This window comes from Mauremys mutica, chromosome 1 (assembly GCF_020497125.1).
Source record: "Mauremys mutica isolate MM-2020 ecotype Southern chromosome 1, ASM2049712v1, whole genome shotgun sequence".
Taxonomy (NCBI): domain Eukaryota; kingdom Metazoa; phylum Chordata; order Testudines; family Geoemydidae; genus Mauremys; species Mauremys mutica.
This window is the reverse complement of record NC_059072.1, coordinates 116,739,645-116,883,823: the sequence shown is the minus strand read 5'-3', so window position 1 is coordinate 116,883,823 and position 144,179 is coordinate 116,739,645. Positions and strand designations below refer to the sequence as shown.

Here is a 144,179-nt window from a genome sequence, read left to right as displayed (position 1 = left end):
AATGGTGGGATTATTTTTTCCCCAAAACGTTGTCTAGCATGAGCCTAAGAGACAAGGAGAACCCAGCTGGATTTTCAGTTGCCAGACTGTATTTGAAGGGCTAACAGAAAAATAGTCTCTTGAAATTTAAACTGAGAAAAATGTGATGTGTGAATCAAGAAAGAATAAATACGGAACCCCACAAAAGTATTTTTACAGACTTTTTCCCCCCCATGCAATGGAACTGCACTTTATGGCAGGTTCCACAGTGATTTGTTATTACTCAATTTTGTACTTGGATTGTGTGCAACTAGGAGGGCAACTCTGACTCTCAATAAGAGTTGGATCCCTTTCATGGTCTTCATAAAATATATGCGAGCCTTTAAAAAGCTTGAAAGGTCATCCCAACATAGTCTTTAAAAATCCCTCACAACAAGCCTATATGGCACACTTGACAATACTATATGGGAAGAGGAGGGGGGATAGCTCAGTGGTTTGAGCATTGGCCTGCTAAATCCAGCATTGTGAGCTCAATCCTTGAGGGGGCCATTTAGGGAACTGGGGTAAAAATCTGACTGGGGATTGGTGTTGCTTTGAGCAGGGGGTTGGACTAGTTGACCTTCTGAGGTCCCTTCCAACCCTAATCTTCTATGATAAGGGGGGGGCAAAAACAACCACCCCCCCCTGCAAACTTTGAAAAGCAACAGCACATAGAGCTTAGGGAAGAAGACTGGGAGTCACAAACCTGGAGTCTGTTCTCAGCTCTGCTACTAATTAACCATGTGACCTCAGGCAAATTACAGCCAATATGTGCCTTATTTTTTCCATCTGTAGACTGACAATAATACTACTTACCCACCTTTGGAGAGGGCATTGAAGGTTTTATATAAAAAGCTCGATGTAAGTGCAAATAATTATCATTTGTTTTGGACAATTAATTAGTGCAAAGGACTCCCTCCTCCCACTACTGCCGATTGTAATAAAGAAAGGAAAGGTACTAGTCTCCTGTAGCACCTGGGCAACTCCTCTGGCTCTAGCATTGATCTCTCCTCTGTGAGTGCTAATTTGGGGATTTGAATAAAGAATGAGACTAGATTCTATTTGAAATACATGTATTAGCTTATTATTTGATTGTACTCTTATTCTTGTATTATGGGTGAGAGAAAGGAATAGCACCTGATTTCCCTACTCTTTATTTCCTCTTACTTTAATTCACAAACTAAGAGTCTGATCCTGTGAGTTGCCTAGCTACTCTTGCAAGTGTCTGAATGTTCTCAATATCCACTGAGATCAACTACTAAGTCACATCCTTTCAAGTCAGTAGTTGTTTTTTTCCATTTAAACCTCACTTTCTGGGAGATGACACATCATGAATAGGGTTGGTTTTCCCACAAAGCTGTTTTCCGGATAAAAATTGTGTGAGAAAATGAAACTGTTTGTAAAACATGCTTTCTGTGGAAATTTTTGATTTTCGTAAAAAAAAAAAAAAAAACAACAAAAATTGCACACCTGAAAATAAAAGGTTTTTGGTGTTTGGCTGAAAGCTTAAAAAAAGTGTGTTCAGCCCTCAAAAATCTTCTCTTTGGAAAAGCCACTGCAGTGCCTCATGGGAGTTGTAGTTTCAATGTCTTACACCTCCATTCTCCAGTATCAGCCAGGTTCCACAGCTGGACTACATCTCCCATGATGCACCAATTCTTGCACCAACTGTTCAGGAAGGATGTTGATAAAATAGAGATGGTTCAGGGAAGAGTCATAAGAATGATTAAAAGAATAAGAAACATGCCTTTTAGTGATAGTCTCAAGGAGCTCAATCTATTTAGCTTAAAAAACAAAGTTAAGGGGTGACTTGATTACAGCTTATTAGTATCTACAAGGGGAATAAATATTTAATAATGGGCTTTTCAATCTAGTAGAAAACAAAATCATGTGTAAATTTTTACCTGGGAGTAATGTGGCCATTGTAACAACTTACCAAGGGTCATGGTGAATTCTCCATCACTGAACATTTTAAAATCAAGATTGGATGTTATTCTAAAAGCTGTGCTCTAGGAATTATTTTGAGGAGGTTCTATGGTCTGTGTTACAAGAGTCTTTTCTGACCTTGGAACCTATGAATCTAAGAAAACCATGGTGGCTCAGCAATAGGGAAATGGTGCATCATGAAAGACGGAGAAGGGGACACAGAATACCCAAACTAGAACTCCCAAGGAGCACCACTTTGGCATTTCCTAATAAAAATTCTTGGTTTACAGATGAAAATTTTGAGGTTTTGATTTTTTGCTGGAAAAAGAAGTTCCAACTCTAATTATGATAGAGACCATATCAGCTAAAGCAATACATCATTCATGATCTTTTATCCTAAATTGCTTTTTATATATCTCACATCTTTACATCCATTTTATTGATGGGTAAACTGTAGCTTAGTGAGTCATTGACAGGAACTATGAATTCTGATTCCCAACTCTATTAGGTAATACTTACTCATAATATTATCTAAGAAAACATCCTCTATAAAAAACTATCATAAAAACCCAAACCTATGGTCTTACTCAGACAAAATGTAGGGCTTTTAAACCCAAAGACCAGATATAACTGCTATGTTTGCTGCTCAAATATTGGGTAATCTCTCCTTTCCAGTGGTATGAAACTGCTGTTTTTAGCATTGGAAAGTTGAGAGATATTCAACTTTAAATACATTATGGGTCCAGGACTAATTGTTATAGATTTTGCACCTTGAGACAGACTAAATTCAGTACGGGGAAGACTCCAAGATTCGGGGGAAAACCAGAGAAAATGGCAGCTGTCTAGAGTTGTTCAGTGGTTTGGAATGTTAGAAATAATCCAAACATACGGATTAAGGGCAGAATGACAAGTAGTAAAAGGTGCAGGTAATTCAATTTATCACAGAAGTCTGCAATTAATCACATGATATCACCAACATATATGTAATTATCATGTCAGAATCACTACAGCCGTCACTGAAAATGCAGTGACCTCAGGGGAAAACATTAATTGTTTAAGGTACACAGTAACACTACACAACCATTCAGGACAAGGCGTGCCCCTAGCCAACCCTTGTTGAATTGCTGACACCACTTCCCACTGCATTTAGGTGCATACAGTATTAGCTAGAGAGGCCTTGTGTCAGAAGAAAGAAAGACAGAAAGAAAAGAGCTTCTGTATTAAAGTGCTTATCACTACCTCCAGAATACTGCCAGAATTTGTCCTTACCTTGACCCTTTCTCTTCTAAAATTCTTATCTGCATCTTAATCACTTCATGTTTTGACTATTGCTATTGCCTCTTTTATGGTCTTCCTCATTTCCTACACTTTAAACTTCAGGAGTTCAAGATGCTGCAGGCATATTACACTCTCATTTCTCCATTCTCCATCACTTTCACTGATGTCCTGTTCTTAAATAAATTCAGTACAAAAATTACCCTCCCATTCAAAGCTTTCCATGCAGGGGCGGCTCTAGGAATTGCGCCGCCCCAAGCAGGGCGGCACGCCGCGGGGGGGCGCTCTGGCGGTCGCTGGTCCTGTGGCTCCGGTGAACCTCCTGCAGACATGCCTGTGGAGGGTCCGCTGGTCCCGCGGCTCCGGTGGACCTCCCGCAGGCACGCCTGCGGATGCTCCACCAAAGCCGTGGGACCAACAGACCCTCAGCAGGCATGCCAGCGGGAGGTCCACCGGAGCCGCCTGCTGCCCTCCCGCGGCACGCCGCCCCAAGCGCGCGCTTGGCGCGCTGAGGTCTGGAGCTGGCCCTGTTTCCATGGCTGCCTCAAACCTCTCTTTATGACCCTGTCTCAGGAACCACTAACTGCAGGTGGCGCTTCCTCCTGACCATTCTGGGGATTAGTTCTGGCTAGGTGTTGTGTCCTCCTCCAGCAGTATCCCTCCTGTCATCATATCTCCCGAGGCCCCTTTCGCTCTAGGAACCACAGCCTCCTGTCCACGATTCAGCCCTCTGACCAGTCACTATATAGTGTTCCCTTCTGGGAGTTACCTAAAGTCCTTCTGCACAAACAGTCTCAGGCAGTCTTCTCCAGTACTGACCTGATGGTGACACTTCTCCAGTGGCCAGTAGGGGAACTTGGGCCTGCCTACTACTCTGGATTCCAGTCCAGGGAGCCTCAACTCAGCACGTCCGGGTTTTCCTTTCCCAGCCCTCACTGCTCCTTTCCTGGACTGCTTCCTACAACTCCTGGTTCTTCTCCTTTCTCTGTGTGTACCAGCTGCAAACCCTCTTCCCTGGGAGTGACTGCTCTGTTGCCAGCTTCCTGGATTATATAGGCCCCCCCGGTTCCTCTTCAACTAGGTGCAGTCATTAATTAGGTCCCAGCCCTCCCTGGCTTCTCCTCTAGGTGCAGCCTGGGCAGTTAATAGATCTAAATGGCCACCTTATCTCTTCCGGGCCTATGTGGGGTGGCCTCTTATCTCTTCCAGCCTTGGCCTCTTTCCTGTCCCCTACAAATCTCAAATGCTGATGGTCTTTCACTTTTGCTTCCCACCTATCTGAATATCCCCCTTCCAAGACACTGAAGGTAACATATTTCAAAGGTGCATAAGGACTGCTATAAAGAGGACTGTGATCAATTGTTCTCCATGTCTACTGAAGGTAGGACAAGAAGTACTAATAATAATCTGCAGCAAGGGAGATTTATGTTAGGTATCAGGAGACATAGGTATCTAACTATGAGGGTAGTTACAATCCGGAATAGGTTTCCAAGGGAGGTCGTGGATCCCCAACTTTGAAAGCTTTTTAAAAAAAAACAACAGGTTGGACAAACACTTGTCAGAGATAGTCTAGGTCTACACGGTTCTGCCTCAGCACAGGGGACTGGGACTTGATGACTTTTTGAGGTCCATTCCAGCCCAACATTTCTATGATAAGTCCCAAGTGGCTAAGGCACTTCTGAACATTTGACCCTGACTCTTTTCCATTCAGAAAATGTGCCTTCTGCTCAGAAATAAAAAAGGGAACACACAACAAGTAAGAGTACTTACAAACTGAAAAAGAGAGTGATGCAGCATTAGCTACTTGCAAAACAGGCACATTAGGGCTACAGCTTCTTCTTATGCTTTGTGATAAAGCAGACTCATCTACTGTGTCTAATATACCTCATAAATTCATGCTATCAGATTCTCTTACCCTGCTCTATGTCCTAAAAAAAACCAAAGTAGAGCTTTTTCAGTGTTATCGCACTTTCCCAATACGCTCACTAAAACCCCTCATAAAATATTGTCACCTTAAAGCATCTAAGTTTTTCACAAAGAGCCTTTCTTTCCTGAAAAGATGCTTTGCATTCCCATATCAGATAATCAACCGTTTCTTTAACTTCACATGTGTTATATAACCCATCTTTGCATTTAGTCAGTAAATAGAAATTATTATTCAAACCACAGTGCCTAGTTAACAGTCTAAATATGAACATTTCACTAATCCTTTCATAACTTTGGAGTAGTGTGTTAGCCTCTATTTTGGGGCATACTTCATAAAATTGTATTCCTCTCTTCTCTTGGTCCACAATTCTTGCCATTCCTTTTTCAATCCCTTTTTAACTAAACTTTTAAATTCCATCATGCTCAAAGGAATTGTAATTGTCTACAGCAGTGTATATAGCACTGTTTTCATCAGGGAATGTTATATGTGGTGTCTTCCTTAAAACCTATGGTTCCTGTGGTCAAAGGATTATATGAGTATCTCAACTTTCATTAAAAAATAAGTTTCTAGCCCTCAAGGTTGTGGAGAAAGGCTTGAAAACATGACCCAACTTCATGTTAAAGGCTCAAAGATCACAGAAGACAAAAAACTTCTAAATTATTATTTATTAAAAAGCTCATGATTTTTAGCTTGGTCAGGCACTGAGCAAATGTATGTGGTAAGCAGAGGAATCCTTTCCTCTGCTGAAGCTATTCAAACAAGATGTGCAAGCATATCTCCACCACCATCTTGCCCATGTCCCTGTCTCTTCTCCTCCCTGTGTGCTGCTTCCACATGGCAGGCTTCTGCACCATGCAGAGAGCACACTACAACTTTGGGTCCTACAGTGTCATTCCCTTTACTTCTGCAATGGCACTGCACTGTATCCACGTCTGAGTGCAGAAACTCTCCCGATGGCGGAAGGGGCAAGTATTTGTGTCCAGTGACTAAATGAAATCAACTTCTGCTTCCGCTTGAAATGTTTCATAAAAGTTAAGTTTGCCAAGCTGCTATCAAAAGGATACCATGTGACTTGAAACACAAGTAGTGAATAATTGGCTGAACAGCTGCTATAAACGCTTTGTGAGCAATAACTAACAGTTTGTTAAATGGTGGCTAGTAATGAACAAATCTGAAAAAAATGTAAAATGGTGCGCTGATAATCTCTTGGAGAAAGAGGGGCTAATTTCTCTGGCCATGTCATTATTGCAAAATGGTCACTTGGCCCAAGGAGGCACTCATTTGTGCCAAATTAGCTTTTTGTATGGTGTATCTAAGGAGTGCGTGAGCTTCTATTCTAGTCAAAACACAGATTTAATTATGAGTGGGGGAAGAAGTTCCTAAACTCAAACAAAATTTGAGAGCTCTAAAAGTTGTTTGCAGGGTTCACAAGACCTCAGATCCCATTATATTCTCCCATTCCTATTAAACTATATATGACTTCAGCTGACTCATTCTGTTGCAAGTTCACAATTCATTCCTTTATATATTAATACATACTAAAGATAGGCTCACAATGTGAAGTTTGGATCTTTATGGAAATTCTTCATGAGTATGGCGAGCATTCAGTTTCAGGGACATGGTTCCAGACCTAGTTTTGTGACAAGGCAAAGATGCAAAGTTCAAATCCAAAATTTCGGCAACGGTTCAATGATTGGATAAATAGTTTTAAATTTGGCTTCATTTCTAATTTTGATATACACTTCAGACACACGTACATAACATCTACCCAACATTTCAAATATCATGTGGCTTTTGAGAGTTATTCAGTCCAAATTAGATAAAATGGACAAAGTACTAAACAGATTTTTGCCTGCTGCTTTCAACCAGATATAAATATAACCAATACAGGGATAGCACGATTCTAATTTTGCTGAGCTACAAGGCTAAAAATCAAATTAAAATCCCTGTTTAAAGAGAATCAGCTTGTAGTTAAGATAGTCTAGATGATGCAGCACAAGGCAAGGAGAGTGCATGAAAGTGGCATCTGGCTTGATTTTACTTTCTTTTTTCAAAATAGATACTGTGAAACACTTGGCTTGAGCTTTCAGCAAGTTAGGTTCACAAATATTATTGAAGTGTAATAGCTCCCCCTGCCAGGTTTCAATTACAAACTACATTTACACACACAGTAAACCACATTGTAAAATGTCCATGCTAGACTCTTTTGTTGCTTGCTTAGTCTTCTGCCACTATTGTACAGAGAAAGACATAAGTGCCCAATATATAATGTGGATTAAAGACATTTAGAAAAAAATAGATAAAAGAATATCATTACTATCTGGTAAATTACTTAAATACAAAACTGAGTTCAAATGCAGAAGGATAAATAAACTAAATAAAACAGGAATTTGTGTTTACTTGTGATTTGTTTTCTCTTCCATAAATCTAGTCTTTTCCCATTTTTTTCTTCCTTGAAGGTTCTTGAATGATAATTTTATTCTCTAGATCATTTGTTTGTTAATTTAGATCCAAATTCTGCCCTTGATCAGGGCACCACCCAAAGTTGGCTCCAAAATTGGCCCAATCCTGAAAAGTGCTCAACAACCACCAATCCATATATACATAATGTGAGATGCAGGTGCTCAGCGTCACTTATGAGTACACGTGTAATCTTTTGCGGCAATGGCACTGATGAAGTTATCCTACTACTTAGCATTTATACAGAAGTTTTCATCTTCAGAGCACTGTGCATGCTTTGGTTAAATCTCACAATAATCCTGTGAGAGAGTTAAGTATTAATATTTCAATTTCTGAAGCACAGAGAGGCTATTTACATGGAATTTATGAAAGAGCATATCTTGATGTAATTTATGCCATATCTCAGATGCACCAGGAAGCACTGGGACATGGATCCACAAAAAGAGTTTGGCAGTGAAAATGCTGAGCATTGCAGCCCCTATCCTTTCAACACCTTGAAAATAACTGGAATCCACAAAGCATGGGGCTTAACAATGCATGGAGAGAGAAGCACCTGAGAGTGGGATCCACAAAAGCCACCAATTTTAGATAATGAATGAGTACTTTTACTCACATGCCTCCCAGCACTTTAGCCAACCCTAAGCATCCAAAATCATGTCAGGCTCACAAAAGTCACGAGATTGGCTTATAAATCAGGAGACTCTAAACATGTGATGAAATCTGGGTACGGGGTTTGGGGGGTTTTTTGGTTTTTTTTTTTTTGGTCTTTTGACCATTTAGGTCACACATTGGTCACATTTTCAAGCTTTTCTGTACAACCATAACAAATGGCAAGATTCAGAAAGTTCAGCAACTCCTTTTCTGGATAAATTTGGAGTTAAGAAGATGGAAATATCTGGGGCGTGTGTTAAGAATGAAGCCAGAGCATCTGCTATGACAGGCATGCTATCGGGCAGCTAGAGGAACATGGAAAAGGGGCAGACCAAAAGAATTCCTCTGTTGAATAGAGGAATTCTAGAGAGGAATAACTTATGAGACTTAACAGAGAGGACATACAAAGAGCAGCCTAGAATAGACAGGGATGGTGGAGCCTCATTTATGCCCTAAGAAACATGTGACAGCACAGAAAGGGATTCAGATGAGGGCTAGAAACTTACAATTGTTATTATTAAAGCTGAGATTCTCTTGTTGTTACTTGGCTCCAGAAGCTGAGCCTTTAATAAAATCATGACCTACAGTGAGACAACTTAAGAGTGATTTTTAGTCCAGTATAGTCTCATCATGCCTTGAAATACACTCATACCACAAACACAGAGCACCATGTTTGGTAAAGATGTAGCAAGAGGATCCTCCCTTGCAGCTTCCAGCCCATCATTAATCATTGAGACAAAGCACTGTGAAGACAAATGAAATATTGTGACATATCCTGCGATAAATTTTTCCCATAATCCTCTCACCCATTTCAACTGGAAAAATTAAAACAGTTTTTTTCCTGCTTAATTCTTAAGAATTAAAAGATTAAATCCTGCCTTTAAGAGTGCTGCTAAGGCAGAGGTGGGCAAACGTTTTGGCCTGAGGGCCACATCAGGGTGCTAAACTGTATGGAGGGCTGGGTAGGGAAGGCTGTGCCCCCCAAACAGCCTGGCCCCCACCCCCTATCTGACCCCTCCCGCTTTCTGCCCCAACTGCCCCCCTTAGAACCCCCAAACCATCCAATCCCCCCACTCCTTGTCCTCCGACTGTCCCCTCCCAGAACCTCCACCCCTAACCACCCCCCGGGACCCCACCCCCATCCAACCCCCCCCTGCTGCCTGTCCCCTGACTGCCCCGACCTCTATCCATACCCCCGCCCCCTGACAGGCCCCCCGGGACCCCACCCCCTATCCAATCCCCCCGTACCCAATCCCCTGCTCCCCAAACCTCTGCCCCATCCAACCTCCCCCTGATCCCTGTCACCTGACTGCCCCATATCCATCCCCCCCAGCCCTGGCCCTGGCCCCCTTACCATGCTGCTCAGAGCAGCATGTCTGGAGCCGCATCTCCCAGCTGGAGCCAGACATGCTGCCGCACTGCCCTGCATGAGTGTGCAGCCCACCCACCCAGAGCACTGCCCGCGTGGTGGCATGGCTACGGGGGAGGGGAGACAGGAGGAGAGGGGCCGGGGGATAGCTGCCCGGCCAGGAGCTCAGGGACCAAGCAGGATGGTCCTGCGGGCCGGATGTGGCCTGTGGGCCGTAGTTTGCCCACCTCTGTGCTAAGGTCAAACATACCCCTGCTGTGTGCTGATGATGCCACAGTAGCCTGAACGTCAATTCTGCAAAGTACTGAAGTAAACTGGAGTTGACGGTGCTGAGCACCTTACAGGACTGGGACCTTTATGAATAAAATATGGTTTTGAGGCCTGCTTCCATTGAAATCAAAAGGCAAAATGCCTGCTCTTTACATTGAGGTAAATAGGACCAGGCTTTGGCCAACAGGCCAAGACTTTGAAAAGTGACTAATGATTTTGGTTGCCAAACTTGAGGCACTTTAAAGGAGAATGATTTCCAGGAAATGTTGAACTTCCATCCTCTTAAAATCACTGGGCACTGACCACTGGAGGCACTCCAAATCACGGCCTTTGTTTCTATAGCAGGATTTTATTTGGTGCTCCAGCTCTGTAGTGAGGAAATGAAATTAGCAGATGAAGCAGCAATCAGAAAGGTGTCTCCTCTGTCAAGGAGTGTTTTCTTTGGTTGGGTTTAGAGAGAAAAGAAAATGGCGGGGTTTGACAAATAAGAGGAAAGGAGGACAGCACCTACAAAGATGCATAAAAAAACCTACTTGTGTTTGGATAAGAGATGGTACAAAGCACTTGGCACAATAGCTTTTTTCTTTTAACAGACTGGTTTGATCAGAGACGATTCCAGTCTGATAACATATCTACATCTGAATGGGAATGATCAACAAACAGCATATCTACACTGGAGCTGGAGGTGTAATTTCCATCTCAAGTAGACATACCCACTGTAGCTCTGACTGAGCTAGTGTGCTCAAATTAGAAGTGTAGCTGCAGCAACTAGAAACACACACCTCTAGCTCCAGTGTAAACATACCCACAGAGATAGGCTCATGCTGTAAAGTTCTTGGCCAACGCACAACTTTTCTAAAGTTTGTGGGGTTTTTGTTTTGTTTGTTTTTTAAGCTGATGTTTGGCTTGAATCCATCTCTACAACTCAACAAGAGAAGATCTGAAGGGGAGCTTAAAATTACAAGTTAAAAATACAATAGTCTATATGAACTCCCTAGAAGTAGTGTACATTTTGTGAAAAATCAAATCAACGTGTTCACATGCTATAATTACAGCTATAGAGTTTATGGAGAGCATTTGTTAGCTCAGCCAGTATTTTCTTCTTGTATGTAACAATATCATTAAAATTTAGCAGAAATACTTGTAAAGTAACTTTCATTATTTATTAATATAAACCGATGTCATTATATAATTAGAACTACTGACAGATTGGCTATTGTCTGACACTTCCCTGTAATTAGAAATGCAGTGTTCATCACTGCAAACGTTTTTAGAATGCATCTCCCTTCCATAGGTGTGAGGGGCAATGAACATATTAAAAACATGATGAAGTACAATTAGAACACTGTAACAAAAACACACTCTTAAAATACAGACGCAATTATAGGATTTCTATGGGGGCAGTGGAGGATCAAAGGAAAAGAAGCATGATTGTCTGGTTAAGGAATTGGACTTAGACTCAGGTGAGCTGCGTTCAATTACCCATCCAAACTTCCTCTGTAACCAAGGGCAAGTCACTTAATTTTTTTGCTTCAGTTCCCTACCCGTAAAATGGCGATTCTTTTTCTATGTAGACTAAGTTCCCTGGCAGGGACTGTCTTGCCATATGTTTGAATAACACCTAGTATGATGATGGCTAGGGCCTCCTTGTACTCCTGTAATACAAATAATGAAGACAATAAATACAGACCAGCAGGGAAATTTGTAAGGAATATTCTAAAACTGGAAAGAGACAGATCAACTGAGAGAAAGGGGAAGATGAACTAATGAAATAAACAATACCATTTTAAGCTAAGGCCTGGTCTACACTAAGGGGGGCGGTGGTCAAACTAAGGTACGCAAGTTCAGCTACGCGAATAGCGTAGCTGAACTTGAACTACCTTAATTCGAAGTTCTCACCCGTCCAGATGCCGCGGGATCGAAGTCCGCGGCTCCCCCATCGACTCCGCCACCGCCATTCGCGGTGGTGGAGTTCCGGAGTTGACGGGAGCGCGTTCGGAGTTTGAACTATCATGTCTAGATTAGACGTGATAGTTCAAACTCTGAGAAGTTGAACGCTATGCGTCGACCCAGCAGGTAAGTATAGACGTACCCTAAGTTAAGCACAGGACTCTTATGTGTTGGTATATTACAGAATAAGAAGAATAAAAGAATAAATAATCTTTTACACTTAAATAACACTTTTTATTCACACTCAAATGGATAAATATCATCAGCATCTCATGTTTACAATGATGAACCTGGGGCACAGTGCTGTTCAGTGACTGCATTGCGAAGGTAGACCAGTAAGTGAATGGCAGAGTCGGAATAGGACCCAAGTCATTATCCAGTCTTGCAGTTCTCATTCACACATAACTCTCCATGTATCTCAGTGGGGAAAGCGATAATGAAGGAATGCAGAATTGGTCATGTAATAGAGGCAACTTGTTTTAATCTCTTACATGTGGTTATATATGACCTCTGGCATGCATATGTTTAAATAGGGCAAGGAGAAACAAACAGAGAATGTATGATCCTTGCTGATGTCATTAACCATGGCCAATTCCTGGTGCATGAGGTGTTGATTGAAGTTTTGCGAGAACATAAAGACGCTGGTGCAGGGCAGCAAAACTTTCCTCTCTCCAGATGGAGCATTGTTAATATTCTGGATTTGTGGCATTGCACTATTTTGAAACAAATAAAATGAAGCAGTAAAAAGGAAGTTTGTTTGCCATATGGCTGTTTATTTCTCTGTGCTCCAGCCTTACTGTGAAATATATGGCTCCTCAATATGGGACAGCCACACAAACACCAGGTGTGCTTAACATAATGCACCTAGCCTAACACAAGCCAACCTCCTTTTTGATTACATTGAACATGTGGCACCATGACTTAAGGGATATTTTACTGCATTTGGGTATGGGAAACATTTGACAGCCAGAAGGAGAATATGGGGAAGAGCTACATTAACGATTTAATACAAGTTCAAAAGGAAAAGCAGTAGGTGGGAAAGCTAAGAAGACAAGCCATGCGGTTGTTTATTCAACATTTTTTAGATCGGTGTTAAAATTTTCATCTGAATTTAGTGCTCATGAAATGTGTCATCCTGACAGTCCAGGAAAGCGAAGCCTCTATTTATAAAAAGAAAAGGTGCAACACGACCAGCGTTATTGCAAGCTTCCCCACCAATGTATTTTAATCTATATGAATTAGAATTACCCTCGGAGCAGTTGTGCCAGACAGGACTAGCCAGAGCACAGCAACATTTTAGATACACCCCTTAGATTTACGGCTTCTACAAGGAGAGAGGGGTGCCATCAACCCAGCTATATTGGCTCTGTGCAGTCCAAGCTAAGTCCTAGGCTACAGGTATTTTAAGGTGGGGAGAGCTGTTGAATTTATGCCTCTGGAGTGGTGTAAAAGGGTCAGTTGGTCTACTTTTAAATCGGGTCCCAAATCCTCAATATCATGGTTGTCCTGCCTGGAGCTAGGTATAGTTTGTTGGCATTGCCTTCTCTTCTTTCTCTTCAATGTACTGCCTCCTCTTGTCATTAAGATATCAAGTACCAAAGGTTTTTATCTCATGAGTAACCACCTGAAAGATAGGGTTTTTTTTTTAAAAAGAGAGGGGAAAAACCTAGTAAATTTAGCAAGATGCAGGAAAAAACATGTTTTGGTTACTGAATTCCTCCTTAGTTTAAGATAAAGAAAAGTGCAACTGGCTAGCGCAGGCTGTTAGTAACGGGTTACAAACTCACAGTTCCAGTCCAGCAGAGACTGCTAATACTGATTGTTTAATTACTCCTTGGTGTCCTCATGTGAAAGAATTTAACATTCCTCTGTCCAGGTTCTTAGGCATCACAGAAGGTATCAAGCAACATTAATTGTCACACCTTGTCTGCAGACTCAGATGGCCAGAAACTGAATAATCCATAGAAACAGCCCTACAGGTCAGAGGTCTGAAATATGGGCAGTGTAGATTGAGTGAAGCTTGCTTTCCTACTACCCATGATGCACTTATTCTGAGGATATATAGAGAACATCATGCTTCAGTGTGATTATTCTGGTACTTTTTTAACAGCACTATGTTCACTTAAAATAAACAAACATTTAGGAGCAAAGTCACCAATATAAAATAATATCCTTTAAAGACTTTTACAATCTGTTAAATGGACTCAAATGCAGCCAACATGGAGAAATAGAAACAGATGGTTCCCAGCAAAAATATTATGAAAAAAAATTGATTTCTTCCTGCAGAGAGTGTTGTGATTGAGGCCCAATGTCAATGCAATCCTGCAGAATTGACTATGCAGGAGATTCTGGGGATGCCTGAAGAGTAACTAAAAGAGAATGACACAGAAGCATGCCCACTTTAAATTAATGATAAGAAGGGAGAAGTCTACCTCATGCTATATAGCTATGCTGTATATAGGCCCCGATCAAGCAAAGCAATTAACCGTGCCTTTAATTTAAACAGATGAATAATCCCATTCAATTCACTGGGACTAAACATGTGCTAAAAGTTGAGCACATGCTTAATTGCATTCTTGGATAGGGGCCGTAATTATATTGTGTGTGGAAGAGGAGATGATAATTTTAGATGGCTCTCTCAGGAAAACCTTTAGTTAACACACCTTGGAGTCATACGGGAGTGTAATTTTTCTCCTCACAAAACCATAACCAGTACAAACTAATTTAATTGTTGGCAGGACTGAAAGTGCTGAAATGCTGTATGTCTTAATATGGTACTCTACTAGTATATTTGTTACTGTTATGGTACACTCTGGAAAATCCATTGTGTAATGCCACCACACATTAATCAAAACACACATTACATATGGAAATCTATCTATTTTACTGGATTAGATAAGGAATATAGAAATCCAATAAACGAAAGAGTTTTTAAAAATCAGAATCAATCAAAAAAAGCCCAGGTAACTCCTTACCGAGGGAAACACGTGCTTGGATGATGGAAGTATAAAAATAAAAGTCAGTCAATTCCCAAAAGTTATGGCAGCTATTTTAGTATCAGGTGTATATAATCTAAAATGGACATTCTCAATTGTTTGATTATTCTGACCTATCTGCTGAAGCAGGCAGAAACGTGTCTAAATTCAGCTTGCGGAGTGGGTGAAGGTGAGACAAGGAGATGGCTACAGGCTTTGTGAATCCATGGCAACGCAAACCTACTGGCCATTCCTCCCTGGCCCCCACAAGGCAGTACAAATGTCACCAAAATATTTATTAATCCAATAGAAGCAATAGTTATCCTGTGTCACCTATAAGTAACAGTGCTTGCTGAATGCGGGTGGGGATGGGACCACACTTAGGGTGGGGGCCAGATCCTTAACTGGTGTAAATCAGCACTGTGCCATTAGCTTCAATTCCGCTACAGCGGGCTCTAAGCTGAAGTAGCGACCATGAAGTGGCTCTGCTGAGGGAGGCTGGATTCTCAAGGCTAGATCCTCAGCTGGTGTAAAGTGATGTAGCTTCACTGAAGTCAATGAAGAAATATGGATTTACACCTGCTGAAGTTCTGGTCGTAAGTCTCCACTCCCATGTATGTCCCCATCCCCACCCACATTCTCCAAGCCTGGCTATTAAGTTATAACTGGCCCATTGGTAACTACTTGCTTCTCTGATTAATAAATATTTGTTGTCACATATGATGGACAGCATTCATATAACTCACAGAATGTTGGAGAGAGCAATATGGACAATACTACATAGAGTCGGATAAAAAAAATAATTTTCAGAGTGAAATAAACAGCCAGAAATATTTTGAATTACATAAACAAACCAACCAAACCAAAGAACCAGCCAACCCTCATAACCATTTTGTAGGAATGTGTTAAACTGATATTAAACAAAAAAGAACACGATGAGTACAGTGGGGGTCCCTAATGTGTGCTTGCACTGTAGGAAAATGATCATTTACCATAAGGTAGACAATGAGGTTCTAACCTACTTGCCGTGGTAAACTGTAATTTTCCTGCAGCATGGATACACATCAGGTTGAATTCTCTGTAAGAGAATGATAAAAATACATCGTGCAAAATAAAAAAAATAAAATAAATACCTTCCAGTACAATGAACTCCTAGGGTTTACAAAGCAAGGATTTAGAGAACTATGCCAATCAGGAAGCATTAACTTTAATGATTGCATTCTGGCATTCTTACTCACACCAAGTAGTACCATATGACACAAGAGGCCCTGCTGGCTTTAAGGGGACAAGGACTATTCAAGATGAAGAAACTGGCCCAAAACAATTAAACAAGTACTATAAGTCCAGACCAGTCCCCAAGAGGAAAACACCCCCAAACTTTGGGAAAGTTGTTCTCCTGAGGGGAACTTTGCACCTCAAAGCTATTTCTAGTAATACAACTGGAAATACCCAATACCCAAAGACTCAAGGCTGGGACAGGGGGTTGGGGTGTGGGCTTACCTCAGGCAGCTCCCAGTCAGTGGCACAGCGGGGCTAAGGCAGGCTCCCTGCCTGTCCTGGCACCACGCTATGCTCAGGAAGCAGCCGGCAGGTCCAGCTGCTAGGTGGGGGGCCAGGAGGCTCCACGCACTGCTCTCACACACAGGCACTGCTCCCCAGCTCCCATTGGTTGTGGTTCCTGGCCAATGGGAGTGTGGAGCCGGTGCTTGGGGCGGGGACAGCATGTGGAGCCCTCTGGCCCCCCTGCCTAGGAGCTGGACCTACTGGCCACTTCCAGGGTGCAGCGCGGTGCAAGGACAGGTAGGGACTAGCCTGCCTTAGACCCGCAGCACTGCCGACTGGACTTTTAACAGCCTCGTTGGCAGTGCTGACCAGGGCCACCAGGGTCCATTTTCAACCAGGTGTTCCGGTCGAAAACCGGACACCTGGCAACCCTACTCTCTCAATCAAATTACCAGAACAAACTCTCTCAAGTTCTTCAATACCCCTCCCTGGGGCTGGATTTAACAATAAATTCCCATCAAGTCCATGCTCTTCATCTTCTCACTGGAGTCTCCTAGGCCTTCCGAGCCTAGAGCCTTTCCCTTGAAAACTCAGGGTTATCTACTAGAGTCTAGTCACTCCCAACAGCCATTCCCTGCCTAGGCAGGTCTATGCTAAAATCCGTACTCCAGCTTCACTATGACTGTCTCTCTCTGTGTATCCCACTCTCTGCAACTTCCTGTTGTACTTTATAGGAGACTCAGCTCTTCCATACCTAGCTGATTCTACTAATTGAATCCCACACACCATCCTAGGCATCCACTGTTTGACTCACTTGCAGCTGAGAAGGTGCACTGGTTCCTCTTGCGATAGCTTACCTTATTTGACAACTTCTGACTTGTAGACATAGATCTGGCTTTAATAAGTCCAAGTGTGATCTGAGATTTTGGTCCATAAATACACGGTTTATCATGGCACGTACCGCATTTCGATATGTTAACAAGAAGCATGCTGATTTCTGCTGTCATCTCCCCTTCTCATCTATCATGGATTGAAGGGTTCAAAAAAGAACTACCGGTAGATAAATTCATGGAGGATAGGTCCATTAATGGCTATCAGCCAGGATGGGCAGGGATGGTGTCCCTAGCCGCTGTTTGCCAGAAGCTGGGAATGAGCGGCAGGGAATGGATCACTTGATGATTACCTGTTCTGTTCATTCCCTCTGGGGCACCTGGCATTACTCACTGTTGGAAGACAGGATACTTGGCTAGATGGACCTTTGGTCTCACCCTGTATGGCCATTCCTATGTTCTTATGCAGGGCTTGCTTAAAGGATTGTACAAACCTCTCAATCAAGCTATTTGTGGCTGGGTGGTATAATATCAAGGTGATATATCTAATACCATTGTTCTTCATGAATTGCCAAAACTCACAACTTGTTCTGGCAGTCCAGTTCTTGTAAACAAACTGTCTGTGTAGCTATAATGGTTTTCATGTAAAAAACTTCTGCCATTTGGAATGGGCATCGACCTCTACTAGAGACACCATCCCACAAAATAATCCTGCAAAATTAACATGCAGATCTTGCCAGAGAGCTGATGACCCTTCCTAGGGGTGTAATGGCACTGGTTTAGGCATGCACTGTACTTGTTGGCATCCCAAACATTCCTAAGAGAGCTGCTGTGTTTGTTGGTCAATACCAGCCTACTATACAATGCCTCTGGTGAGTGCCATCATTTTTACTATCCCTAGGTGACCTAAGTGGAGCTCTTCAAAGGCTTTTGTGAGCAGTCTACTAAGTAGAACACCACAAATCTCCACATCCTTGATGTATGGTAAGCTCAGCTTTGTGTGTGTAAAAGGGTCATCAGTATATTTCCAGCCCTTCAGAGTGGCTTCATGAACCGGAGCTAGTGTGGGATCCCTCATTGCCTGATCCAATGTGGTGAACTCAACCTGAAACACGTTGACAAATTTGATAGATTCTGTCGCTATTACAGATTGCCCTTCGACGGGCACAGGCATTGTGGGAGAGCCTGTCTTCACCTGCAAGCACTTCTGTTCTTTTGAATTCAATTTCACAGGTATAACCAACTAAGAAGAGAGCCCAGCATTGCATACGTTCTGCCGTTGTCACAGAAACTCCCTTCCTCAGATGAAAGAGGGATTAGTAGTCTGTGACAAGGATGATTTTCCTCCCATATAGATACTGTTTGACCTTCTTCACACCCCAGACCAGACTTACAGCCTCCTTGTCTATTTGTGCATAGTTATGTTATGCCGCTGCGAGAGATCTGAAGGCAAATGGTAGGGTCTCGCACTGCCATCTAGCATGGCGTGTGATATAACCACCCCAGTTCCACGTATGGAAGCATCACATGCTAACTCGATAGGCAAAGATGGGTTAAAGTGAGTAAACATGCTGTTTGATGTGACCAATTGTTTTGCTTCCAGGAAAGCTTTTTGTCACTCATGTGATTATATCCTCTTTTGACCAGTCTGCAGTAAACAGTTCAGAGGATGCTATACAGTTGCTAGGTTTGGTACAAATCATCCATAGTAGTTTGTAAATCCCAGAAATGATCTAAGTTTTGACACATCCTTTGGAGGTAGAGCTTTCAGGACTGCTTTAATCTTCTCCAGAGACGTATGTAGGCCTTGTGCATCAATAACATGTCCACAATAAGTTATCTAGTCCTTGAAAAATTCACATTTTATGTGATTGGCTCATAATCCATATTCTTCTAGATGTTTTAATACCCTTTTCAGGTTTCCAGATGTTCTTCATTACTTCCTCCAGTCACAATAATATCATCCAAATAACACTGTGTTCTTGGAGTACTTTGCAAAACTTGGTCCATTGCCCGCTGCTATAATACAGCAGCTGAAGCAATACCAAACACTAGCCTGTTGTACTGGAACAGACCCTTCTGTGTGTTGATTGTGAGATATGCTTTAGACCAGTAGTTCTCAAACTTTTTTTTTCGCGGACGACTTGAAAATTGCTGAGAGTCTCAGCAGATGACTTAATGATCCTTCCAAATATTGTTTGTACTGTTAGCTAACTATTGTAAAGCGCTTTGGATAAAAAACGCTATATAACCCCCCCCCCCAATAATAATTAACTTTTTTTGTTCTACAAATAAAAGCACACAACTCATATTTTAATTTCAGTAGTCTTACCTTTCTAATGTGATGGATGTGCCCTCTCTCCTCCACCGCGGCAGCCCGGGAGCTGAGGCTGGAAAGGAGGGCTGTCTCTCCCTGGCAGCTGGCCCTGGAACTGGGGAAAGTTGCCTCTTTCTCTGGCTGCCACAGCCCTGCACATCCAAAATGCATCCCACCACCTCTTCTCACCCCACTGTCCTCTCCCACCTACCCCCTATTTTCCCCAAGGCCACCACCTCACCTTACATGGGCATCTTCTCCAGGGTCCAGGCACCTTATTAGTGGAGCCACGCCTGCACGGCTCCACTAATTAGGTGTGCGGCTGCCCAGGTGTGCACCTTAGAGGGAACTATCTGTGGACCACCTGAATGGAGCTCGTGGGCTACTGGTGGTCCATGGACCACAGCTTGAGAACCTCAGTTTTAGACTATTCTTCAACTTCCATCTGTAGGTAAGCCTGTGAGAAATACATTTTGCTGAATAGTTGTCCCCCTGCCAGTGCACAAAAATGTCTTCAGTTTGAGGCAGTGGTACTTTTCAACTTTCAGTAGGGGTTTATGGTCACCTTAAAATCTCCAAATGCCCTTACTGCATCACATTTTTTTTAAATATTTGGAATGAAAGGAGTTCCCCACTCACTCCAGGCCTCTTTTGAAAGTATGCCCTCTTTCCAGATGTTACAATTCAGCATCTACCTTCACGCAGATACTGTAAGGGACAACTTGAGCTTTATGAAACTTGGCCTGCACCTTCTCAAGTAGGATTATTTTAGGCTTCATCTGTTTTAGAGTTCCTATGCCTTCCTTAAATACTGCTGATGGCTAAATTAGTATCCCTGCCAGCTGTTTGACTATTTTAGTGGAATTTGCTAAAAGTGACTGCAACATCTTTATAGATTTCCAATCCAGATGAACCTTCTGTAATCATTCATGGCCCCACAGTGCTGCTCCCCGCCATTCAATGACATATAAATCTAACAAACAGTGCTTGTTGATGAACTCCACACTCACTCGCATGGCTCCAGTTGATACTATCTTTTCTCCCATATATGTTTATAGTAACATCATCATTTTCCTTACTCGCAGAGTATCTCACGTTCTCAACGTGAGGTAACAGATGCTGCAGAGCCTGTGTCCAATTCGATTTTTGAGTGCTTTCCCCACCACCCAGGGTGTCAACCAGATTGCTGACACTTCATATATCCAGGCTGACTACTTCACTCTTACAGTCTGTGTCCCTATTGCCTCTATCTACAGAGCGTATGTTGATATTCCTTTTTCTATACTCTAATTTGGTCACTTCCTTATTTCTCTTAGTGTGACAAACTGCTTGGATATGCCATTTTTTATTACCGCCTCCCCAATATGCATTTTTAAAATCAGACTCAGACTCCTTTCCTGCACTGATAACATGCGTTTGTCCTGCCTTGGGTCACAGATACTTTATGGAGTCCTACTTCTGTTTGAGCTCCGGTATGCAATGCTATTGCATGCCTTGCTGCAGTCCCCATCACTACTCCAATTTCTACTGCACGTTTAAAGGTAGGATTTGCCTGAGTGAAGAGCCTCTTCTGTATGCTTTCATTACGCAGTCGACACACAAATCTGTCTCTTAGGGCCTCATTAAGCCTATTCTTAAAAGCACAGTGTTCTGATAATCTTTTTTAACTCTGTCGCAAAGGAGGAAATAGATTCACCTTCAGGTTGATTCCTCTTATGAAACCTGAACCTTTCTGCTATAATCAGGGGTTTGGGTGCCAAGTGCTCTTGAACAATTTGCACTCTCTCTTTACAGGTTTTGCTTGCTGGCTTCTCTCTGGCAATCAGACTGCGAACTAAACTGTATGGTTTTCCTCCCATCATACTCAGTGACGCTGCTACATGTTTTTCTGGCGGAATCTTATTTGCTCCAAAAGACTATATATGTGGGCCAGCCCTCCATGACACTGTCAAAGCCTTCCATTTTTTCCGATGTAGCCTAACATTTCACCTTGCTGCTGTTAGTTTAGTAGTTTGGAGTGCTTACAGTTGTAGCAGACCCTTCTCCTCCCGGGGAGCAGCAAGCAATGCTATATATGTTTTTGCTACTCTGATGCATCGAAGTAGAGCTCTGCATGGATAAAAATTTATATCCGTGGTTATAAATTGGTATCCGCAACGCTATAGGGCTCTACCATGAACCACAAAGGAGCAGCATGTCGGGCTACCATTCGCAGGAGCCAGTGCCCCATGCCGGCAGCTCCTCCTGAGTGGCTGTACTGCCCAATTCCTTCCACGCAGCCATCTCTGTGTCTCCTGTCCAGGGGCATGCACACCACTTGAACACATGAGCGTGACCAGGGACAGCTTCTGGTGAGCCTGGTGCCTGCCCCAGTGGGCAGGGCTGAGGGCGGTACAGCCACGCTGGAGGCACTGCTGGCACGGGGCACTGGCTCCTGCGAGCAGCGACCCAATATGCTGCTCCTTCGCAGTTCCCGGTAGAGCCCTGCGGCTCTGCAGATACCAATTTATATCCACAGATACATTTGTATCCATGCAGGGGTCTACAAAGAAGATTCTTGAAATCCTCATCACCAATTGCTGTTGAGGGCGGACATACCACAAATCCCTGATTTGAAACACAGACATGTGCACATGGTGGGAGCCATGATGGCTGACTGACCTCTTGTATTGCAGAGAGAGAAGAAAAACACAGTAACTGTAATATAACAACAGATTTTACATAAGTAACTGCTTAGGAAACTAGAACTGCAAACTTGTATGAACAGAATCAACTCTCTGTTCAATATATTCAAATATATGACAGCCATCTCCAGCCTTAAAGAATGGACCACCTCATTACCCTTCCTCTCTCCTGGGTTTCTCTGGTTAGAGTCCTTTTCCTGAATCTCCCCTGTAGCTTTCACTTCCTTCTTTTATGAAGACCCAGCTCTCCCTCCCACACCAACTGGGTCTAATAACAAACCAATCCTGACACACCCTCCAGCCAGGTGCAGTAAGGTAAACTAATTGATTTTTAGACTCCTGTTAACTCTTTCTTCACATGTGTGGGGAGCCTTGAAAGTTCATCTGTGAATTCCACTGGATAACACTGAGTTCCTGTTTAAAAATAAAATCTCTTTTTTTGCTGGACAGATGGAATTTTAAACCTCCCTGGCTGCAACTCTTGTGGTATTTCAGAGATTTTCCTCTGAATATAACCGGTATGGACAGAGAGTGGTAAGCATTTCTTATTGCAGGCAAAATGTAAGCAAAGCATCTGGTTACAAACATAATTGACATGGAAGGTTGTATAATAGACAAACTAACATCTCTTTGTTGTGGTTACCTATAAAATGTTTCAAATACAAATAGGAGACAACAGATTGTGAACAGATTTTCCAGAAAGGAAAAAAAAACAAACTCCATGTTGAAATGTACAGGATTCTCCCACAATAAAACCTATTGGTGAAATCTACTGATAGCACCCTCTGGTGGCAGGACAGAAACATAGCATGTTCACAGCCACTGGTGCTTTTCAAATGAGAACAGTTATTGAACTTAGCCCATTCAGAAAAAAAATCCAGCCCCTCCCCAATTACATAGATATCTATCAATCACAAATTACATACTACATATTGGCCTGGAAAACTATTATTGATGAGTGTTAAAATAAGTAACAAGATGAATAAGTTTGAAAGCTGGAGTTGGGGGGAAGGGTCTTTTACTCTAGAAACACCTGTCTGACATGAATAACAAGTGTTCACAGACAGGGAAAATCCTAATTTAGATTTCTTCACGCAACTTCAAATAGAGTAATTACAATTCTCTACAGTCATTATAATATAGGGGTGATTTTTAGCCATATGTAAATTTAGCACTAACCAAGCAAACGTGGAAATATCAATTGGACCAGATCCTCTGCTGCATTGAGTGGGAACTATTCATAACTCCTTCATTCCTGGTTTCTCTATGCCCAAGTGTATGTCATGAGTGCCATATGGCTAGTGGTTCTTATAAATAAATTAAGTATGTATCTGAATCTTTGGAAAGTATTGGTGCAAACTTGGTGGCATGACAAACTCTTTTGCTTTTTCAGTCTGAGTGGAGAAGAAAACAGGTTCAGACTAGAGTTGGGCAAAATTTTTGGCCAAATTTTTTTTGGAGAAGACAGACTTGGTGACACCAAAATGTTCTGCGAATGTGTCGGTTTTGCCAAATTGTTCATATTGAATCTGCCCTCCCCTCAACTGAAAAAAAGTTGAAATAATCTGTTTTGAAAGTCAGAACTAAACATTTCCAATTTTTTGTTTGAAATAGTTTCTAAATGAAAAGTTTTCTTCACATTTATTTGAGGGTTTTAAAAAAAATAATAAATAAAAAATTGACCACTCAATATCTAAACACAATATTTCTCTTAGGTTGATTAAAACTTTTATTTGACTCAAAACATTTTTTTTTAAATTTGATTCACCAAAAATTTCAGTTTTGGGTTGACCCAAAACTTTTTTTTAAAATGTTTTGGAACTGAAGCTGAACCAAAAATCCATTATTCAGACAGCTCTAGCTTAAAGAAAAAATAGGAACTGTAATAAAAGAAGATTCAGCATTCAGCCATAACAGGGAAGTTTTAGACTTGCCAAAAGTAAAGACTAAGAATGACTACATTACCCTGTACTATCACCCCAAGTTTCCACACCTTCCCCAACTGCACCCTGGAAATAAGGAGTTCATAAATGTTAAATTAGAAAGATTTTGCTTTGTGATGCCAACCATGGCTGTGACCTAAAGCAAAAATATACAATACCTTTCAGTTAGATAGTCTGTCACTCTCATTCTCTTTGATGCTCTTCTTTCACTTTCAGGAAGAGAGCACAGGGAGTTCAGGTTGGCGGCCTGCTCCCATGTTGTCCCTCATTCTACAGGCACTGAAAGCCAGATGAAACCTCAAGCTGCACACAAAACACGCACACACAGAAACCCCCATCTACTTTCATCAGTAACTTTTTCCTTTATGAAAGTTTCTATCAGCGAGCCAGTGAGCCTTATTATACAGTCATCCAGCGTTAGTCTCCACATACTTGTTCAAGATGAAGCATTATAGAAACTCCCATAAAGGGTTTCTTCATCTGAATGAATCCTCAACCAAGTTCCTTTCTTCCTTACACTTTGTGGTGCTGTGGAACTGCATCATTCTCCATGGACACACTAGCTTCTACAGATCACAGGGGCCTCTGTGGCCCCTTATAACTTTCCTTGGTTATTTTTATTATAGCAACAACATCACTATAGACAGAAAGGTGAGTCAGCATTTTCATTCTATAAATGTTTAGTTGAAAAACTTGGCCATAAATATTTGCTTCAGGCTGAAACTTAGCATCCCAGTTTTACCTCTCTCTCTTTCAAAATTATATATATTTAAAATTAGCCCAGGAGGTTTCTAAAATGCAGGGGTGTAAAAAACCTGACGTTGTGAGTATAATTAACCACAAAAAGTAACGGAATTTAGGTTTAGTGAGAGGAATCAGAAACATGTGCCATTGCAAGCATCACCTCAGGGGGATGGGAATGCAGTTCGCTCTCTTGTCTCCCTCACTGAGTGCCACACAGATGGCCCTGTATCTGAACAGAGGCCCATTTGGTTCCACAAGGGTGCAGGACTGGGCACAGTGCAGGACTGTAGCCTTTCTTTGTTCACTGCTTGCGCTCTGGATGAGCCTGCCATCCATGCTATCTAAACCTTGGAAACGGCTCCAAGAGCAAGGCGGACTTTTGTGACCTAAAGTAATATATCCTAGGGTTCCATGGTGTGTGGCCTGAGCCCTGTCTATGATAAAGCCCTCATTGGCGCTACCAGTAGGAAACAGCTGAACTGATGGTGAATTATTTTTCCTAGTGGAGAGAGGGCTGATGTGATTATATCATGGAGGTTGGAAAGAAATTAAACAAAATATTTAGGGATCTCAAGCAATTAAAAAAATTAATTAATCTCAGTTTTAGTTGCACTGTTAAACAATATTAGAATACCATTTACGGGTAGGGTTTCTATATTTTCAAATATAGGGTGAGGACTCGGGGCTCTGGGATTCCGCCCCGCTCGGGGCTTCAGCCTCCTTCGGGGTGAGGGCTTCAGCCCCGCTCAGGGCTTCAGCCCCTCTAGGGGCGTGGGGCTTGGGGCTCCAGCTCCCCTGCCCACCAGCCAGGCAACTGTGGTCTGGAGTTGCTCCAGTCCTCCTACAGCCCAGGAAGCTGGGGCCTGGGGTGGGGGTAACGATGACTACGGGGGGGTGTGTGTGCAGGTGGAAGGGGTGGGCAGGGGTCCCCACTTGCTCTGGCCCAGGGCCCCCCAAACCCTAATCCGCCTCTGCCTCCAGCCCTCCCCGCCCCAGCAGCCCAGGAAGCTGCAGGCTGGGGTTCCTCCAGCCCCTCTGCCAGTTTTGGAGCTGTGGTCAGGGACTACTTCAGCTCTCCGCTACCCACGGAGCTGCTGTCTGAGGCTTCAGCTCCCTGCCGTAGATGCCTCCCATCCCACCCACAGGTATGCGATTAACACATTAATTTTGCTTTCAGTTAATTGCAGGCATTAACTGCGATTAATTGACAGTCCTAAAATATTGTTTCTGTTGTATTAAATTGTTTCATTAACTGTGATATGCTATGGCCCCAGTTCAGCAAAGTACTTAAGCATGGCTTAACTTTAAGCATGTGATATGTCCCAAAAGGGATGACCCATGTGTAAAGATATGCATGTGCTTAAGTACTTTGCTGAACTGAGGCCTAAGTCAGGGCATAATTTAGACCCTCCCTTTTATATTGCTTTCACTAATTACTAGAAATACTTTTCTCATTTCAAATATTATTCATGTGAAATGCACTCACTCTATCCTAATGGATGATCCACCTTCGTGGAATTAAAGCACTATTCTGACTCTGGGTGTGTTTACATGACAGAACACCACCACCACCTCCGAGCAGTGACGTTAGGTCAGCACAAGTGTTCTACACTGGCGTTGATGCTGACATAGCTATGGCAGGCAGGGGTGTGGTTTGTTCATACCTCCAGGGCTGCCCAGAGGATTCAGAGGGTCTGGGGCAAAGCAATTTTGAGGGGCCCTTCCATAAAAAAAGTTGCAATCCTATAGAACACTATATTCTTGTGGGGTCCCTGCAGGACCCGGGGCCTGGGGCAAACTGCCCCACTTGCCCGCCCCCCCCCCCGGGTGGCCCTGCATACCTCTGATGGATGTAGTTATGCCATATAACTTTTTAATGTAGACTAGACCTCTGTGACCAGAGGTAGTTTTCACTTTGACCTGGTAATAGATTTTCTGTGAAATAATCAAACATGCAGTAACATAGAATTTAAGAACAAAAGAGAGGTGAACCTCTTCTCAACTGCACTTCCCTCCACATCAACTTAGATAGATGATATAATACCATCTCACGTTTATATGAAACATTTCAATCCCAACCAGCCAAAGCTGCTTTCAAATGTAAGACCTATGGCCAGAAGCTCCAAACATGCGAGAGTTCTCTATCCTCTCTATCGGTTAAAAGGGAAAAGCCCTACCATATTGAGCTTAGTTTGCATAGCCTACCTACCCACAATTCCTTGAGTGACACTTGGGGAGTCACCATAACTGTATATGGGCTTGGTGGATAGCTTAGGAGGTGTGGCTAAGGGATGTTCTCACTAGCAGGTGGCAAGAGAGTTAGATGGACTACTGCCAAAGTTATTGGAAAGGGGAGGGTATTTTACTTTTCATTTGCATATATGTTCTGTTGCTGTGTTTCCCCAAGTTTGGCTGTTTTCCCTTTCCCTCAGTGAAAATTTGTTTTGTGCACGGTCTTGACATGCCTGCAAGTGGGGATATTCTATGTGTTAAGATCACTCAGAGATGATGTGTTTAGTTTTCTCAGGTTTTGAGGGGCAAGGGGTCGAACTGATTTAGTTATTTGCCAAGAAGAATACTAAATGTATTGCACCCAGCCCTTTGTGTTGCCATGATCAATCTGACAGATGAGTTACACAAATGACTACAGTATAGGAATAGCTATACACACTAGAGATGGTCAGAGTCCCTGGAACTCCCATTCTATGGGAAATTCCAAAACTTAATTTTTCTTTCCATCCTGAATTGGAACAAAAAGATGAAATTTCAAAATTTCTCTTGGAAAGAAACTGAAAAAATTTGTTTCAGAAAAACTGAAATGACATTTCATTTTGATAAGGTTGAAACCATGTAGTTTGCCTAAAGTCAAAAGCATTTTGTTTAAACTGTATCAACTCAACTTTTTTGTTATTATGCTATAATTTATCATTCATTTATAACACAATAAAAAGTAAAAATATTTTGACTACCATGTCATGTCAAACACAACGCTTTAACCCTATTTTGATCATCTTTCATTGAAAATTTTGACAAAATGTATACATTCCTGCAGAATGTTTCAAGTTAGTCAAATGAGCATTTTCTGATTCTTTCATTATCACCCAGCTTTTTACACACCACTGAAATGCAACCATCTCTGAAGAGGAATGTGGCAGATAGCTAAAGACTTGAAACACTATGCAGCAATTGATTGCAGGAAGGGGAAAGGAATATAGTCCAACTGGGACTGCAGAGAGAATTTAAGGAGGTACAGTTTAGGGAGAATTTAGAATGTAATTACCTAAATTGGAATTTGGCTGGGATACTGGGATCTCTACCTTTATTCTGGAAGATTGTAATGTGATCATTAATAACCACAAGTGGCCAGGATGACTTCAGTTTTATAGTTTATTATCTGAAAATACCACCTTCATTAACACAGTGTCCCCTAACCCTTTGAAATCGTGAGTGCATACTGTGTTAGGCTCAGATTCTGCAAAATGAGCCATAGGGGCAGATCCCTGCAAATTTTAACTAGATCACCTAGTCTGGGTTGTAATATCGGAAGGCATTTAGCCCTGAAGTGGTATCGTTACTGGGCTACCTGTCTTTTTTATGCTTTAATAGACCCCAGAGGATTTTGGAAATATGGGAGGAGACCAAACTCATAACCCAAAAAACTAGGAGATGTCTATGAAATGCAAAACTGCAGACAAATATAAAGATGTGAAATACGCTCAGTGTCTTGGAAGAAACAAAACATTGCACTTGGGTTTTCATTTGAAGATTATTCCTGAAAGCTACTTAATGAAAATTTATAAATGCTGATGTACAGAATAATGACTAGTGTTTAAAAAAATCCAAAGGATAGCACAGGGAACTAAGTGGGGGGAGGGGGAAAGGGGGAAATTACTTCTGTTTTGCAGAGAGTATTATGTAGCCAAGACAATTTTATTAACATGGTTGGATAAAATACAAAGGGGCTTCCTAATCTCAAAGACTTCAAAATGGATTTTTTTTAGAGACAATATCAATATCAAAGCCAGTTGTCGCTATTATTAAAATATTCTCTGCTCTTCATTAGTCACAAACAATCCCCTCAACTCACGAAAAGGTACTCGGTAAATTAAAAGCTTTTATGTAACACTCCAACAAAAGTTGAATGACTCCTGATTTAAAAGGGAACTCTGATATCTGCCAATATTCAGAGCAGTACCCAATTTCTTTCATTTTTAGAACAGAGATTCACTTAAGTTGTTTATTCATTTGTAGACCTATTGCTGGGCTGATTAGGAATGACCAGTTAACGAAATGCTCAATCTTTTCTGGTTTCTTTGGGCAGCAACCAAGGCCCTGATTCTGCAATATGGGGAGAGCCTCAGGTCCGTATGGCGACAATGCGTCCATCCACATGGAGCTCTTGTGGGATTGAAGCCCAAATTTGTGCCCGGGCAGGATCTCGGATCTAGATCTCAGAGATGCTACACTATTTCAGTAGACCCTCGTGGTGAGTACTCCCTATAAGGCAGTATATTGTCTTTATCTTCAACTGTTAAAACGGTTGCCCATGATGCTGACCAGAATGGATGTCATCATCCACTCCCCCGCCCCTCCACATCCCCTTTGAGCTGCACTACATGCTCCCTAGGTGCAGCTAAGGATTGGGATCCTACACCACTGCCATCCATGGGAGATTATCAACTTACTTGAATAGGAGGACGATTACTTGCTATGATATTTGGCTTGGGGATGGAATTAAGAAAATACCACACATAATGGGATAGAGTCAGATGCCATGCTATGATGACTATTAGGGAGTGGGGGTATTTGTTTAAAATACTCTACTGTATAGAGTTTCTAGTGTATGATTTGTTCCCAGTGAGTCATTTGTCTTATTTCTTGGGCTAGGGTTTGTGAGGTGGAGGTTAACTTCTGTTTTTCATTTCAGTGACTGGTATTTCCATTTTGTGTTAGTCTTGTGATGCTTGGGTCCTATTGTCGGTTTGTTTTGTAGCAGTGCAGATACTGTAACAGTGACAGCTAAACTGCAGAAATGGAAGTCAGGACTCCTAAGTTCTCTCCCTGCTCTGCCACCAATTTACTGTGACTTTGGGTAAGCCATGTTGCTTGGTGCCTCAGTTTCCCCATGCATAAAATGAAGATAATAAAGGGTGGTGTGAGGCTGATTTAATATTACTAATGCACACTGTGATTCTGGCATGGAAAGTGCTAAAGAAGTAGACGGTATTATTCATTAGTATTATATCAACTCTTTCTTTTAAATTGGTTCATATTTAATTTGATTACAGAATGTGGCTTTGTTCCCATATTTTTTTCTTTTGCCTTTGAGGCTAATAGCAGCAAGCTTGTAGGACGGAGACTGGTAAGTATTTGAATTTAAGAGTGCTGCTGGTTTCAGTGTATTTAAAATGCTGTTGAAGTTGGGACGATTTAAATGTGTGAAATTTCAAATGTCTCATTGACACACATTGCAAATTCCTTCATTGCCTGAGGGAGCTACAGCAAAAGAAAAGAAGTTGGAGTCTTTTAGTTTTACTGTTAAGGCAGATTTTTTTTAAAGAGAGTTCATGACAGAGCGTTTGCCTGCGTGGCTGTAACAGAGCAATCTGTCACTGGGAAAAGGTTCCTGGGGTGACTACCAAAACATGTCAACTAGCAATGGTACCTCCATTTTGCAAGACCCATTGTTAGCCCAGGTGTTCTGATGTGCCCTGGCCAGATTCCTGTGTGTGTAATACATCCTTCCTGTCTAAATTCACTCTACAGTTTCAAATGCTTGGATCACATTCTCAGCCGCTGGAAATTAAAGTCAATGGCGCTACACTGATTAGTACAAGCAAAGGGTCTGGCCCGATATCCTTCTTCTATTCCTGTCCTAAACAGTTGTGCCAAAATTCTCATTCACTTCAATTATGCCAGTATTCCATCTAGAGCCCTACAGGGGCTCTGGGATCTTGCGGGTCCCGCAGGACCCACTGCCATAATAGCAGGATCAGGTAAAAGGTACTTTGTTGCGGGCAGAACTGGGTGGGCAAAAAAACAGACTGTGGTAATTTGCAGGAAAACATGAAAGATGTAGTCAGTTTGTCATAAATAGAATTTCAGCAATGTAAAGCAAGTTTGTTTTTTAAATAAGGGTTTTAATACTTACATTTAAGGAAGGGATAGAAAGAGATTTGATATCTATTATAACAGGTGTTAGAGTATTTTTTACATGGTTTAAGCAAGATTTGTTTTATTCTTTTAGTGGTAAAAAGCGTGTCTGAATTCCATTTATAGATATAATGTATTAACAAACCATTTTTATTTTTATTTTGTAACATGGGGAAACTGTCTTGCAGGATTTGTGGGACCTAAGGTTTTTGTGGGTGGGAGTGGGATAAAAATGAAAGAAACAATGTGGGATCGGGTGGGAGTGGGTATTGCAGGGCAGGACATGAGCAGGATTAAAAAAAAAATTGTCCCATGCAGGGCTCTAATTCCATCCACTGTATATGTACAAACCCAAAGGACTAAATTCAGAGGAGAGTCAAAGATAGTGCAACTTACACATTTCTCTAGCTCCCAAAGAGAAATGTACACGGCATAGCAATTCTTTTTCTTTTTTCTCTTTGTATTAAGAATATGTGCTGATGTTGTGGAACTATTGCCATGAGTTGTGAATGATGTATGAAATGAGAGACCCTAAGCTAGTGTACAGACACAGAATACAGACAGTGCTTTGCAGGCAATACCAGGCTACAGTTATATTCAGCTTGTTGTGTCCTAGATCACTTCGAACCATGAATTAATATACCAAGACTTGTTACTAAGGTAAAGAACTAACGATCTTTATTAAACACTTCCACTTTGATTGGGTGTTTCTGTAGAATGGTCTGCAACTCCAAACTGTAGCAGGAACTGGATTCTTACTGTGTATTTGTACACCACTAGTTCTAGTATTTGTATAATTGGATCCTGATCTCAGTTAGGACATCTAGGTGCTACAGCAGTATAAATAATAATAAAAGTAACCTATCCCTGTAAACCCTGGGGCTTGGATATAAACCCAGACAGATTCCCCATTGGGCAGGGGCGGCTCTAGGAATTTGGCCGCCCCAAGCACGCCAGTCCCGCGGCTCCGGGGGACCTCTTGCAGACGTGCCTGCGCAGGGTCCACCGGTCCCGCGGCTCCGGTAGACCTCCCGCAGGCATGACTGCGGAAGGTCCGCCAGAGCTGCCTGCCGCCTTGCCGGCAAAATGCTGCCCCAAGGGCGCGCTTGGCGTGCTGGGGTCTGGAGCCGGCCCTGCCATTGGGGTTGTCTGTACTTTGGTTCTTTTGAGTTCCTTCTCAGGAATTAGATGGGATTTTACCTGGAGATTTCATTGTTTTGTGACAAAGACAAAAAAAAAAGAGGGACAGATTAGTTTAGTGGCTAGAGCACAGAACTACAGGTCAAGAGACCTGGGCTCTATTCCCAACCCTACCACTGACCTGCTGGGTGACTGTGAGCAAGTCCCTTCCCCTCTGTTTCCCCTGTCACTCTTTGTCTGTCTTGTCTAGTCACACTGTCTGCTCTTTGGGAGAGGGGCTGTGTCGGATTGTTTTGCATAAGAGTGTGGGAAACTGACATGCAAGTCTCAAGGATGAGGCTCGTTCTTATCTGCTGGGAGGCAATAACAGAATAATAAATTAAAGGGTTGGCCAGGATGTTAAATAGCCAATGAAGTTACAGCTGTGCTTGTTTGTACCTTATTAACCAATTAGCAATTGCTTGATTGCTTGCTTTAAGTGTATAAAGATGTATGCTGGAGAGAAATAAAATGACTCTGCTTTAAATCATATTGATGGTCGAGCTCTGTCCACGCACGCCTGCGCTGCAACAAATGGTGACCCCGACGTGATTCGTATCGAATGAAAGTGTCGGTGGCCTGACCCAGGCGGAGAAGCCCAGAGGCGAACGGCCAGGAGCCTGAGCCCAGAGGCGGGGAGTGCTTATCCGACGTGACTCGTATCGAGTGATGATAGTGTCGGGAGCCTGAGCCCAGAGGCGAACGGCCAGGAGCCTGAGCCCAGAGGCGGGCGGCTGGGAGCCGCAGGGGAGAGTGCCGGAGAAGCCCGCGAGCGTCCGAAAAGAGAGACGCACCTGAGCCCTGAGGAGAGCGGCTATAAGCCGCGGAGGAGAGGGGCGGCTATAAGTCGCGGAGATAAGCGGCGGCTACAAGCCGCGGAGGAGAAGGGCGGCTATAAGCCGCGGTGGATAAGGGCAGAGCAGCTAACGTGAGTACCGCTGTATCAGCTGAAGAAAAGATAACACAGAAGCCTTTGTTGTACATTATGAACCGACAAAGGGAAAAGATCTTCCCTGCTGCACTGATTCACTTATTAAGAAGAGAGGGGGAGTTGTGGAGGCTCCTCCTGACCGGCCTTCGGGCACAGGACGAGGAGGTGCTCCGCTGGAAGCGAGCCCTGGACGGGAAGACGTTGGAGTGCACGGCGCAGGTAGAGGCTTGTGCCGTGGCCCCGGAGGTCGTTCGGACCTACAAGCAAGTAAGTTGTTTTGGCAGGAGCCCGGAGAAGGCTGGCTGGTTTGAGCCTGGGACAGTGCTGGGAAAACCATTATGCTTCTCCGGTATGAGCAGCAATAGCTGACACAGGATTCACAGATTAAAAGAAGCCAAGCAGGGAAGGAAAAGGAACAGCATGAGTTAACTAAGCAAGCTAAAGATAAGACTTGGCGAACAGCCCAGACTAAAGAGAGCGTGACTGGGCCCAAAAAAGTTAATGAGAGCTGCAAAACTCGGCCTGGCATTACCGGAATGTGTCAGATTTCTTTTCTTATGGGTGAAGAAATGCTACAAAAAAGACTGACTGCTTGGACCCATGATTTTTATTGCAAAAGACCCCTTCATATCAGGAGAATTTTCCTACTGATGATTGGCCTAATTTTTTTTTAGTTCCATTGTGCTTTTAAACAGCAGCAATAAAGGACAAGGTAACGTGCTGGCTAATCTCTCCCTTGTCCGCTGCAGCCCCCACGTTCTGACAATTTCCCCCGTAGAAGCTGAACCATGCCGGTGGTGGAAAACAAGAAAAAACACTTATGTTGTTGATATTGCCAAAGTCCAGAAATTCCTGATTAAAAAGACATTGAGAACTGACCCTGGTGAAGACACAAAGAATTACACACTGGCAGGACGAAATTTGTGGGACTTATGTTTGGAACTGTGGTATTAATTGAATTTTGGGGTTTATTCTACAGGCTGCGCCCTGTGTTTTGGATAAATCCTTCAGTATGTATAGCCCACCCTAATTGGATTGTAAATGATATGTCCTTCTTTTATTGAGGCTGAGAAAGCATTGCCGTGGGAGCTAGTATGTTTGAATTTTTGAATGGCCAGCTGATGGCCATTCGGAGTGATTTTGAGCACCAGGATAGCCCACTGCCCTTACAGATATATTAGGAGTACCATTTGATTTGGGGTTGTAGAGATATATTTGGACACTGTTTGGTTGGAAGTGTGAGTATTTGCAGTGCCCCTCCCCAGCATGTAAACCAGTTGAGTTGGGGGGTGAGGGCTTTTACATACCGAACCCTGCCGGGTTCATGGGGAGGATGATTGTGGAATTAATTGCCCCAGCTTTTTAGAGTTTAATTGTTTGTTGTTTTTTAAGTTTGAGAAAACTCAGCCAAAGGGTTTGTTGAGTATTCTCAAGGGGGGAGTTGTGTGTTATTTAGGCATAAATTTAGGTAATTTGGGAGAATGGCTTTGAATTTATGTGACCCTAAGAATTTTTATGTAAAGTGCCTTTGTTAGTCTATTTAGATTTTTTGTTAATTTTGTGTTATGTGCTGATTATTGGCCGTTGTAGACTGCTTGATATTAGATGTGGCCTATATTATAATAGACAGCGTATTTGGAAAGGAAAACAGGATCGGGCCCAAGTGGACAGGCAACAGATAAGGCTTGGAAAGCTGGCTGAAAAACTCTTGAGGGCGTAGCGAGACTAAAAGTTTAACTCTATGGTTGCCAGAGGGAATAAAGGTTGAATTTTGTAAAAATGCTTAGAGAAAAGTTTTTGGTGTTTTGGAATGTTTGTAAATAAATTTAGGCAAGAAATTAGTTTGCAATTGTTTGGCCATGAATATTTTGTTGTATTAGTTGAAGATTGTATATTGTGCTATGTAATTGTAATTGTATTAGGCTAAGGGCATATAAGTGGTGCTGTTTTTTTTTTTTTTAGTGTTTAAAATTAGAAGCTAATAGTAAGAAATTTTAAGCTGTGATTAGCTTTGAATTTTAGGAGTAAGCTAGGAAGCAATTGTATTAATGTAAATGATTTATTTGATGAAGTAATTTTTTTGTTTTGCCTGCTAGCTATATAGGGTTTTGGTATATTTTAAGTAATGATTAATTGCCCAGTAGGGGTAGTTTTGTTTTTGTTTTTTAGATATTAAAGAAAATTGGTGTTAGCTGTATAGCATTTAATGTACCATGTAATTATTTATGAATTGCATGGTTATGGATAAGCCTTATAAATTGAGGAAGCATTATTTGGTTTTTAGTTTTGTTTTGCTTAATTGGTTATTGTTAATTTTTTATGTGTTTTTGGAATAGAGGGGAGAATTTCCCTATGCTGCCTTGGTGGAAAATTACAGCAGCGTGGTTACAAGAACAGAGGGATGAGATAAAGTTGTTATGCCAGAGCGAGGCAAATGCCAGGTGGCCTAGCTGAGATTGTTTTCAAGGTCCCAGATGAATTCCGGCGAAGTGGGTCCGGCCTTGGCTAATTTTGGCGCAGAGTGCCATAAATACTACGGCCTTTTGCTGCCCCATGTTGCTGCAGTGGAAGCCCTTATTGGAAACCTGCTTTGTGGGTGTTTGTGCATTGGCAGAACCCTCCTGGCCCCTTGGGCCACTTGTGTTACCTGGAGGAGGGATGTATAGGTAAAAGTAGGGCACTGCGGAAGATATTGTTACGGTTTAGTTAGGCAGCTGGTGTTTAGATTTGCTTTTAGTTTTGCTGTGTAATAGATTGTAGTAATGTGATGCTATAAGTTGAAAATGTTTTGCTGTGCCTTCCTTTTTTTTATTATGAGAAAAGGGGGGAAGTGTCAGATTGTTTTGCATAAGAGTGTGGGAAACTGACATGCAAGTCTCAAGGATGAGGCTCGTTCTTATCTGCTGGGAGGCAATAACAGAATAATAAATTAAAGGGTTGGCCAGGATGTTAAATAGCCAATGAAGTTACAGCTGTGCTTGTTTGTACCTTATTAACCAATTAGCAATTGCTTGATTGCTTGCTTTAAGTGTATAAAGATGTATGCTGGAGAGAAATAAAATGACTCTGCTTTAAATCATATTGATGGTCGAGCTCTGTCCACGCACGCCTGCGCTGCAACAGGGCTGCCTCTTACTATACATTTGTACAGAACCTAGCACAAGGTGTCTTTGCACTCAGCTGGGACTTACAAGTGCTACAGTAACATTAATAACAACCTCCTGATTTAAAAAAAAAAACTTCCCAAAATTATAACTTATTGCCACAACTGAAGACATCCATAAAACATTAGGAGAACTGCCTGTAACGTGGGGGGTAGGAGAGAATAGTAGTTTGAGAGCCAAGATTACAACGGCCCCTTCCAGTGTTTTTTCTAGTGCAAATTCCCATAGACATTGCAGATGAACCCTCCCATCGTCTGGGTGGTAAGTATCGCTGGAGTAGCAAGATCACCCCTGCTTCCTCCTACCCCTGCAGTATTCAGTGTCTGACAATACTCCAATAGGTTCAGGCTATCTAGAGGTCTAATGGACATATCAAAGAAATAGTTCAGTGATCCCCATATTTCCGAAAAGCATATGTTAAACAATGTAGGCAAAGAGAAACTGTAACAGGATTCACTTGTCCTAACAGTCCATCTGTTTCCTACTCCCTGCTGAGCACATCTCTTTTCCTGGTTTCCTTTCAGGTGCACTCTTACCTTATATAACACTCTTTTTATTGGAGGTTCATGCTGTGACCCTGTCAGAATTGCTACAGCAGGGGTGACCTCAGTAATGACCATCCACAGCCTGCCAAGCTGAGTTGGTCAGTGTTAGCTGATTAAACTTTTAACAACATCCCCTGTGCGATAAAGGGCAAAATGACAACTTTGCCCATCGTCAAGGTGTCTGTATAATAAACTAATTAGTAAACCACACAGTCTGTGGAGCTTTTAATGAGTGCTATCGTCTGGCCTCTGTAATAAAAACCCAGTCTGCCCCCTTTTGGGATTCAATTAAGGCACAGACTGTCATATGCTTGGCCTAGCTGATCAATGAATCCATTCCGACCTTTGTCGGAGCTGTTTGCAAGGTCAGTGGCAGTAGTGAGGAAAGCCAGCTTGGTAATGGGGAGACATACCCAACGGCACCCGACAGGCACCAAAATCAGTTGTTAATGTCCTCCTGGTCATTTGACATCAGCAGAAGTTTCTCTCACTCAAAGGTTAGCTGAAAGAGAAGACAGCAATAAAAAAAAAGTATGTCTATGTGTTTTGGTATTTCCAAGCAGAAAGGTCCCTCTGTTATTTAAAATCATCATTAATTCTTTAACATCTGCTTATACCTAAGGTAACTGTTTTTTCCCCATGCAGCACAATATCCCATCATGTGTTTTCTCTCTAAAATATATTGACTGATTTGCTCCAGATGTAGAAATAAACACAAATCAAAAGTAAAAGGGTGACTCTTACTTAAAAATACACACACACACACTTTTAAATTCTTTGCATATGAATACTACTTAGCACTTTGTGTATCCAAAAGGTATTATCAACACTAAATTAACCCCCATGACACCGCAGCAAAACAAGTAATTTCATCCCTATTTTATGGATGGAAAACTGAGGCAGACCTCCTGTCTAGGCATGTAGGAGTAGATAGGGGCTATGGGCCCATTTATTCCTCCATGCATAGTATAGCTCCTCCCCTCCTCCCCACATGCACTGGCCAGTGCAGTTGAGATAATGCTGAGGGCATTGCAATTTGCTGCTGGTATAGGCCAGTGGCAAGTTACTACACTCACCCCAGAGCAATGAGGAAGCAGAGGAGGGATTATGACCCCAGAGGGTGTGTCTGAGTCACAATGCCCCCCAAAGCTATTGCTGGGAAAGAGCAGGTTATGCAGCATACCTGGAATAGGGCTATGTCTAAAGTCCCAAGTTAGCTCTATAGAAAGTATTTGAGACCTGAAGGAGCTGGAATTAGATCTGGGATTAGAGGAGCTCCTGCTTTCCAGGTATACTGCTAGTGCTGAAACAATTATAAATGATCATTTGAAGGTTTTGTATATTTTTCAAAGTTTTCATTAAGATTTTCAAAATGATTGTATTTCAAAAATCTTTAAAATAGTTTTTTTTAAAAAAGGTGATATGTATATAAAATGAATGGTTTAGTGAAGGTAAAACAAGAAAAAAGGGGACAGTCAGGGAAATTAAAGAGTGGCACATTCAAAACCGATAAAAGGAAATACTTTCCCCCCCCTTAGTGCTTAATTAGACTGTGGAACTCATTGCCACAGGATGTCACTGAGGCCAATATCTAGTAAGATTCTGAAACAGAATGGATGTTTATATGGATTATAAGAATATCCAGAATTACAACTCTAAATGCAAACAACAGGTTGTGGAAGGGATAAAAATCTCATGCTTCAGGGTTTAAATAAATCTATAGCTCATTGGGATTATGCTGAGATCTTTATGGTGGACAATTACACACATTTACATTTACACACATTGGTATCTTGTACCTTCCAGTGAAGACTCTGGCACTGATCACTGTTGAAGACAGAGCATGGGTCTGAACTACTATGCCAGTAGGTTTTGTGCCTGGGTGAGTAAACTTCTATGACAATTTTGCAAGGATGGGAAGCAGGAAAAAATATAGGAAGATGTGAAGATCTTGTACCAAGATACAGAACAGATCTGCTGGCTCATGCTGGCAACTAGATCAAATATGTCCTATTAGCCACAAGGTGCACTAAAACACCTAGGAACAGCCAAGCTTCGGAGCAACCTTTGCTAAGAAACTTATTTTTATTTAAGATAATCATAACAAAAGCCCCAGAGAGAGGATAGTATTGGACTGTATCTAGTCTATGTGTACTGTGCTGTGTTAGAGCAAGGTGAGCATGTCACTTACTTAAAGTAGATGATCATGTTCCCCACATCACATTATTGGCTGTAAAAAGAAATAATGAAAATAGGGGACAGAAAGTTGTGTGTGTGGTGAGAACATACCATCCTTGATTTCCTCAATTAAAGCAGCATTCTGAATATTTTAAAGGGGTCTACCACCCTCTGACTCTGTATTTAAAGTGGTTTTTGAGGCTGGTTATGGGAAGAAAGTTATGGAAAAAATAGCACACTTATGCATTATCTCCTCAATTCCTGCCAAACATGCAAAATTGTTATGAAAATTCACCAGCCCAGGCACAAGACCTGCTCTCTCAGTCTTCCCAAGAAGATGCCAATAGTGTAAAATCTACTGCTAATTTTTAGCTCATCAGAAACATTCCTTGCCGCAGGTTAGTTGGTGGGTAAAATTGCACAAGGGTACACACTCAGCCTCTGCTCAAATTCAAGTACAGTTTTGGTACATAAACTCAGAAATATAGAAATATTCAGGAATAAGTCACAGAAATATAGCACATATGTTTGTTGAGCAATATAAAACAGTTTCTATGGAGGTCATTAAGCAATGCCATTGCACTGAAGAAGGTCATACTGCAAACCAATCCACAACCTCTGGTCCACCCACAAGCGTAAGAGGATAGAAGATTTTGAGAGCACTGAACATCTCCACAGTGCTTCATCATTATTTAGTGTAGTGTTTCTTCCCCAGTCTCATAAACTCCTCTTTAGGCTCCTATTTACACCTATGGGGCCAACAGGTGGGCCATCAAGTGATAAAAAACATGTAAGCTCTCTCTTCCTCCATCCTCTACAATAATGGAAGATATGAGGAAGCATGTAAATCTTGGCAAGTCTTGATTCTTTAGAGTCTAAACAGCGAACACACCAGCAAGACTTTATGAGCCAAATTCTTAATTACACTATTGCTCCTTTATGTTGCTCTGGCTGTGCAAGGATGTGATTCTTGGGAAGGTCTTGCAGGAGTACATCCAGTGTAAGGAGAGTGGGGTTCCCCAGCTGGCATCATGTGCTTTCTACTCCACCTCCAGTGTAGGAGACATGAGTCCTTTTCCTTCCCAATCTTAGTGCTTCTTTTTCCTATCGCATTCTCCTTTTTCCTTTTGTCTAGTGAGAATCTGGCTTAGACATATTTTGCAATACTGTTGTATGCCTGTGACCAGAAAGAGGCAGTTAAAAACAATGCCCTAAATAGCCCAGTTCTGGTATAAGTTTCCCAGGTCTCAGAGTATATGTGAAAGCAAGGTGCTGTGCCTGTGTTTTTCCAACAGTGAGGTTGCAAGTGAGAGTCAACACCAGAGACAGAAGATACATTTTCTATCTCTGCTATTTTTCCCCCTCCCTTTTGTGTATTTTTGTCCTGCTTTGGCTCCTGGAAAACAGGATCAGACTTCAACAACAACACAATAACAACAGTTCCAGCCCAACTCAACTAACTTCTTCTCTTTTCCTCAAAAGGCCTGTAAGTTACCATCTTTGATACCCTCTAAGAAACTGTCAAACAAGGTGTGTGTGGGGGAGGGTGCATCTAAGAACTCTCGCTGGCTAAAGGAAAAGGGAATATGGGATCATGGGACCATGGAAATGTAGGGCTGGAAGGGACCTCAAGAGGTCATTTAGCCAAGTCTTGTGCACTGAGACAGGACCGAGTATAGACAATCCCTGACCCTTGTTTGTCTAATGTATTCTTTAAAACCTCCTGTGACGGGGATACCACAACTTCCCTTGGAAACCTATTCCAAAGCTAAACTGCTCCTTTAATTAGAAAGATTTTCCTAATATTTAATCTAAGGCTGTCTCTACACTGCCACTTTCAGCGCTAAAACTTTAGTTGCTCAGGGGTGTGAAAAAACACACCCCTGAGCGATGAAAGTTTTAGCACTGAAAAGCGGCAGTATAGCATGCCTCCCGGCCATAAAGCTACCACCCCTCATTCAAGGTGGTTATTTTTTATCACGAGAGAGCTCTCCCCCAGCGATAATGCGTGACTACATTGCCCACATCACAGTGCTGCCACGGCGGCGCAGTAATGTGTGCAGTATAGACATACCCTAAATCTCTCTTGCTGCAGATTGCAGCCATTACTTCTTGTTCTACCTTCAGTGGCCATGGAGAACAATTGATCACAGTCCTCTTTATAATAGCCCTTAATATATCTGAAGACTGGTATCAGGTCCCCACTCAGTCTTCTTTTCTCAAGTCTAAACATGTCCAGTTTTTTAACCTTTCCTCATAGGTCAGGTTTTCTAAACCTCTTATCATTTGGTTGCTTTCCTCTGAACTCTCTCCAATCTTTCCTAAAATGTGGTGCCCAGAATTGGACACAGAACTCCAGCTGAGGTCTCAATACCCCCAAACAGAGTGGGACAGTTAACTACCATGCCTTACAGTCCAGAATTAGATTAGCCTTTTTTGCAACTGCATCACACTGTGGTCCTTCTCAGATCACCTAACCAGTTATTCCCCATTTTGTAGTTGTGCATTTGATTTTTCCTTCCTAAGTGAAGTACTTGCACTTATTTTTATTGAATCTCATCTTGTTCATTTCTGACCAGTTCTCCAATTTGTCAAGGTTGTTTTGAATTCTAATCCTCCAAAGTGCCTCCCAGCTTTTGTCATTTGCAAATTTTATGTAAGGATATTCTCTACCCCATTATTTAAGTAATTAATGAGAAATACTGAATATTGGACCCAGGACTGACCCCTGTGAGTCCTCACTAGGTATGTCTGACCCAGTTTGACAGCGAACCTTTGATAACCATTCTTTGAGTATGGTGTTTCAACCAGTTGGGCACCTGCCTTGTAGTAATTTCATCTAGACCACATTCCCCTCATTTATTTTTGAGAATGCCATGTGGCACAATGTCAACAGCCTTACTAAAGTCAAGACATATTGTGGCTACTGCTTCCTCACTGTCCAGTAGGCCAGTAACCCTGTCAAAGAAGGAAATTACGTTGGTTTGGCATGATTTGTTCTTGACAATTCCATGCTGTCTGATCCTTATAACCCTATTATCATCTAGGTGCTTACATATTGATTATGTAATAATTTGTTCCAGTATCTTTCTAGGTATCAAAGTTAGGCTGACTGGTTTAGAATTCCCCAGGTCCTTTTTGGTTCCTTTTTTAAAGATAGGTACTATGTTTGCCCTTCTCCAGTCCTCTGAGTCCTCATCCCTCCTCCAGGAGTTCTCAAAAATAATTGCTAACGTTTCCAATTTAGTTACTTTTGCTTGCATTCCTTCCCCCTTGTTGATAATATTTATTGTGTTGAGTATCTGGTCACCATTAACCTTTTTAATAAAGACTGAAGCAAAATAGGCATTAAATACCTCAGCTTCTTGATGACATCAGTTATTAGCTCTCCTTCCCTGCTAAATAGAAGACCTATACTTCCCTTTAATTTTCTCTTGCTCCTAATGTATTTAAAGAACCTCTTTTTATTAGCTTTTCTGTCCCTTGCTAGGTGTAAATTATTTTGTGCCTTAGCCTTTCTGATTGTGTCCCAACATGTTGTTAAAATGAAAGCCTTATTTAATACTTTACATTACTAATGCTTTAATTGTTTTTTCCCTTCTTTTCTGTATCTAAAAGGTCAAAAGGATTTTTAATTGTGTGTTTGCTATGGTACTAAGGAGGCGGAGGTCTCTGTAAACCAAACCCTCTTTAAAAATGTTTAATGTTGGACAGTGACATAGTCCTGTCGATGCCTTTGATTCTTTGGGCCTGTATATTCCATCTAAATTAATACAACAGTGTAGAAATATCCTTTGAGAGAGAGAGAGAGAGGAGAGAGAAAGAGAGTGTAAGTAATCACTTAAAAATATCTGCTCTATGTGTAGCAGCGGTCAAAAAGGCTAACAGAATATTAGGAACCATTAGGAAAGGGATAGCTAATAAGAGAAAAAAATATCATAATGCCACTATATAAAGCCCTGGTATGCCACACTTTGAATGCTGCATGCAGTTCTGGTCTCCCCATCTCAAAAAAAGATATATTAGAACTGGAAAAGGTTCAGAGAAGGACAACAAAAATGATTAGGAGTATGGAACAGCTGCCATATGAGGAAACTTTTCAGTTTGGAAAAGAGATGACTAAATGGGGATCTGATAGAGGTCTATAAAGTCATAAATGGTGTGGAGAAAGTGAATAAGAATATGTTGTTTACCCCTTCACATAACACAAGAACCAGGGGTCACCCAATAAAATTTATAGGCAGAAGGTTTAAAACAAACACAAGGAAATACTTCACACAGTGCACAGTCAACCTGTGGAGCTCATTACCAGGGGATACACTAAAGACAAAAAAATATAACTGGGTTCAAAAAAGAATTAGATACATTCATAGGTCCATCAATGGCTAATAGCTGAGATGGTCAGGGATGCAACCCCATGCTCTGGGTGTCCTAAGCCTCTAACTGCCAGAAGCTGGGACTGGATGACAGGGGATGGATGATGTCATAATTGTCCTGTTCTGTTCATTCCCTCTGAAGCATTTGGCAGTGGCCACTGTTAAAAGAGAGGATACTGGGTTAGATCGACCATTGGCTTGACCCAGTATGTCCATTCTTAATTTCTGTGTTACCATCAAAATGCTTTATAAGAATTAACTAAACCAATATCACAGTACCCCTATGCCAAAGGGAGCTAGTATTAATATTGCCATGTTCATATGGAGATAATAAGGCCAGCATTTTCATTATCTCCATTTTTTGTGTACCCAGGTTAAGACACCTGGACCCAGAGCCTCAAAGTTACTTCAGAGCCCAACTTCCATCGATTTCAGTGGGAGTTAAGTGGCTAGATAACTTTCAGGTTCCAATTACTGTTATTTTTGTCTTCCCTTACTCCTTTCCTCCTATTGTTTAGTGCAGTGCTTCTCAAAGCTGGAAAACCCCTGGTGGGTCCGGGCTTGTTTATTTACCTGCCGTGTCTGCAGATTCAGCCAATCACGTCTCCCACTGGCCGCAGTTTGCCGCTCCAGGCCAATGGGGGTGGCGGGAAGCGGTGGCCAGCACATCTCTCGGCCCGCACCACTTCCCGCAGCCCCCATTGGCCTGGAGCGGCGAACCGCGGCCAGTGGGAGCCGCAATCAGCCAAATCTGCGGACACAGCAGGTAAACAAATTGGCCCGGACTGCCAGGGGCTTTCCCTGAACAAGCGGTGGCCCGACTTTGAGAAGCACTGGTTTAGTGCACTCACTTATGGCATCTAGTCTCAGGCCCCTGTCCTGCAATATGCAGGTAGATCATTGGTGCCTCCACTGATTTCTTTGGGACTCCCAGCAGGCACAATGACCCTCCCAGACAGAGCCAGTTGCAGGAGCAGAGCCGTAAACCCTGATTAAGGAAAGCATCTCATTTAACTCAATGGGATGTGGGCAATGGTAAGTCCTGACTAGGTTTAAGTGCTTTCCTGAACTGGGGCATCAGTATTTAAACTCTGTGGAGCAGGGATGATGCCTATGTGGTTGTATAGACAATGGGGCCCTGATTGGGCATTTGGGTGGTACCAGAAGAGAAATCACAAAGATTATAAAATGTACCTCACAGGCAAAACTACCTAGGGCTTTTTGTCAATCACAGATGACCTGCCACTGGGCAGGAAGATGACAGGTGAGCAGAAGCGAAAGACCAAGTTTTTGTATGAACGTAAGCAGGTCAGATTTGTTTGAATCTCTGAGGAGTAGTTTACTGCAGAACTAAGCCCTATTTCAGGAAAACATTTCAGCACATGCTTAAATCCATCCTTATTCAGTTAAGCATGTGTTTAAGTGCTTTCCTGAATTCGGGGAGATAGTTCTTTTTAAATTCTCCCAACTCCCTTTTTTGTCTCTAGTTGCTCCTGCTTTCTTCTCAACATGCTCTGGAGGTCTTTGTCTTATTTGTCTACGTTTGATACTAAAATAAAAAGGTGTTAATCTTTGCAATGACCTTTCTGCTTTATTTCTACTGGAAAAAGGATGCTGCATCTTTTGTAAGTAACTTCAAGGTGAGATATTCTGCAGCATTCAAACATATGCTTTTATCCAGTTAATCATTGTGCATTACCTACTTTCATCAATGTTCGGAAGCTTAATTCCAGGATTACTCATCCGCACAAAAAAACCAAATAGAAAAATCAGAAGTATAGACCCAAACAATAGAACTTTTATACCAGGATAATTAGAAAAGGAACCTATTACCCAGGATTATAATTAGTGACTAACATATTAAATGACCTTTAACATTTACCTTAAGCCCCGGATTTCTAGAAAACCAGCAAGGTTATGAATGCCATATTAGTAATCTTTAATCTTTATTACTGCTGTGGACAGAATTTTAATGATTTTTAAATAGGCAGCGGTCACTAACATATCCCTATTAAAATAAAAAAAATCTCATAAAAAATTAAATGGATTAAGACTTCAAATGTACCATCATCAAAAGTATTATCTAATTATGGAGTTCAGTGAACAGGCCAAGTGAAATGGTTGGTAATATTAGTTACTTACCACATGGGAATGCCCAGGATTTATGCACAAATAGATTCTGCTTCTGTTGCAACATAGTAATTAAGAATTTGTCAGGGAAATTTGACCCTCTAGGGTAGAAATTACTTTGTAAAATAAGAATGGCAGAGCACTAGTCTCCTTGCTGCACATAATTTAACTTGATTATTTATACATCAAAGGGAGTCTGCAGTGACTGCAGTATAATATTTAAGTAGAGGGATATTAGAGAAAGAAGCATCTAGTGAAATCTTTTTCCCAAATCTCCGTGAGAAAATAGAGGAAATTTTCATAAAGCATTTCATTTTGCATATAAATTGGTGCCTAGATTGTGCCTGTGAATTTACTGCTGTCAAATTTAATTTTTCTTTAATTCTTCAGGCCCAGATGTGAAAGGCTCTGTGTGCAGGATGCAATTTTCAATGCTTACAGGTAGCACCCGGATCAATAATGTGTCTTTATGAGAAATTACCGTTAATGTTATTGAGTATGCATTTTGCTTTATAGGATAATAAGGTAATATGAAATGCCAATTCATTCATTAGGAAAGAGCTAAGTGCTTAAATGAAATGGGTGACAGGTCTGAAAAAAGATATAGTTGTGGGCAGGAAGTCAAGAATGGATTTTTAATGACCTAATACCAAAAGGTTTTAACCACTTATTTGCATTTCCTTCCTATAAACAATATTAACTTTAAAATAAAGCCCTTTGAATATTTAAATTGCAGTAAGCAATTCTACTTGCAAAGACTATTAAGAGATGTTAGATTTCTTGGAAGCTTTCAGGTTAGTGCTTTTTTAAAAACACTGAAATTAACTATCATCTGATATAAAAAAATAAAACATGAATTTAAATTGACACGGATACAGTGAAGCAGAATCAAAAGTTTTCTTTGTGAAAAATTATTTAAATACAGTGTATTAAATATTTTGCACTCCCAGCTCAGTAATCTAAAGCAATAATCAACATTAAATTAGGATCCTGATGAATTGTTCAGGATAGAAATTGGAGCCTCTTCAAACCCAAACACTGTGAGTTTGCTTTGGCAACATACTGTACTGTAATCCATGACTAAAACTGTGCAGAAGTTTCTTCATAAACCCAGGAATCAACTGCTCTCAACAATAAGAGTAAAGCTTGTCTGAGACCGTTTTCTCAGGGGCTGGTCTCAGACTGTGAAATGATTTCCCTTAAGAAGTAGGGTCATCACAAACATCGCCACCTTTGATTCCAAGGGCAAGGTACATTGCTTTGACCTTGCCTTCTCTAACATACACATAGCAACAGGTACATATTTTTAAACCAACCAACCAATCATATATTTCCAAAACAAGACACTCTCTACTGTATGTGCTTCTTCTGGGGAGAGGATGAGAGAACAAACATCACGAGACAGATGCGTAATCATTTTGCTTAACATACTACTGAAAGGTACTCAGATACTACAGTGATTACTGAAGTATAACAACCTATATAGAATATAGAATGAAGTTCATTAACCTTTTGGGAAACTTCAGTGAGACTCTATTCCCAGTTGAGACCAAATTCAGCTTTCAGTCTCTAGTTTTGCACGGTTTTCACTAAGTCGTGTTTCTCTTTGTTGTATCGCAGAAGTGCAACTCAGTGGGTAAAAACTGTTCCAGAAGGCAATAAGGCCCAGATCCTCAAAGTTATTTACACCCACCCGCACACCCCTCTTTGAGGATCTGGGCCCAGAGGATCTGGTCCAATGCACACTCAAGTCAATATTAGTTCTTTCATTTACTTCAATGAGTACTGGATCAGACCTTGAAAGAATTAACACTGGATGTCTCACTGTACCTAGAAGGAGTGCTGACTGTTCTGTATTGCTTCTTGGTTATCTTTATTTAACCAGTTACCTTGTTAGAACCCTGCTCTTGCTGCTCCTTACTGTACCACAGCACTAGACAAGCCTCCATAAAGCAAACAAATTGTGTACAAACCCCTGGGACCTAAAAATGTCAAGTATCACCCAGCCCTACTTATGAAATGCATTAAAATATAGCACAGGGCAAGAGAAGGTCTAAGTTCACCAGTCTTTGTAGTAAATGGTAGAACCCGTATGTTCCAGAATTACTCCTAATTTAAAGCATTCTTTAAATAGATAGAAATTTTGTGTTTTAAAACTTTAGTCTGAAATTTTCAAAGCTGCCCAAGGGGTTTGGATGCCTGTTTTCAATTATAAGTAATGGAAAATTAGGTATATCAGATCTTCTGGGCAGCTTTGAAAATGTCACCCTTACAGTTTACAGTGGATTACATTAAAACCTCAGCATTTGCCATCCCACAAGAATAAAGTAAGATATCATAGTTATTGGAGGCACCTTGAGATGGACGAGCTTGGATGCTCAGCATTTTAATGGCTCACACTGTAAAAACAAAAAACAGATACTAGAAGGACGATTAAAACTTGACTTGTATTTCAACTTTTCCTTTCCATCTCTGTGCCTAAACTTTCCTCTTCTTTTTTTAACTTCTAAGTAGGACACTTCTGACCTTCTACAACTCAAACTACAAAGAGAGGACTTTCTCTGACATTGTTTGAGAATAGGCTGTACTTTTCTTTTAAGGAGCTTTCCACTGATTTTTATCCTTCAGAAAACAATGGTTCCTTCAGTTGCATAATCTCACAAGCTGCAGTAAAAGCAGAGTGTCCCCATTTCTAGAGCAAAGCATCTACCTGAAGTAGATAGCAGCGTAGATAGTCTCACCAAACTCACAACGGCCAAAAGAAAGCTTTGAAGTGTCTCAGCTGAACCCCTCTCTTTGGGAGAATGAAGGTGCCGGAGGAACTGTAGTATTATTAATCTGTATTACAGTAGTACCTAACAGCTCCAACTGAGTTTGGGGCACCACTAAAATGGGGATGGATAAACTGATTCAGATGTGTGTGAAAACAGAATTAGCCTTTGCACCCCTCGGGTTTGGTAATCTAGACCGCTTTCCGTAATGACCATCTATAGAACTCTTGTTAAATTCACAAAGGGGAGTGGAGGGAGGAAAGGGTAGAAAATTGAATAACCATTAAATAACACACTACTTATATACCTGCTTTTGATTAAGGCAAACAAGCCTCATTGCCACGATGTAATATTTTGTCGAACGTAAGCGTGTACTCAGTATGTTTAAACTGCCAATTCATACCTCATCTTGTTCTTCTTGTGCTGATATCTTCCCTAAGCTCCCTTTGGTGTTCTTTTGTAGCACTGCCTTTGCTCCCTCCTGCACTATACTGAGGGAACCTTTTACAATTTTGCAGCACTCTGGAACAGACCACCTTGCCTGGGTTAACATACAAACTGACACAAAGCCAACCATTGAAGGATAAGGGGAAGCTCTCTGAATAGGAGATCTGCAGAGAAACTACTCACTTTCGAGAGACAAAGATAAACAATTTATAGTTCTGTCTCCACCAAAGAGGAACGACCTAAAACTCTCAGCTTAGACATGGAAAATAAGGAAATTGTCAATTAATAGCTATCTTGCTATAGTAGTTGTCTGAGTAGCCTCCATGGATATTTCTGCTTGGCCACTTGCTGAAAGAAAACTGCCATTTCCAGCAGTAACGTCTACATTGCAAGTGAACCAAAGGCAAAGGGAACCTAGAGAAGAGACTGAGAGTTCCCAGACAGCTCCCACTCTGACCTTTCATCTACAGCCTCCAGAGCATTTTAACTTCCAAAATGAGAGAGGTATCTAAAGTTGGCTGATCGTTTTGACAGAAGGGCAATGTACTTATACACAAACACTCACAAGTATTACAGGTGAGGTGATGCCGTCAGTCTTTCAGATTTGTTAGAACTGATAGAGTAGAAAAATTAGTAACTATATTTAAGTATAATAAAATCAAAAGGATTTCAAAGGGGAGATGTGGTATATGTTTCGAGTAAGCACACTTGCTATACTCATGGCTGCACCTATAGCAACAGACATCATGAGAAGAAGTCTCTAATTTGTCTGGCTGTTCCTAGGTACTGTCTGTAGTACTTGGGAAAATTGCTTAACTTAAAAAAAGAACTACAGCACTGCTGTTTCTCCTTCTTCATGGACCTTATCATTCTCTGCTCTCTTTCCTGCTCTCACTGCTAGGCCATCACTGACCTGTCCTCTGTCTCTTCATAGTGGCACCGCTGTTGCACCAAGAGCATTCTCCTCTGCTGCTCCAGGCATCTGGACCATGCTTTCTGAGACAAGCACATTGACAATTCATAAAGACCTAGATCTCATAATTTCACTCTCCCTCTACCACTTCTTTATTTACAATCAAAACATTTTTGAGCTACAGTTTATATAGTATATACACATGCTGTATTGAATTGCATATTGTGAGTGAAGGCCAAATCTTGCGATCTCTTACTTCTGTGGTTTCTTTGAAATTAAAAGAACTTAGAACCTGATCCAAAGCCCAGTGAAGTCAGTATCTTTCCATAGACTTCTATGGACTTTGGATCAGGTTCTTAAAAAGTTGTGCTCACATGCATCCACATGAGGATCTAGCCAAAATTCTGCAGGCTGGGAGAAAGGCCTGCATCGGTTACTGGTGGTCCATGGACTGCAGCAGGAGAATCACTGAGATAAGATATTATTCACTGCTCACCCAAAATTTCTGAGTAGCATTGCTGTAGAGTGTTAAACAGCTGCTGTGTTCCACCCACCTTCATAAAAGGTACTGCAGTTTAATGATTCCTTTTACTAATCTATGAAGTGCTTTGGGATCCATCTGAATAAATGAATTTCCATAGAATGTAAATTACTATTATAATTATTATTAATTTGCCTGAGCAGTGTAACCCAGAACACAGGTTCTCTATTGATTTGTCTCCGAAACAATATGCATTCAGTTCAACCATACATCTCAGTCATGTCAGGGAAAGTAGTGCACTAACTATTATATTAGTCAAATGAACAGTCAGGGCCGGCTCCAGACCCCAGCGCGACAAGCACGCGCGTGGTGCGGCAGTTGTCGTCAGGGGCAGCAGATTGGGCTGGCGGACCTGCTGCAGTCATGCCTGCGGGAGGTCCACCGGAGCTCCGGGACGACCGGACCTGCCGCAGGCATGACTGCGGACGGTTCGCTGGTCGCGCGGCTCGGCTGGACCTCCCGCAGGCATGACTGCGGCAGCTCAACCGGAGCCGCTGGACCAGCCAACCGTCCGCAGCTGTGGGAGGTCCAGCCGAGCCGCGCGACTAGCAGACCCTCACCAGTCAAGCCAGCGGGAGGTCCGCTGCTCCCGGGGCTCCAGGGCGTCTCCCGCGCATGACTGCATGGGGAAGCCGAATATGTAGAGCCGGCCCTGTGAACAGTATATATACTATTTCAGGATCGAACAACAATTTACCACAAAAGTTAAAGTTGCTTTTTCCAGTTCCCTTCCACACTCGGTTTCACCAGTCATTTAGTGCTCTAGGTACAGATTTTCAAACAAATAAGCACACTGTTGCATATGCAAAATATAAGTGTTGTTGTATGTACAAATGACACATTCAACTGGATAAGTGTGTCAATTATCCAATTGGTTTGTGCACATCTTTACTTGTTTGGGGACATGCACATTCAATACAGTTTCAGACATACATTTTCCTCCCATAATATTTGGGTATATATTAAGCATATTTTCCCAAACTATAACTCTCTCTTATCTTAGCTAACTGAGAATAGGCAAACCAGTTTGAATATAAATTATTCATTATTTATTTAGCACTTGTAGTTCTTCTGATACAAAACCCAGTTCCTGCCCCAAAGACCTTGCAAACTACATCAGACAAGTTAGATATGAGCCCAGCACAAACCCTCAGTTGGAACTATGGTGAAGTTTGCCTGATGCTTGGGTCTGGATTTGCCAGAATTTATACTGGTCTGTTGTAATAATTGGGCCTATAAATTTACCCAGTGACTGGGTTATGTTAACACCTTTGGCCCATGTATTAATTACTATGTTAATTAATATAACAGGTCCAAACCTAAACCCTGCATCCAAACAACCCAAAAACTTTGTGGAAGTTCAATTTGGATTCACACTTTGTAACTTAAGTCCATAATGTAATTTGAACGAATGTGTCACATAGATGTTTCTGCAAATGTGTGGGGGATTTTTTCATGGAACCACTATGTTACACTACTTGGGCATTATCACCGAAAATCCAGATTAATTATTGTGTTTAAGTAGAAGGAGGTAAGCATCATGCACAGGGGCGGCTCTAGCGATTTCGCTGCCCCAAGCATGGTGGCATGCCGCGGGGGGCGCTCTGCTGGTCGCCGGTCCCGCGGCTCCAGTGAACCTCCTGCAGACGTGCCTGCAGATGCTCCACCTAAGCCGCGGGACCAGCGGACCCTCCGCAGGCACGCCTGCAGGAGGTCCACCGGAGCCGCCTGCGCCCTCCCGGCGACCGGCAGAGCGCCCTCCGCGGCGTGCCGCCCCAAGCATGCGCTTGGCATGCTGGGGTCTGGAGCCACCCCGATCATGCATCAACGAATCATCTGATACACCAATGTAATTTCATGGTTTCCTTATTCTCCCCTATCTGTCTGTCTCTACCACCCATTGTCTTAGTTTATAAGCCAGTTGGGGTAGGGACCATCATTTCGTTCTGTGCTTGTACTGTGCCTAGCACAATGGGGTTCATAACTGGGGCCTCTAGGCTCTACTGCAATACAAGTAAATGAATAAATAATGGACAAGAAGAGGAGAACGTTCCAAATGCAAGGGGCAACAGGGAAGGAAGTTAAATAAAAATCTCCTGAAATTTGGCCCAGATCTTCAACTGAACCCAACAATTCTATTTGGTCTTTTGTTTCGTACATTACTGGTCAAGACTAGAAGTGGAAGTGTCAAAATGCTGTGGTATTTGCATTTATGAAGCAGGAAATATAAGCAAAATCAAACTAGAGCTGGCTGAAAACTGTAGAAACAATGTTCGTGGATATTCAATTGAATTTTTAATGGCTGTTCAGTTTAAACTTTATACTGCTCCTATTTTTGCTATTTGCAAACTTTCACACAAATCTGTGATTGCTGGCATGACCGGTTAGCAAACAGCTATTCTTAATGGGTAAAATTTTCTTCTGCATAGAGAGCCAGCACAACAAAAGTTCCACTTAAGCTCTCAATGTAGGTCTTAACTGGAACTTATGCATGCATCAGCCTTATTCTGGCCCTCTGTAGCAGGGTGAATTTCACCCCAGAGGAAAACTCATATTTGCAGATGAAGTAGGGTGTTTGTGCATGACAAAGAGAATTGTTTTTCACTATTTGTATTTCATTGTTCTTCTGTTTAAAAGTTTACACTCATTCAGTGAAGGAGCAGATCAATACCATTCAACTCAGGTGACCAAGCACATACTGCCAATGCTACAGCATGGAAGCTGAACAATAATAGTGAATGAGCAGGTAAAAGTGAGAAAGAAAATACTTCTTAACTCTGCTCTGGTCAGACTCTAACTAACAGCTCCTACCTCACAACACAGATTAACAAGTGGCATGTACTCCAATCATGGAATTGGGGCATGTATGAACCTGAGTGTATCTGGCACAGCAGTGTTTGGTTTTGTATTTATTATCTAGCTGCTTTTGAATGATTAATGAATTGTAAAATAAATCTCTTTCCCCTGAATAATATAGACAGTGATAGGAGGAGCACCCAGTGTACCAGAGCAATCCAGCCAATCAATCAATCAATACATAAATAAATGCTGTGCCCACAAGTCAAGATGGCTCAAAACCTTTTATTAAAAAAAAATCTCTTCAATCTTAAGGAGGAAACAGATAGAAAGGAGAGTTCTTGCCACCTCAACAAAACTTAGCACCCTTTTGCAAAAACATAGCCACCTGTTTGTTAAAATACTTGTGTGCTTCTTTTTTCACTCAACTTTGAAAGGAAGTTGCCCCTCTCATAGGCAGACTCAGAGTGACAGACAAATTTAAAAAATAGTTCAAAGACAGAACTGGGCAGAAACTCTCCCTATTTGTAAATGCTGTGCTCTCGGGTACTTGAGCTAACATCGGTGTTATCAATGAGTACCAATAACCAGTACAATTATTGCATTACTTATTGGTAAATGAACAGCTCTTTATTAAGAGTTACCCATTTAAAAAAAAATCTGTTTCAGTCATAACTAAAGGAAAGTAAAAAACAAAATCGAAACAGTTTCTCAATAGTATTTGAGGGCTCGCAGCCTAACCTTCATTAAGATTTAAACCCTATACTATAAATTAAATGTATACTAAATTGTAATCTTTTAAATTGGGGCCAATCCCATGCCCTGATTTCACGAGATCACAGTGGTGGGCACACTGTACAAGGCAAACAGTGAAAGAACACCAAGAAAATTATGCAAACACAACAAAGGTCAGTCTGATATAAAGGCCAACCACCAACTAGATGGTAGAACATTGTATATAGGGGTCTGACCGGGCTGGGCTTAATGGAGGAACAAGCCACAGACAGGAATGTATGGTGACACTGTTCTGCTCTGTCTGTAAAGGTGTGCTGAGCTAGAAGAAGATATTAAATTGAGGTGGCTGGAGTTTGACTGTGCAAACCAGGAAATGATTCCAATCCAGATTCCCTTTTAGCCAAGCCTATATGTTTCAATTAAAAGGGATGGGGGCAGAAAGATCAAAGATTGCCCAGTCTCTCTTATGCACTACTCAGGGCACCAGCTGTGAGGATTTGGGGCAGCTACTGAAATTTTCACAGGAAGGTTTTGTGGGCAGGATCTAAACACAAAGACAACTGAGAAAGCAGAAGGGTGGGGTCTAGTTGCAGTTTTCTTTGTCATATGGGGCAGGAGTAAGCTTTAGGTGCTATAAGAAAGAGCTGGATGGAGGAAAGAGAGATGAGTTGGACAGGACAATTTTTATAGGAAAGGGATTCATAGTGACAGTTTGGGAGATTTGATTCAGATTTGATATTCAGAACTTAGCCAAATCTCTAATGTCTAAGGGATGTTATATGAACAGACTTTCTCACAAGATCTTCAGTAGCCCCTTTTTATTGGCTGGGGTGGAGCCACCTTCACCATTTTCCTTGATCAATTTGGGCACATCTACTTGTGATGCCAACTTGAACCCAGAAATACAGAGAAAAATGTGAAAAGAATTACTTTTTGATTTTATAAAAAAATAATTCAGGTTTCGGGTCATCTCCCCTCCTTCAACCTGCTCATATTTTTATTTCATTCGTCTGCAAACAGTATCTTTTTAAATCCCCCCAAGAAATCAGACACAGAGTTGGGACAGTGGTAAAAATGCTGCTTGTACTCTATTATATTGAGAACGCTGCCATGGGTAGTCAAAGCTAAGCACCTCACTTAGACTGGGACAAAATATTAAAATGATCTCATCTGTCAACAGACACCCTAAAAAATTCTTCCTGAGATGTTCTAAAACCCTTTTATTATAACTTCTCAACAACTGGATGTCACGATCTTGAGTTAGTACATTTCAATGTGTATTTATTTTCTGTTAATGTTATAACTTAGATAATTCAAGAGGATGGAAAGGGTGTTTGGTTCTATCCCTAAATGTCAACCATTTAAGTGGTTTGACTTTTATTTTCTATTTGCTTTGGTCAGTGTAAATTTCTATGGGTTTTGCTGGTTGGGGGAAGGGGATTTGGAGGTGTGTAGTTCTTGGTTATTAATATTTGACTTTGTTAGTGCTATCTGTTTACTGTATGGCTCCTGGAAAAAAGTGGGAAATATTAGCTTGCAGTACTTAAACACACGATGTGTAGGATCATTCCATGTGCCTGAAAACTCTCTGCACGGTTTAGCCTCTGAATTGCCATTTGGATATTTTGTTTCTGTTTAACATTGGCTCAGTTTTACTTTATTATTTTCTGCTTTACTACATTTAATATATTTGGGTGCTCAGGTGTATTGACAGAATTCCATATACTATGCTTTTGCTGAGCTTAAAGACAGGCTGTTAATGTGCATCATATTACTGGAGTAGGACTTTGCTCTTTCCCTAGTATCTCTTTACACTTACAGGGACAGATTCTGCAAGTCACTGGCGCTCTGTGCCAGGGCACAGAGTCTGCCAGTGTGGATCTATATCTAGTTGTAGGATCTGATCTTTAAAGCAGAAAGGACAAATTTTTAAATTAGTACTAATGGGCCAGTCTTGTGATCTTTAATCATAGCTCCTTTACTTCAGTAGGAATTTTGTCAGAGTAAAGACCAAGGAAGCCGGGACTTGGCCCAAATGAGAATATTATCAGCTTTAATACCTGGAGGTCAATCCTTACACTTGACATGGGGTGATAATTTATTGCTATAGTAAAATTGCCTTATTGTATAGCGAACTGAAGCTGTTTGAAGTTTGTTGTTCGCTTGGTTTTTTAAACGATTCATGAAAATGTAGATTTGGGGAGTGGCGGTGATGGAGGCATTTTGTACTGTGAAAAATCAGTTTGTGGTTAACTGTTTTTGCAATCACAGAACCCTTCCTTACTTCCCCTCTCATGAAAAACTTCTCATCCCATCTTTTCATTTGGCCCATTTGCACATTATACGTCTGGATCCAGATTCAAATTATCAAAGGGCTCCAAGGGGTTGGTTCAATGTACACATATATTTTAAATGGGACTTCCCCCCCGCCCCCTTTACTTGAGTGTTTGTTTACTGAAACAGGTGATTGAAGAAAGAAAAAAGCGCAAATATCCTCACTGGCAAGGGTCTTAGAGTTCTTTGGAACTAGGGTGACCAGACAGCAAGTGTGAAAAATCGGGACGGGGACGGGGGGTAATAGGAACCTATATAAGAAAAAGACCCAAAAATCAGGACTGTCCCTATAAAATTAGGACATCTGGTCACCCTATTTGGAACTGCTTCTGTAGCTTTATTATTTTATTGGTAACGAGGACATTGCATGCTGTACAAAGTAGTGTGTAGTTATGCTGGGCAGCCACTGGGTGTCAGCATAAATGTAAAAGCACTGCAGGAATTCATTAACATGCTATGATTTAGTCTGTATATGTTGCAACGATGCATAATGTGTTTATGACAATATTGAGCAGAAGATATTGGATGGAACTTTGATATTATGAAGAATAAATAGGTAAGTGAACACCTTTGTAACTATATAAAACTTCTAGGTCAGATGGGAGAATAAAAAAGACTCAAATCTAGTCCCTCTTTCTCCTCTCCCCTCCAGAACTGCTTTTCAGTTAGCTGTTAAAAACAGATTAGCCTAATAATACAATGTTTGAGTCAGCTTATGGGGTTGTTACTAGGGCTGAGTATAATTTTTGTAATGAAGACTGAAACCAGACAAAACTCATCTTTTTGCAAATCTGAAATTTGGGCCACATTCCATGAGGTTTGCAATCCTTACAGTGAACTTGGATCAAGGTTGGTAGTTTTGACTGGGTTTCACTGGCTTATTTACACACATACAGGCCAGGAATAGGTCCCACTGAGTTAGGTGTTGGGCCAAGACATAAGAGTCCCTCGGTTAACTTGAATTTCATAAATCGATCAATCAAATCAGTAAATAAATTATTCAGTCAATCCAAAGCTCAGGATGTTTTGTTTTGTTTGTGACACGATTAAGATAGATCTGCAATAGTGCCCTGAGTGTAGATTCAGATTTAGGACCCTAACAAATTTCAGGGTGTTTTTATTTGGTGTTGCAGTTGTGCCTATCTCTAAGTGAAAGGTCTGGTAGCCTGTCTGCTGTCTGTAGAGTGATGTTCTAGTCAAATCTTGGATTGGGCCAAACTGGTTGAAATAAAGCAACATATCCTGATGAACTCAAAGCAAGCCCAAATCTCTGAGAATGTGAAATTAACAATTGTAGATAAATATTTCTGAGTCCTGTAGAGATTATAGAGACCCAGAATATTGGTATCAGGATGAATGCCAAACTGCCTTTATTTCCTGTTTACACATACTCTTATCTCCTTGTTATATAACCCCAGTGCTCCTCAGAACTATTGGCTGAAAATCTTCACAACTAGTTCCACAGGCCTCAGTGATTTTTCTGGTTTACACCAGAAATGGAAATAGTAAAATAAAGCAAGAAAGGGTATTCTTGGGGCACTTGCAGCTCAGACAAAACTAGGACTGGAAAGGAGCAGACAAAATCAGGGCCGCCCAGAGGGGGGGGCAAGAGGGGCAATTTGCCCCAGGCCCCGCGTCCCGCAGGGGCCCCCACGAGTGTTTTCTGGGGCCCCTGGAGTGTTTCCCCTCTTCCCGCGGGTCCGGTTGAGCTCCCGCAGGCATGCCTGCGGGAGCTCAACCGGAGCCGCGGGAAGAGGGGACCCGCCGCAGTCATGCCTGCGGCAGGTCCACCAGAGCCAAATGCCGCCCCCCAGGGAAAGGGCCGCCCCACGCGCCTGCTTGGCGCGCTGGGGTCTACAGCCGCCCCTGAGCGGGGGCCCCCCGCCGCCGAAGACCCCGGGCCCCCGGAATTCTCTGGGCAGCCCTGGACAAAATTAGGTAAAATCAAAAAAGACCTCAAACTTTTGATAATATATTTTATTCTTTCATCCCAAACCCAAAGCGCTTTATGGTTTATAAAGACACAATTCAACACTGATGTACAGCCACCTCTGGAACATCATGTGGCAGCTTTTAACAGGCAAAATTCTGTAAGGAACTAAGCATCCTTTTAACTTGTATTGACTTTAATGAGAGCTGAGGGTAGAGAAGGAATATCAGGCTGCATTATGTAGTAAGAGTACAAGTACTCATAGAGGAGTTTGTCTAGGGCACCTGCGACAACACCCTTACTCATGGGAATTGTTCATTACTAGCAACAAAGTATTAACTTGTGTCTCATTCTATACAGCAGTCTGATTAAAATAACAAAGAATAGGAATGTACCAATTTACTCTTTCTTTTCTCTCTCCTCCCTCCTCCCTCTCCACAGCCCTTTACAGTACAGGAGGTCATTTTAATTCTCCTCAAAATTACTCTTCTAAATACCACCCTATACCGGAAACCCACTGACCGCTATACTTACTTACATGCCTCCAGCTTCCATCCCGGACACACCACACGATCCATTGTCTACAGCCAAGCTCTAAGATACAACCGTATTTGCTCCAATCCCTCGGACAGAGATAAACACCTACAAGATCTCTATCAAGCATTCTTAAACCTACAATACCCACCTGCTGAAGTGAAAAAACAGATTGACAGAGCCAGAAGAGTACCCAGAAGCCACCTACTACAGGACAGGCCTAAAAAAGAAAATAACAGAACACCACTAGCCATCACCTACAGCCCCCAACTAAAACCTCTCCAGCGCATCATCAAAGATTTACAACCTATCCTTAAAGATGATCCCTCACTCTCACAGATCTTGGGAGACAGGCCAGTCCTTGCTTATAGACAGCCTCCCAACCTGAAGCAAATACTCACCAGCAACCGCACACCATACAACATAAACACTAACCCAGGAACCTATCCTTGCAATAAAGCCCGATGCCAGCTCTGTCCACATATCCATTCAAGTGACACCATCACAGGACCTAATCACATCAGACACACCATCAGGGGCTCGTACACCTGCACATCTACCAACGTGATATATGCCATCATGTGCCAGCAATGCCCCTCTGCCATGTACATTGGCCAAACCGGACAGTCTCTACGCAAAAGAATAAATGGACACAAATCTGACATCAGGAATCATAACATTCAAAAACCAGTGGGAGAACACTTCAACCTTCCTAACCACTCAGTGACAGACTTGAAGGTGGCAATTTTGCAACAAAAAAACTTCAAAAACAGACTCCAAAGAGAGACTGCTGAACTTGAATTAATATGCAAACTAGATACCATTAACTGTGGTCTAAATAAAGACTGGGAATGGTTGGGTCATTACACCAATTGAATCTATTTCCCTATGTTAAGTTCTCCTCACACCTTCTATGGGCCATCTTAATTATCACTTCAAAAAGTTTTTTTTCCTCCTGCTAACGATAGCTCATCTCAATTGATTTGACTCTGCCTGTTGGTATGCATACTTCCACCTTTTCATGTTCTCTGTATGTATAAATATCTCCTGTCTGTGTGTTCCATTCTATGCATCCGAAGAAGTGAGCTTTAGCTCACGAAAGCTCATGCTACAATAAATTTGTTAGTCTTTAAGGTGCCACAAGTACTCCTGGTTTTTTTTCTTCTAAAAATGTTTGTAATTCTGACCATAGCATCAGACTTCACTATAGAGGCACCCAGTAAGCAACACTACAAAGGTTAGAGGAGAGCAGCAGCTATAGCTCCATTGTTCCATTTGCATACACATTGTCAGCCCAGAAGCAAACATTTTCTAACACTGAATTACGTAAAGTACGTGGATTTGGAGGGATATTTTGTTTTATCCACAGCAATTAAAATGGAATTATAAAAGCTGCAGCTCTGAAGTCACTCAAGATAGTTTCTCCAAATGCACAGTAGAAATGTTTATTATGAATTATTTGTATTACAGTAGCTCCTGGAGTCCCCAATCAATGATCAGATCCCCGGTGTGCTAGGTGCTGTACAAATAAGTGATAAAAAGACAACACTTAGCCCAGAGAGCTCAAAATTAGATTAATAGATTCCAAGGCCAGAAGGGACCATTTTGATCCTCTAGTCTGACCTCCTGTGTAACACAGGCTATAAAACTTCTCCCAAATAATTCCTAGAGCAAATCTTTTAGGTCTTTATGACAAAATGAAACAGGTGGATGAAATGGACAAATGGGAAGGTGGCAGGTGGGAGATTGAGATAACAGGGAAACAACCATGTCTTTGCATAAAAAGTAGTAGTTTCATTTTGCCACCTGTCCAAGCATTGTCAGATGGCAAGATGCTAAAAGCACAACAGCAGAGGTCTCAAAGAGGTGTCTGAAGGAGGACAAAAAAATGGTTTTACAGATGTTGACGGGTTTTCCTTACACATAAGGGACTGCATAGAGAAAGTGCAAAGGGGATTTCCTCATACTGTCCCACTGATGAACATCATTGCTGTGTTTGTAGTGCAAGTTAGAAAACAAAATAAGCTTAATAATAGTTGTACTGAAATACACCCTGATGGCAAATATGGGGTGGATTTAGTTATAACAAATGCCTTATTTTCCTGTAAAAGCAGCAAAGAGTCCTGTTGCACCTTATAGACTAACAGACATTTTGGAGCATGAGCTTTCATGGGTGAATACCGATGAAGTAGGAAGTATTCACCCACGAAAGCTCATGCTCCAAAATGTCTGTTAGTCTATAAGGTGCCACAGGACTCTTTGCTGCTTTTACAGATCCAGACTAACACGGCTACCCCTCTGATACTTATTTTCCTGTTACCTGCACTTTTAAATCTCTAATGACTCACTCCACTGTCTACAGAGAGACAGCCATTTTGTGCTCTCTACCATGCAGTATTAAACTAAAGAGTACTTTCTCCTGGAGATTTTACTATGGTGCTTTTTAGTGTGTTCATTCTCTTACTTTGGAATGAAGACTGAGGGACAGATTCTCAGCTGGTGAAAAATGGCATAGCTCTATTTAAGAGAATTGAGCTACACTGATTTACACCAGCTGAGAATCAGGCCTTGAAATATAATGGTCTTTGCATTAAAAAGCATTACAGAAAGACATTTTGTGGATCTCCCACAAAACTCTATCCCTAGCATATCAAACACCAGGTTATTGGAACAGTGCCTTCTTTAAGATCTGGCATTGCTGGTTGTTTGTTTAGAGGAAACACTATTTGTGTGTTTGGCAGCCTACTGCAGCTCTGCTAGTAAAACAGGTGTGTGTGTACACGTGTACGCATGCCTGGATTTACCTCGCATATTAGATCACCAGAACATAATCACTGGTTGATCATACACTCCAAGCATCATATTGTCCTAACATATTTTTCCAGATGAATTATTTCATGGGGTATTGCATACATTGCTCATATGGTGTTAGTCCCCACATATTACTTTGAAAAATATTCCTCCCTTAGGCCAAATGATGCCCCTGTATAAAGCCTTTGTACAAGAGCTGTCAGATGAGGTGTCTGACTGCTTTTTCCAAACCAAGAACCAGGATACTTTTGTGGTAATTTTTTTAGGGTTAAAAAAAAATCTTACATATTTCTCAGAGTGGAGGATTTATTTCCCTGTAACTTAGTGTTTTGAATGAGCTTATAAAACTCTGAATAAGTGGCTTTAACATTCATTGTGAGCAGAACAGCATCTTTGGATCGTGCCACATTCGTTCAGCCTTTCACTTCAAACATGGTTCTTCACACTGAACACACATTCCACTAGACTGCCTTTCTGGACAACAGAGAACAAGTTCTCTTCTGTACAGCACTATGTCTTGAATAAAGATTTTGCAGTAATTAAAACAAATCTTGTAACTTACATACTGAAAAACAAGGACATTTCAGGTATCCGTTCCTGGACTCCTATGGGGAGTGGGGTGGGGGGAAAGACTGTCTCAATAAAGCCAGGACATAGGTCACTTCAGCGTAAGAGGTTTGTCAAGAAAGAAATCCTCTGCCTTAACATGTCAGTTTGTCACAGAGCCGATGAGCAATGTTTCCCATCACTAATAGAGCTCTTATGGATTGTCATAGCAACTGGCACGCCTGTCTGTCATCTGAGGGGACTGACACCACAAATTCACATGGACTGTCCCTCACACCCCCAGCCACCTTCCACTCTGCCTTGGACAGCGGTGCTCTGGCATAAGGTTCTGCAGTGCAGAAAAGTTAGCAGAGTCCTTCTGCACTCCTCACCCTACCATGAGCAGCAGAGCATCATTTAACCCTGTAGGAGCATCATTTAACCCTTGGAATAGATTGTGAACTGGTACAATCAGACATTAAAAATATCTCCTCTTTAAATAGCCTTTATAACTGAAACTTGCAACTGCACAGACAGCTACTCTTCACAACCAGAACCCCTCAATAATAAAAAAAGAGAGGGTCCCAAACTGGATCCCTCTATCCATACCCATGAACTTCGGCGAAGTTTCAATACAAATCTGAGCCTGATTTCTGTTACACCAGTACAGAGTGAAAATTGCTACCAGAATCAGAATGACAGCATTTTGCACCAGTGGAATCAACCTCACAAAGCACAGGGCAACAGAAATCAGGCCTTCTGACTGAGGCTTGACTCTACATAAACATTATTAACAACAAACAGTTTTGGAGTTGAAAATAAAAGCACAAATACTTCTTTCACACAAGGAAAAGGCACATCACACTCTGTAATAAGTACCAGTTATGAGAATGTAAGAGGAAAGGGGAGAAGGTCAGAAAACAGTAAAAGACAAACATATCATTCCGATGCATACAATCAAGCAGTGTCCGTAAATTAATTTTCAGCTCTAAAAAACTGACTGACTATCTCCTGGGGAAATTCTATTATTGAAAAACAAGATATATTCCAATTAGGAAAGAGATCACATAGAGGGCAAGACAGAAAAGAAGAAAAAAACCCTTCACATATCAGAGCTTTGGCGGTTCGGCCATCATGATATGGCACGGGGAAAGAACATCTTAGTAGCCTTAATTCAGAATGCCTTTGATGTCATTTTAAGTTACAGTTTTAACAGAGTTTTGCTTTACAGAATTTCAACACATAGCACAGTGCAGCCTGCCATGGTTCTGGACCTGAGATCAGTGCTTCATATCTCAGCATGTGACATCAAACACTAAGGGGTACATTTTCAAAGCAAGGAATGGGGATTTCACTGCATGGTTCCAACTGAAGTCAATACAGAATACATAGCTAAAACCTAAAAGCTTTGTCTCTCTGCTAGACTCAGCCTCTATGTTTTTAAAGGGCTGTACCAACACCTCATCTCTTTGTTCCTTTGCCTGGAGAAATTCCACTACTCCAAACCCACTCCATATAGCCAGATGTGGTCAAATTGGTCTCCAGGCTTCAGCCATCCTGTTGTCTTAAAGGACTCACATTAGAATGGGAGCCATTCAGGTTAATGACTCTCTGGTTTCCCTGGTCTGGAAGAGATTTGTGCCAGCCCCTCTACCGTATGTCTGACTCCATATTCACTAAGGCAATCACTGATTCAGCAATTTCTTAAAAATCAACTGGATTTCGTAAATTGTATGTGGACTGATTCCCCAAATCACCACCCTATGCATGGGTTTCCATGATCTTTTTCCATCAGTTCTGTTTTTTTATGATTTCATACCACTGGAGTGTTCCTTATGCTTAGGATGACCAAATGGAGTACCGACAAAAGTCAGTGCAAAATTGGCAAAGTTTTGTTAAACTCTATTCTTGGGTGAGGGAATTAAAAAAAAAAAGTCAGCACATGTGCGCACACACACAGAATGCAGTTTTATTTAGGGTTGTAAAAGAGCTGGTCTCTGTGGAGAAATTTGGACATTTCAAAATTTGTTTTCATTCTGAATTTAAAAAAACAATGTTTGGAAAGTCCCACAAAATCTCTCAGGTGGTCCCTGCTGCATCCAGGGCAGAGAAAAATCACATATGGTGATCTTGAAGGTTGCAATTGACCTGCTACCTGCGTCCACCAAGGCAGGGAGGCAAGGTATGACCTAGTGATGACATTATCAGATTCTCCCTCTGGGGCAAGGATGAGAGAACAAACAACATGTGACAGATGTGCAGTCATGTTGCTTAACACACTACTGGAAGGTGCTTAGCTGCTACAGTGAGCTTGGTATAAGAACCTACATCAAATAAGTTTCTAGTCCCAATTCTGTCATGGATTCAGTATGTGACCTTGGACTAGTCACTGACCTGCTGTGTGCCTCTGTACTGTTTACCTACCATTATAAAATGGTTTAAGAGTTTACAATGTCAAATTGTGCTTAAGTGCATATTATTGTCATCATCAGTAGTGTGCAAAACTCTTTGGAAGTACCTTTCTGTCATCTACAGACAAGAGAATAAGGGCTGTCACCAAGGTGGTGAGTGAGGAGCAAATTAACACCAATAGGTATGTATACAGCCAGTGCAGTGAATGGAAGAAGCTGGAGAATGGGCCCAGCTGCTGGGAAAAAAGAAGGGTGCTGGAGCATGCCAACCAGTGTGGATGGGCTATAGCATGGCAAAAGGTTGAGGCTAAGATAAAGTAGAGGTTCAAGGCGCAATGAAAGCAGCTGAAGGTGCAGTGAATATGACATATGAAGTCCTCAGGATCCAATTCAGGAAAGCACTTAAGCACATGGCAGCCATCTCTGTTCAATAAAACAATTAAGCATATGCTAACTTTACACATGTATAAGCGCCCTCCTGAGCTGGGACCTAAATGCACAGGCCCCTTTAACTTAATTTGGATTTCTGCACTATTAGAACGATAGCCTGTAGCTGAGTTCTTATTGCAGCAAAGCCTCACTAATTTGTCCTATAGACTGGGGGGTAAATATTTTAAAGTAGTCTAAGGGTATGTCTACATTGCATTTTCAAACCTGCAGCAGTGAGTCCCAGAGCCCAGCTCTACAGACTGAGGCTTGCGCTATGGCTCTAAAATATCTGCATAGACATATGGGCATGGTCTCTGAAGCCCAGGGAAAATGGTGGGCTTCAGAGCTTAAGCTCCAGCCCAAGTACAACACCTACACTGCCGTTGCTGGCACCGGAGCACAAGCCCAAGTCTGTAGACCAAGGCTCTCAGAGACTCACTGCTACGAGTTTTAAAACCACAGTGGAGACACAGGCTCTCAAGAGACTTGGGGGTAAGTCATTTAGACACTTATGAAAATTTTGCACTAGAAGATCCATTGTAGCTGACAGAATTTGTTACGCTGGAGAACAAGTGAACACACACATTGGCATACCATTAAAAGTAAATGAATACCAAGGTTTAAAATGGAGTTACCCCTCAAAATGCATTCACAGGAAAACTTCTAATTACGTTTCCTTGTAATGATTCACAAATAAAACTGGACTTTGAATGAAAAACCCACTTTTAAATAAAATAAGAATTGTTGACATTACAGAATCATAGCGTTCTCTTCAAACTTCCCTCCCCAAATAGTTTAAAGGGATAATATATACTGATTTAGGGCACTGAAGGATTGCTAAATGGTAAAATTAAAAGCTTTGTTAGTTACACTTTAATTATTTGTAATTATAGATGGTGATGAGTACAGATGAGGTAACACTTATGCCAAGGCCTTGCTGGCATAAGTTTGGTCATTTACATAGAATTACTGATCTGCTTAAAATGATGTTATTGCTAACAGAACAAAGGTAAATTAATGCGCTGAATGTTTTGAGGTAAAAACATACAAACCTGTAACAAATAACTTTTTCTGGGAAAACCCAGAGCAGGGTGACATAAAATGACATGATCCAGAAACTGCAAAACCAGCAGGCAAAATGCAGAAATTGGGTAATTGAAACTTGCACCTGCATAATGTACAGGCTACAAAAAAATGAAAGGGCTGATGTATTAAAAGCAGGCCCGCCGACAGCAATTCCGGGCCCCAGGACAGAAAGGTCAATGGGCCCCCTAGAAAGGGATGGTTAAGGTTTGATTCGTGCAGGGTGGGCTAGAGCCGGGCCCCATGCTGCTGCTGGCCTGGAATGGCATCACCACATAAGTACGGAGCTGGTGCATGCACAAGCCATGGACGTGGTGCACCGGATATCTGAGCGGTGCTGTGTCTGTGCAGGCTGGTGCCCAGCAAGCTGCTGCAGCTGCGCTGCTGGGCGTGCTGTTCCGGCACATCCAGCATAGGCACCGACTCTGTGGGTGCTCCATGGCTGGAGCACCCATGGAAAAAAATGGTGGGTACTATGCACCCACCGACAGCCCCCCATTAATGCCTCTCCCTCCCCTCAGCACCTGCTGCAGATCAGCTGTTTCACAGGCACTGGGGGGGAGGGGGAGGAGGGAGGGCACAGCTTGGTTGGGGGAGGGGGCGGAACGGGGTGGGGAAGGGGCAGGGCAGGAAGAGGTGAGGCAGATTGGGGTTGGGATGAAAGAGGATGGGGGTAGGCCTGGGGGGAGGGGTGGTGTGGCGGCAGGGCCTGGGTGGAGTCGGGGGAGCACCCCCCGGCAGATTAGAAACTCGGCACCTATGATGACCAGGGCTTCCATATGCCCACCCGGCTGCCTTTGCCACCGCCCATACCACCCCATGCACACCTAGGAGCCCTGTGGCCCACCTGGGCCCTTCTAAATCACCTGGGCCCCTGGGCAATTGCCCCTGTTGCCCTCGTCCCCGTCAGCAGGCCTGGTTAAAAGCCAAACAAATAAAGATTGCTACATTACACATTAAGTAATGTATAAAAGACCTAAGTGAACATGAGCCAAAATTGGAGAAACACCGGACCAAAAACTGAAGGATCGGACTGAAGGACCAGATCAAGGGATTGGAAAAGGTGACGACTGTTGTGGAAAGTGGAAGTGCTGCTTGGTGCCCCAGAATGTGGTAACTTGGGCCCATTTACCCATTCCATCTAGTGTGTTATTACTTGTCTGGCATAAATGTGTGTCGAGACATAATAAGTGACAGTAATTCTGTCTGAAATTGTATAAATAAAGGCGACTGTTGATTAAGCTTAAATTGGGTGGATTTGTGACTCGGTTTCCCAACACTCACACAAAACCAAGGCTTCTGCATCGCAAAACATTCATTTGACAAATGCAGTTTAGATTTAATTATTTACACCCATACTTTACACTGTAGTATAATCGTAAATGTTCAGTAATATATTTTATAAAAGTAATTAAGTCTCAGTAATGTGAGACCTCACACAAGCACTGTGCCTGCTATTAAATCTTTGCTGAGAAATGAGAAAGAAACCATTGTTCTTAGTGTGAGAAGTATAGGACATGCAGATAGGTGAAATGTAAATTAATGCAGTTTTATTATACTACTTACTGATTCAGGGCATATATTGTGAAGGATCAGGTGGGTGGATTTGAATATATGTGTCTTGTTACAGAAACCAAAGTGAGATTTCTTGTAAATATCAAACAAAACCTGTTTGCAATACTTTCCCGTGGCTGACAAAAAGGGGTTTGCTAACCATTCACAGATTCCACTTGTCAATGGTTAACAAAACAAAACCCCAACAGTTGTGCAGTAAAGTCATTTTAAACTGTGCTGTTAGTATCCAATACTCTCAAGCCTTGCAGTCTTGTCAGTAGAAATTTTATAAGAAGCTGGTTCAGTGAAGGTCCTGTGCTTATGAGAGCTCTTTGACTTTTAGTATGACCAAACACTTTATCAATTGTGCACTCCATTAGATAGACGGCCAGACATGCAAACTTGTCAGAATGAACAAAATGCAGGGGGACAATACAGTTTTGTTATAAGCCTGGATACTTATACTTTTTTTTTTTGCACCGCTTTGTAAGTCATAGTATAGGTCATTTCTCCATGACTTATTACCTTCTGGCACAGAGACAATAGTGTGCAGGGGTTAGAGAGACATGATCTCATTCACTGAATTTAAGAAAGAAAAATTAATGAATCTAAGATTAGAAAGGAAAAAACAACAGTTTTTAACATTGGTGGTGGATTTTATGTTATTTGTAAATAGAATAAGGGGAGGAAGTGGGGCTATCCCCAAATCAAACCATTTCAAGAAATACAGAATTTGTCATAGCTGATTAGACATCTTGTCTTAATGATTTGCCTCCAGCTGTGGCCAATACCTGATTTTACAGAGGAAGCAAGACACAACCCTATAATCTGTCTAAACCAATCACAAAAAGAAAAAATAATCCTACATGACTTTAGAGCCTGAAGTGAGGTCAGAACTCCCTTACTATTTTAGGTGGGAGAGTAACAAAGGATGAGTCCAATCTGGGTTGGGTTTTTTTCCCATTCAGTCTCTCCTGGTGAAGTCAGTGGGAATGTTGGGTTCACAATGAATGCAGGACAGGAACTATACTAGTTGCAATTTTTATTTTTAGGTATTCACAATTATTCAGTGAATAGTTGTACAAACAAATGTTAGCCGATGTTTTGTTCACAGACTGGTCACTGAGTACTTGCTATTCATTATTTGCACTGTGAAATCAGGTATCTGTGTATGTTAAGCTATGCAATATCATGTCTCTTATTGGGACATGAATCAGTCTTTTTTTGGCATATTACTGTCAAACTGTTCCACATGTTACCTAGAATTGTTCAGTTAAAGTCTTTTGCAAATAAAGTTTGAAAAAAAGTCTTTTCTAAAAGGCTGAAAGAACACTGCTGGTGAATATGATTCCATATATTTATTTTTTTTTACAAAAACATTCTTGTGAATGAAAGCTGGCTTACTTGAAAATTCCTGACAAATGATAAAATGGCTCACAAACACCAGCAAAGTAAATTGGTGGATTTTATTCACAAGACTAATGGTTTTTGGCTATATTCACTCAGCTATATCTTGGAGTCTACTGGAACAATCTGCATATGCTAGTACTAACTTCAAGGCTGTATCTCCTATCTTAAATACTTATATGACCTAATTACCATCTAAGCACAATACAATATTTAATGAATGTATTTATCTCCAATACCCCTGTGAGATAGGAAAGTATTATGCCTACTATACAGATGGAAAACTGAGACCCAGATCCTCAGAAGTATTTATGCGCCTAATTCCCAGTGAAAGCAACCATCAGCATGAGACTTCTATAATACACTACCTCACTTCACCAAGAGGTGAGAGCATGGTGCATCATAAGACATGGACTGCTGGTCTATTCTACAAATCAATGTGAGTTCAGCACCTCAATACCTTTGAGGATCTGGGCCTAAGTGACTTGGTTAAGGAGACATAAGGAGTCTATAGCAGTACAAGGAACTGAATGTGAGTCTCCCAAGTCCCAGGCTCACACCTTAACAACTGGATCATGTTTTGTTTGACTGAGAGTCTTTTTCATTCTGTATTTGTATAGCCCCTAGCACAATGGGCTCCTGGTCCATGATTAGGACCCCTATGCACTAAAGTCATACAAATAAAAAATGAGGTCTACCCAAAACTGAACTGGAGAAAAATATTAAGATATTATGAAGAGCTGCAAATCTGCTGCTTGAATTAAGTGAGAAGCTAGAGGTAGCTGCAAAACTTGCAAGTGTTTCAGTGGTAATACATAAGATGATAAGCAATTACGGCATTAGGGTTAATTTGGGATAAAAAAACCCAATAGACATTTGTTTCAAACAAAAGATTAATGGAAATGGTGAATGATTGTAAGGTAATAAAAACTGGAAAACAAAGTGCAACTCTACTCTGTACAGTGACTATGTAAAAAAAGACACCTTATTCAACAGATAGATTCCTTTGTGCAATCAGGGTTATATCACTAGCAATTTTTAAATGAAGATTGGATGTTTTTCTAATAGATCTGCTCTAGGAAGTAATTTGGAGAAGTTGTATGGCCTGTGTTACACAGGGCGGGAGGCTAGATAATCACAGTGGACCCTTCTGGCCTTAAAACCTATTAATCTACTTAAGATAGTGAGACATATAAGTTTGGACGGCCATCGGGGTTGTGAGAAGCATGTTTGTTTGCGGACAGAGAGCGGTTTAAGAGGAAAGAGCATCCAACTTCTTTTCCCTTTCATATTTTGAACTTGTATGATGTTCTGAAGTGTCTATGAACATAATGTATCTTTGAAAGGTTTTGATTTTAGAAACAGTAGGCTCTTATTGCAAGCTGTGAATGAAAACTAACTTTTAAAAAGTTGCATGGGAAGTGATGAAACATCAAGATTCTTGCTATGTCTGTTAGGAAATAAATTATAGCACCGTGTAAAAGCCTATGGGGAAAAGGAATGAATTGAGCTACTGAAGAGAGGGGTAAATCTAGTAAGGGAACCAAATTTCACTGGAGGCTGAAAGATTGGAATTATTAGGTGGATTCTCATCTCTAACAAGTTGTAAAGGTGATAGCTTCTAATTAAGCCTGTCTAGAAATGTTTTCCATTGATACTGTTTTTCCAATGGAAAATTGTGTTTTCAACTAAACAGTTTTTCATGAAAAATATCTGTGTGAAGCAGGAAATTTTTGATTAATCAAAAAACTCTGAATGCCTGAAAGCCCCAACGTTTTCAGTTTGGGGCAAAAATTGGATATTTCAATTCAGATATGCCACCACAGTGCCCCATGGTAGTAGTTCAGTTGCCTCATGTCCCCATTCTTCTGTATGGGCTGGGCTTGCACCTGATGCACTTTCTCTCCTCTCCCAAGTGGCGAGACTATAGTGTATCATAGGAGATATAGTCGGACCAGGGACTTAGGCTGGTAGAGGAGATTGGGAGCATGAGGCACCAAACTACAACTCCCACAAGGCCCTGCAGCAGCAGCATTTCTAAATCAAAAAATGTTTTGGTTTTCAGCTAAAATATTTCAATTTGATTTCTCTCTCTCACACACACAAACACGCAGAAAATTCTTATGAAAATGGAGAAAACATTTTCCAGCCAGCTCTACTCCTAGCACAATTCAAAAGGATGATTAGCATTCAGTGATTTCCAAATCTCAGTTTATTAATTTACTCAACACAATGTTTCTCAGAAGGGATGGTAAAAAACAGGCTATTGAGTATATTGAAGTAAGGGAAAGAGATAATTAAAGTAAAATTTAAGCATTATATATGCTTAAATAAGAATAAAAGGATTCAGGATCATTTTAAAGAGCACAGAAAATGAGTTTCAGGTTCTTCAAAGTTAAATTGTCTATTGAATGAAATTTTCTTTATTGAAACGGAAGAGCAGAACATTGGCAAGTCTGGTGATTCTGCAAGTGAGACATTTTGGTGCCACCATTGTGATTAAAATATAATTACGATCATTTAAGTGCTTCCTTAATGCTACTGATCTCTGTTTGAAAAGCAAATTGGTAGTATATTGCATCTGAGGTGTTGAAGATGCCATTCAAGAAGGAAGCAAAGAGCACAATAAGGAGATCCTTGCTTTTTATGTAAACAATAAAAATAAAAAAGATGAGAAAATTTCTCAAATACAGTTATCCCAGACTTCAGCACATTGCTGAGAAAGAAGCAACTCTGAATACAGACCCTAAAGCACATTGCAAAAGTACAAAAGTTCTTCCACAACCATCATCATCTAGTCTTATGGTTGGCTGATTGAAAATGGATAATGGATGCCCCAGATACCCACTTCTAATGATACTTGCTGGATCTCTTAGGAAGATGTCTCTACATGTGCATTAGGCTACCATGCAATGGTTGAAATTTGCACTGAGCATGTTAAGAGCTTTGTCAAAACACAGCAGGCATTTTATCCAAGGGACTTTATAAAGAAGCACTAAACCTACAAAAGCAATTGAAAGAGATTTTAGGGGGACTTGACAGATTGCAGGCTGCTGACACTACAGTTACAGTCTCAGTGGAAAGCTGGCTTGATCTAATTAACAACAAAGAACTGAAACTGCACAAGAACAACAGTAAAAAATGACTCAGAAGGTATGGAACCTTTCCATTACTTTGCCAGCATGACTGATTCCCATACAAACGTCATAGGCTGAGCCCAGAATTGGAAGCTGAAGTCAAAACATAGCTGATTTGCAAGTTCTTCTAAAATTGGAGAACATGATTTGTACCTCAAATCTATGCTTGAGGAGAATATTTTACCATTATTCTTTGCATCAAAGTGGTGCAAAATCATGGAAGAGAGAAAAATTTTGAATTCAGCCTTCCTGATTTTTCTAAGATCTGCATACCTGTTCACTAAACTAAGCATAATTGTACTGTGTTTTTAAACTGCATTTACACTGGTTTTTCAGAATCTGTTTCAGTGCACTGACCAATCAAGTTTGTAAAAGTGTATTGGTAACTAAAGGCAGGTACAAATGAGTGGTAGGCCTAACTAGACTTGACACTATTATTGTGTATTTGTTTTACTTAGAGAATGACAAGCTTTTTCTTTTGTACAAAATGCATGGCTTTTTTATGGCTGAGGACTAGACATGCTGTCAAAGTGAACTGCACACTATATGTTGAGTGTTTCATTTAATAAAAATCTTCTCATAGAATCATAGATTAGGATTGGAAAAGCCCTCAGGAGGTCATCTAGTCCAACCCCCTGCTCAAAGCAGGACCAACCTCACCTAAATCATCACAGCCAGAGCTTTGTGAAGCCGGGCCTTAAAAGCCTCTAAGGAGATTCCACCACCTCCCTAGGTAACCCATTCCAGCACTTCACCACCTTCCTAGTGAAATAGTTTTTCCTAATGTCCAACCAAGACCTCCCCCATTGCAACCTTGTTCTGTCATCTGCCACCACTGAGAACAGCCGAGTTCCATCCTCTTTGGAACCCCACTTCAGCTAGTTGAAGGCTGCTATCAAATCCCCCGCTCACTCTTATCTTCTGCAGACTAAATAAGGCCAGTTCTCTCAGCTTCTCCTCATGTGCCCCAGCCCCCTAATCATTTTTGTCACCTTTCACTGGACTCTCTCCAATTTGTCCACATCCCTTCTGTAGTGTGTGTGGGGGGGAGGGGGGCAAAACTGGATGCCTTACTCCAGGTGTGGCCTCACCAGTGCCGAGTAGAAGGGAATAATCACTTCCCTTGATCTGCTGGTCACAGTCCTACTAATGCAGCCCAATATGCCGTTAGCCTTCTTGGCAACAAGGGCACTCTGTAGACTCATATCCAGCTTCTCATCCACTGTAATCCCCGGGTCCTTTTCTGCAGAACTGCCACTTAGCCAGTCGGTTCGCAGCCTGTAGCAGTGCATGGGATTCTTCCATCCTAAGTGCAGGACTCTGCACTTGTCCTTGTTGAACCTCATCAGATTTCTTTTGGCCCAATCCTCTCATTTGTCTAGGTCACTATCCCTATCCCCCAGCATATCTACCTCTCCCCGCATCTTAATATCATCTATGAACTTGCTGAGAGTGCAATGCATCCCATCATCCAGATCATTAATGAAGATGTTGAACAAAAACAGCCCTAGGACTGACCCCTGAGGCACTCCGCTTGATACTGGCTGCCAACTAGACATAGAGCCGTTGATCACTACCCGTTGAGCCCGACAATCTAGCCAGCTTTCTATCCACCTTATAGTCCATTCACGCAATCCATACTTCTTTAACTTGCTAGCCAGAATACTGTGGGAGACTGTATCAAAAGCTTTGCTAAAGTCAAGGTATATCATGTCCACCACTTTCCCCATATCCACAGAGCCAGTTATCTCATCATAGAAGGCAGTCAGGCATGATTTTCCCTTGGTGAATCCATGTTGATTTTCCTGATCACCTTCCTCTCCTCCAAGTGCTTCAAAATGGATTCCTTGAGGACCTGCTCCGTGATTTTTCCAGGGACTAAGGTGAGGCTGACTAGTCTGTAGTTCCCTGGATTCTTCTTCTTCCCTTTTTTAAAGATGGGCACTATATTTGCCTTTTTCCAATCATCTGGGACCTCCCCTAATCACCACGAGTTTTCAAAGATAACGGCCAATGGCTCTGCAATCACATCAGCCAACTCCCTCAGTACCCTCGGATGCATTTCACCCATGGACTTGTGCATGTCCAGCTTTTCTAAATAGTTCTTACCCTGTTCTTTCACCACTGATGGCTGCTCATCTCTTCCCCATATTGTGCTGCCCAGTGTAGCAGTCTGGGAGCTGACTTTGTCTGTGAAGACTGAGGCAAAAAAAGCATTGAGTACTTCAGGTTTTTCCACATCATCTGTCACTAGGTTGCCTCCCCCATTCAGTAAGGATCCCACACTTTCCCTGACCTTCTTCATGTTGCTAACATACCTGTAGAAACCCTTCTTGTTACCCTTCACATCCCTTGCTAGATGCAACTCCAATTGTGTTTTGGCCTTTCTGATTACACCCCTGCATGCTCAAGCAATATTTGTATACTCCTCCCTAGTCATCTGTCCAAGTTTCTATTTCTTGTAAGCTTCCTTTTTTGTGTTTAAGGTCAACAAAGATCCTCTGTTAAGCCAAGTGGGTTGCCTGCCATATTTACTATTCTTTCTGCACATCGGGATGGTTTGTTCCTGTGCCCTCAATAAGGCTTCTTTAAAATACAGCCAGCTCTCCTGGACTCCTTTCCCCCTCATATTAGCATCCAAGGGGATCCTGCCCATCCCTGAGGGTGTCAAAGTCTGTTTTTCTGAAGTCCAGGGTCCATATTCTTCTGCTCTCCTTTCTTCCTTTTGTCAGGATCCCGAACTTGACTATCTCCTGGTCACTGCTGCCCAGGTTGCCACCCACTTCTACTTCCCCTACCAATTCTTCCCTGTTTATGAGCAGCAGGTCAAGAGGAGCACGGCTTCTAGTTGGTTCCTCCAGAACTTGCACAAGGAAGTTGTCCCAAACTGTGATGTTCCCCTCTGCTGTTGTCTGGACCAGAGATCTGCTAGGTCACTCCAATCCTTGACTCTGTGAGCCAGCCTTACCCTGCTCTGCTGTGAGAACCCCCACTCCTGGGCTGTTCACACACAGCCTCTGGCATGTAAGCTACTCCTTGGATTGTGCAACTGAATGACACTAGCCAATATCTCCAGTCCCAAACATAATCCTTGGAAGCTCCATCTTGCAGTGCCCAGTTATGCCTGCTGGACCCTGAAAGCTTATATGAGTTCGCCAATTTAACAAAGAACTTAATATGTACCAGGCTTGTTATCCCAAGGGGAGCCTCTGACAAGCTTCAAACCAAATTATCTACTTCAGGTAGAATAAACAAACAAATTTATTAACTATAATCACTTAAAATCTATTTTTATAAGTCAAAACATAACAAGTCAGATTTGGTCAAATGAAATAAAAGCAAAACACATTCTAAGCTGATCTTAACACTTTCAATGCCCTTACAAACTTAGATGCTTCTCACCACAGGCTGCCTGGTTGCCCTTCAGCCAGGCTCTCCCCTTTGATCAGTGCTTCAGTCGCTTGATGTAGTGTCTGTAGATGTAGTTAGAAGAGAGAGGAAGAGCATGACAAATGTCTCTCCCTTATATCATGTCGCCTTCAGATTCAGGTGAGCATTACCTCATTGCAATTTCAAATTGACCAAAGGAAGAGGGGTGACCCCCTCGAGAGTCTAACACATCCTTTGCTGCTGCCGAGGCCAGCGTCCTTTGTTCCTGTGAGGCTGGGCTGTGAACTGCCTCTCTGCTCTTGGAGAGTTTTTGCCTGGGCTTATTTTAAGCCACACGGATACATGAAATTATAACCTATAACATAACTATAACATTACTGTAATAACAATGTTCATTGCATCATGACCCTTCCAAAGACACCAAACATGACAAATTTTGATTGTGTGGTATCCAATGCATTTTATAAAGATGAACATGGGGGTATAGAGTGTTCCCCCGAGGTACAGAGTGTCACACCAACACTCTCCAAAAACTTCCTGGATTGTCTGTGCAATGCTGTATTTCTCTCCCAGCAGATGCCAGTGTGATTGAAGTCCCTCATGAGAACCAGGGCCTATGATCTGGAAATATCTGTTAGTTGTCCTAAGAAAGCCTTGTCTACCTCACCATCCTGGTCTGGTGGTCTATAGCAGACTCCCATCACAACATCGTCCTTGTTGCTCTCTCCAAAGACTCAACAGGCTTTTCTCCAGTTTCATACTGGAGCTCTGAGCAATCATACTGCTCTCTTTTATACAGTGCAACTCCTTTACTTTTTCTCCCCCGCCTGTCCTTCCTGAACCGTTTATACTCATCCATGACAGTGCTCCAGTCATATGAGTTACTACACCAAGTCTCTGTTATTCCCATCACATCATAGGTCCTTGACTGTCCCAGGACTTCCAATTCTTCCTTTTGTTTCGCAGGCTTCTTGTGTTCATGTACAGGCACCTAAGATAACTAGCCTGTTTTGTTCTTTTTTTTTTTCCTGAAAAATAAATAAATAAATAAATACATACCTGGGCACTTATCAGATTGGAGATACTCCTTTTTAATCCTGCTAATGCTGTAGAACCAGCTCATCTATGACTGAATGAAGAAATTGGATTCTGCTCCATGTTGGGCACATTTGACAACATGTTTTCAAATCTAGACCTCTACAAAACCATCAAATGCAAGGAGGTTACAGTGCTGCCACTAGTGATATTATAATGAAGCAGAAAATTGAATTATCCAGATGTCAGTGGGAGGCCCAAATTGGCCTGAAGAACCTCATTGTTGATAGATGATTTGTAAAATGGAAAGAGCCTTTCAGAGTCCAGTTTGACTTCGTGGCACAGTTTGGAGGGGGAGGGGGGTTAACTTGTAAACCGAGGACATTTTATACAGGGATAATTGTGAGAGAATAAACCTGTGTCATTGTGCCTTTTTAACAATGTCAGTTTTCAGAGTAGAAAACTTTAAATGAGGCATGTATCCCATAGAACAAGTCAATCAATGGTAAGTTACATTCTAAATTAAATAAACTACTGATAACAATAAGATCCACATCCATCTTCATTGTCAATAGGAGCCTGATTCTATTTCCACTGAAATAAATAGTTTTGCCATTGAATGGAATAGTTCTGGGAGCAGGCCCCCATGGATGTTAAAGGCCAAATTTCACATCTTAATAGAGAAAGAAGTTTTTTACTGTCTGTCTGGTCAGACAACCCCTATCCACTTGCAAAGATTTACAATCAGGTGGAAACAATATTCAGCTATGATCAACCAGATCTGGATCTGAACTGGTGCCCTACGTGCATAATATTCTCCTGAAATGATTTAATATATTCTATGGCTACTTGCAACAGCTGCTAAGGTTAAAAACCAAGACTGATAAACTGGATAAACAGGGCAATATGTTTGTGTTTAAGCAGCCTCCATCACTTTCTCGAAATTACTGTAGATTCCTCTTTCAGAAAAGCATGGAGGAGAATACAACTAGATGCATGACAAAAGCCACAAATGAGGAAAATAAACATTTAGGTATGTGAACAGAAAATCCAACTACAAGCAAAGTCAGAGGCCCTATCTATGGGGAGGAGATGGAGTGGTGGGGAAGGGGCATGGGATGGGGAAGAGAAAGGGATAGGGGATGCAGGGGCCCATCATGTGGATCCCCTGGGCAGCAGCTGGGGCTCCCCTATTAAGCAGGCCCATCAAACCCTCACCCTGACAAGCCCCACCTCCCCCACATCTGTACCACCCGATGAGCCCCCCCCAGACACCCTCCCCACTGAGCCCCAACCACCTACACTTGGACCCCCACCCAAATTAACCCCACTGCCCAGATCGCTCCCCCCCACTGAGATCCAACTACTTCCACTTGCCCCCCCCCCCCCCGCAGACTCCCATTGCCCCTGCACCTGGAACCTCCTTGTGCATAAAGATCCCGCACTGAGCTGCCTGCACCCAGACTGTCCCACACAGAACCTTCTTACCCCCCATCTGGATCCCCCCAGACTAAGTCCCTCTGCACTTGGAATCTGCTGCCAGGATGAGCCTCCCTGCCCACATCTAGTGTGCCTGGCACAAAAGGGGCAGGGCCCCAGGGTGTTTCTGTGGCAGGCATGGCCCTTGGGCTGTTTCAGGGTAAGGTTCAGGCTCACTACCAAGTCCCTGTCTCAGGATGGGGTAGGGGAAAGCTGCCCAGTGATCTCCCACCTCCATGCAGCCAGTGACCTGTGCTCCCCACTGCCATGGTGGAGCTTCCACATTTATTTAATGTAAAAATAAAATAAAATTTAAAAAATGCAGAATTTTAAAATATTATGCAAGAATTTGATGCAGGATTCCCTCAGGAATATGGGGTGCTGTACAGCTGTGATGGTGGGATTGTAAAGAGGGTGCAGGACAGTAGGGGATCTGTGGGTGGGGGAGCTGGGCAGGGGGTCTGGTGTGCAGGGTGCTGTGCAGTTGTGGTGGGAGGTCAGCGGGAGGGGTCTCTGGGCAGGGGGTGCTGGGCATAGAGGTTCCAGGGGCATTGGGATCTGTGGGGGAAGTCTCTGGGTGAGGAGGCGCTGGCATAAGGGCAGGGCACTGGGCAGGGGGACAGTGTGGAAGGGGCACGCTGGCAGCGCAGGGCTGGGTGGGTCAGTGTGCCTCTAGCAGTTGTGGGTTTGTAAACAGTGCCTTTGTTCTGGGCTGAGTGGGGCCACTCCCGCTGTGCCTCATTGCCCTCAACTGGCCCCTCACTCTGCGAACAGCCCCCCATCACATGCCTTATTTCCCCAATGGGGGCCCACAAATATGTTTGGCACCAGGCCCACAAAAAGTTAATCCAGCTCAGCACCTGGAGACAAAAAACTCTGGGGAATAAACTGAAATGAAAATTTTGAATCTGGTTCTGAACTTTTCCAAAGCCTGGGGGCTGCCAGTTAACACTGGGTCTGCATTATTACACATAACATGAACCTCCTGTCTCCACAAGAGTTTGGATTCTGGCCTGATACCAAATTGTTATAGATTGGGCCTCTCTGGGTAATGAACCTGAAGTGAACTCCTGAATTCAACACGTCTTCCCCTGAATTTTGGGAAAGTTCAGAAATAGATTAGATCCTAGACTCTGAGACTCAATCCTACCTCTTCTGATAATAGATGGTGCCACAGTTCCTGAGAGGAATTCAGGACTATTAGTTTGACTCTGAACTTTTGCCACGCCCATAAACCCATCTTTGTCATCCACTAGAAATCAAGTTAATATTTATCTTCATTTGAATGGAATACTACCAATAAGAATAAACATTTCACCTAATAATTTTACAAATTTTAAGAAAAAACAGAATGTAGTACCCAGGGTATCAAGCAGGAAATCCATCCTCATGCTTACATGACATTTTTATATTAAATATAAAAAATTAGATAGGTAATAGGCAGCGGCCAGCACAAGGAGTCTGGAATGACAATCTCTTGGAAGGGAAGGTCCAAGTTCTCCCTTCAACTGCATGAGATAGTGGGGAGTGGGAGAAGAGCAAAACTATAGAGTATAGTAGGGTGATATGCAGGAAAAATATAGCTAATGAGAAACATAGCCTTCCTACTCCCTAGCCAGTGAGCAGAGATCTACTCCACCAGTGGGCTAGAAGGAGGTGAGTGAGAAGTCAGGGAACAGGTCTTCACCTCTCATAGCAGCCTAATTTATGGCATAAAATGCAGTGGATTTTACTATTTCTCAGATTATCAATGGCTTCCTGTCTGTGGCACTAAATACTACAGGGGGTAATACCTGGGGGAATTCTGTGCCAAAAAAATTAAAAATTCTACACCAAAAAACAACACACTATAATCACACCGGTTTCAGTTATTTGAGTCATTTATTTCAAAATACCCATCAGCAAGTACATCTGTAACAATACAGACAATGAAAAAGATTCAGGAAAATTTGTGTCAAATAGATTCCTTACTATGCATACAAATACAGAACTTCGAGTAATTCATTTCAACTACAATACAGAACTGTATTCCCTGCCCCTCTCAGAAGTAGTGCAGAGGCTTGGCAGAGTCAGGGGTAAAGGAGGAGCTGAGGGAGAGGGAAGGAGCCTGGGAGTGAACCTGGAGGGTGGTTGGGTGTGGGTGGGAGAAATACTGAGCAGGTTTTTTCAGGGGAGCAGGGAGGGATTGTTAAGGAGCTTCCCCAGGGAGACCTGGCTGACCCCTAGCCTCTCCCATTCAGTCAGCCACAGCTGCCCCTGTCCCCATGTGTCCCTGTACCCCATGTATCCTTCTACCCCCCATGTGTCCTGCCACTCCCACTCAGACCCCACTCCTCCATCCCTATGTGTCCATGCATCCCATTCAGCCACCCTCATGTCCCTGCATCCCCTCCCTACGCCATGTCCCTGCACCCCCTCAGCTGGCCCTCTGCCCCCAACCCCATGAGTCCCTGCACCCCCTCCCTGTCCCCATGTATCTCTATGCCCCACCCTCACCAGAGACTGAATGCTGGAAGCAGTCTCTGCAGGATTTGGAGGAGGTGGGTTGTGCTAGAGAGAGAGAGAGAGAGATGAGCCCCTTCCATGCAGGGTGGAGAAGGAAATCCAAACACAGAGACTATCCTTGATGTGCAAATCTTGAAAGAGACAGGCTGGGAAGAAGTGAAAGATGGCTATCTAAGAAAGATTCTTTACTAGCCTTGGGTATAGTGTTTAGGTTCGCACAATAAAACTAAGGCCCTGATCCTGCAAAGATTTTAGCCCATGTAACTTTATACACAAGTAGCCTTAGTGAAGCCTCATTTATTATCAGAAGTTCAATATACCAAGCACTGGTAGAGCCCATCAGCCACAGTGAGTTCTAACCAACCTGAAAAATTTGAAAATGGGAACAGCTGAGATATTAATATTTAAAACTGCACTGCTGCAGTGGACGTGTAATAACTTTTCAAAGAGATTATCAGAAGGATTTTTTTAATACTGAACACACAGCACTTGTCCTAAATACATATTTACATGATGCACTGGAAAAACTCTTTTTAGAAACTTTCCAGTCTTCTGGGTAAATAATATCCCTTTTAAAAAATTATGAATACATATTTAACTGATTTACCAGAATGGCTCTATTAGGTACATCATAAACATTTTTTTTTTTTTAGAAATGCCTAGTGAATGTTTACTGGTAGAGTGGAAGAGGAGAGAGATTATTTAACCTGATCTTTTAAAAAAATGCAATTTTTTTTTAAATCCCCAAACAAGACAAACAGAAAACCCCCAAGGCAATGAAATACCAAGATTATTAAGAGAAATATTTAAAGGAATTCTGCTGCGGGCCAGAATGGTTTGTTACAGTATAATGAGGAACTTCCACATCATAAACCAATATTTTATTCTTAAATAACAAAAAAAATCCCATGTTTTAGATTTTGCCCTCTGCTATGCAGATACATGGGTGAGGCTCTCCCCCCTTCCCCTTCCCCCTGACTCCCAGAAAGAAGACAAGTAGAATTTCAACTTGGTGCTCAAGAGAATTGAATTTACTCTTATGCTAACCAGCATAACCCAGCATGAAGAGAAAGTAGATTGAACACTATGAAACATGGCCAGTTTGCACACGGATTGTCATCCTTACCATGTACTAACTATGGGATAGCATGCTTTGCAGCTTGTTGCATGCATCAGGGGCTCCTTGCACCCCTGTCCCCCCACTCCACTTCCTGTGTGCCATCCTCTCATCCGACTATCTCAGGGACTCCCTGCAATTCCACTCAATTCCCTCCATATCAAGGCCCTTGTAGTGGGGTGGTCACCCCGTTCAGGTCCTGGGAGGGGGCTATGGCTGGAGAAAGCAGCTATTAGGCTGGGCTGATTGGGGAAGTGGCTGCAGCTGGGCCATATCCTAATCAGGCCACAGCTGGCCTGTATAAAAAGGCCAGGGACGCCAGAAGCAAACAGTCTTCCTCTGCTTGTAGAGGGAGAAGGGCCTGGCTGTAGGGAGCCAGAGATAGGGTACCTGAGTGGAGCAAGGCTGGGGAGCTCTAGCCTGGAAAGCCCCAGGCTATGGCCTAGCAGAAGGCTAAGAGGTCCTGGAGGTTGCAGGGGCAGCCCAGGGGTAGGCAAAGGCAGCAGGTCCAAACCACTTTGCCTCAGTTTTGGCTACTGCCCAGTCTCCATCTAGCCCCTGTTCACTGGGGCAGACTGCAGTATCAGCCACTCATCATAGGCAAAGGGCTTTGGACCTGAACCAGTCCCAAAGAACCAGAAGGCTGCACCCCACTGATTGTCCCTCCAGTCCAACTCCTCCTGTGTAATTCTGCTGTGACCAGCAGAATTTGTGGGTCTGCTGACCCTCACCAGCCAGTACAACTGCAGAAATGCTACAGAACATTTTCTGCAACTATTCTTAAACAAATCCACTTTGGCAGTGTTTACTTTCCATGTTTGTTGAAACAGCAAATTCTAAGCTAATATTGCAGAATACTTGTGAATAGCAAATTCAAACTGGTACATGTGAGTATTTGTACTGCAAACCTGGTTCAAGTACTGCTCTTATCCAGTGAGTGAAAAACAATACATCATGTGTGACCTATGCGTCCTATCCAAAGGGACTGAAATCTAAACACTGAAATCTTGCAAAGAGCTACAACAAGTCAGAGGCCAAAAATTATACATAGAAATTATGTGACAAATAGCATTTAAAAACAAATAGAGATGGTTCAAACCATACTATTTTAAGGGGTTTTTAATTATTGAAAACTGAAAAATTGTGTGTGGAGTGTGTGGGTTGGTAAAAAACCCTGGTTTCTGAAAACCGGACATTTGGTTTTCACTTTTTGTATAGAAGAACAAAAAGGATCATGGATAAAATTGGAGGGAGGAGAGCCACAAAATGACAAGAGATGTAGAAAACCTGACCTACAATGAGAAATTGAAAGAACTGGGCATGTATAATCTAGAGAAAAGAAGGCTGAGGGGGGATATGATAATAGCCTTAAAATGCATAAAAAGCTGTTATAAAGATAATGGTGAACAATTGTTCTCCATGGCCACCCAAGGTAGAACAAGACATTATCATCATAGTTTGCAGCAAAAGCAATTTAGGTTAGATTTTGGTAATAACTTCCTAATAATAATAGTAGTTAAACACTGGAAGAGGAGGCTGAGGAATCCTCTTTATTGGAGATTCATTGGACAAGTTAGAGAAACACTTGTCAGGGATGGTCTAGGTATACTTAATCCTACTTAAGAAGCACGGGGGAAGCTCTGGACAGGATGATATCTTGACATCCCTTCCATCTCTACATTTCCAAGATTCAGAAGAAAGAAAGATTTTGAAAGAACTTCTAATTCATTTTTACACCAAAAAATGAAATAGAAAAAAAAGAAGTGGTTTCTCAATTTAAAACAAAACAAAACAAAAAAAACCAGTTCTATAGATTTCTAGAAAACTGATCATTCATAAACAGAAAGAAGTTTAGTAAAAAGTTATTCTTTCTAAATTATTTGCTCAATTCTACTGTCCAGCATCCATTCTGCTACACTCAACACAGTCCAGATGCAAGATTTAACTCTGAGAAACCTGATCTTGCAATTGAGTTCAGTAGGAATGCTTTGTAGAACAAATCCCACATAAGTCACCAACAAGGGCTGAACCCAGGGCCTTCAGCACCAAAGCACAGGTTTCTCCAACTCCAGCTACAAGTGGTAGCAATAAAAGGACCTTAAGGTGGATGGAAATGTAATTTGCATCCACAGTGTAAAAGAGGCCTTAATGTAAATGTCAGTCACTTTTCCCCTGTATGGGTGAGCTATTAGAAAGGAAAATGCCACACTTATCCTGTGCATTGTGTGTGCATGGAACAACTGCAAGATCGGGTTCTGTGAAGATAAAAATAATTACACTGTCTGTACTGCAGAAGAACAGGGTAGTAGAGTTGGCCAACACCTGGAATTTCTGGTTCACAGGAAATTTTGACATCAAAATTTGGTTTTGGTCCTTATCAGAGCAAAAACAAATATTTTTGAAATTTCCTATTAATGGGAATTTAAAAAAAAATGGTTTTAAAAAATGTCCAGATTCCAAAATTGTTTTTAAAAAAATGTGACTTTTTCTTTAATTTTTGTATTAGTTTTTATATTCTCTCATAACATGACAGTGTCAAACTGTTTAATTACAATGCAAAAATAAGAAGATAAAGTGTCTCAATGAGTACTAAGTAGCAGCTGCCATTAATGATTTTTTAAATAGAAGTATTTCAACTTACCATCTTGTAAAATAACAACATGATATAATGTAAAATAAATATTCAGAACAAAATTTCAGAACTCCCTGAAACAAAAGTTTTCCAAAATGTATTTTTTTTCCCCATTTAGAATTTTTATTCCTACAGGAATATTTGTTAAAATCAATACAGTTTTTGAAATGTTATGATTCTGACAAAAATGGCATTTTATCACAAAAGCATGTCAATATAACATTTCTTACCATCTCTACACAGTACGATGGTGCATGAGGCAGAATCAAATTTCTCTTTTGCCTGGCCTTCTGGGTACTTTTGGTATTGTTCTAATGGTGAACAGCATCCCCACAGAAAATTAGTTTACCTCCCTGCTCTGAAGGCTAGAGGGTGTATATTCAAAGTAACACACAGGAACTCAGTTTAATGGATCCTACAGATTTGAAATTACATGAGTTGGAAATGGAAGATGTGGAAAAGGAAAAAAAGTTATTTTTCCTTTACTGGACAGAGAGAATTTAGCCCTCTTACCTGTCCTCAAGTCCCTTGAAAACACACTAGCCCTTTAACAGCTTGTTCCCTAAGGGTACATCTACATTGCAAATAACAAACCAAGCCAAAAAAGACCCACAATAGTGAGTCTCAGAGCCTGGGTCACCTACTTGGGGTTGCAGCGCCCCCACCATGGGCCTAAAAATAGCAGTGTAGATATTCCCACTTGGGAAGAAGCCCGGTCTTTGAATCCCAGCAAGGGTGAGAGGTCTTAGAGCCCAAGCAGGAATGTCTAATCTGCTGTTTTTAGTCCAATAGCATGAGCACCATAAGCCTGAGTCAGTTGACCCAGGCCCTGAGATTTGCTGCCATGGACTGAGTTTGTGCAGCGTAGATATACCCTTAGCTCAGGGATCAGCAACTTTTGGCATGTGGCCCATCAGGGAAAGCCGCTGGTGGGCTGGGACGGTTTGTTTACCTGCAGTGTCCACAGGTTCAGCCGATCGCAGCTCCCACTGGCCACGGTTCACTGTTCCAGGCCAATGGGGGCTGCAGGAAGCGGCGCGGGCTGAGGGATGTGCCAGCCGCCGCTTCCTGCAGCGCACGTTGGCCTGGAGCGGCGAACTGCAGCCAGACGGAGCTGTGATCGGCCAAACTTGTGGACGCTGCAGGTAAACAAACCGTCCCAGCCCACCAGCGGCTTTCCCTGATGGGCCACATGCCAAAGGTTGCCGATTCCTGCCTTAGCCTTTCAGCACAACTCTCCTTGTCCTCAAAACCTCCCCAGCATGGTAGCAGAACCTTTGGGAGTCCAGTCTGTCTCCAGCCCACTTAGGCTGGAGTTTCCGCTCCCTGCAGTCTCACCTCAGGGAACTTCAGGTCCTGCTCTTTGGCAGCTTCCTGATAGTGTGCTGCTAACTCAGCATAGACCTCAGCCTCTCTGGCAGCCATCCCTTTCTGCCTGGGCTGCAGCCTCTTAACCTAGCTTCATGCTGTTCAACCAATTAGCCACAGTTAGGGAGGTAGCAATTCTGTCCATTAACGCCTTAGTGGCTGTTGCAGAATAGGGTTTATTCACCCCATCACAACGTGGGTACAGGTTTCCCAAAGAGGTCCAGGACAGATTTCCAAGAGCTTAGTCCCCACAACTGGAGCCAGATTTTAAAGGAGCCCCTGACCCTTTGAGGCAGTGAAATAAATAATGTTTTCAAAATCACTCCTTATCCAGCATCTCTTGTTATGATACTTATGACCAGATTTTCAAAAGATCTCAACATCCAAATAACTTTTGAAAATCTGCCTCTGATTGTTGAGGGTGGTAAGCTGATCTGTTTTGAAAATCTATTTGGCTTTGGTGCAACAGCACATGGAATCTTGCATTTAGTTCTGGGCATATAATTAGCAGAAAGTTATTGACAAATTGGATGGAGTTCAGAGAAGAGAAATAAAAATGGCCAGGGGACTAGAGGAATTTACATATGAGGAAAGATAAAAAGAGCTAAATATGTATGGTTCAGCTAGGAGGTAATTAAAGGAGGATATATGCTAAAAATCCATATGTATCCTTAGTTTTGTGACAAGGATGGAGAGGAATGATTTAGGGTGGGAGATGGGGGTTTAACTAGCAGTAATTAGATATAGGCAAGCGAGAGAAAATTTAAGCTAAATTAATACCAAGAAAAATCTTCCTGACAGTGAGATCTGTAGGACTGCAGAAGAAGTTCCCAATGGGATGTGGAATGTACAGCATCCAATGGGTGGAAATCCTATTGCTTGGGACATTTAAAATTAGTCCAAAGACGTGCTGCAGGGGGCTCTTGGGAGCCCCTTGTTACAAGTCTGCTACTCAAATGAAGAGAGATTTGGTGATTTCTCTGCCTCTGATGGAGTGTACACCTCCCCTTGGAAACTGCTAAAGCAGCTCTGAGGGAGATGACATTGATCCCTGGAGATCAGCAAATGAAGTGGAAACTTTTAGCACATTGTGCCAAGTGTTCCACATTTTAAAAAGAATTTCCTATGGAGGATACTCCCATGCAAGTTCTTCATCACCAACCAATTCATGTCACACAACTTATAACTGTACTATGTTATCAGGTCACTTTTCAGGTACACAATACAAGCAGATGCAGAGTGTCCCCTAGCAGCAGAACCAAGGGCATGGATGAGGGCAGAATTTGGGGGTCCTTGCACAGTCTGAGTATTGCAGAGCTCAGATCTCATAGTACCTCTCCCCTTGCATTTGAAGATGAGCCAGGCCTGCCTCATTCCCCAAATATGTAGAACCCACTGGTCAGTCCATGGAGGATATGGGACTGTCATAGCTGTATGCAATCAATGAGATTTAGACTCCTAAAGTGCTTTTGCAAATGAGATTTATGGTCCTAGATTATTTAGGCCTGGTCTACACTAGGATTTAATTCGAATTTAGCAGCGTTAATTCGAATTAACCGCGCACCCGTCCACACCAGGAAGCCATTTAATTCGACATAGAGGGCTCTTTAGTTCGAATTCTGTACTCCTCCCCGACGAGGGGAGTAGCGCTAAATTCGACATGGCCATGTCGAATTAGGCTAGGTGTGGATGCAAATCGAACTTAGTAGCTCCGGGAGCAATCCCACACTGCACCACTCTGTTGATGCTCTGGACAGCAGTCCAAGCTTGGATGCTCTGACCAGCCACACAGGAAACGACCCGGGAAAATTTGAATTCCTTTTCCTGTCTGGGCACTTTGAATCTCATGTCCTGGTTGGACATCGGGGCGAGCTCAGCAGCACCGCCAATGATGCAGAGCTCTCCAGCAGAGAAGTCCAGGCAATCCCAGAATAGAAAGAGGTCCCCAGCATGGACTGACCGGGAAGTCTTGGATCTGATCGGTGTGTGGGGCGATGAGTCTGTGCTTTCGGAGCTGCGCTCCAACAAACGGAATGCGAAGACCTACTAGAAGGTCTCCAAAGCCATGACAGACAGAGGATATAGCCGGGATGCAATGCAGTGCCGCGTGAAAGTCAAGGAGCTGAGACAAGGCTACCATAAAATCAAAGCCACAAACGGACGCTCCGGAGCCCAGCCCCAGACATGCCGCTTCTATGAGGCACTGCATGCCATTCTAGGTGGGTCTGCCACCACTGCCCCACCAGTGTGCGTGGACTCTGACGAAGGGATAGTGTCGACGGCCAGTTCCTCGTCGACGTTCGCAGATGGGGAAGATGAGGAAGGAGATGAGGAGGGGGAGGCAGTCGACAGCGCTTACAACGCTGATTTCCCCGACAGCCAGGATCTCTTCATCACCCTCACTGAGATCCCCTACCAACCCTCCGCAGCCGTTACCACGGACCCTGAATCAGGAGAAGGATCAGTCGGTAAGTGCTTTAAACATGTAAACTTTTATTATTAATGGAACAGGAAAATAGACTAGGCGAACAGGTGGTCTACATGCAGGGGAATGGAACAGGAATCTTCCGCGGAGATCTCCACGAAGCTCTCCTGGAGGTAGTCGAAAAGCCTATGGAGGAGGTTCCTGGGGAGAGCTGGCTTATTGGGTGCTCCGAGGTAGCACACTTTTCCGCGCCACGCTCTCAGCTGGTACTCCGGGACCAGTGCCTTGACGAGCATCGCAGCATAGGGCCCTGGCTTGTGCTGGCTTTCATTCAGCATGCGCTCCCTGTCTCTTCGTGACACCCTCCTCAGGGTGATCTCGCGCGCAGACTCCTGCATGGAAGTAGAGTGATTTGTGTACTATTACTATTGGTAGTGCTTCACTGTTCCTTAGAACAACAAGAAGCGTCACTTTAGAGCCACGTGCTGGAGGCTACAGAGTGGCAGCATACAGGGATCTTTTCCAAGGGAAAACCGCGAGGGGGTGGAACAGGGGCAGAGTTTATGCTTTCAGGATTGCCTGCAGCAAGAGGACAGAGCTGGACATTGACTTTTAAGCAGCCAAAAGCCTTTGGCTTACCATGCCTGGCTGCTCTACGGATTCAGCTTTCCTGCCCCGCTTGTCTGGTCTGCAGTGCAATACCCCAGGCAATGAAAGCGAATGCAGATAAATCGAACTTTCCCTGAGTGAGTGCTCAGGAGATAGGTGCCGTCCATGGTCTGGTTCACAGGCAATGAGTAGACTATGTTTCATTTTTAAGAAAAGGCATCTTTGTAAGCAATTCACTCCCTTTTCCCCCTCACACAGCTGCAACAGTATCCCGACCTGCTCCACCATGCCCCTCACAGAGGCTGGCGCAGATTAGGCGTTGTAAGAAAAGGACCCGGGACGAGATGTTTGCTGAACTTATGGGCTGCTCCAAAGCAGAAGCGGACCAGCAGAGCCAGTGGAGGGAGAACCTCACACAGCAGCAGCGCTCACACAGCGAACGGGAGGACAGATGGCGTCAGGAGGACCAGCAGGCGACTCAAACGCTGCTTGGACTACTGAGGGAGCAAACGGACACGCTCAGGCGCCTTGTCGATGTTCTGCAGGACCGCAGGCAGGAGGACAGAGCCCCCCTGCACTGTGTCTGCAACCGCCCTCCCCCGCCACACACTCCAATACCCACCTCTCCCAGAATAACAAGAAGGAGGGGTACCAAGGGCCGTGAAAACTGTCACTGCACCACAGCGGACTGCTAAATTACCCAAAAGTTCTCAGTCCCTAGATTTTGAAAAGTTCTCACCTTTACTGTGTTGTCGAGTATTAAAAGTAGTTTGCTGTTAATTACTGTTTCTGTCATGTTTGTTTGCTGAAGACTTTCTGTGAAGGGGGGAGAGGGGTTTGGTAATTGCAGAGGACATTCACCATTAACAGGGTACAGACATGGGGGCAGGATCAACAGCAGGTTACTCGCCGAGTGCAGTCACTAGGCACCCTGGTCAGTCTGTGAAGTGTTTTTAATGTTCTGTTCATAGGCGGCAGGTGCCTTGCTCCAGGTATACTTGGAGGTGGGTCTCTCCCCCGGCCCAGCCTGGATCGGGCCCTGGCCCACGCGGGTCTCAGCGCCCACCTGCCACCCCTCCCCCGGCGTGTCATCTCCCCCCCTGCGCTGCGTCCCTACCTGACAGTAGAGCGGCTACCGGCACAAATGCTGTCTGCTGCCCCAGGGTACTAGCGCCTGCCATCCACAAATGGCAAGGCAGGTTGCCATCACCCTGCCCTTCTACCGTTGCCCTGAGCCTCCACAATGCCCCAAACCCTCAGCCCCAGCCCGCAACCCCCTACGCCTCCTCCCCCTTCCCACACACCCCTCACCCCTTCCTACGCCCCCACCCCCAGCCCAGAGGCTGCACCCAAACTCCGTCCCAAAGCCTACACCCCTCACCCCTTCCTGCACACCCACCTGTAACCGTCCTCCCCCCAGAGACCGCTGTAGGAGCAGTAGCCTATCATTCCTAGAGTCTAGAAGCAGTCTCTACATCACTGCACACCCTACCCACCACAGTCCGCGTCCCTGTTTCAACCCTTTGACGCCAAATCATTATTAAAGAAAAGGTTTTTAAATAACAATGCTCTATTACCTTTATTTTTACACGTGTGTTGGAAGGGGGCAAACGGGGTGAACGGGGTATGAGACTGCAGAGGAGAGTCAACAGTAAATGGGTAAAGAAACAGGGGCCGGTTCAGCTTCTCTGTAAAACAACTGGACAGTCATAGGTTACCCTGCTCTCTGAGGAACCTAAATTTCAAAGCCTCCTGGATGCACAGCGCTTCCCGCTGGGATCTTCTAATGGCACGGGTGTCTGGCTGAGCGTAATCTGCAGCCAGGCGATTTGCCTCAACCTCCCATCCCGCCATAAAGGTCTCCCCCTTGCTCTCACAGAGATTGTGGAGCACACAGCAAGCTGCAATAACAATGGGGATATTGTTTTCGCTGAGATCCGAGCGAGTCAGTAAGCTCCGCCATCTCCCCTTGAGACGTCCGAAAGCACACTCCACCACCATTCTGCACTTGCTCAGCCGGTAGTTGAAGAGTTCCTTCTCACTGTCCAAGGCGCCTGTATAGGGCTTCATGAGCCAGGGCATTAGCGGGTAGGCTGGGTCCCCGAGGATCACTGTAGGCATCTGCACATCCCCAACTGTTATTTTGTGGTCCGGGAAGAAACTACCTGCCTGGAGGCGTTTAAACAGACCAGAGTTCCTGAACACACGCGCGTCATGAACCTTGCCCGGCCACCCGACGTTGATGTTGGTAAAGCGTACCCTATGGTCCACCAGTGCTTGCAGCACCATTGAAAAGTAGCCCTTTCAGTTAATATACTGGCTGGCCTGGTGGTCCGGTCCCAGGATAGGGATGAGAGTCCCATCTATAGCCCCACCGCAGTTTGGGAATCCCATCACGGCGAAGCCAGCTATGACGACCTGGACATTTCCCAGGGTCACTACCTTCGAGAGCAGGAGTTCAACGATTGCGTTGGCTACTTGCATCACAGCAACCCCCACGGTAGATTTGCCCACGCCAAAGTGGTTCGCTACTGACCGGTAGCTGTCTGGCGTGGCAAGTTTCCAGAGGGCTATGGCCACTCGCTTCTGCACTGTCAGGGCTGCTCGCATCCTGGTGTCCTTGCGCTTCAGGGCAGGGGACAGCAAGTCACACAGTTCAAGGAAAGTGCCCTTACGCATCCTGAAGTTTCACAGCCACTGTAATTCATCCCAGACCTGGAGCACTATGCGGTCCCACCAGTCCGTACTTGTTTCCTGGGCCCAGAATCGCCGTCCCATAGCATGAACATGACCCAGTGCCACCATGATCTCCACGGCGCAGCGTCCCGTGCTTTCTGACAGGTCTGTGCCAGTCTGAGACTTTATGTCCTCACCGCACTGCCATTGCCTCCTCGCCCGATTTCTCAGCATCTGACTGTTGAAGAGGTGTACGATAAGGTGCGAGGAGTTGACAACGGCCATAAGTGCAGCGATGATCGCAGCGGGCTCCATGATCACAGTGGAGTGCTGTGGCGTCCGCGCTGTCACTTATAACAGGAAAAGTGCGTGAACTGATTTACCGCCGGCGGGAGTGACGGTTGAATGCTGACAGTTACCAAGGACCACCCTCAACACAGTTTCCCCCCCCCAGCATGCATTGGGGGGAAATCCCAGAATTCCAATGGGCAGCGGGGAGTGCGGGAACTGTGGGATAGCTTCCCACAGTGCACCGCTTCCAAAGTCAACACTGGCCCCGTTACTGTGGACTCACACAGTCGAATTAGTGTATTTAGTGTGGATACACAAATTCGACTTCATAAGGTCGATTCCACAAATTCGACTTAAGTTGATTCGAAATAGTCTTGTAGTGTAGACATACCCTTAGGTATTGTGATGCTAAGTGCAGCAACTCCTAAATACCTTTAAAAATCTGGGCATTAGAGAATGCTTGTGACAATCTGAGCCTAATTTTAGGTGTCCATTTTGAGACATCTTAGCTGTCTTAAGTTGGACACTCAGAAAACGAAGCACCCAAAGTCTGGTTTGAAAATTTGTGCACTAGCAAGGGCTGGTTGAAATTTTTCTGTCAAAACTATTTTCCAATGGCTAAATTTGACTAAACAAATATTTTCATGGAAAATGTGTTTGCTTTCTGCGGAAAAGTTCCATTTTTTGTTGAAAAACAGAATGCCAAGAAACTGAAATATTTAAACCAAAACCCAAAATACTTTTATTTGGAAATGCTACTGTCATGCCCTATGGGACTTGCCATTCAGTTGTCATATGTCCCCATTGTCCTCTCTGAGCTGAGGTCCCCAGCCAGATTTGATCTGCCATGATGCACCATAGCTAGGGACTCTCATGATGCTCTGCATCTTCTCCATACAAGAAGTAAGATCATAGTGTATCACTGAAAATGTAATCCTACAGGGAGTCTGGCCTATAGAGGAGAATGGAAGCTTGAAATACCCAAACTACAAATCCCAGGAGGCACTGCTGCACCATTTCCAAATTGAAAATTTTCAGTGAATTTTTGTAGTTTTCAAATTTCCACCAAAGATATAAATTTTCCATGGAAAAAATATTTTTGACCAGCCCCAGCATTAACTTCTTTGTGTCTCAGTTTGTTCATCTGCACCATTGTGATAATAACAATGTTCTGATTATTTCATTAATTTTTATAAAGAGCTTTGAGATCTTTGGATGGAAACTATACCAATCAGAGAAAGAAGTGTATCTGCATACATCCAATGAGGCAATTAGAAACAGTTATGTTCCCCCATAATCTAGTCTTCACGCACAAATGTTCAACAAACAGAATTCACATCTTATTACATTTTCTTAGTTCTTTTTTACTCAATTTTTCATCATGATGGTAAATACTGCATGAAACACTGTTGCTATTATTGCAATTCATTGAAAGTTATTATGTGTCCTTCATTATTTAAATGCCAAATATACATGATTTAAAGAATACTAGCACAGATATATTTCTGGTCATTTCATTTTCAAGTGTTCAGATTTTAAACATGTCAAGGAATGAACTCATTTGAGAAAACCACTGAAAAATGAAGCATTCCAAAGTCAAAAGTGATTGTGTGAGGAATTAGGTTATTAGGCTTAATTCTGTCACTTTAAATGCAGTAATATGTAGTTACTGTGGTTCTCCTTACAAAAAGAAAGCACTACATTCTGAATGTAAATTATATTTTAGGCTTATAAAACCTTGGAATAAAAAGTTCCTGAATAGTCATCTAATCAAATAAGCTCTGTTTGGGCACTAGAGAACTGATGTGTGTTTATGTGAGATGGTCTGTGTGTGTGTGTGTGTAAATAAAAAGGGAGAGTTATATATAGATAACTTTACAAATACTAATTACTTTATGAATATACTCATGCTTATGAGGGAAGTAAGCATTATTAGCTCTAGTTTACAGCTGGAGAATCTAAGGCCGAAACGTTAAGTGATTTGACTAAGGCCAGAGAGGAAGTTATTATCAGCACTAGGGACTACAACATAACAGTCATAACCGTCTCTTGTCCTAGTCCATTAGACAAGACCACACTGCTTCTCCTGCAGTTGGCTGGTAGGGAGAATGTGGAACCTCTAGTGCTCTAAGTACAACCTGAAGAGCACTACTTTTTCACAGCCAGCAACTGATATAGGGTCCTTTTAAATTAAGAGAGAGATCTGTCCCCAAAAGCCACGCATGGGCAGCTTTAATCTGTAATTGGCATCAGCCTTTCAGTTCTAGAGATTGATTTTCATAGGTTTGTACTGCTTAACATTTTCAGGGCTGCCCAGAGGATTCCGGGGGCCTGGGGTCTTCGGCGGCGGGGGGGCCCCGCTTTGGCGGTAATTCGGCGGTAGGGGGTCCTTCCGTTCTGGGACCCGCCGCTGAAGTGCCCCGAAGACCTGCGGCGGGGGCCTGCCCGCCACCGAATTACCACCAAAGCGGGACCCGCCGCCGAAGTGCAGCCGGGTCTTCGGCGGTAATTCGGCAGAGGAGGCCCCCGCCGCAGGTCTTCGGGGCACTTCGGCGGCGGGTCCCGGAGTGGAAGGATCCCCCACCGGCGAAGACCGGGAGCGGAAGAAGCTCCGTGGGCCCAGGCCCCGCGAGAGTTTTCCGGGGCCCCCGGAATGAGTGAAGGACCCCGCTTCAGGGGCCCCGAAAAAACTCTCATGGGGCAAATCACCCCACTTGCCCCCCCGGGCGGCCCTGAACATTTTAAGAATAACTTTGCAAAGAAATGGGCTAGAACCATATTTTTTTCAAATAGAAGCTGAGATTCTCTTTTACCTTTCTAATCCTTAGTTTAGGGTTGCTTATGTACATGGGCTCTCAAAGGACAGCTCCAAATGGGGATAATATTTTTTTTACCTACCTCTCAGTCAGGCTCCAGCACTGCAAGAAGCTACACACAGGTGGACCGTGCACTACTGTGGAGCTCCCATGAAGTCAGTGAGGGTCTATGTGGATATAAGAGTCTGTCTGTGCAAAGCTCATTGGAGGTTCAGGGTCTTAGGGCTTGTCTACCTGTTGGGATAATGGGCTTTATGGGGGTGCTGGGGCTGATTTTTAAAGTGCACTAACATGTTGCACATTAATTGGTCTGTGTAGCCCCTGTTGGTGCACACTAATAGTTCTCTAGTGCACTTTAACATAGTGCTGGTTGAAACAGTGCACACCCAATGAAAAGTACGATTATTATTATTATTGCACTAGACTAGATTAAGGTATTTAAAATAATGAAGGACTGAATCAGACTCTACTCCACACACTGCCACATATAAGGAAGAAAAACAGGCCCCCTCAATGGGCTCCAGATGCAATATTCATATCTGGATCCAGATTTTAGACACTGGGAGCTTGCATGTAAGATTTTGATTTAACCTGTTTTAGAAGTAGGGAATATTTACCAAATCTGGATCTCGTTCCAGGTTCACATTTATAACACCCAAGAGTGTGGGGTGCGGCATATGTCATAAAAATGTACATAGATTTGAGAACATGCTAGAGCAAGAGAGGGTTCAGGAATCTGTGGATGATGAGTTTTCATTCAACTCTCTCTCTTACAGTGGCTAAATTGATAACTTCTTCTTCTTCTAGCCTTAGTCCCATCTATGAGAGGTCGGCTCTTTGAGTCCTTCTTCTCCATTCCAGTGCCGCTAACATAGCAGTTCCTCAGAAACTCTGAAGCTAATAATTTCCTTTTGTATAATATCCATCCATCTAGTTTTGGGTCTTCTCTTATCCTCCACTTCTAAATTCAACACTCTGTTTCCTATATATTCTTCCATTCTTCCTTTCATGGGCCCAAACCATCTAAGCCTGGATTCCTTCAGCTTTTCTATAATTGGTACCACTGTCACACCTGAACATGGTTCATCCTTGTAACACCAAGCATCCATCTTAACAGTTTAATTTCCACTGTCAAGATCTGCTCCTAGCTCTTCTTCAGTGCCCGGCATTCAGAGTCATATGAAAATGCAAGCCTGATTACCGTCTTGTAGATTTTACTTTTCAATTTGATAGGTATTCTCCCATTGCAGATCACTCCACTCGCTTCTTTCCATTTAATCCATGACTTCCCTGGTCTGCTGCTAAATTCATTGTTGGCTTCACCATTATCCTGTATTATTGAATCTAGGTGCTTGAACTTCTGCATCTTTGGTAGCGGCTGGCCCCTCAGACTTACAGGCTTGTTGTCTTTCTGCAAGATATAGTTGAATCTACAGCTGATATACTCTGATCTATTTCTGCTGATTTTCATGCCATTTCTTTCAGGTATGTACCTCTATCCCACTAAATCTTCTTCCTCTTTGCTCTCCCACTTGAGCACTACATCACCTGCAAAAAGCATGTACCAGGGTGTCACTCTCTGGATATTTTCTGTGAGTGCATCCAGGACCATGAGAATGAAAAGGGGCATAGTGCTATGCCTTGATGTACTTCAACTCTTACTAGAAACTGTTCATTTTCTCCACAGTCTTCTAACGGTGGTAGCAGCACCCTTATACACATCCTGGAAAACTCTGATATAGTGTTCAGATATCTGTTTCATTCTCATACTCTGTCAAATAACTTTTTCTCAGAACATGGTCATAAGCTTTCTCAGCATCAATGAATACTATGTGTAGGGCTTTCCTCTTTTCTCTATATTTTTTCCACAAGCAATTTTAATGTGAAGATAGCATCCATTGTTGATTTGCCTGGCAAGAATCCAGACTGATTGTCACTGACCTTAACTTCTCTTTGTAGTCTCTTATCAATAATTTTCTCCCAGACCTTCATAATGTGACTCCTAAGTTTAATACTGCAATAGTTACTACAGTCTTGTATGTCTCATTTTCTCTTTAACATTGGTACTAACATGTTATTTCTCCAGGCATCTTCCCAAACCTTATGATGATATTAAATAGTTGTGTTAACATGTACATATTTTCACACCTACTTGCCCCAGGCACATCCATAATCTGCTGGTATCAGTACTAAGGTTTTTTATTTGTCCTCTTGTTCAATGCTTCTGAAACTTCTAGCACTGGTGTCACCTGACCCCGATCTGATTTTATCAGATAGCATGGTTCTTGATTCATAAGCCTTTCAAAGCAATCTGGGATTTTCATTGATTAATGTATTTCCATTTTCACTTTTAATGACTTTGATCCCACCAATGTTTTTAGTTCTCTTATCACAGGTCTTTGCCAGGCTAAAATGATAACTAATAAAAGGAAATCTCTCTCACAAAATATAGCCAACCTGTGAAACTAACTGCTGCAGGAGGTCATCAAATCAGATACTCGTGGCTGGATTTTAAAAAGGGCTGGATACATTTTATGACCAAATAACATCTGTACGGTCATCCAAGCTAAGATAATGGTGATGAAATTTCATACTTGAGAGTGTAAAATGATTGCTATATAGTTTGGGAAGGAAATTTTCTTCCCAGGTACAAGACTGTACTATTGGGAAGGCACATATATGGCAGGTTTTTGTTTGTTTTTTTCTTGCCTTCCTCTGAAGACTCAAAGGCAAGATCCTGGATCTCATGGACTGGTAATCTAGTCTGGTAAATCCTCTTTTCTTAAATATAATTAAGCACTTAAATTAGACATTTTGTTTCCTGGCATCAAAGTCTCTCTCTCTTCTAAGTGGTCTCACATTCAGGTAAAACAACTGAAGCAAATCTTAGCGGCTGTCAGGTTTACTAATTCACCCTTCTGACCCTAACAGTTTAGAGACAGTGAGCTTGCAAGCGAGTCTGGAGAAGTCTGAATCCAATCTTTGATGCAATAACTTGTATTTACCTGAACATCTGGCTTCGTTTAATTAGAAAACAAAACAAATAAATACAATTGATCTACTTCAGGTTAAGTCGCAACCTAAGGATAATTTTGACCATTCTCTCTCATTTCCATCAGCACAATTTCCTCTATAGAAGTTTAGCAAGCAGTTAATTAAATTGGGGAGTATCTATAGCTATCTAAAATTTTCAGTGCTCTCTTGAGGCAGATTTAATTCACTGGCAACAGCAAGGATAGAACGGCTGCTGAAACACTTAAAACCTCATTACCACATATCCCCTCTTCACCCAGTGAGCCCCCAGCCTGTCCATTATTGTCCTTCCTGTACTTTCTGTGAGATTTTGAAAAGAAAAGGTTCAAAGAGCAAGACTTTCATGCTCCCCTTTCCATGTCAAACACTTTCAACTCCTGATTTCAAAGTACCACTCAGTTGCTGTTCAAAGGCCTTTGGACTCATAGGGGGGTGAGATTGGAGTAAAAGGTTGCACTACAAAGCCCGTTGCATTCAGAGTAATATCCAGCTTGGAGATACAAATAGTAATATAAACTCAAGCACCTATCAATAAAACTGCCAATATATGAAAGGAGGGACAGACAAATTCTAAATGGCCTTTTTTCTCTCCTCTCTCCAAACTGGAATCATGCTGTTATTGGCTTGGATGAAAGCCTAATTGATATTTTGAAGTGTTACTTTTCCCTATGTTTCTGTTATGACCAGGGGACCATAGACGCGAGCGAGAGAAAGCCAAATCCCAAATAAGTTAGATAAGAATACCTAAAGAAGTTCCTACCAACATCTAAAAAAACCTGCCTAGCTCTAGTTGAGTATTCATCTACCTCTCCTTCTCTCTCTGTATCCTTTTTATCTGCCTGCCCACAAGATTTGGAACACCATTAATTGGTCCTCAGGGAGGCTGACAGGCCTGTGCTTTTATGACTTGCTTCTTTGTATTGTACACATGTGGGCATCTCTCAGGAGATAAACAAAGGGAAAAATGTGTTGAAAAGGGGGCAGAATTTGTATAGGTCTAAACACAGAACAGACCGCCTTCTCAGTTTACTGTTAATGCTCTAAATTACATGAATAAATGCCCCCACTCTCTTTCCCTCCCCAAGTCTGCTTCACTTAATCTGAATTTCCTGATTGCTACAGGCTCATCTTCTGAGGAATTCTACCTGCTATTTGAAATAAAACATTCAAACTCCTTTTTTGGCCCCCCTTGCTACTCCTCCCCCTCTCCAACAAAAGATAGAGGTGGTCTTATGGGAAGATAAAAAGAATAGTTGATCATAAGAACTAACCTGGAGCCAACACCTTGGTCTTTCGTCCCTACAGCAGTTTCTAAACTCTAAGCACCTGCAGCTAATTCTCATAGCTTCCAGCCTTGGTCTTGGATATGCTGAGACTGAGAGACTTTTTGGCACAGCTTTCACTGCTTAGGAAAAATAAGTTCATCACCAAACAAAGAGTTTATCTTTTATATCTAAGGGAAAGCAACCTGTCTTCTATTAAGGCAATAATCTCATTAAATATGAATTAGAACCTTTTTACTGATGAGCTACAGAATGCCATATTTGTAAGAATTTCCACTGGGCATTTCTACTTGCCAGCAAAATTTGCGTATGAAATTGTTTCCTATAGCTGAACATTTGCAAATAAATTCAAGATCAAATCTTATTTGATTTACTCACATGAAATACATGAGTAAGGAGAGCAGGATTTGCCCATCCTAGACCTCAAAGGCACAAAAGTCTCAGTCTTACAGGCTATTACCTCAAATATTCCTTTAACCAAAGCAAATAGTTATAAAAAGTGGTTATAAAAAGGATTTGAGAATCATAATGGCTAGGTTCTATTCTTGTTCTACCACTGACACACCCTGTGATAAGAGTATGCCTACACAGCAAGTGTTGTGTATGGGCTAGCCTACCCAAACTAGCTTGAATCCAGCTTGCATGGGTTACAGTAGCAGTAAAAACAGTGTGGGCTTGGAAGCCATGTACCCAGGGTCTATGCCAGGCCTGTACTGCCTATGTTTTTGCTGTGTAGATATACCATAACACAAGTCGTTTAAGGCAACATTTTCAAAAAAATGCCAAACTGACCTAGGATGCACTAAGGGACAGCTTTTAAAAGATATTTGGGTGCCTAGAGATGCAGATAAGCTTCTTGTTGGATTTTCAAAAGCACCTAGGTGCCTAACTCCCTCTGTATTTTTGGGCACCTAAATAATTTGAAAATCTGGCTCTGTCAAGAATGGGACTTAGGCTCCTATATCACTTAGATGCTTTTAAAAATTTTACCCATAAACACAGTGTGCCTCAATTTTAACCACCTCTCTCTGCCAAGGTATGGATTACTTGTGTGTGTGGGTGGGGGGGGGCGGGCAAATTAATAAATAATTTACCATGCCTTGATGCTCTCAAACAAAAGTCTGTTTATAAAGTTTATAATGTCCTGCACAAGGCAGATTTTTTTTTCATATTGGGTTAAAATTCCTTGAGGATGCCGGCCTTTGAGTGAATGCTTACCTTTAAGTTTGGAGGGTGAGGGTGAGGAGTGATATTCTCCCAAAGGGCAACATCTCAGATAATAAGGGCATCCCAATGAGCTGGGATCCTTTGTAGAGGCTCCCAGGATTAGACATTTTTTCAGGAGGACATGTTGAGAAAGTCAAGCTCTTCAGTGGGGACAGCTCCCAGACACAGCAAGTTCTTTGAAGGGACATGTCAAAGATTTGAAAATCTTCACGGACAGCCACAACATCTGAATCATTGCCCATGTCTTTAGACTCCTGACAACAAACTGACTGGAACTGATTCAGCACTAGGCTTAACCATTGCTGTGGGCCCCAGTAGCAGAAGGTCCACCCAGAAGGGAGATACAGTGTTTGAAGGCACCATAATCCCCATTCTCTCAGGACCCTGAAGCAAAACAGTGCAGCCTCCAAAGTGGGTCGGGCTGGCTTGGGAAGGGAAGTGGCTAGGGTATCTTTATGGCTTGTCTACACAGTTTTTGTAGCACTATAAATATATGGGTTTAGAAACCAAAATAGTTAATGTGGTACAAACACCCTAGTATGGATGCATTTATACTGTATAAAAGGTGTTTATACTGGTATAGCCTATTCTCCTAAATTTCTGTGGGAATGAACTAGGCAGCTTCCACAAGCAAGGCTTACCCCTGGCAGAATCTCTGTGGAGGACAGTAATACAAAGACAATCTGATCTCTGCCAGAAATGAATGCCCCTGCAGTGCAGCTCTTTTGGTACAGGGAGATGCAAATTGCCCTTTTCCCAGTGAAGCTGAAATGTTCATAAAAGTGCTAAATACATGGCCAAATTCAGGCCCCTATTTAGCACCGGACACAGATGCACACTCATGCTGCTACAGAACTCAGTCAGATCAACCACTGCTGACATAAAGGACATAACACGCATTATTCTTGCCAGTGACAGGAGTCATATGCATTAGAAATGTTCTGGGTAACTCAGAGGAGTTGAAGTCTAAATTACATGCAGGCTAAATCGCATATTCCAGGTGTTTCCCAAGAATCCCCCTCTGCAGCTCTGGGCACGGAGGACTAGTAGGCTGAAATCTGCAGGTCCCAAGGAATCACAAAATCATAGGGTGAGAAGGGACCACCAGGGTCATCTAGTCCAGCCCCCTGCCAAGATGCAAGATTTGTTGTGGTTAAACCATCCAAGACAGATGGCTATCCAGCCTCCTTTTGAAAACCTCCAGTGAAGGAACTTCCACAACCTCCCTAGGCAGCCTGTTCCATTGTTCTACTGTTTTTACAAACAGGAGAGCAAAAGTTTCTACCTAGGGTCGCATCCTGTCCATGAATTTTTGGCCATGTGCCTATGTGTACCCTAAATCCATAAATGCCATTGATGTAAAATGAGGCGATCATTTTAATATTGGACTACAATTGTTCAGGTAGAAGGCCTCACTATATCAGCTTCTGGAATCTGACCCTTCTAACATTGTGCATCATTTTTCAGTAAGATAGGACAGCTGGCTTCAGCTCTCTTCTTTTTTAATTCTCAAAATATAGTGTTGCACTAAAAGGAGAGTCATTTTTCCAAGCCCCACACACACACTTAGGAGATGCTTCCTTTAGAATTCTGAGTACATTGCAATATTGAAAATCAATATTTTTGACATTCTGAACAGAATGTAACATTCTCTTTGAATAGTTAATTCAGTGTGCTAATGGTCAAAAAGTGTCCATATAAAATGGGCCACTTCTTACTTAACATATCCCCGTGTGTCTGTGACATAGCTATTTGCATAACTTTGTTGACAATAAGGGCCTGAATCTCTACAGCTCTGCATGGTATGTAGTCAATTAATTAATGCAAAATGGGTACAAAAATGTTATCATTTTCATTGGGTAAGGCAGGGGTTGGCAACCTCTGGCACGCAGCTCCCCAGGGTAAGCACCCTGGCAATCCGGGCCGGTTTGTTTACCTGCCGCGTCCGCAGGTTCGGCTGATTGTGGCTCCCACTGGCCACGGTTTGCCATCCCAGGCCAACAGGGGCAGTGGGAAGCCGCGGCCAGCACATCCCTAGGCCCGCGCCGCTTCCCGCAGCCCCCATTGGCCTGGAGCGGCGAACCATGGCCAGTGGGAGCCACAATCGGCTGAACCTGCGGAGGCGGCAGGTAAACAAACCAGCCCGGCCCGCCAGGGTGCTTACCCTGGCGAGCCACGTGCCAGAGGTTGCTGACCCCTCGGGTAAGGTTTTAAACCTTCTTTGCAGAGGTAGAAACTACTACACAAAGTGCAGGGCAATGGAGAAGTAGGCCCTATGCTAATTTGTCTTCTTCTGGTCTCCCTGCATAGCCAGTGCAGCTGTGGAAGAATGAGCAGAGGATGTTTTTTCTGCCTCATGGATCATCAACAAACTTGTCAACTACTATAAATTCCAGTGGCAGAAACTTCAATACTGGTGAAGATGTACAAGGCTGAAGGGACACAGCACAAGTTGCAGATCCATCTCCAGTAGAATTTGCTGGACTGGTGAGCTAAGGGGAAAAAAAGACTGACTTTCAATTGAGAGGGAAAATGTGGAACCCCACAGAAGAAGGTATGCAATGTATTAGCTATGCAGGTCTGTATGTGAGGTTGCCCTATAGTGTGGGCTCTCAGAGAAGATAAGGAACCTACTACTTCTACTGGCACTCAATTTAAGTGGCAGAAGCTTATTTGGAGGGGAGGGGGGAACAATAGGTTTTTAATCTCAACTTCTGGGTGAATGGAATGGGGGAAATGGGGAGTAGAGATTCATCTAATAACTCTATCAGTTGGCTGCAAATGGATCCATTACATAAATCCTAATAGGAGTCAAGCAGATATGGTTGAAATTTCTCTCTCTTTTTTTGAAAAAAAATGGCCTTTCAATCAAACTGAAAAATTTCAAGTGAAATATTCAATTCAGTTGACATTTTTAACTGAAACCCAACATTTTATTTTTAGTTACTTATTATGTGAAAGAAGTTTTTTAAAAAAAGACTGAAAGTTTCAGTTTTTTACTTTGGGCATTTTATTAAAATAAAATTTGCATACGAAATTTAGAAGAAACCTTTTTTTTAAATAAAAAAAATCCCACAAAAATTAATTGGCATTTTTTTCTACCAGTCTAGTGCTGAGCAGCTCCTCAGAATCAATTGCATTGCACGGTGCTTGTCACCAGGGGAGGCAGCACTCAGCAAAATCAGGCCCATAAACTGCACTTTAAGTATTTACACATATTTTATCCCTAGCTCTTCAAGGCATATTGCCTATAGCTATAGTCAATGCTAAATTGCTTATGCTGCTATAAAATTGGTCAGTCATGGATGCTGAGGAGAAATGTTCCTAATAGCTGGTATCTAGAGATATACTAGACAGACCATTTTTTAATTCAGGTAGAGTGCTAGTCAATGGAAACAGCCCAAGCACTTGTTTTGTAAGACATTTTAGACAGCTACTGATATACTGAATCCCTCCATTTACCCCATCCTATCAAATAGCAAGTCCATACCCATATCACAAGGAAAAATATATTTTTTTTTAAAACTTTCCAAGCTAATTTTTATATATCTTGCTTTGTCTCTGCTTCTTTTTGCAAAAGTCTTTTTAAGATGGGGCAGTTACATCAGCAGTTTCACCTGCACTAAAATAGCCTCATTCTGCCTGATTTATACCCCATTAAATCCTATTGCCCTCAGCGGGATTGCATGGAGTGTAAGTCAGGGCAGAGTTTGACCTAGAATGTTAAATACTAGAGTATCACAGTTATAGGCTTATTGCCATTATTATTGCTCCCTGTGGTTATTTATTTATTTTGTATCTCAGAGCTGTACAGTTAAACTCTGTGCTTCTAGTGACATGGGAGGAAATAAAAGCACAAATAGAAAGAAAATGGATTGAGCTGGAAAGTGTCTGAGCCTATTTCTATGCCAAAAGTTTTGAAAGACTATAGAAATAGAGGATGGGATTTTCAAAACCTCCTGAGTTATTTAGGAGCACAAGTTCCATTATTTTCAATGGAATTTGTGCTATTAAGTCACTTAGACCTATATCTATAAAGGTACATAGGCATTTGTTGCAATACCCAACTGATTTAGGAGCCTGATCTTCATTTTCAAAAGGGATTTAGGCACTTGGTAGGATTTATATTCCTGTCAATGGGTTTTTTAGACACTTAGGAGCCAAAAACCAACTGACGGTTGGTGGGATTTAAATTCCGAAGTTCCTAACCCCCTTTTGAAAATAAGGATCAGGCTCCTAAGTCAGTTAGGCATTGCAACACGAAGCACAGCAATGCCTATGTACCTTTATAAACCTAGGCCTTAGTAGTTTTAAAAATCTACCCAGAATCTTTTGAATCTCTCTGTATCTATTTGAAATATGTTCCAAAAGTCCAGGAGTGAAATCTTGGTCCCACTGCCAGGGATGGGGTAGCTTGGCCTATGGGTTAGCATCAGCTGCACACCAAGGGTCTGGAAGTGAATTACCAGGAATCTGGCCAGCTTAGAAAACCAGAAGATCAGAATAAAGAAACAAAACCAAAGGTCAAAAGTCAGCAACCAAGAGTCAAGATAGCTGGAGGTCAGGATCAGAAGGCAGAAACAGGTAAAAACCAGACCAGACCAGCAGTCCATGGCAGGCTGAAGCCCAGTTGAACAGACAACTTCCTGTTTCCACCTCTGGCTTGAATAAGGGCTGTGGCCCAAAGAGAAGACTTGGAGCTCTCCCAGTCAGAGTGTAGGGTGGGGCTTGTGTGCCAGTTGGGCTTCAGGGACCCTGCACCCAGCTGCTGGGTGAGGATTGTGTGAGAGGCTTCCTTGGGCCCCCATGAACCTGGGTTCATGGGTGGCAGGGCCTGACACCCATTGAAATGAATGGTAAAATTCCCATTGATTTCAATGGGGTCAGGATTTTACCCCAGATTAACCTCTAACCATGAATAACTCATAACCTACATCAAAGTTTAACCATGTGTGCCGGGGAATATGTAGAAGAAGAAGGAGGGTGTCAGTGCTTTCCTCCTGACTGATGTACAGTGTAGAGTGCCTCTGAATAAAATAGAAATGAGTTAATAAAACCACTCCAAGGAGTGTACTATCTTTACTTTCAGAAAATTCTATTGTGCACCATTGAAACAAATCCTGCTACTTTTTTTTTTTTTTGCAATATGATGTGATGATATTCATGACACCGATGAAAGACAGTGAGCCCAATTTTCAAACTTGAGTGCCTAATTGGACATCTGAGATTTGTTACCCAGTTTCACATCTGAGTGCAAAGATGCATATTTAGTAGAGATAGACTCATACCAAAAAAATTCCAAAGTTGTTTAAATTTCACCCATCCTCAAAGCTCAGGAAAGTTCAGGTCTGGAGCTTTAGACTTTCCCTATCTGTAGTATTTGGGCACTGGAGAGTGCCGATCAGGATGCTTTAACGTAGGCACCCGAAAATTGGAGTAACAGGGCACAACTCAGAAGGGATGCATGAAGTGTAACTTAGCCCACCTTCAGCTAGACTCCCCTAGATCTACTTAAAAGCACAGTCACTCTATCCACATGTGATGGAATCTATGGGCTGAAGAGCTGGAAGGATGTGTGAGAATGTGCAATTTATAACAGAATGTGGGATACAGTGACTTATGCTTTCTTCAGACTCCTCGGCATGTAAATTAGATTGATTTGCAGTCATAGAGTTTGTCTATGCTGCAATATAAGCCAGGATTCAAACTCAGGCTCAAGCCTACCCCTTTTTGTCTACCCAAAATCGTGCTGAACCAGGGTCACAGGACCACAGGGGGGTTGAGGGTCCTAACCTGGGTCAAGCAGGAACCCAGGGTTCAAGACCTATTGTTTTGCAGTATAGACACAGCCCCACTGGATTCTTGCTTTGAGAGTCCATCAGAAGTATCCCATGATCACATAGGCCAACTTTCTTTGTCTTCTGGAGAGTCAAATTTGGTGAACAGTCAAGTTTTTCCACACTGTACCATGAACAAAGGGCTAGAGCAACCACATTTTGGGAGGGCGCTAGGAAATATGGGATATGGTTGGCTGCACTCAGGTTTGTGTACTGCAGTGTGGATGCTGGAGCCCCAGGCTTGGGCCCAGTTAGAACATTCTTAACCCAGGGTTGACAATCAATGTAGCTGCTCAAGCCCCAGGTTCTTTAATCCAGGGTCCACAGACTTGAGTTCCACTAACCTTAAGCTTATACTGCAGTGTAGACATACCCATTGAGTCATAGAATTTAAGGTCAGAAGGGACTACCAGATCATTTAATCTGACTTCCTGCATGTGACAAGCCACTAAACACCACCCAGCCACACTCACAACAAGCCAAAAACCAGAATTAGACCAAAGTATTACAGCCCTCAGGAGACTAAACTATTGTGCGTCACAGGCAGAGGACAGGAGGGATGGAGGTGCATTAACACCCGAAGCCCCTCCAATGGCAGGAAAATGATTAAGTGAGCTATATCCTGATGATCCTAGCAAGTGATCCACAGCCCATGCTATAGATGAAGGCAAGACTTCCTTACATGTAAGTATAAAGGGTATAAATTAGAGCTGGGCAAAACATTTTTTGATGGAAAATTGGTTTGTCAGATAACCAAATTTATTTTGCAGAAAGTATTTGCTTTCATTGGAAAACCAGACAGCCTCAAATCAAAACTTTTTAACATTTTTTGTTGTTTTTTTCTAATGAAAAGTCAAAACTTACAACTGTTTAGAATTCATTTTCCAATCAGTTCTAGAGTAAATAGCATTAGGGGATCTGGCACAATGTTAGGGAGTCTAAGTTTGTAGATTCCAAGGCCAGAAGGGACCATTGTGATAATTTAATCTGACTTCCTGTACAACACAGGCCACAGAACTTTCCCAAAATAATACCTAGAGCAGAGCTTTTTAAAAAAATCCACTTTATGTATCATTTCTCAATTTTGCCCACAGTGTCAGGAAATTATCCTTCCCTAAAATTACCCTTTTAACTTATGTTAAAGGGCTCCAGTTTGTTTTAGCCAACAGTAAATAGACAACAAAATTACATGGAAAATATTTCTCCTATTAGATGTTGCTAATGAAGCTTCTATAAAACTCTTGTAGATCCAAAAAAAAAAAAAGCCTGCTCTTTCTTTTGGTGACATCCACTAATCAGGATCTAGTCTGCCTTACAACAGTTACAGGAAAATTATAATTCTTCCTAAGCATTTCCACAGAAACAAATTTCGTGTGTGTGGGGGTGGAGGGTGGGAGGAGAATAACCTTGGGAAAGCCACAATTATAAACAGCTGCAGCATGCATTAAATGTAATTATGATTGATTCCTATAAATAATTCTTTGTGTAAATTTCCATTTAACTGGATTTGCTTTTCGGGTGCAATGGACAATTCTGCATTAAGTGATTATCTCTTTTTATTCTTATTAAAAATACCTATTCTTTTCACATGGGAGGGGAGATGAGGAAAGCAGACTTATTGTACCAACATGAACTGATGAAAATCATGCTTTCTCACTGAGTGGCTTCTCATTCTGGCCTCAATGTAAGTATTTGTGTCTAAACTATAAAGGAGGATTAAAATGAAGGGTGTAGATAATTCAGGAAAAAGGGCATGCCATGCAAAAGTATTGTCAGCAAAACATTATAATTCTATTTCAACAAAATAGTAAGCATAAAACAACAGATAACATCTGATGAGTCACTATGGCACAGTTGACTATATTAATAGGACTTCACTTTTGTTCTGTTAAGTGGAAGAAGTGCTGAGCACTGAACAGTTTCTCCTTTGCTAATGCTAATAACTTAAACGTCTTCTTACTCTTTGGGGTCTTTTTTAGACTCAACATAAGCTACTGCTGTGACTCTGGGAAACCTGAGCAGCCCAGGGCCACAGGTCAATTCACTTTTATTAGTGTAGATCAAAACAATTGTTAATGTATGCGTGTGTATTCAGATGAAAACTAATAGGTCCTGTGTTTAAACTTCATGAAATCTAATGGGTCGTTACTTATATTGTTCTTACTTATCTATTCCTGTTATAATGTAACAGCATACATTTATGTTATGTATATCTTGTAACTAAATTACCCATCAAGAAATCATATGAAATGCTAATGAAGGACTTAAGGACTTTAACAGAAAATGCTAATTTCAAAGCAAGTGGCCATTATGTATATGATCTGAGGTCAAAAGACTAAATACATTCCTCACTCACTGTTATTAAAGGGAAAGCCCAGGCGGGTAGAGAGATTGCCAGCTTGTTTTATGTGAGAAGATATAAATATGGGTTAAAAGTAAGATCCTGTCTCTCTGGACTGTTTGGATTCTAACAGGGCAGAATAACTGAACGAGAAGACAGAGATCTCCGGAGTTATTCTGGGTAGCCCTGAAAGACTTCTAGGAAACTGGCAGATTATTATATCATTAGAGTTACAAACTGTGATTTACCTGTTAATCTGTTTTACCCACTTTAACCTCTCAATAACTTTCATTGTTTTTTCTTAACTAATAAACCTATAGTTCATTTACTACAAAATTGGCTGCCAGCTTTGTCTTTGGTGTAACTTAAGATCTGGAGTACCAATTGATCTGGGGTGAGTGACTGGTCTGCTGGGACAGGGAGAAACCTAATGTGGTGTGATTTCAGGTTTGAGTAACCTTTCATCACAAAGTTCAGTTTGTCTGGGTGGTAAGATAGACTGGAGAGTAGGGGACTGTCTGTGACTCCATGGTAAGACTGGTATAGTGATCTAGGAGTTCACATTTGTAACTGGGTTGGTGAAATCTAACTATAGAACATACCACCAGTTTGGGGTGTCTGCCCCTGTTTTCTGACAGGCTGCCTTAAGGTAGGCACTCACAGTTGTGAGCTATTCCAGACAGTTTGACAACCCCCACATAAAAAACCCTTGAATTACTTTTCAGGCTCATTCTGCTCTACCTTTTAGCAAAATTACCAGTAAGTAAATGATCATGTACATTAATTCACTTGACTAATTCAACACATCAGATTTCATTTTATTGCTGTTTTTAAGGTTTTGTTTCTGCTGACTGTGTTTAGTATGCAGCAATAATGATGGCAGGGTACTGATACTTGCCTCTATGTATTTAATGAATGCCTAATTAAAATAGCAAAGAAAATCCTACCTTCATAAAGGCCAGTCCTGCTACCATTAATGTCAATTGGAGCTTGGCCACCCACCAAAATAGGAGAAAGATAGAGCTACAATATATGGGTTGATACTACAACTGGCTTGGCTGTGGGAGGATTAGACATTCAACAGCACTTTGCATGAGCCCACACATCAGGAGGGTTAAAGACATCTGTATTTATTATAGATTAAAAACGGTGTGTCCTTGGTTCAATCCTCCATAGTAATAGTAATGTCCAGCTCTACATTCAGGCCCCAGTTTAGCAGAGCTCTTAAACATGTGCCTAAATGTATGCTTCAATGCAACTGAAATCAGTGGCACATGCTTAAAGTTAAAGCTTTACTGAATCAGGTCCACAATGTATACATTTCACACACCTTCTCATTAATCTCCATTTTAATTAAGATTTCTCCAACTCAACTATGTAGTTCAAATTTTTAAATGAAACAAATGCATGAATACAACACATTCAATTGCCAAATGCATTTTTAGGAATAAAAATAGCTGCTACATATCAGTTTTGTAACACAGAATTAGAAATATAATAATATACTTTTCTCTTTGATAGCATTACAAATATTTAATCTTCAATAGAGCTGAAAGCTTATGTAGCATGTTTTATCTATTGATCTCAGAGAGTTTTACAAGCTGGAGCAAGCATTATCATTAGAACTGTGTGAATAATAATTCTGAAATATAAAAAATAATGTTTGGATTGAAGCAAAAACATTTTTTCCCTGAAGTGTTCAGTGAATCAAAAAGTAAGACAACAATAATAATTTTGATTTTGAGTGTTTAACATTTCTGATGTATTTAAAAATAAAACTGAAGGAAATTTTGAAACAAAAAGTCACTTGGAAATAAAAAATCAAAAAGATTTGTTTTAACATTTTTGGAATTTGTTAACACAAATAACGTTGGGAAAATTGTACAAACTTGCATAATATATTGGTGTCACTGAATCTGCATTTTTCACTGAAAAGAAGTTCAGCTGAAAATTTCCCCCAGACACTAATTATCAGCCATATTTATACAGATGGGGAATGGAGGAACAGCTAGATAGGTAAGAATTTCAAAATGCACCTAAGTGACTTAGAAGCCTAAATTCCTTTAAAAATTGTACCTAAGTGACCTTCCCAAGTTCACAAAATTTGTCAGTATTACTGGAATAGAACTTGAATTCCTAATATCTAGACCTTTGATTTAATGTTGAACACCAGTGAAACATTTGAACACCATTGAAACATTGCTCGGTCTTTTAGCATTAGATGTATTGGCATTTCCTTCTATTACCTAGTTTGTGTGGCTATGCTGTTAACCTAATTCAGGATCAAATGTTGCCCACTTTACTTGCATAATCTCAGTGAAACTGCTTATATGCATATGATGATCATCTGACCCCCCCACCCCATGTGTATTATTTTTACAGAATGCAGGATGGATCATTAGTATTTCAGAATTTAAAAACCCTTTGGTGAAGAAGAAAAACCTTATTTACTCCAAACAAAGTTAAAGTGAGTTATATAAAAACTCTTCTGTTGCAAGGTCTACATACTGTACATAACACAGGGCATTGCTGTTTGGGCTATACACAATACTGATTGATATGCTTGCATGCCTTTCAACCCAAAACACATAGTTAAAGCAAATTTAACTCCTGGGGCTAAATTTCTAAACCAGCCTCTAAACTTCACTACAGTATTATATGAACACATTTTTGCATACTTAACCAGTATTTCGGTATGGAAATCACGTGGAGATACATAGATCAGGTAAATAGAAAAACAATACCATAGCTACTGATTCAGAGGTTGTTTCCATCATTTTGACTATAAAGGACATCCCTTTATTTTTTTTCCTAATGACTAGATTTCTGGGGCTTTTTTTAAATGACCAACACATTTTTTTAATGAATATGTAATAAATAAATAACCTGCATATTTTCTGCAAAAACATACTTACATCAATCAATTGAATAAACATTAGCAAGAGAAAAACATATTAAGAGTCATTTTCCCTTGTTCAATACTAGGTTGCCTCTTTCACACTATATATCAGGAAGAAAGTAATTCACCTCTCAAAACAAAATATTAAACAACAAAATACAACTATGATGTACTTCTGCACAATACAGTCTAATTTCCATAAAACGTCTGCAGGGTTTTTCACATTCAAATTTCTCTTACTAAAAATGTTTATGGAAATAGGTCATTATGCACATTACTAATAGAGAGCAATTTGTTGCTTTTAAAGGAGCTTTTATACTAATAGTAGTGAATAAACACATATTTATCAAGTATCCTAAATATAAACAATGTATATGCTGCTGTGCATGGTACCCTCCTCGCACATATAGCAGAGGAGATTAAATAAGCTAATTAGACAGGGCCCAATCTTGCTTCCATTGACGCCAATGGGAATTTTACTATTGATGTCAAAGGGAGTGGGACTGGGCTCTGATCCTGTAAATGTATCTAACTCTATGCACATGAATAGGATCCTCAGGACTACTCACATGTCTAAGGCTATGTCTACACTACACAGCTTTTAGCAACATGGCTGTGTTGCTACAGCCATGCCGCTAAAAGTCGCACATTGTAGCTTCTGTTTGTCTGCTCTCCTGCCGACAAAAAACTTCCACCCCAACGAGCGGCGTTTGTCTTGTCAGCAGGAGAACGCTCTTGCTGACAAAGCGCTGTTCACACTGTTGCTTAGGTAGTAGAGGGGGAGGGAAAGGGGGCACTTGCCCAGGGGCCTGGGCGATCTAAAAGGGCCCAGGGGCCCCTGACTACTGCCTCTGCCACAGTAGCAGCGGCTGAACCCCGGGCTCAGGGAGGCTAGCCCCTGGCCCGGACCACCCCTGCTGCCCATGGCCCCGCCTCTCCCACCAGACACCCGCCCTCCTCCCCCCCCCCACACACACCTCCAGCCTCCCCTAGTGCCGCCAGCCCTGGAACTCTGGACAGGTGAGCAGGCGGTATGGTCCCCTCCAGTCCCTGAACACCGGGAAGGTGAAAGAATGCCAGTAGGGTGAGTGGGTGGCACGGCTCCCCAGCCCTGGAATGCCGGGCGGCCACCATTAGCCCCCCAATCCCCAATCTGAGGCCCCAGCCATGGGGGGGAAGAGCCCCCTGCAGCACAGCCCAGGAAGCAGGAAGGGGCCTGGGTGCAGAGCATGGGCAGGGCCACGCAAGGCTGTTGTGGGAGGCACAGCCTCCCCCTGCCTTCTATACCCGCCGCCCATTCGGGGTGGTACCGGAGGCGGTGAAGGCAGCTGGGCGGGCATGTGGAAGCCCTGGCCATGCCGGAAGAGCGCGCCCAGCAGTGCAGCCAGCAACAGCTCGCTGGGTACCAGCCAGTGCACGTGCAGCACCGCCCAAAAACCTCAGCCAGCCCTTTCTAAGGGGCCCATTGACTGTTCTGCCCTGGGGCCCAGAATTGCTGTCGCCGGGCCTGCTGGCACTTGGCGTCAGCAAAACTTTTGTCTTTCAGGGTTGTTGTTTTTTTTAACACCTCTGAAAGTCAAAAGTTTTGTCGTTCAATTGCCAGTGTAGACATAGCCTAAGTGTTGATAGAGTTAGGACTGTGGTTTCAGTTTCAAAACAGATCGAGAGCTTGTCTCTCTCACCAATAGAAGTTGCTCCAATAAAAGATATTACCTCATCCATTTTGTGTCTCAGGAATAATAAGACAGATTATTTAGGACCTGAACCTGAGCAGCCCTGCTTGGTTTCAGCAGGGCCCTGTGCAGGGGCATGGGCCTACACATGCAGAGCTGCTTTTGTTATCTGAGCTTTAGAGTTCAATCCAGCAAGCCCTTACTCTGTGAGTAGTCCTTTGTTCATGGAAGCAGTGCCATAGACGTGAATGGGGAATGAGAATTACTTGTGTGAGTAAGATTGACAGGATCAGGCTTTTAGATTGCAACCTCTGTATTTTTTATTTTTTTTTTTTACAAATGCAGAGCCCACTGTCGGCACTTAGCAATAAATAATTATAATAATGACGATGATGATGATTTAACTTAAATTCCAAGTAACTAAAAGGGTGCAGAGTGGCAGTTATTCTGAATACAACATGGCAGCTATTTCAAGCAGTAAAATGCCAGATTTAAAATGTTAGGCTTACTAAAAAACATCACAAAGTACGTTTACACAATAGTCAGAATCAATTCTCCTAAAAGCCTCACTTAACCATCACATTAGATCACCTAGAATGTGCAAATAAAATGAGCTGGTTTAGAAAGATGCGTGGATTTGTGCAGTCCCTTGCTCAGTTGTCAGTAAAACTGAAGAAAATGTAAAACATCTATCCAATTATTTCAGTTAATATACAAGCATTAGGCATTCAAATTCCTAATTAAGAGACAACATGCCCTGTCAGGCATCTGCATGGGCTACTGAACATTGCCTAGATTGTTCCATAATTATCCCAGCTTAATAGCTCTAAAAATGTAAGCAATGTGCATCCATTGAGGAAATGCACCGCTTATCACATGAGAGGGAACGGTACATAGAACATGCTCTGCTAACATGTATTTGCACTGCAGGTTTTTAGTGGAACATGGTTTAATTAACAGAGAGCAGCCTCAGCCTGGTGGCTGACTTTCTACAGGCAAAAAGGAAATGTAGCCTTGATATCAAAATATATTTCTATGACACAGAGTCAAATACACACAACTCAATTGTTGTGAGTGCTCCATTTCACACTCAAGCATCAATTAAGCACTGAAGATAGGAGAAAACATTATGTGTGAATATATTTTTGGATCTATTTCAACATGGTATGTTTCAAACCTCATTTGTTTTTGTTTTTGTTTTTAAAAAAACAGGCTACAGTCTGGTCATGTTGTCACGGAAACTGATTTTTGCCATCATCTGTGATTGCTGTACTTTCAATATCATTTCTTTCTTTTCAGAGTTGATGACTCTGTGTGTGAACTGAACAGAGCTGTCCATGAACACTGATGGCATGGAATCTATCTGTTTACTCTCCAAGCTTTATCTGGTAAGGCTAGTCAAAAATAGTAAGTATTTTCTGCCCAGAATTTTGAAAGAAACCAAAAATATTGATTTTGTTACAACATTTTTTGTGGACTTATTTTTCTTTTTTGAGAAAAACGAATTTTGGTTCATTTCAAAACATCATGAAATATTTAAATGTTGAGGGTTTTCCATCACTTTTCCCCCAATTCAGAGGAGCAGAATAAAGGAAGACAAGGGAGAGGTAGAGAAACAAAAATCCTGATACTGAAAACCTGACCAAAAATTGTTTTTTTTTAATTGAGTAACTGAAATTTTGACCAAACAAAAATTCCCTGCAAAAATTTATGTTTTGGTTGAAAAGCCATTTTTCATTGCAAAAATTATTTATTTGTTTACTTACTAGTTCTATTGCCTGGGGCACAAACAAAACAGCTTGGTAGAAATGCTGGTTGCAGGAGAACAGCTAGGAGTCTAAAGAACTTCTGCATTCCTATCCTGTGGCTGTGGATGAGGCAAAGAAACAGGCCAAGGTATCTGAGATCCCTTGAGAAGATTTGAGATTTTTTGGGCTGCTGTGTCATCAGCACAGTTGGCTGGAAAATAAGGAGAAAAAAATTACAAAAATATTTGAATTTCCCCCCAATTTTCTTCTAAACAAAACTTTGATGATGCTGAGGATATTTGCACATCTTTTTATGAACCCCGGATCCTTCAAATTAATTATTTTCCCTAGGGAATCATATCCAATGGCACAAATTAGAGTAGCCTCAAGGTAGACATTCAGGCTCGGCTCTGAACCCCTCTTTCCCCCCACCTCCCTGCCTGGGGTCCAGTCCAAGCAGGAACATCTACATTGCTATTTTTAACCCTGCAGCACAAGCCCCATGAGCCCGAATCAGTTCACCTGGGCTCTGAGACACCGCCGCAGGTCTTTTTTTGCCTTGTAGACGTATCCAAATTGACTTAGGAATGCATGTGCTGTGTAGTCACTCGGGCACTTTTGAAAATCCCACCTGATATCTAGAATCATTTTTAAAAATGACTAAATATTCTTTTTTTAAAACAGGAGGAATTTCTCCCTTCTCTCCAAATAACACTAGTGGAGGATTAGACTTTGGCTCCCCTGGCCTGCCTTCCCTTAAGCAATGATGAGAAATATGCTATATCACAGCGAGCCTGCTTGCTATGGTTCAGTGACAGACTGAGAGCAGTCCTGTGATACAGCAGCAGTAACCACAACAGTCCCAGGGCTTTCCCACTTAGACAAATAGTTAAGCTCTTAATGGCAAAGCCACAGGACTGTCATCGTTTGAGCTGTAGGATCAGCGGACTGCTTCATGGACAGTGCTCTAATTGCTCATTAATATTGAATACTAGGGTAATTACTCTAGCGAAATCCCATGGCACTTACGTTTTGCCAATTTTTCTCTTCAGGTTCGTAATAGAGAGGTGGCCTCTCAGCCACAAGAGAGCACACCATGAACCGCGAGAGCATGCACTCTGCATGGCAGAAAAAGCATTCCACAATTTCTCTCAGGCAAGGCAGTGAAAGGAGAGGGAGGAAAACACACTGTACACAACATGCAACTTTCCAGTGAATACATTAAATCCTGTTTACCCCTGCAAACTGTGTAAGTGAGCAAAAACTAAACTCAATGAGCAAAGGCAGCAGAAGGCTGGCCTTTAATTTTCACATGAAAAATATGTGTAATCAGTTACCTCGCTTTCCAGTTACACATATCTAGTTTTTGTAATAATTTGTCAACTATGCTATTTAGGCTGCCACTTGCCTCATTTAAAACAACAAAAACAAGCAAAAACAACTTTCCCCCTACACCTACTAAATAACAATATGTAAATCCTACAAATTGTCCATAAGAGAGAGTACCAAGGCCAGAGGTAGGAAAAAAGTGTTTCAGAAAGAACCTGAAATTAGAGTCTTTTTCATCTCAGGTCTAGGGCCCGATTCACTTAAGCATGTGAATAGCTCCATTCATTCCTATGGGACAACTCACATGGTAAATCAGTGCCCTAGAGAAAATAATACATTGATTTGCACTTTACAAATGCTACAGCTAGAGAGATGGTATAGGCCTCAATCTTGTAAAGACTTATACATGTGAGTAGTCCAACTGAATTCAGTGGAACTACTCGTGTATAAATTTAGTTCTGTGTAAATCAATACAAGATTGAAGCCATAACAAAAGACCCTATAGGACCAAGTCACAACAATCTTGTGATACCCATATTCTGCAACTTTTGTTTAAAAAAAGTAGGTAAAAATAACACTATTTTAAGAGGTACAATAGTATATTTGATCATACGTCAACCAGCCAAGACCAAAATCTGGGATGCAACATGTAACAAAGATCCAAAGTGAAGAACTCACAAAAAAGCATTCATGCAGGAAACCGAACATGCTGTGAGATTCATTCTCTTAGCATAAATAAGTTTCCATAACCTTTGTTCCAGAAGTCTTCATTTCTACTGCAAATTGTTTTTAAGAAATAAAAGGGAAAGGGAAGAGTTTTGTGTTGAATGTGGGTAACCTTGAACTAAAATGAGTAACATCACTCAAAATGAGTCATTTGATAGAAATGAAATCGATCCTGAAAAATGCAGAATATCACATCTGATATGTAAATATTTAGCTACATCATATTGTTAACTGAGTACATAACCCAAAGAGGAAGAAATTTTTTTAAACAAAACATTATTTAGATTCTTATTTGAACCCAAGTAAACCCCAATTTTATGAAGATCTCAGGAGATACCCCAAACTTCAATAAAATCAGGCATTCACAAGGTGAAGGGAAATAGCACAATAGTCTATCATCAAACAGGCAGACTCAAACTCTTTTGGCTTTAAAAAAGTTTTGTAAAATCAGACTTTATCAAAAGGGGGGTGTTTACCTATGTTGCTGTTTTGAAACACAAGTCTTGGCTTGTTAAACACTCACATGTATCGACTCAGCATTTACGAAACCATGTGCCCTTAAGTGAAGCGAGAGGTATTTCTTACAATGAGTAATTCTGTCATGAAACAGAGGAGTATAAATCAATTTATTAGAGATCATCTGCATGTATAACTGTGAAAAGGACCTCAGGGCAAAAATACAAGGCTGCTGTAATTTGTACTTTGGGAAACCGTATATAAAATATCTTCAGGCATCATAAATTTAAATGGCTTACTGGAAAACATTGATAATTTTCCCAGCACAGGGGGTGGGAGTGGGGTTGTAAAAAAAAAAAATCTCACGAGGCAATTTTCATATATTTCCAAAAATGTCTCTGTTTCTGGTAAACATAATGCCTCTTAGGTTTGGTTAAAAAAAAAAAAAGGAAGAAAAGAAATAATTTGTCTTTTTTTCTCAGCCCATGCCCCAATGCAGTGGCTGCTCTACAAAGAAGGACATTATAGACACCCCTCATTCCATGCCCTTATGTCCTAGGCCTCCAAAAAGCGCATGCTTATGTGTTTTGCTGAATCAAGACCCTACTCAGCACATTAGCTCACTGAATATGGTTGATACACATGCCTCGTAATCGAACATATTTTACATTACCCATCCCGCCATTATGACTCATTAACTTGCTCACTTTTCACTTAGAGTCCCCTAAAAAGTATTGACTATGAGCCCATCTCTTAAAAGCTGTACACTGCTCGATACAGAGCTACTTCCTGGCCTTCCCCATCAGCCCATATTGGCTTGCGACATGAAATCATGTCTATTTTCCCCCTTCAGGCAAGGGTGTTGTATCTCTCATGACAGTGGTATGCTGCATATACAATGGGGCCCTGACCTCGGCTAGTTTCTACTTGAGATTGTAATACAAATAATTAATAGTAATATTCTGTGTAATTTGTAGATGTAAATAAGTATGTCTTACTAAGTATAGCCCCTCTATAGTCTAGATGATAATACTGAGAAATTTATACAGCACCAATCACTGTGCTATGTGCATGCAAAATTATGTTAAAATATTTAGTTTGACCGAAAACATCAAGAAGCCAGAATATAGGGAGTTAATTCTCAAACTCCATCTTTTATGCACCCTGTTGTGTCTCAGTAATGCAGAGGTCTGTGAACAGTGGGAGATTATTTTTTTTTATGGTGAATGTGCTACAATCAACAAGCACCCTGGGACATGTTAAGGGTCACATTTTAGCCTTATGTCAGAATTTTCTTTGCTTTTCTTAGTTTAAATCTAATACCATTTTAACACTAGAGTTTTTTATGGGAAACTATTTCCTTTGATTTTTAAGTGTGCCTGTATATAGATAGATAGACAGCTGCCTCCTTGAACTGCGTTGTTATATTAAAATTTGACATTGGATCTTCTAAATACATAATGAGAGAATTTTAAACACACTTGTTCTTTACTGGAACCACCGAGAGAGATTTTTCTGGGAATAGCTCCGAAAACAGAACTTGTTGCCAGCAGACTAAGGCCCCAGTACTACAAGGAATTCCATGCAGGCAGGCCCTTGTGCCTGCTTGGAAATGTGTGGATCAGGGTCCATACATATATGGGCCAACCTATTCCATCATCAATAGCTCCTGAAAGGATTGCTCCCAAAATGAAATTTGAGAGAGTAATAGAAAAGTATCAGTTCAATCAGCACAATCAGTAACCTCTATGTCACAATCAGATGTATTAGTCAGAAGATATATACAATGGAGTCACACATTGTTAATGAACTTACCATTGTGTAATGCAGTGGTCTCCAAAAATTTTCGATCGCGCACCCTTATCAGTAAAAAAATTTTGAGCACGCACCCCTGCCGTGCCGGCTCTACCATTTTTGCCAAAGCAAAAAAAAAAAAAAAAAAAGCCGCTCAGACTCCTGCCCGAACTGCCGAAACAAAACAAAAATAAAAAATGCAGTAATATGAACAAGGAAAGTCTTGTGGTTAAAGTACAGATCTAGGAATCAGGAGACCATGGGTAGAATCCTGAATCTACTGAAGCCAGCAGAAGGATTTCAACCCAAGGGTCTATTTCTGGCCCTGCCACAGATTTCTGTGCGACCATGAGCCATTTAACATCTCCATGCCCCATTTTCTCCATCTAAAAAATAGTGAATTCACTACCTCAGAAGACCTATACTGAGGTCTAGATCTTCAACTAGTTTATATCTATATAGATCCATCAACTTAAATCTTTAATGTTTGTAAAGTGCTTTGAGGTCATAGAATGGAAAGTGCTATAGGAAAAAGACAAAAAATAATTATATTCTCAGCCTTACTGACAAAGTTGTTGAAGTTTGTTTATATAGTAAATCTGATTCCATATAATCAATATATAGCAATGAGGGCTAAATATCATTTTTATTGACCAAAGACAGATGCACTGTAGATAAACAGTGTTACTAGTAAAATTTTATTTTGCTTCTGTATGTCACTGAAAGACCTGTGATTACTTCTATTACAGCATATATTATTTAAATATGTAAGTGTTCATTGCATAAGACTGTTTCTCTTATAATATATAGGTGTCACATTTAACATCTCACATGAGCGATACAGCAAGAAAGGGGACATACATTGAAAATGCTTGCTGGATATTTTTAAATACAACTGTGAGAGGTGAACCCCCACTGTACCCCCATAAAACAAACTGAAGAACAATTTTTTATATTTTCTCTTCTGTTTTTAAGCAAGGCTTTAAAGTTTAGAGTAATGGTCGCATAAGTCAATGGAGGAATTCAAGCAGGTCAATCAAGGGAGCAGTAAGACAACAAAACAAAACACAACCCAGTATTCAGCACTTCAGCAGGGGAAAATGTGATCATGCTGGGTATAATATCTCAAAGATCTCTGTTTGTAATTAAGGTGAAGCTTCCCTCTTGGATCCTCAAGCAGTCCTCTGGCCTGATTTGTTGAACTACGTACAGCACATGTATAGAGCTTCTGATAACATCAATGTGAGACGTTACATGATTCTACATGGAGCAGGAGTCAAATATCAGAGTCAATACCCTGAGAGCAGAACTTCGTTTTACACTTGTATCCCAGAAAAATCAGGCCAACTGTTATTTCTTTTTATACTTCGTTTTTTAAACAAGTAGCAGTTGTACTTTATATTAAGGTATTTTGAAGGATTAATAGGTGTTTTAATGAATTGCTAATCAATTGTTAGATACTGCTACATGACAATAGGTTGTTTATAAGAACCTGGCTTATAACCTTCGATAGCAACTTCTACTGATGTGTTTATCTGTGACACATACTGCTTATGTCTGCAACATCCTTATTAGAGCTGTGCAAATAATTAGTTTTTTAGTTTCTGGCTGTTCCAAAAATAAAAATGTTTTGGGTGAAATTGAAAACAAGATTTTTGACAAATCAAAAAGTTGAAAAATTTCTGTATTGTGTCGGTTACTAAATGTTTCACTTCAATTTTGACCATTTAAAAAAGATTTTTAGTGTTTTAGTTTTAATAAAACTGAAGGAACTAAGTTGTTTTGAACTGCACAATCAAAATGTTTAATTTAAAAAATGTCAAAATGAAACATTTTAATTTTTTGGAATTTTTTTGTTTGTGATTTGACATGAACAGTCCAACAAAACCAGACTAAATTTGCAAAATGTTTCAGTGTCACCAAATCAACATATTTTGTTAAAAAAATTTGGCTGAAAAGTTAGGCCTATCACTAATCCTTACAACATCCATTAAACATTTATTAACCCTTTGTAAATAGAACCAGAATGTAAAGTATTTGTACCTTTAGTACTTTTATGCAAGTGAGCACCCGATATCTTAAAATCACATTTATTTTATGGATAGGCTTGGAAGAATTCAGGGTTTTTTAAAATATAATTTTGACAAATATCATCAATGTTTAATTTAAAGAATTTTTAATCTATCTAAATTTTCACATTTTTGTGAAATTATGGCTTGGTCAGCCAATAATTATTTAATGACAATAAATGTTGAGATTCAAAAAGTTAAAGCTTTATAACCCTTAAAACATGAATTGTCAATATCATATGTCAAAACATACTAAATAAATATCCTCCGCTAAAGCTAGCATTACAATACACTTTATACACTTTAAGGAGAGGCAATAATAAGTTCTCAAGCAGCATTTTTTGTTCTTTGCCTATTTGTAAATTTTGATTATTATCGATGGAAGTGTGCTTTCAATGGTTTGTCTCTGTACAGTGAAATCGACATTTACTGCTAAAACTATAATCTTCCAAAGCCTGTCTATAGGGATTTCCAACCCTGAAGGCGGAATGCCTTTGAATAACACTGATTTTCTTTAAGAGGCCCTTCCTTCAGGAAAGATGACATTTGAAAACTCAAGGTTTCACTCTTCATCACAAGGTTCATCCAACTCTAATTTGAACTTCACCTGCCTGTGGTTCTACAATATGCCATTATTTCACAAAATCTGAAATGATTCTGAAGTTGGCAAATTTTGTCCTGAATTAAGAGTTGTTAAAAAGGCTTGCTTTTACAGGACAGGAGATGGGCATGGCTTTCAGCAAGCTTAGATTGGGGTGGAATGGGTTTCCCATTAGCCCATACCTGACAGTCTTAATCTACCCATGATAGCTGAAAGAGCCAGGGTGCCAGTGACTGGGATGTGGGCAGTCATGCCAAGGGGTCAGAGCTGGAGTCAGTTACCAGGAATCAGAGCCCAGAGTCAGAACCAGAATTGGAGGCCAGATGCCAGAAGGTCAGAGCCGAAGTCAGGAATTGGAGCTGAGGGTCAGAATTGCGTTTCCTGGCATGAGGCAAGGCAGGGGCAAGGCTGGGTCCAATGCTGTAAGAAGGCAGGAGCTATTGCAGCTATAAGTAAATGCTTTGAACAACCATTGAACTGCTGCTGTTGCTGACTCTTCCAATCAATCAGGCAGTGTAGCCTCTTATGCAGCCCCCTATATGCCAGTTGAGCTCCTTACATTGCCTGGAGACTGGCTCTGTTGCAGAGGCTGCCTCCAAATTGGTTCTGCTGCAGGCCCTCATTCCTGACACAGTGCAGTGGGACTGGGAAGAATGTTTCCTGATCCTGATGCTACTAAGCTTAGTTGTGGTGGAGACAAGAAACTCTGTCCTGAGAGGATTCTTCCTTAGCTTGAGGTGGCACTATGACTTTTCTGCTCCCTGAAAAGAAAAAAGCAGACAACTAAATATGTTGTAGGTGCCCAGAGACAACTGGCTGGGCCATGGATGAGTGAGGATCAGCAGGCAAGTCTTCACTTCTCCCTATAAGGGAAAGGAGACAGGTCAAGAAGGGATTTCTCCTCCTTTCCTATGACAATCAAGGGAGTTCCTTCTCCGCATGGGGCTAGGGAAGTTACCTACAGCGGGATGTAGGGGGAAGTGTATGGGAGGGTGTTTTCCCCCCTCCTCACCAATTCAGAAGAATGAGTGTTTTTCCTTTCCCCTTTCCGCAGAGGCCAGGGAAAGGGTTCTTGTAGAGCTATAGGAGAATGTGTTCTTCTCTTGCCTTCCCTCTGCTTAGCAGGGAAGAAGATGATATGGTGCAGCCCAGTAGTATAAGTAGAAAATGACAAGAAGAAGCTGGGAGAGAGGTAGCTCATGAATCATGGTTACTCCGTGGTCCCTTTTCACCATCACACAACCACCCCTGAAATTAATAGTTCCGATAACCTCTCCTTCCCGATACAAAGCCAGCTCTGCACTACTCCTGCAGAAGCCCTCCCCCCGCACAGCAGGAGCTGTTCCAGGGTGGGTTGCAGGAGGGAGGGAATCTATCGAAGGAGTAAGGAGGTGTGTCTGGGGTGGTTCTGTCCCCTGTCTATGGAAGGCCCATAGAAACAATGGCAGCTGGGATGCAATTTGTGAACTGGCTCCTGGTAGCTCTGGAATCAGGACAAACCACCTCTCTTCTGGCCCAGCGCTGGCCCTAGCACGGGCGCGGGGATGAATAGGGCCTATTGTATCTATTGCATGGACCCCTAGCTCAGAGCTGCTGCTGTGAGCAGTGACTGCCCATAAGTGACATTTTCCCAGGCTTCGACAGAACATGAAACTCGGATGGGTGGAGAGTTTTCTTAATATCAAACTAAGATGCTCGGGGGGGGGGGGTGATGCTGAAATTAAGCAAAACTCATCTGCCTATCTGTAGTTACTGTTAAGTTATTAAATTTCACTGCACTAATCCACAGTTTTGTATGTATGTGATAGGCTGGAAATATTCATTAAATTAGGATAATGTTTAAAATTCCAGTACATTACCATTGACATTTTGCCTTCCAAACAATCTCAGGTAATGAAGGTCAATACAAGCAAACATTCTGTCTATGGACCTTCGTTAGAGGTTTACTGTGCTTGGACTTCACAGCAGGGGACTGTCAGACAGAGTGTTTTCCTCTGTGCTGCTTCTCTCTAAATACTAGCTGCAGCTGGCTCCAGCATATGGTAGAGTATGAAGATATTTTCTGGGGTCCACTGCCTCAATCACTATTTAATGATTAATTACTGCAGACTGGTGTCAGGGTGAGACATTCAGGGCTTCGGGCAAAAGTCTTAACTATAAAAAATGACAGCAGGCAGAGTTTTGCCAAAAGAATAACTTTCTACCACTAGTTCGGATGATTCATGCTGCGTTTTGATCCATTTGTAAACAATAAAATGGGAAAAGAGAAAATTGAGCAAATAGTAAATGCCAATAATAACAGGGATGGTGCTCATAGAGAGGATTGTAAGGTGTGTGATCAGACCACGGATCATGGCAATAATGAGGTCTGTAGGAACCCAGTAGTGACTTCTGTGCTACCTTCCATCTGAGACTCTCAAAGCTCAATCAGCATTAATGAATTAAGCCTCAAAGCAATGTGGTGAGGAAAGTAAATATAATCCCTATATTACAGATGGGGAACAAAGGCTCAGGGAAGCTGTGACTCACCCAAGGCAATATAGGAAGTCTGCTTCAGAGTGAGGAATAGAATCCAGAAGTCCTCTGGTCTTAGGCCCAGTCCTGGTGTCCACTCTATTTGCTCCTCCACATCTAGCCCTTTCAGGATTCCCTCTGCTTAAGGTGAATCCCTGAGTTGTGTATAGTCATGTCCCCTGCAGTGTCTGGTGTAGAGGATGCCAGAGAACAGAAGACATAGTCAAGGCACTATTATGCCCATGTTAACAAAGAAGCCCTTTGGGGGCATTGGCAGTCGGACATATGTTAAAGCAGCCCGACTATGACTTACACTGGTGGCAAGACTAGTTTCCAGCTGGCCTTAATATCAGAGGAATTTAAAGATGGTATAAAGCTATCTTTGCCTCCCTGTGCACTCCTAGACTGAGCACAGCTTGGCCAGACCACTGAATGTGTGTCCCGGCACTTTAACATCACAATCATCTGTCCTCCCTCCATTTACAGAATATCAACTTTAAGCTGACATAACTAGAGCACAATGGATCAAAGCTGTTAATAAAGGCTTGCGTTTGCATGTTTGTATTTTAGAGATCTATCTTAAAAAGTCCACTTCAGAATTATTTGTGTGTCAAAACTACAAAAAATCAATTTTTTAAAAAATAGAATATTTGTTAGCCTCCACCAACAAAAGGAAGAATTAACATTTCACTTCTGTTGCATATTGTTGTAAATTGCAAGTGGCTGTCCTGAGTCCCCATTGCCCTGCACATTGGATAGTCTTTTATACAAGCACAAATTAGGTAAGATACCGTTCTGAGTTAGTATCATTTTACACTCAGTCTTCACTGGTGTAAATGACTATACAAGGTACAGGGCAGCAGAGAATCAGACCCTCCACCTCTAAATTCCTCTACCTTGCATGAAATAGGAAGAGCACTCACTTTAAAATGGGATACTCCACCTTATGCAACATGGAGCTTTGATTTCAGTTAAGATCAGGTGACGATAAGACAAACTGGCATCATCTTCTGGCACAGGAATAAAGAGCTGGTTGGAAAATAGGAAGTATTTTCCATGAAAATTTTGAAACATTTGAATTTGTTCCTATTGTGTGGAAATTTTTTGCATTCTCAAAGAAACTGGGGTGTGGGAAGGGGCTCCTGTTTGGGGCAGGAGGTTAGAATGTGGGAAGGGGTGAAGGCTCTCGATGGGGGTGTGGGCTCTGGGATGGGGCTGGGGATAAGGATTTTTGGAGTGCCGGAGGGGGCTCTGAGCTAGGGCTGAGGGGTTTGGAGTGTGTGTGGGGGTGAGAGCTCCGGCAGGGGTGTGGGCTCAGGTGTGGGGATGACAGGTTTGGGTGCAGGAGGGGGCCAGGCTGGGGCAGGGTGTTGGAGTGCAGGGTGGGTAAGGGCTCCATCTGGGGGTGTGGGATTTGGGGTGGAGCCAGGGATGAGGGATTTGGGGTGCGTAAGAGGTTGAGGGGTGCACACTCCGGCTTACCTCAGGCAGCTCTGGGGAAGGCAAGCATGTCCCCCCCCCCACAGGTGTTGCCCCCGCAGTTCCCTTTGGCCACGGTTCCCGGCCAATGGGAGCTTCAGAGCCAGCGCTCGGGGCGGAGGCAGTGTGTGGAGCCCCTGTGGCCGTCCTATGCCTAGGAGCCGGAGGGACATATTGTCGCTTCCAGGAGCTGCGCGAAGCTGGGTAGGGAGCCTGCCTGCACCACCAACTGGACTTTTAACAGCCCAGTCAGCAGTGCTGACCAGAACCGCTACGGTCCCTTTTTGACTGGGTGTTCCCATTGAAAACTGGACACCTGGCAACCCTATCTCATCCAGGAAAAAGAAAGAGCCAGTACTCGTGGATAATAAATATATATAAATAATAATCCAAACTTTGTGAATATCTAGAAAGGCTGAGTTTGAGACCAACGATCAGATCAATTTTTATTTTATCCCAAACAAGTTTGCCCATTTCTAATTCTAACAATAAAAATATTATTTGCTGACAGATGCAATAAAAGCAGTATCTAGAAACCAACTGCCTTTATTTTATTTCAATATTTTAAAATCTGTTCAGAAGTCTGAAAAAAATTATACCCAAGAAGAAATTTTAAGGTCTAAATGTTTTCATTAAATACAACCAAAAACAATTAAAGGGCTTAGTTTGAAAACCTGGGCAAATAAAAGCTAAGTGCTCAAGTCAAATAAGCGAATGCTCAAAATGGGCAGAGAACCTTTTTAGACACTATGACCCCTATCCTCCAAGCAGTTCCATGTGGAAAGAACTATGTAAGCCCTCCCCACGCCCAGTGAAGTTACCAGGGTTTTACATGAGCAGGCAGCCAATTTCAGGATTTGGGCTTGTAAGCCAGTGTGCAGAATCGCCAGTGGGGAAGGAAAAGTATAAGTGCCTATTACAGGTCATTTCTCATCCCTTTCCTCAACACAAAACCAGAACAAGTCAGCTCAGAGGACAAATTAATAAAGAGGACATACCTTCCTCCTATCTACCAGTTTCCCCTTTCCTTTTAGAATCCTGCCCAGCCATGTGATAGGCAGGAACTCAGGGAGCCAGAGTGTCTTTACATTTTGTCACAGGTCCAAATGTTGATTTAACCCTCCAAATGCAGGATTTTGGCATCTACTGTGATTGTGCAAGTTTGAAAACTGGGGTCCAGAAACATCAGGAAATTGCAGACTATTTGCTGCAGAACTGAAAATGCCACTATGTGTTCTGTAAAGACTTTTTCTCTTCTCAGTCCCCTAGAAAGCTACACACCTACACTCTGAATAGTCCAGTGTTGTAGCCTCAGTAGCCCTATGGGCTATTTTACACACACGCACACACATGCACACCATTTATTTTCGGTGGAAAACATGCCTGTAATCTTTGTTTTAAATGTATCGTTTTATCCCACTCTTACTATACTCTGAAGAGGTTTATCTCCTTTTTCAGACTGCAACGTCGTGTGTTGGTGTGGGTTGAGGGCAATGGGGGATTTAGAATAGAGGGGCCCTGTGCTCAGCTTCATTTCGCCCTCCCCCACTCGAGACCCAGCCAAGAAAAAGAACATTCTCTCTTATCTGCCCCCCATTTCTGATTCTTTTTTTCTTCCTCCTCCTCCTATATTATAAATAATGGGAAGTAAATCAAAACAAAGTGAGGTACCTTGATTGGGGGAGGGGGCTGGGGTGCAGTCGGGGTCAGGTGCTGGGAGGGAGTTTGGGTGCTGGGTGTGGGCTCTGGGTTTAGGCAGGAGATTGAAGTGTGGGAGGGGGTGAGGGATGCAGGCTCTGGGAGGAAGTTTGGGCGTGGGCTATGGGCTGGGGCAGGAGGTTGGGGTATGAGAGGGGTCAGGGGGGCAGAGTTTACCTTGGGCGGCGCAGCTCCCAAAGTGACTGGCACACACACCTCTCTGTCAGCAGCTCCTAGGCAGCGGAGGGCAGGGGGTCTCCATGCGCTGCTGCCTGCAGGTGCTGACCCCGTAGCTCCCATTGGCTGCAATTCCTGGCCAATGGGAGATGTACATTTGGCGCTCAGGGCGGGGGCAGCACATGGAGACACTCCCCTCCCCCAGGGGCTGCAGGGACATGCCGGCCGCTTCTGGGAGCAGCACGGAGGGAGGGAGGCAGAGGTAGGCAGGGAGCTGCCTTAGCCCTGATGCTGGCACATCTCTGTGTGCCCCTTGGGGGGAAGGGAGGCAGCAGATCTCCTTGCACTGCCCAGGGCAGTGGCAGTGCATGGAGCTGCCTTCCCCTGCCAGGGGTGGGCAGAGACATGCCAGCAGCTGGCTGCTTCCAGGAGTGGTGTGGAGCCACCTGAGCCCTGCTGTGCCGATGCCGTCCGGGACTTGGGGGCTGGTTGTCAGATGAGATTTATCCTGTATTTTGGGGGGGGCATGTTACTGGGGGCCCCATGCCACCACACGGTTTTTTTTTCATGGTAAATCTGTTCCTGGTTGTGGAATTTGGTTTCAGTTAATTCTAGCATTTGTTTGGTTACTATCTTGTTGGCAAATTTCTGCTATTACTATAACAAGTGATGTATTATGAGATTTTTATTTTAGTTTTTCTTTAATATTTTTTCAGATAATAACTTGTCCCCAAACGTGTCTGCCTACAGCTAAATCCCTAGTCTAGGCCTTGGTGAGTTCTCATCAGCAAACTCCCCTTCAGTCTATTCAAAATGTTGCTGCCAAAATCTTGTTCCTTTCCTGCCACTATAATCAGGTTGCACCCCCACCCCCTTCTGAATCTATGGCTTCTCCTCACTTTTTGCAATAAAATGTTAAATACCACATCTTCATCTTCAAGGCACTTCTCAACAATACCCCTGTCTACATCTCAGTCCTCATTTCCTTCTGTTCCTTCTCACACTGCTTGTTCTCCATGCCTTTTCCAGATGGTACAATATTCTAGAACTCTTGCTTTCAGGGTCAGTACTAGCAATGAGTAGGGAAAAGGTGGAACTGTAAACTGACTTTAGGAGGTGCAGTTAGAGGAGGCTAGAGTTGTTAAACTAAAGACATGCGCCCCCAACTGCAGGCTTATGACCATTTTGATGTTATGGGGTACTTCTATTCTTCTTAACTTATTTGTTATCATACAGAATTAGAAGTAAGAAGTAAACCAATAAAATAATTGTGTTCACTAAAGGAAGCAAATGATTCTATTCATTAAAATGCATGCGCTTACTGACTTTTATCCAGAAGGTGACTGATATCAGTGGGAGTTCTGAATGTCTCAAGAGAAGGCTATGATTCAAACAGGGATGAACAGTCAGATAAACAGACAGATTCCTAGATAAATCCTCCATGGATGTAAATCGGCTTAGCTCCACTGGTTTCGGTAAACCTACTCTGATTTACACCAGCTCCAGATCTGGCCCTGTCTTAAATCTTCACACATAAATTAAATTTAACATGAAACATACAGAATATCCTATTGCCTCTTTACTCTTACTTTTCATTTTCACATGTGTCTCAGCACATCTTGGTATTGGACAGGCTTAGAAACAGAAGGGCAGAAATACTTCAAGAAAGGCTAAGTTCTGCTTAGACTTCCTGCCCAGTCTTACAGGTAAGAGAGATTCTGATAAGCTTTGGGTAAGCACCAGATTTCTGGATGTTATGTAAACTGCCAAATGTTTTGAGGCTGGCCCATCATTACTCTGAAGTTGGCACTTTTAATGTAAGCATAGCAGGTACCCAGCCTACACCAAGGACCTAAACAGGCTCTCTGATCTCATTTGGTTGATCTGGCATATTTATATCCCAAATTTTATGAGGCTTGAACATTCAAAGTAGTAGTGTTATGATGAGTTAACACCACTGCTTAGATTGTTCACCAGCCAAATAGCAAATTTTCCTAATGTCATTTTATGGGACTTATAAGACATTAAACTAAATACGATTGCTGCTTCATGAAACAGCAGAACAGTTTTCCATATTCTGTACGTATCCGAGTACAATATCCCATCTCAGCCTCCAGTGCCCATAGTAAGTTACCCTTACAGTTTGGATTGAATAACTATTATTGGTTAACATGCTCCTAAATCTTTGCATTTCATGTAACTATGATAGACTGAGGCTTTCGGAAGACAAAGATGCAAGACTCTCTTGTTTAAAAGCTTTTTCTCCTTTTGCATAAAGTAGAATGCTTGTCCAGTTGAAATATATTTTCAAAGCGAAGCAGAGATGAGCACATTATTTTCAAAACTGAGGGAGTATGTGAGCCATTTTCTCTTAAACTTAAAAAAAAAAGACATTCATTGGGATCCTGAACTGCAGCCTAGGAGCACAATGTGCAGCTAAGATCATGTGTACACTACAAACTTTTGCCAACGCATGCTATGTCAGCATATAGCCAACGCAGTCAGTATATTGTTCATGCACATGCATACCTGGCTGCTTGCATTGGCACAGCATGTACTCACCACAAATGCCTGTGTTGATGCATAATGCAGTGCACAATGGGTAGTTATGCATGGTGGGGCAGAAACAATTCAAGAAGGGTTAGCTGGAAGCTAGAGGTAAAGTTCCCATCATGCAACTTTCTCCTTCCCATAATTAACCCATATACCAAATTTTCATGCTTTTTTTTTTAAATCCCACTAATCCACGAGCCCTTCTCTCTGTCAACCATCTCTGACAGAAGCATGGAGACTGCAGAGCTCTGCTCTGTTGTCATGAGTGTTGCAAATACTGGATGAATGATTCTCCAATATTTACAGAGCCTCAAGAAGAACTGCAGCAATGGGGTGAGGGGGATGGCAATTTCATGGAGGACAGATTGCTGTAGGATATAGCAAAAATCAATTCAAGGTTGTTGGTGGCATTCATAGAGTAGCTGCCAATGGTGGAGTCCTGCTTCTGGGTCCAAGAGACAAGCACTGACTGGTGAGTTTGCATCATACTGCAGGTTTGGATGATGAGCAGTGGCCACAGAACTTTCAGATGAGAAAGACCACATTCCTGGATTTGTGTGCTGAGTTTGCCGCAGCCATCCAGTGCAGGGACACCAGAATTAGAGCTACATTGACAGCTGAGAAGTGAGTGGTCATTCCTCTGTGGAAGCTTGCAATGCCAAATTGCTAAAGGCAGTGGGGAATTATTTTCCAGTTGGAAAAGCCACAGGGGGTTCCATTATTATGCAAACGTGGAGGGCCATTTGTGAGAATCAGGGTCCAAATACCCCAAGGGATAAACAGGGTGCCTGAACCCCAAAGAATAAGCAATCGGATCAACTGGTTATATACAATGGTATTGTGTATAAATATATGTCAAGTAAGGTCTTTTATGAAAGCGTGTAATGTTCTGAACTTGATGGTCATTAGGAGATACGTACACAGATCATGTATGTATATATGTGTAGAACATGGTAATTATAACTAGGCTGCAACTACAGCATCATCTCACAGCAGTGTGGGGAAGCAATCAGGCAGAGAGAGGCATCTCCAGGCAAGTTATTTACAAGAAACTAACTCTACATATCCAGCATTGTACAATCCTGGGAAAGACAATGATGGACCATTAAAGGTAATGGATGAACAAGACACTGAAACCAAAAAGAACCCACCCACCCCCTGCCCTTAGAAAACTAAGCCAATAGGTTGTTTTCCCCTGCTCTGTGGTCACCATGAATTACCATAGTCTAAGAGAAAGAAAAGAACTGCAAACCCTGTTACAAGGAACGGGATTTGAAGTGACGCCTCTCCAGAAACAGAGCACCAGTATCTAAGCAGGGTGCAGTCCATGAAACACTGAATCCCCTCTAGGATAGAGGACAAGCTGGGATCTGTTCAGAGGCAATAGGTAACTTGTATTAGAGAAGGGAATGTAGCTAACATAGAAGTGTAAAGCCTGAAATTGTGTCTTTATGTTTTAATTTATGTGTAATTTGTGTGCGCTTGCATTTTCTTACTATTTTATCCTTGAATCTGTGATTTTTCTATCACATAAAATTTGTTAATTTTTACCCTAATCATGTCTCTGTTGTGCAATTTGGGTTGGGCGTGCAGCCCCAAGTGGACAGATAACTGAGGGGCAGGTTTCACTCCTTTGTGGGTGATGAGCCAGAAAGGAAAAGTTAAAGTGTCTGTTGCGGGATGGATCTGGGGAGACTTGGGACCAGAAGTGGGAAGAGTTGCTACCAGGGTGGAGGGAGGAGGTGGAGCGACTATCTGCTGAGTTTGAACAGCCAAACACAAGCGATATTAAAAAAACTCAGTGCAGAGGTATACAGTGATGGAAGCCTATACATTCAATGATACATCTCTGTGTTTATCTGTAGCTGCTGCTGTTGCAGCCTTGAGGGGTTTCCCTCCACACCTGTGGAACACCTCACCAGGATAAGGAGGAGAAAGAAGACAACTAGGGAAGACAAGTTCTCAGAGACCTTGCAAGCCAGGTCTGCACTCGACCATGAACAGAGGGCATGGAGGGTGAATATTTTGGACAATACAGAGAAAGAGTGGACAGGAGAAAGTCCCAGCAGAAAAAGGAGAGGGAGATGTACCCGGACATAATGGGGCTTCTCCAGCAGCTAACAAAAATGCTCCAAAGCCTGTATGTTGCTAGCCTGTTTACTGTAATGATGCCTGCTGATGTCATCGCAGACTGGCATGAGAAAGTGTCCTCCTGTGGAGAAAGAAATAAGACTACAATCCCTAGAAACCTTAAGGAGATGATTGCAGAGTACCTCCCTGGAAGTTTCATTGAGATCTCGCAGGATGAGTTAAAGGACATCCCTATGTACCTAAACAAACTGCTCTGCATGCCCAACTCTACCTTTCTTAGTTGAACCACTATTTCTTCTAGTAAGAATAAATTAATGAGAAGTCAATAGCTGTGTCCTTCTCGGTATGGGGACAAGTGCCATCTGTATATTTAAATGTTGTAATGGAAAAGGCATTCACACACTTACCTAAGGTTCCTTCCCCTGCTTGCTGGTACTCAGCTGCTGGGACTGGCTAGACTGCAGTGGAGTCTTGAACAAATCCTGGCTAGCAGCATAGCTGGATTCCCCAGTCTCTTCTCCCCCATCCTGCTCTTTGCTATTCATGGCATCTCAGGCTCCTTAGAAGTATCCACAGTGCTGTGCAGGGTGCTGGTGGGATCTCCTCCAAGTATGGCATGCAGCTCATTGTAAAAGTGGCAGGTCTGAGGCTCAGCACTAGATTGACTGCTGACTTTCTTGGCCCTCGGTATGCCTGCCGCAGTTCCTTCACTTTCACACAGCACTGCTGCTGATCCTGTCATACCCCTTCTCCAGCATCCTCCATGCGATCTGCTCGTAGATGTCCATGTTTCTATAACTGCTGTGTAGCTATGCCTGCACAGTCTCTTCTCTCCACAGGCCCAGGAGATCCAATACTTTCTGTCTGCTTCAGGCAGGATAGTGTCTAGAATGTGTAAAAGGTATGGTCAGCTGGCAGTTGTACGCGACAAGGGAGAGCTGCTAGGTGTGCTCGCCAAGCTGGGCAATCAGGAAAAGGCATTCTAAAAATATGGGGTATTTTAAAGGGGGGAGAGAGTAGCTTCCGGTTTCCACAATTCCTGGGTAGAGGAATTTACAACTCTGACCAGAGTGGTCAGTGTTGGGCTTTGGAGGGCTGGAGGGGCTGGAGGACTGTTAGGGTCAAGATAGGTCAGGCAGCATCTACACTTGCACTGCATTGAGCACAATATGTTGACCGTGGCTGAATGCCATTCAGGTTGGTGATGTTACCGCGTCACTGTAACAGGGTGCTTACATCAGCAGGAGACAAATTTCAGTGGAGACACATGCACAGCTAGCTTGATGCGAAGCATCTTACATTGACTGAACTTTCTAGTGTAGACCAGACCTAAGGAGGAGTGCAAAGTGGCTTTGAGACACCTTTGATAGCCCCACCCCCCTCCCCTACAGCCCATAAAGGGTCCTCTATGCTGGGCCAGTGCTTCAGTGCAAGTTTGAAGAGCCTCAAGGCAGCTCTTATTGCACTGGGGACCAAAGACCCCAAGGAGATGTACTGGCAGCTGGGAATCACCACAGTGCAAGGATGCCATGGCCACATCCTTTTCCTTTAGCCACGCCTCCTAAACAGGCTCAAAGGAGGGTGACAGTGTAAGAACCACTATGGCAGCTGTACGCAGCTAGACATCTATGCCTGCACACTGTATCATCCTTATTGTCAATTAAGCCAGCTTTAGGGCAGCTTTGCACCAGCAGAGCAGTGCAAAAGTGCCCTAATGCACCAGAGGACCTGGACCTTAAATTACAAATTGCAGTGAAGGGATGCTACAAGGAATTGCTGCTAAAAAGGGTAAGATATAAACCATTGCCCACTCATCATTTAATCAGCTTCCAGCTTTCCCAAATTCTCCAAAGCCTTCTTATTTCATGTTCAAAGTATCGGCTTGTGCGGCTTCCTGCAGTGAAATTACATTGGCTCTTAGTGACTATATTCCATCATACCATGAGTGGTCTTTCTTCAAAAACAATTACATATAAGAAAAGAAGAGAGCATCTAAAATAATAAATGACAGTTACCATCGGGCTGTCACTTTTTGAGTTTATCTTCTCCTTTCTGATACTGGTGGCAAAATTGTTCACCTTTGGTTTATGTTTTTTTCTTTCACCTAAAGTGATGTAACAGAATTAAAGAGGGTTCATAGGAGGCTGATGAGAGTGATTAGGGGCATTGGGGAAAAAAATCTACAAAGAGAATTTGAAAAGAATAGGATTGTTTACCTTAGAAAAGGGAAAAAAATAAGAGGGGACACGCTAAAAGGATATACAATAATAAATGATAAAGAGAAGGGAGATCAGGATTTCTTTTCTCCCTGTGTCATGACGCAAAACAAGTTGACATTCAATTAAATTAAAAGGTGAAAAATTCAAGCCTGAGAAAAAGAGATACTTTCATGCACAATGTATAACTGGACGGTGGAAAAAACTGCCACAGACTATTATTGTGGCCCAGAAGCTTAGCAAGATTCCAAGAGGGATTGGATATTTGTATGAATTACAAGAATATCCAGGGTTATAGAGCTGATGCTAACAAAAAGTGGATCAGAAGGGAAATAAAACTCTCTCTCTCAAGGCTTAAGACAACTCTAACTATTAGGGATTAGGATAATACTATAAGGTGACGGGGGGAGTATATTACCCTATGCTTGTCTACTGCAGAATAACTTGCACTTTCCTCTGAAGCATCTGGTGCTGGCCATGGTTGCAGACAGGAAAATGATCTAGACAGACCATGGGTATGACCCAGCAAATCTTAATTCTTAGACCATGCAGGAGATGACTGTCTTATTATGGAGCCATGACTGTAGTCCTATAGCTGAGTTGCAACCTAGCTTTCATTATAGATGCCACTTTCCAACATCTCCTTCTCCCTGCATGAACATTTTTATGCTTGGTCTCAGGCCAAGTGTTAATTATTTTTGTTGGGAAGTGAGACAGGGGAGAGTAGGACTCTGACACAAACTGGCCATACCTTTTTTGAATTAAGGCACTGAACATCCAACATAAAATGATTGCAGTTATTTTTCAATCAGCTCTATTTAGGTACATATTTAGGTCTTTTTAGATTTCTTTAGAGCAATAAGTGCTTTGTCCTTTTCGAAAAGTATCAATGAAAGTTGCTCCCCTTTTCTTCTTTGTTTCATCTACATTTCCCATCCATTCTGTTCTTAACAATACATTTGTTTGCCACATGGCTACCTGCTTCTCTGCTTCCACAGCTACATAGAATTGTTGCCTCATTCATTTATCCCCAAAACCTCACTCCTTAGTAAGACCAGCCCTACTGGTGATCCGCTCATTAAGGATGGCTCCTGTGTAGTCACTTCATTCCATGTGGCGGCATCCCCTACAGGAGTAGGTAGGCAGCTCTCCTTTCTAGTTTCCCTATGTATTTTTAAGGCCCTCCTGTTCTTTGCAAATCTGGAGGCCTATTAAAGATAATGAAAGGAACAGAAGCCAGTAACAAGTGACCTGAGAGCTTTCCATGGTCCACCAGCATGTAGTTCATGGAGCACCTGTTGGGAATGGCTGATTTTAGGTTATCATAACTACCACTCTTTGCAGTTTCCATGTAATGTATATCCAACAAGATAGATAATGAGTAACCTGGAGCATTTACCAGACAATGGAAGAGCTGAATACTATGTATTTGAGGGCAGAAGGATGCACAAGTTTTTAATAAGTGGGAGTTTGAGTGAAAAGGGAAGAGCCCGGCATATGAAAATCACCAATTAATGAATGCACAAGTTAGATAATTTCTGAAAAAGTCATGTGTGCAAGTCAAAGTAATAATTCATACAGCCACTTATCTTGGCAGCATTACAGAGGTAACATTTTTACAAGGTTAAGCTGTCTTTGAACTTTTCTATAATATATTAGGTGCAAACAGCCTTTTATTCCATATCAGGCACACGTGTCTTTTTGTTCTTGCTATCTGTTTTTTTTTAAGTGCATCAAATTAGGACCACTGCTAGAAGAAAATCCTTCTCCTACATCCCATCTAGAATATCTCAAGGTATTAATGCAACTGGGCATTGTTAAACACATGCAGCCTTTTATAGAACCCACCTCTGAAATAAGATGGCTTAGACCAACCAGTACTGTTTAGTGAGCATATGCATCAACAGCTCTTTCTTTGGGGCATAGAAATTAGTTATTCACAGCATGGCATGTGAAAATTGAGACTTGGAGACACTTCTTGTATCAGACCCATAGGCTTGTAGAAGTGTTGTTGACCTGACAAGGCTCTCAATAAAATGTATTTGAAAATAAAATAAGCTGTCATTGATTGTCTTCTGTGGGCAGCCTCAGAGCTGTTTATAGAGGCTAATGCCTAGTGATAATATAAGAGTAGAGAAAGCCTGTCAAACAGGATGGGGGAAGTATACTGGCAATATTATCTTGAAGTTTCTGTTTCAAATGCAGCCAAGGACTGAAAGTCATTACTTACTTAAAGTTTGTTTGGTGCCCTATGTGCAATGAATTGGTGGTCTCAGTCCAGACCATAATGAGCAACCATCCCCATCACACCATCACACACAGCAACACCACCCTTAACACTGAATGGAAGAGCAGCTTGGTTGACAGTCCCAACAGAAAGACCAAGAATTATATGAATGTGTGCTACATAAGTGCCATTTCCTTTATATCACACTTGCTATTGCAGGAGAGTCACACACTGCACTCTCTCAGGATGACTTTCATTTTCTTCTTTCCCTTAATCTAAAACAAAAGTATGTGACTGCTCACTGCATATGAAAAAAGCACAGGCTAACCTGCTCCGACACATAGAAATGATTGTCCAGTTCAGGATGGAGATGCTCTGGCACAGCAGCATGGACGAGTCAGAGCAAGGAGGGCAGGGTGCCCGCTACATTTTTACCCCGTGCATTCAGGTAGAATTTCAGGGCTCCCAACTCAGCATCTTTCATCAGCACTAAGGCTTAAATCCTCAAAAGGTATTTAGGTGCCTAACACTCAATGAGTTTTATCCTGCCCCAGTGAAACCAATGGGTGATTTACCATTGACTTCAGTGGGCACAGGATCAATCCCTAAATTCCCTTGATATTAATACTGTGCAAAAACAAAAGCGTCACTGTTTTCAGCAAACACCCAATATTTTTGCACAGCTTTTGGGGATATACTGACCCATGATCCAACTCCTACTGAAGTCAATGCGCATTTTACCATTGACTTCAAAAGAAGTAGTATTGAACCCCAAAGTTGCTGCCTCTTGAGCATCATCAGGAACACCCTGGATTTATACCATCATACAGCTCTGTCACATTGCATAATGACCTCCACCAGTTCCTGTGAGGTAGACTTTGGGCCCGATCCAAAGCCCACTGAAATCCAAGGTAGTCTTTCCATTGACTCTAATGGGCTTTGGACGAGGCCTCTTGAAAATAACTGCTCTTTGTTGGCAAACTCTACGTGAAGGGTGCTATGTTCAGATCTCTGCAGTCTCCTTTTGCAGAACTGCCAAAGGAAAGGGAATCTCATTGCAATGTTGAAATCTACAGGGGGCATAGAGCGGGTCAGACCCTCAACGGACCTATGAACAATATTCAGACAACCCATTTGCCCTATGGCATTAAGAAGTCACATAAAAATAAAGACGCTATGCAAATCAATTACATGGATACGGAGTCCTCAAAGCAGAAGTATTAACAATCTGAATGAAATACAATTTAAGTGAATATTAATGATGTCCTTCAATTAGTGGTTACACCTGAACATGACATGAGCATCATGTGCTTTCTAAAGCTGACTGATCTGCTTAAAAAGAAACCTACTCAATTGCTTTCCTTTTTATAAAGTATTCATCACACCCCTTTGTTAAGAGTAAATGTTTTGCTTTATAATCTTACTTTTTTAACTAAATAAAAGTTTGTGCATCAAGTTTTAATATAATTTTAAAATATGTCCTTGTAGAAGTTGCCATAAATGTCGACATTTTCAGCAGCATGGATTTACAGTGACACTGAATTTTTATTGCACTATAAAAGTCCATAGTCATAATGATATCTACAGCTGCATTTTCACCAAAATATAAGAAACTGTATGTAAGACCTACAGTTCTACACTTCCAGGGCATTGAATGAAGAAAATACACATATTAATGAATGTTTACAACCTCCACAAATTAGGGCAGAGAACTCCCTCTGATTATTTAGCATCACAATCTCTTTATATTTAAAATGTAATCATCTGAAAGGACAAATATTTTTCTTTTTCCTTTTGATTCCTTCCAAATATGGGGCAAATCAAATATGGACTAATTGTACCCTACAACAGGCATTCGTAGACCCTGAAAATACAGTCTTAATTGAACCATTATTTTGCCTGGCAGCAATCCCACATAAAGTACCCCCATATAGATTATTCCTCCTAAGAGAACAAATAATTTACATAGGTGTGAGAGTAGGAGGAGTTGTTCGGGGAGGGCATATGGCCCTGATCCAGCTTCAATGAAGTCAGTAGAAAGACTTCTATTGACTTTTGTGGGAACTGGATCGGGCCCAAACTATATGCACATACAGACCAAGCCATGAATTCCTATGCCTGCCTTGGATAATGTTAAAACGTCTACTCCGCTGGGTCTGAGGGAAGCCAGGAAGGGGATTCACCTTTCCACCCCACAGCATCTCTATGATTTTCTTTTCAAAAGCCTTTGAGCTGTGCTTCACCATCAGAATTTAGCTCATAGTGATCATATTTTTTTAAAACAGGTTGTATTTACACATAAGGGCCCTGTGAATATTAACTGTGATGGGGAATTAAAATGATCCAAAAGTATATTTTAAAATGCCCTGAATTCCTGGACACATGGGCTCCGATTCAAATCCAATTCCTATCAATGGAAGTATTTCAATAGACGTCAGTGACCTTTGGATCATGCCCACAGGGCCAAATCTCAACCTCAGTGGGAGTTTTGCCTGAGCATGGGCTGATTAAGGACTTCAGAAGTTGGCCCATGAATATTAATACAGCACTTAATGAAAACTTTCCAAAGATTCTCTCTATTAAAGCTGTGAAAAAACTAAACAGCTCAATAAGACTGTTCCTGAATGTCACAAAAGCAAAAATATCCAGCCTAATGCAAACTTTGGGCCCAATCCAGCAGTTGATGCACACTCAATATTTCCATTGAATTAAATATGAGTTACATGTACATAGGGACTGCAGCAGTCTGTTCTAATTAGTATGAAAATGTCAGCTCCCACTATACAGTGCCAGCTTCCAGACAACAAGCCAGTTAACCCTTTCAATGGAAAAGGTTCCGGTAAATGTTCCAGAAATGTTCAGGCAGCAAACTTCTGCTGCTCTACTCAAATGTAACAAGGACTAAGGCACCTTAACAGTCCATTGTTCTCATTGGAATGTTATTGGGATAACAGGCACACAACAAACCCAGCAAAAGGCCACCAGCAAAAGGATTAAACTAAAAGTTAAAAGTAAATGCATTTTAACACCAAGGAAAGATTTTCCTAGATGGGTGCCTAAAGTTAGGTTTCCAAGTCTAAGTAAGCACTTAAACCAGAAGCCTAATTTTGAAAGCACTGAACACCCTGCAGCTGTCATTGGCTCCAGTGGGTGCCCAGTAATCTGCAAAAATCAAGCCACTTAATTTAGGGCCCTAATTCAATAGTCCATTCTTATTAAAGAAAGCACTGATTTAGATAATGTCATAGAGAGTACACTTATAGAGTTTGTGGATGATACCAAGCTGGGAGGGGTTGCAAGTGCTTTGGAGGATAGGATTAAAATTCAAAATAATCTGGAGAAACTGGAGACATGATCTGAAGTAAATAGGATGAAGTTCAACATGGACAAATGCAAAGTACTCCGCTTAGGAAGGAACAATCAGTTGCTCGCATACAAAATGGGAAATGACTGCCTAGGAAGGAGTACTGCGGAAAGGGATCTGGGGGTCATAGTGGATCACAAACTAAATATGAGTGAACAGTGTAACGTTGTTGCAAAAAAAAAAAAGCAAACATTCTGAGATGTATTAGCTGGCGTGTTATAAGCAAGACATGAGAAATAATTCTTCCGCTCTATTCCACACTGATTAGGCCTCAACTGGATTATCGTGTCCAGTTCTGGGCGCCACATTTCAGGAAAGATGTGGACAAATTGGAAAAAGTTCAGAAAAGAGCAACAAAAATGATTAAAGGTCTAGAAGACATGACCTATGAGGGAAGACTGAAAACGTTAGGTTTGTTTAGTCTGGAGAAGAGAAGACTGAGAGGGGACAAGGTAACAGTTTTCAAGTACATAAAAAGTTGTTACAAGGAGGAGGGAGAAAAATTGTTCTCCTTAACCTAGGAGGATAGGACAAGAAGGAATGGGTTTAAACTGTAGCAAGGGAGGTTAAGGTTGGACATTAGGAAAAAGTTTCTGTCAGGGTGGTTAAGCACTGGAATAAATTGCCTAGGAAGGTAGTGGAATGTCCATCATGGAGATTTTTGTGAGCAGGTTAGACAAACACCTGTCAGGGATGGTCTACATAATACTTATTCCTGCCATGAGTGCAGAGGACTGAACTAGATGACTCTCATTTCTACCCAAGTCATTATACCACCTACCCATTTTCAGAGGTATCTACTTACCTCCCAAGGTCCAAGTTTGGGTTTCTCTCTTTTCCCTTCAGGAACTGATTATTTAAAAATGTTAGTAGGGCCATGAGTGTACTTTCCTGTTGCACTCCAGGTGTTTGAGATATTATCAACTGCTAACGGGAAAAGCCTCTGAATTTAGGTCTCAGATTGTAAAAAGCAGTTAAATTTACATTTAACAATTTAATTCCATGAAGACTGTTTCAGAATTTATTTCCATTAACAGTATTTTAAAATGTTAAAACCACAGAGAAAAAGACGCAAATTGCAACTTTGTAAAGTGAAGTAGCACACTGAAAAATTAGTGTTAAAGTTATAGTGTGAGCTTCTATAGTGAGGACTGCAAGGGCAAATTCTTGTAAAGGGCACTCTTATAAATGAAAAGATTTTTTCCCCCTAAGTGCTCTTAGAAAATATGCTTTCTGTCTGCAGAAAACTTTTAAACCACATCAACAAGCTTAAAAACTACCTTCTTTTTATGCAAACTATGGGCCCAATTCTGAAATTCCTTACTTGAGAGACTAGAACTAAAGATTTCGAGAGGATTATTTACATGAGAATGGGATTGTGGGATTGTGTCTGATATATAAACATTTCAGTAAGTTTTAATGAATTCAAAATCCAGAAGTTGGCCTTACCAAGAGCAATTAGAAATTCTTGAAAAATAAGCTGGAAGTATCCATTTAAAAGAAAGACATGAATGTATTATGTAAAATAAAAATTTCTAAAAGAGCTTTCTGTCAAATATGTGGCTTATACTGAATACAGTGTTTGGCTGTACTTGTTTTGAATGATTAACTCCTGAGTAATAAAGCATTGCATGAGTAAAGAAGCCATTCCAAAATCATGCCAACAAAATGGTTATTCAGCTATTCTGTGAGGGCCCAACTCTGTGAAATCATCCCTCCTAGTTGAGCACACTCAACATCTCGTAGGATGCATATAACCTCTCCCAGGAGTAGGATCTATATTTCTAAAGAATTCTGAAGGGAAAAAAAAGTTCAGAAATGGCTCTCTGTTTTACCAACTCCACAGTTGTCTAGAAATCTTGCTGTTTGACAGAGATTTCCAGCCAGAAGTCCACTTTGGTGATGCAGAGTAGAACTCCAGGAATAGATTACAGCTCCAACGTGAGTGCAAGACAAAACATGGAATTCTCAAGTTTGTTGGAAATTACCTTTTATTTTTTCATATAAATACACACATATATGTGCTGTTTTATACTGAAGCTCCCACAGTGCACAAATACATCCAGGGTCTGATGTATCTGTGCTATTCTGGTTACTAATTACTAAGGTAGCGAAAGATTTCCAGAATAACTTTTTGCCGACATAACAACATAGATGGATATTTTCAAAAGCTCCCATGGAATTTAGGAGCACAAGTCTTATTGATTTTCAGTGGGATATATGCTCCTAAATCCCTTAAGCACTTTTGAAAATCACCCCCTTATATTGCAAACTCTTTGATTCAGGGACTGTATATTCATTATGTATTTGCACAATGACTAGTACAAGGGAACCCAAGGTGCTTCTGCAAAGTAAATAATAAAAATGAGTAAAATATCCATGGTTGTTGTACTCTATAATTATAGAAATATACAGGAGAGGGAAATAGTATTTTTAGACAGAACTGACCACAGATTAATATCTATGATGCTTGGATAGGTAAACAGGAACTGGAAAGCCCAAAGTTACAAATGTAAAGTGTTTTTCTATTGTGAAAAGTAGCTATCTAAAAATGGTAGCTTTTTAACAGATCCACTTGTGTGTAATCAGTGTGTAATATGCTGACTTTACTGAAAAACTTAAATTTATACAACACACTGCACTGCAGAGCCAAAATAACTTAGAGACAGAGAGCACGAGCGATGGAGACAGAGATGGAGAGAGATGCTAACTCTGCATTGTCAACAGAATTGTTGATTAAATTCCACTGCAAGATCAAATTCTGACCTCAGTTACAGCTGCACATTGTCACTGAAGACAATGTGGTTGCACAACTGTAACTGGATGGAATTTAGCCTCTGGAATCTTTATTACTAATGACAATGCACAAGTGAACACAGCTTGACTCTCAGATCTCAGCTTAAGTTTTTAGGTCTTTCAATGAGCAAAAACATCCTCATATTTGTAATATGAGAATATTCAAAATGGAGTCACTAAGAATTTAACATGTAGCCATATACAACTATGTTTATGCAGTGATTTTTCAGAATACAACCATATTTAAAGGTTGAGGAGGGTTTTTTTTTTTTGTGGTTTTGTTTTGTTTTTGTTTTTGTAAAGCCCATGCGGTAGATTTGTCATGGAGTTATTCTGAAGCCCATCTGAACCCACACACAATATGCTCATAGACAAAGGAGTATTACAGTGTCACTCTTGAAATATGAAGATACAAGACTCTGGTTGTCCCTTATGAAAATTATAAAATTATTTTGGTTCGAATGCGGTGAAACTGACTCAGGTTAAGTAAGAAAAGATTAATTTCCTTCACCCTAAACTTGACCCAAAAATAACCTTATTTGTGGACTGAAACAGTTTGGAAAATTGTATTTGATTTTTAAGTTAATTTTTCATTTTCATATTCCTCTGATCTTCCTGTTTCTGGCATGGGCTGGAAAGGTATTTTCCAAAGTACAGCTGTGAATTGTACAGCTCTAGAAAAATTGTTTTCTCAAGATTTCCTGATCAGGTTAGCAGACTTAAGAGAAAAGCAGAGCAGCCAGAGTGTAATTCATATCCGTGGTTTAAAGACGGGGATGGAGGTGGGCTCCCCAAAACTAGTGATGGGCACATCTTCAGATCTGGTCCACAGCCATTGTCATAGTCCATGTACTATAATAATGGCACACTGCATGTCAGTATATGAAGGCTGTGGCCAGAGTCAACGATGGGGGGGAGGGAGCCGGTACAAATTACCAGGGCCCGGCAGTCCGGAAAGGGGCCCGGGCCCGGATTTGTTGGCCCTGTTTAACTGGTCCGCCCTTGCTGGGGGGCCCGAAAATTTTTTTTCACTGGGGCCCGAACCTGCTCTCGGCGGCCCTGGCTATGGCCAGTGAACGTGTACGATAGGAACAACTAGCCACATCCATGTTATGCAGTCTGTCCATCTACAATCTCCTCATAGAATACTCAGTGTCACACACCATCTGTCTCTGGAAAGAGAAACTCCAGCAGAACAGTTTCAGTTCATTTGGGGGGGGGGGTGTCACTCCACTTCAGCTGAATTGAATTGAACCTCCAGACCTTTAGAGGTCTGCTCATTACTAAGAACCTAAGAAAGATATTGAATTCTATGAGATAATTGGGTCAAATTTTGTTCTAAGTTCATTGCAGGAGCTGGAGTCAGTGGGATTACATGTTTATAACCAAAAGCCCTTATTTTTTAAGCCTTTAAGCCTAATTTTTAAAATTTTTAATTTAAGTTTAATTACAGATGTTGGTTCACAAATACAAATCTATTAACCAGAGAATCCTTTAAAGCAATGCAATCTGTTACCTGTCAACCAGTAATATATATTTCAGATGAAAAGATTCATTTGGCAATACTTTAAAAAAAAGAGTTCATGTCCAGTATTATCTTTGTCTTGAAATCAAACTGTCTCCAGACAGCATAATTAAAAATTAAAAGCTCCTTAATCACAGCACAAGTTAGTATGATATGGACAGACATAATTACATAGTGAAAATTGTCTAAGCTCTGCTAACTCCAATATTAAGATATTTTATGGGAACATGGCAAAAAACAATGTCACATTATTTCTCCAATTCATTAATAAGCATGTTTTTTGCACACTGTTCTTCATGGTGT

At 42.0% G+C, this 144,179-nt stretch overlaps 1 long non-coding RNA gene across 2 annotated transcripts; it reads left to right on the top strand.

The window, feature by feature from the left end:
- Positions 1-38,001: 38,001 nt before the first annotated feature.
- Positions 38,002-110,399, top strand: LOC123368751. 2 transcript variants are annotated; one of them, XR_006578882.1, is made up of 5 exons: positions 38,002-38,103; positions 45,889-45,939; positions 102,074-102,317; positions 107,201-107,284; positions 110,324-110,399. It is a non-coding gene; the product is annotated as an uncharacterized LOC123368751 (long non-coding RNA). The 2 variants fall into 2 exon arrangements; XR_006578880.1 differs by having other exon boundaries at positions 107,196-107,284.
- The last annotated feature ends 33,780 nt before the right edge of the window (positions 110,400-144,179 follow it).